The 119101-nt window shown below is 39.2% G+C and overlaps 1 protein-coding gene across 1 annotated transcript; it reads right to left on the bottom strand.

Annotated features, from left to right (window-relative positions):
* Window positions 1–18024: 18024 nt before the first annotated feature.
* On the bottom strand, window positions 18025–110246 carry LOC101404433 (complement C5). The gene is made up of 41 exons (XM_004423383.3): window positions 110182–110246; window positions 96193–96385; window positions 93723–93885; window positions 89453–89523; window positions 88088–88179; window positions 85989–86071; window positions 83494–83584; window positions 81288–81402; window positions 79490–79616; window positions 77258–77373; window positions 74907–75092; window positions 73428–73631; window positions 71678–71887; window positions 71402–71551; window positions 70238–70367; window positions 69176–69238; window positions 67885–68082; window positions 66210–66300; window positions 64674–64747; window positions 63567–63706; window positions 59699–59926; window positions 52289–52349; window positions 50260–50349; window positions 49026–49238; window positions 48501–48576; window positions 45710–45869; window positions 43860–43955; window positions 42016–42187; window positions 39212–39417; window positions 37662–37814; window positions 35134–35196; window positions 34049–34130; window positions 32983–33040; window positions 28782–28884; window positions 28347–28421; window positions 28126–28231; window positions 26942–27025; window positions 25950–26039; window positions 23382–23465; window positions 18732–18870; window positions 18025–18163 (listed from the first exon to the last, which is right to left on the bottom strand). The coding sequence occupies exons 1-41, from the start codon at window positions 110244–110246 to the stop codon at window positions 18025–18027; spliced, it is 5040 nt and encodes a 1679-aa protein (XP_004423440.1).
* Between the last annotated feature and the right edge of the window lie 8855 nt (window positions 110247–119101).

Below are 119101 nucleotides of genomic sequence, written 5' to 3'. Positions count from 1 at the left end.
CAAAGCCCCAGTAGATAGTTACATGTCATGGTTGTACATCCTTCTAGTTGCTCTATGTGGGACGCCACCTCAGCATGCCTTGATGAGCGGTGTGTAGGTCCGCGCCCAGGATCTGAACCTGCGAACCCCAGGCCACCAAAGCAGAGCGTGCGAACTTAACCACTACACCACCGGGCTGGCCCCTTGACATTTCTTTAAGAAGAGACGGATCCATGTGTTTTTCAGTGAGGGGAGGGGAATCGAGTCACTATGACCCATACTTCCATTTCAGTGTCAGGAGGAGTCTTTCCTGAGGGCAGGTTTGGGGCGGTGGGGGGTGGGGATTGAGAGTCTAGTCTGTAGGGGAAGAAGGCTCCTGGAGGGGTGAAGGGGAGAGAGGGTGGGTCACAGTTGCTGCAGACATTTTCATTGACTTCACCCCACACATATTTACTGAAGACTTGTAGTGTTAGTCCATAAGCAAGGCCCCAGATTATAGCTGTGAATGAGGCAGAGACGGCTCCTGGTCTCGTGACGGCCACCTCCTAGATGTGAATAAACCAATCCAGTCAGCTAATGGTAGCCGTTTGGGCACGCTTCTATTTGTCAACAACCCTTAGAATGTGGAGCCCAGAATGGGCTACGACTCCTTCTACTTATAAATACTACATATTCCCAATTTTGCCCCTATACTGCTTCTTTTCATTGCCAGCAGCCTCCTTCTTCCCTGTCATCTTCACAGCTTGTGTTTAGTAAAAACAATGCATGAACAGCTTTCCTGTTAGCATCATCTTAATCTCCTCTGATAACTTCTGATTCCTGAACCAGGAAATTTAATTAAATAGATGATTACAGGTTATCAGTCACCTAGTGGATTAGAAGACCAAATGGCACGGGGTTCTTCAACCCAAATTCAATACTTCCCCGGGGTAACTGACACACAGCTGATATCAACAACAAAGCAAAGAAATACACCAACTGCTCTTGTAAGAACTATACCCTGTCCTATGCATTCTCTGCTTTGATGTGATGATTAAAGTTGTCTCAAGTTTCCTCTGCTAATCTCCATCTTGGTTCTTATTACACTTATAACTGGCAATTTACAAAATGTGCCTGTTTACAAGGTTTTTTCCTTTTTACCCCACTAGAATCTACGAATTATATGAATACAGGAAATTAAATGAATTAAAGCCATTAAAGTAAAGCTGTGTCTGATTTCTTCGTTTTTGTTTCCCCTGGCTTAGCACAGTCTTAGGCACATAGGAGGCATTCCATAAACATCTGTTCAATGAACGACTGACATGCAAGACACTATCCATAAACATTTTTACTTAAGGTAACAATAGTGAATGATGATTTCACCATCATCAGAAAACACTGATTAACTATCTTTGGCTGGGCCTTTTTCAAGGTGTTGTGAAGTTAGAAATATCATTCCAACAAAAATTTGAGAAGAAATCTGGGGTTGTTTGTTGAGGGGAGTTTTTAGGTCTGGTGATTTTCCCTATCTCAATAGATTTCCAGATTTTAAGGAAGGAAACAAAGCACCTCTGAAGTTCCCTGAATTGTAGGCTCCAGAGCTGTCCCCAGGGTTTTTCCAATTATTTGTGGGGCTGGCCACTTTGAAAGTGCAATGGGATTTCAGTTTATGATGGGGGTGCCAATGACACCTATGGGGATGGTGATGTGGTCCAAGTGGAGAGCTTGGAAGGATGGACCCTTTGATAAGGACAAGCTCCTAAGACACCAATAATGAGGAAGGCAAACATCTTTGGATTAACTAGCCAATCTCCTGCTTCTCTCTGTCATCTCTGGCCACCTGTGTGCCCTGTTCTAAAAGATTGGTTTTGCTATGTGTCACATTCTTTCTATCGTGGACCCTGGCAATAAAGACTTCCAAAGGTGAATATCCTGGGGCCTCCAATGCCTTTTGCTGGGCTATGGGATTACTGCTCTTCCTTCATACCTAGATTTGCAAGGCTGGGTTTCCCGGGGTTCTTGGCACAGAACAAGAATAACTCGGTGTTCTAGCTCAACAGCAGTCAACATCTGGCGAAGGAGGGATGTAGTCTGGTGGTCCTCATCTTACTCCATCCTAAGGACTCAGCCTGAGAGAGAAAAATCAGGGAGTGGGGAGAACACTTACTCAGGAATCAGGAGATCTGCCTCGGCCGTTGACTGCAGGACTGTGGGGAAAGTCCCTCCCATCCTTGGGGCTCATTTTTCTCATCTACAAAGTGGGAGAATGACTTCAAAGGAATTCTTCAGGGCAAACCCGATAGCCATTCAAACCCTGGTGCTGGGGAAAGGGTACAACTCTCCCACCTGTCTAGGGACTGCTCTCCCCACCTGGACCAGGAACCCCTATAACAGATGCTGGAAGCTTCTACTAAATGCCTGGTCTTTTTGTTTGTTTTTTTTTTTTTTTATGAGAAAGCAATGTGAAAAACCTTCTCTGATGGATTTCTTTCAGAGCTCAAGCCAGACGAATTCCCAGCACAAGCCAAGACTTGGAAGCAAGAATGTGGGGTGGGGAGTAAGAGGCTAAGAACTGGGGCTACAGCTTGCACTCCCTCAAAGAATGCCCAAGATGGGGGCTGGGGAGGGTCGTGAATGTGAGGCTGGTGTTTGCTCATCTCTTCTAACCTGCTTGTCTTACAAGAGGGGAAACGGGGGCCCAGAGTGGGGAACGAGCTTGCACAGTAAGTCACAGGGTCCAGAGGTGTCTTATTCTATGTTCTGGTGCCCTTTGTCCCCAAATTTCTCAATAGCACCCTGTCCTTTCTTGTTCCTGCATTCATTTCTCTTCGGATATCTCTGCACAAGACTAAGTTTCCTGAGGGCTAGGGAGCAGGGCATATTCATTTTTGTAGGCCCCTTGTGCCCAGCTTACAGCTTGCACACAGTGGGGGCCCAGTAAACATCTGTGAAGAGGGACTGATTTGCCTTCTTAAGGATCCAGGAATATTAGGAACATATCAGTCCTACCTTTCACACCTGTGGGTTCCCAAAATGTATTTAATAAATACATTTTTAGCTTCTCCCATGAGCCTACTTGCTCATTTTTAAAAGAACCATAGTCTATACATCTAGCAACACTTTCTGGGGAGATCATTATCTTCATTTTGGAGCTGTAATTGAGGCATTTTTAAAATGTAAAGTGAAATAGACAAGAAAAGCCGTTCTGTCTAGCTGCCATCCTTGGTTACTATCTTCCGTAGCCAGCATCCAGCCACGCAGCAAGAGAGCCTTGGGTAGGGAGCACAGCTCTCTTGGGCCCCTCTGATTGTTGAAACTAGAGCTGCCTGGGGAGGTTGGGGCCCTGGCACCAGCTCCTGCCGGGTCCTGCTTCCCCTTTCACAGAGAGCATGTCTGCACACGAGCCCTCCCAAGTCACCTTGGAACCCCTCCAAGGACAGACCTGGAGACCGGCCAGAAGGGAGGGTGCTCCTGGGGAGGACACATCTATGGGAAGCAGAGTCTGTGGCATGCAGGCACACACACACAAATGCTTGCAGGACGGCCAGATCTTCCAAGGTTTCAAGGGAAACTTTAAATCTGGATTTTTCTGTGAAATGTCTTGGTTTTTAGAACACTCTATGAGCCAAAAAATAAACCCAAACCAAATGAGCATCCCCACGAACCGTGTCTGCGGGCCACTGTTTGCGACCTCTGATAGAGCCTGGCACGCCATAGACACAAACAAGCAGATGAACTAACACCCCACATGTAGCTCACCCGGACTTTGCACATCGTTATGTGCTTATCCAGGTGTAGACCCTGCATGCACACAACAGACACCAGTCATGGAACATTTACACACGTATGCCATCGCCCAGGATGTTGTATTAATAGATTCATTTTCCAGCTAAGGAGACTGAGTGTGGGAGATCTCCAAGGTCGTGTAGCTAGTGGGTGGCTGGACTCGCATCCCAGGCAGCCTGACCGCAAAGCCAGTGTTCTGAGCTGCCACACAAACCGCCTCCCAGACGCCTGCACTCTGAACCAAAATGCCTGCTAAGTTGCATCCCTCACTAAACTCAGCTCTGTGAGCTCAGGCGCTTTTTATTTGCTGTTGCATTCCCATCACCTAGCACTGTGCCCAGTGGGACATCAAAGGTGCTCAGTAAATACTTATGGGATTGCCCACAGCCACACAAACACATGTACGGACACGGGCACACGTAAACACGGGCACACGCAGTCACGTGACTCCACTGCCCAAATACACCTGAGCATTCACGCTTCCACAGGAATAATCTCCACCCTCATCCCCCACTCCCGGGGCATCAGAACTCTGTGGGGCCTCCCCAAGTCCCCCTGCCAGCCTTGCCTGAAGACTTCACAAATTGTTTCCTGGAAATCTTGAGGCAGCTATGGTGTTCTTTTCCCCTAACTCGGGAGACAACTCAGCAGTTTTGTTTTTCAAAGTCTGGGACTCATAAACCCGGAATCCTTCGTTTTTTCCACTAGAATTTTCCTTGGCCTGGTGCCTTCCCCCAGGGCCTTGGCCTGGAGGTTGCACTCAGAGCGCCCTCTGCTGGGCACTGTCCTCCCCACCTAGTGCGCAGTTGCAGAGGGGAGGGAGTGGACCTGTCTGAGACGCGACTGCTCTACAGATGGGGACGCTGAGTCAGGCAGTGGAGAGAGGTTGGGGGATGTGGGCTCATTCCAAGTGTGTGCCAATGCTACTACTAAGTGGTTTTGTGATTTTTTTCATTGTTGAAAATAATAAAAGACGAAATAGCTTCCAGAGCTTTGACACAGCAGAGAAAGGCCCTCTGCTCTCCCCAGGGCCTCTGTGTGGGGCAGATGGCAGAGATTTGGGAACTCCATCAGATTCAACTTTATCTTTGAATCCCCCCCACATTTAATAGGTGAGGAAACCTAGACACAGAGAGATGTTGGGGGAGGAGTGGGAGGAATATTTATCGAGCATCGGCTATGTGCTAGCTATGCTTATAGATTATCTCTCATTTAATCTTCACAGCAACCTTCCGAGGTAGGTGGTTTGGTTCCATTTTACAGATTAAGACATAGTGGCTGAGTGAGGTCTCAAGATCAGAGGGTGGGGGAGAGCTGGGATTTCAATCCAAACCTGCTGTGTTCTTGGCTTCACAGCCTCCTGGATTTTTCCCATTTGGCTCCAGTGGGCCCAGGGCGGAGCCTTTGTGGCTGGACTCATCAAGGCAAAGTTTCCACCGCCCTCCTGCTCAGAAAGGGAAGCCCCTCTCCTCGGCCTCGTCCAGAGGGCAGCGCTGGGCGCCATGGGGAGATGGGTCGAGCAGCCCCATCCGGCTTGAAGCTGAGGGCCCCAGAGCTGGGAGGAGGGTCCTGGGACTGGCAGCTGTGCCAAGGCCCCTTAACTAACAGTAAAAACAAGATTGGATGTCTTTATAAATTAAACTCATGAGAGGTTCCAAAGGGCAAGGGTTTTCCTGGAAAAGAAAGCGGGTCCTGGAAGGTTTTTGTTTTGTTTTTCTTCTTAATGGGGCCTTGGTTAATGACTCAAGGAAATGAAGAACACATTTCGCTAAGAATTAGTCACTGCCCTCCTTGACCCATCCTCCGTCCTGCTGCCCTGTTCAAAACCTTCCAAACTTCTCACTTCCTGCAGGAAAAAATCCAAACACCTTATCATGTTTGTCTGGTCTGGCTTGGCCTTATCTTCCACTTGTCTCATTTAAACAAACCCAGCTAGAGATCTCCGTACACACCTCCCATCACTGGGCATTTGCTCACATTATTTCCTCTCTCTGAAAAGACTTCATTTCAGCTTATCCAGATCTTAGTCATTCTTCAAGACCCAGCTGGGAGGCTGCCTTCTCCATGGAGCCCTCTCCACTGTGTCCAACAGGATTGCTTCTGCCTTGTGCTAATCTTATGGATGCATGTTCTCGTTCCCCTAATAGCCTGAGACCCTTGAGAAACAGTGTTGGATTTGTCTTTGATTCTCCTATATGTGCATGCATGCGTGTGTGTGTGTGCCCTTTAAACTGCTTAGCAGTACAGTGCTATAGAAAGAGCCCTGGGACCCTCAGCTCTGCCATTAGGAGATTAGGGTTGAACGAGGATTGTGTTGGAGAGAGCTGTTGTGCATCTCCCCTTCTCAAGGCAAGAGAGAAGGACTTTATGAAGTCTACTTAGAGAGCTTACTACGTGTCTACTGTAGTTTGAGATGGGGAGACATGGTGGACGCGCATCTGACAGCCACAGAGAAATTGAAAGGATGAGAGATGGGTGCCATCTTAGACAAACAAGGCAAAAGAGAGGTGGCACTGCTTGCATCAGCCTGAACACCCAAAGTTGGGTTGTGCAAAGGATGCTGTTCCCGTGGACTAGAAGAGCGCCATGCACTGGAAGAATTGATGTGAAGGCCTCTTAGGTCTGTCCAGCAGGGGGGACAAACCGAAGGGACTGCTGAATTCCTACGCCTGCAGGAGGAGTGAACAGAGGGATACAAGGAAGTATGACACCTACATAAGGGTGACAAGTCCTCAGAGCCTGGGGGCAGTGTCTGAAGATTCCATGGATGTGCCCACACAAAATCGGCTTTAAAGCCATCTTATGATAGTTCTGGCCAAGGAAGAGCTCTCATGCTCTCCTTTCTTCTGCCTCTCCTGACTCCTCGACCCCTCTAGCCCTGGAGAGGTCAGAAGTCACAGTCAGCAAACTGGGGAGGGAGATCTGGGGAAAGAAAGAAGCAGCTGTCATCCCCCTGTCCCCAGCTATAGGGGTCCGACTTGCAGCAAGCCATGGTTGGGAGAAAAGATGGAACTTTAAATCAAATTTGGAATTTTGCTTTGGGAGGGGACTGATTTATGACTAGAGTTTGGTGACTAAAAGTGACCACAGGACTTTTTATTTCCTAAGAGTGATCAAAAAAGTCATAGGATGCTTGAGTTTTCATTAAAGGGCAGAGAAAGGACTTCTCTCCATTTCCCCTGAATAAATTTTATGGGGGTTGGGAGACAAAATAAAGGTTATTATGATTATACACTGTGAGTCTTATTTACTCAACGTGTTGATTATATTTGCTATTGTAAAATGGGGTGTCTCCTTCTAGTATATTTTTATAATTGGTGGTGTTTGCTTCTACCACTGCTTCCAAATCAGTTAAGCCCTGTGCTCACCTCAGATGAAGCCACTTAACCATCACCTGAAAGTTGAGCTGTGCTTCAGGCTTCAGACCCATATCTTCTGGGGATTTTAAGGAGCCTCATGTCCACAGGTCGACAGACTCGGTATCAGTGTGCCTTTATCGCTGGTTCCTGTGTGACAATCAAGTTCTGATTCTGTTGTTCTATTAAATGTAACAGATTTTGATTTATATCTCCCCTGTGCCAGGTCTTGTGCTTAAGGATACAGAGAGGAATGACCCCTGTCCCTGAGGAGCTCACAGTGGGATAGAGGGACGCGGACAAGCAATCAGAGCACTCAGTGTGTGGTACGAGCTCTGGCGTATGTGCGTCCACAGAGAGGACTTAGTGGAGGTTTCACTGAGTCTACCCTTGATGCTGCCACAATGCCTGGCCTATGGTAGGCACTCTGCCCCAGGCTGTGCACTTCTGTTGCAAAGGTCAGCTCTTCCAGGAAGTCTTCCTTGCTTGGTTCTATCCACTCTGATTGCTGATTCTTGACGCTGTAGTCTCAGCACTTTGCAGTTCAGCCTTGTGTTCACTCATCCTGGTGCTGCAGATGTACTGAACGAACAGAAGCTGCAGGAGACAATGACATGCAGCTTACTCCAGGCCATTCAGAAGAGTGGGAGCTGGGCCTTGAACCCAGACAGTCTGACACCTGCTTCTCATCCACAGACAGTTCTTACATAGCGGCAATCACTGGCTTTGTGTGTATGTTACGTTATCATAAGCATTTTCCAGGTTCCTACCTAGTCTTTATAATGATTCTCTTTAGAGGCGGCATATTTCATGGAAGGTGTGTACTATCATTTATGTAATTATTTCTCCCTTTTTAGGCCATCACTTTATATGTCATATTTAACATATCACATAAAGTATAGTGCATTACTTTATAGAACATAATTCTAGGCTCATATATCCAATTGCTACTTGATATGTCTACATGGATGTCTACAAGTCTTCTCAAACATAACAAGGCCCCCACAGACATCCTTATTTTCCTCTGTTAATTTCCTACAGCTGCCATTACAAACTACCACAAACTGAGTGTCTTAAAACAAAAGAAATTTATTCTCTCACAGTTCTGAAGAGGACAGGTTGGAAATCAAGGTGTCAGCAGGGTTGGTTCCTTCTGAGGGCTCTGAGGGAGAATCTTTTCTATGTCTCTTTCCTAGCTTCTGATGACAGCTGGCAATTCTTGGCATTCCTTGACTTGTAGACGCATCACTCTAGTCTCTGCTCCGTCTTCAGGTGGCTGGCTTCCCCGAGTGTCTGTGTCTTTACATGGTATTCTCCTTTCCAGGTGTCTCTGTGTCTAAATTTCCCTCTCCTTATAAGGACACAGTCACATTGGCATAAGGGCCTGCCCTACTCCCGTATGACTTCTTCTTACCGTGACTAATTACACCCGCAAAAGCCTATTTCTAAATAAGGTTAGATTCCGAGGTGCTGGGGGTTAGGATTTCAATGTCTTTTTTGGGGGCCACAGGTCAACCCATAACATCTTCCTTCCTCCTTTCCCTAAATTTGCACCTTCTCTTGTGTTCGCCAACTGCACAAACGGCACTTGTAGCAGCTCAAGCCGAGAATCCGTGAGTAATCCTTGATTCCTCTGCCTTCCTCACCCCCAGCCCATTTCTTTCAGCAAACCCTTTCAGCTCTACCTCCAAAAATATCCTGCATCCATCCATTTCTCTTCGTCTCCATTTCTACCATTTTAGTTCCAGCTACTATCGTCTTTCGCCAAGATAGCTGCCATAGCTCCTAACTGGTATCCCTGCCTGTTTCTCAGCTACAGTCTGATCTCAAGCCCCTGTTTAGTACTCTCTACTGAATAAAATCCAAACATCTCGCCTGTGCTTACAAAACCCTGTTGATCTGGCCCCTCCCACTCCTCTGACCTCATTTCCCATCACTTGCTTCTTTTGATCCAGCCACAGCAGCCTTCTTGTAGTTCCCTGGACCACTGGCCTCCCTTTCTGGAAGGCTCTCTTCTGGACCTTCATATGGCTGCCCCTTCTTGTCTTGAGAATCTCAGCTTAAATGTCATCTTATGTAGTGACATTTGAGAGACCTTCTGTGACCACCCAATCTAGAGCAGTCACCCAGTTATTCTCTATCATAGACCTTTGTTTTAATTCTCTGCAGAGAATTTAGTAAATATATTATTTTTCTCACTTATGTGGGTATTGGTTGTCTTTCTCCCCAATTATAACATAATCACCAGGAGAGCAGGGACCTTGTTTCTCTTGATTACACCGTCTAGAACTGTGTCTGGCACATAAGAGGAACTCAGTAAATATTTATTGAGTGACTAATTAATCCTGCACAGAAGATCTTTGCGTATGAACTTTTTTTTTTCCTTTTGGGAATTTGCTTTATATAAATAATCCAACAAGAGGAGGATTACTGGATCAAGGGATATAAACGTATTTTGGCTCTTGAAATGTATTGTCAAATTGCTTTGCAAAGAGTTAAGATCAGTTTTCATTTGTTAGGCAACGTTTTGAATCCCATGTGCCAAGGCTATGATTTCTGGTATGTGGGGGAGGGAGGGCACAGGCCGGAAGTGGGGGTGGCAGGTCAGAGCTGCCGCCCCTGGTGGGCCGGGGCGCTCAGCAGCAGCAGCAACCAACTCAGCAGGCCCCTCATTCCAGTGCCTGTCAGGAGGGGCAACAGCCTAGCCTCCTGTGTGTGAACTTGGGTCTGGCTGTAGGAGCCTCACGAGTGAGCAGAAGAGCCGCCACGTGCACTGGCTCTTCAGCACAGCAAGGCCGGTCCTGGAGGCCAGGCTGGGAAGTGGTGAGGGGGTGGAAGCCACATAAAATGGGGCTTGGACCGGTATTGGAAGCCCCTTTGCAGGAGCTGTTTCTACTTGGAGCTTCTCTGATTAGGACATGGAGTCTGGAACATTAGGTGATTCAAGCACCTCTGTATATAAACCTCCAGGAACAGAGAGACCTGTTTTATGCAGTTCTGCACACAGCCAGGCCCATTCAGTAGTGTCTGCCCCATCTCCTAGAACTGCTACAAGAGCTAAAATAGTAAACATGTGTAAGATGCTTGGAGTAGTGCCTGGCACATAATGGGCATCATCCAAGTGTTGGCCACGAGTAGTCTGGCCCATAATCCTCACTGGACTGTAAGCTTCCCGAGGGCAGGGACTACATTTGAGGCAGAATAGTCTAGTGCTAACGAGTCAGGCTGCCTGAGTTCTAAATCCCAGCTCCACCACTCACTAGCCGAGTGACTTGGGCAAGTTACTTAACCTCTCTGTTCCTAGTTTACTTCTCTGTAAAATGGGGATGACAATAGTACCAAGCTCATCGGGTTGTTTTGTGGATTAATTGAGTTGATGGATGTAAGGAACCTAGAACAGTGCCTGATACATAGATGATACTTAGTGAATGGATTAAGTACTGCCCAGACCTCCCTGGGCACACTCTGCAAAGGCAGCTTACTTTTTCTTTAGTGCCCTCCTCCCTCCTCTTTTTTCTTAAGACCTCTTTCTGTTTTGTGCCCTGTGTTTCTCTTGTCCCCAGAATCCCTCAGCCTTTTCTGTCACCCATTCCTGAAAGGCCTTGTGCGCAATTACTCTCAAAGTGTTGCCTGTTAGAGGGCTCCTTCCCTTCATGCAAGAATCCCTGACGTTATAGGACACTCTAGAAACTTGTTAGGTCCCAAACCAGCCCCATAGACATCACCTGGGAGATGCAGCATCTCAGGCCACCCCAGACCTACAGAATTAGGATCTGCATTTTCACAAGCTCTAAAACAATACTTCTTAAACTTGAATGTGCCTACGATTTTCCTGGAGATATTTTTAAAATACAGATTTCAGGGCTCCACTCCCAGAGTTTCTGATTCAGTAGGTCTGAGGTGGGGCCTGAGAGTTTGCGTTTCTAACAGCTCCCAGGTGATGGGGATACCGCTGGTCAGGGGGCCGCCCTTTGTGAAGCACTGTTCTAAGACTGACAGCCTCCAAGACTAACGGAATGAAGCTCTAACAGAGAAAGTTGCGGCACAGGGGGAGACTGCTTTATAAGACAGTGGACCCTACCAGGCGGTCTCTGCCCGTGGCATCTTAGCACAAAGATGCTTTTTATTATTAATGCTATTTCCACGTTTGTTTGAAATTCTACAGTGCAAAAGTTCTTTCATTTGTCTGATCCTACTTCATCCTGCAATAATCCTCTAAGTTGAGCCAAAAGAAAGTATTATCTCATTTTCAAAAGAGGGAACTGAGGCACAGAGAGCTGGGGGAGTTAGAAATCCCACAGCCCGCCAGCTGCCATTGGCCACCACAGACTGTACTCCCTGAGTTGGCACTTAGGTACTATTTCTAATCCTTACAACCTGTCAAGGCTGATAATGCTACTCTCACCTTATAGAGGGGCAAACGCAGAGGCTTGATGAGGTTCAGGAACTTTCCCATGGTCACCAACGAGGGCAGTTCTCACTTCTTCACCATACTATTTCCCCGTGGTGACAACTCCTTTCTCTGTCTCTTTCTCTTACACACACACACACACACACACACACACACACACAAAATGTAGCCAAAATGAGGGGCTGTTTTAATTTCCACACCCAGCATTTAATTACTGAATAGGTGACAATTTGGCCTTTTGCCTTTAGAGGCGAAAGGAGATGTCGGGAGGAGGATGAATGATGACTGACCCTGCCCCAGGCCCCAGCAGACCCGGGAAACCTCCTCTCTGCTTTCTCCTCCTACTCCAGGCATCTCTCCTTTCTCTCTCTCTGTTCTCAGAGAATTCGAGTTCAGTCGTGGCTCTACTTTCCTAAGGATTCTCCACTTGGAGAAAAACCCATTAAGCCAAACAATTCTTTCCTCAGCTCTGATTTCTCTTGCCTTAGTCAGCTTCAACCCCCACCCCCCAACAACACCAACACAAAATGCATAAAACACATACACACACACACCCAACAACCAAAACTCCAGCCAAACAAAAATCCCTCTTTCCAGGACAGTTTCTGATTTCTCTCATCTCATCTGCTAGAAATGTCAGCCCTGTACCCCAAATGGGGCTCTGATCTCTGCTCAGCTGGCGGGAGGAGACGCCGGGCGCTACTACAAGGGAAGAAGAGCCCGGCACTCTGGTTCCAGCCCCGAATCCCCAGTGGGATCCTTGGAGAGTCCCTGCTCCTTCCCGGCCTGTTTCCTCATCTGTGAAATGGGGAGAGGTTGACTAGATGATCTCTAGGGGATCTTTAAACTTCAATATTTTATGATTCTACATAGGAGGTTCACAAGGGAAAAAAATATCAACTCTGCTGGCGTATTAGAGTCCTTTGCAGGGAGGTAGGAGGACCTGACAATTCAGAGTTCCACAAATTGGGTTGTATCCACGTGGAAAATGACTTCAGGACACATTTTGCAGATCTGTTGAGCTTGTCTCTGGTGCTGCCTTCCTTCATTTTTCTACACCAACTCCAGTGTTCCCACTGCCCTAGTACCCTGTACCCAGAGCCCTTACCTGCCTCAGCTGTTGCCCTAGCAAGGGAGACAGCTTAGAGAGCATCTAACGAAACACACTCATTGGGTAATGGGGCTGCTGAAGCCCAGAGAGGCAGAGACTTTGCCAAGAGCACACAAAGACAATGTACTACCCTTCCAGTGTGTGAGAAGGCTGTCCAGCTCAGAGGCTAGGAGCATGGGCCCCAGAGCCCAGAAGATTCCAACCACTTGTAAAGGTGCATCACCTAGGGCAGGTTACTCAGCTTCCTGGAGCCTCGACTGCTTCCTCCCTAAAAGTAAGAGTATGCCAGTTCTCACGGGATGGTTGTAAAATGTCGACAGGATACTCCACGAAATGCAGTCACCATGATGCCAGGCAAGAAATTTGTTGAATTTATTGCTTATTGTGTGCCAGGGACGTACTATTAACAACCACAAGTTACATTTATTGTGCCAGGCACTGTGCTTGTCATGTTATAGCGTGATCTGTTTTATCTCGTGTATGTCTCACAGAAATCCTCCGAAGAGGGAATTATTAGTACTCTCATTTTTCAGATGTAAAAACAGAGGCTTAAGGAAGGAAAGTAGATGTTTTCCTTTCTATTAATGGCCTCTCAGAGCTAAAGGGACATCCGACGTCATCAGGGCCAACTCTCTACCATGAATCGCTCTTGCAACATTCCTGGAAGGTGGTGGTGATAGGGAACGTGGTTCCTCCTAGAGAGCCTATCCTATCTTTGAATGGCTCTGGCTGTAAGAAAATACTTCTTTACAGGGAGCCAAAATCGATTTCTCTGTAACCTCCACTTATTTGCGTGGTGGAAAGAACACCGAGCTAAGAGTCAGAAACCTTGGGCTTGTGGCCCAGCCCTGGCACTTAACAGCACTGTGGCCACTGGCAAGCTGGCTCCTCTGGGCCTGTTTTCCCAGGTGAAAATGAAAGAGTTGGATGAGAGGAGCTCCAGGTCCTTCTTGGTTGGACTTTTTAGGATTATATAATTCATGATTGTGTATGTAATACACACATATCTGATTATAATGATGGAAACAGTGAAGGAGTAGACACTGCGTGCCAAGGAACAGATCCATTTCTGCCAACATGTCTGTCAGGGCAGGGACTCTGCCAGCTGAGAAGAATCCAGAAGGTTCTTAGAAATGGAGTTCTCATCTTGTCTTAAAATAAAATCCCCTCCCACCTTCCTTCCATCTCTCTTTACCTTCCTGTTCCTCCACCCTCTCCCCTTCATTCTTTTCTTTCTTCCTCTTCACTTCCTTCCTTCCTTTCTTTTTGACACAGAGGCATAAAAGAATATTTTACTCTCCCAATCAAAGTTAAAGATCACGTCCACGGTGACACGTTTCTCACATCTCATTACATGTGCAGAATTAGTCTGTTTTCAGGAGTAAAGAAAACGCATGGAAACGTGATCCAGAGTTGCTCTGTGTCTCTGAGGACCTCCCAGAGTTGCTGCTAATTCCCAACTCTTGATGCAGGGTTTTCAGTCACGAGGTCCATGCAAGGACTTTCACGGGGGCCTCTGAAATAGTGTGCAGCTTTGTGCATTGCATGCATTTTCTAGGAGAAAGGGTCTGTGAAAGGGAAGAGCGGCCCTCCTCGGCGGCCGGGAGCTAGCCCGGGAGCAAGGCTTTGGTGTCCCTAAGAGCTGGCCTGGCTCTCAGAGCCAGGCTGTGGCCTTCTCTGTGTCTGATGTCACAGAACACCAGCATCAGGTGGAATGGGTCAAGACAAAAAGAGACTTCTCCATAGTCATGTTTGAGCAGAGAACAAAACGAGAACATTATCCAAACCACAAAAATGACCACATGGCCCCCTTTCCTGGCTAATGTGAATGATTGCTACTTCTTTTCTTCCCAGTTAGCTAAGAATTAAGATAATCATAGGATTACCCCTGCTTCCTGACAGCATCCAATCCACAGCACAGCCCCACTTCCCTGAACCCTCCCTAAAATAATCCAACACAAGCCCAAATCCTATAATAAGTCCTTTCTAACACCCTTTGACTGAGAAGCTCATGGTTCCCATGGTGTGTTTTCCCCCACTGCAGAGTGAATAAACTCAACTGGGTTCAATTACCATCATCTCTTGCCAGGTTTACTGCAGTAGCCTTTAACTGGTCTCTCTATTTCTACCCTCGTCTTGTTTTCAACTTAGCAGTTAAAGTAATCCTTTTAAAAAGTGAGACAGACCACGTCGCTTCTCTGCTCAAAACCTTGCAATGGCTCCCCCTTCCTTCTGACTAAAGCTGATACCCCTTCATGACCTGCACTATCTGGTCCCTATGACCTCTCTGGCCTCAGCGCTACCCCTTTGCTCACTCTGCACCTGTTACACCATCCTCCTTGCTCTTCCTCTAACACGCGGAGCATGCTCCTGCTTTTGGCTTGGGCACTATGTGCTCCCTTTGCCTGGAACACTTGTCCCCTAGAGAGCCACATGGCTCACTCTTTTACCACCTTCAAGTCTTTGCTCACATCTCACCTTCTCATTGAAGCCCACCTTGACCTGACCATTCTATTTAAAATGCAACCCCTCCCTCCACACTCCCAATCTCCCTAACTCTCCTCTACTTTTTCTTTTTCCCATAGCTCTTATTACCTTCTAACATTCAGGCCAATCCCCTAATTATTGTCTTTCTTGTTTACGGTATGTCTCGTCCAGATGGAATCCAAGTTCCACAAGGGTAGGGCTCTAGGTACCAAGCACCTAGAATTGGGCCTGGCCTACAATTACCAATCAATACATATTTGTTGGATGTTGCTGAATAAATTGGCATCACAGGGGTTGGAAAGTTGGCTTAAGATCCCTCACCGAGAAATATGGAGCGAGGCTGCCTGCCTCAAATTTGGCTCATTGTCAATTCCACATATTTCCTTAAGACAGAGTTTCCTAAATTTCAATCACGTGCATGCCAACCTCATGATTTTTGCCCTAAGGACAACTTATACTTTTATTTACTTAAAACTTTTCCTTAAATTGACTTTTTGACAAATAAATTTATTTTAAAAGAAAATTGTATATCATGGCTTTGATATGCTAGTTATATTTTTTCTATTACACGTTAAAATAAACGTATAGCTATTCAAATGAACGATATTCATCTGTCCCACCTAAATCATCTTGTTTACCCCCAGTGGAAACCTGCCTTATGCTTTTCCCTTCAACCAGAAAGAACTTCACACCCCTTTCTACCTACCCAAATCCACCCATCCTTCTCTAAGAAGCCTCCAGAAGCTCCTCCAGGTCACACAATCACTCACTTCCATGAGTTCCCTTCACACTTACAGAAAGAAATACATACCCAACATCTGGTTGCTTACATGCCATGCAGTTTTGTTTTCTGTTTCACAACATTAGATTATAAAATATCTTCTTAGAGTTATAGATAAAAGAGACATTAGAGTGTTCAACTCCCCTGTTTTACAGGCCACTGAGGAGATGAAGAGGCTTGTCCCAAATGCCTGCCAGGAGCAAAACCAAGACTAGAACTTGGGTCTTCTGATGCCCACACTCAGTGGGGAATCCACAAACACTACTGCGTCCCTATAATGTGTCCAGCGTGGTGCCAGGCGCAGGAGACAGTGCTGAGTATAACGGACCCAGACCTTGCCCACATGGGGCTTACAGTGGAGCCAGGAAGCTGCACACTAAGCAAACAATTATACATGATCAAGTAAATAATTCCAAGTGCCTGGGAAGAGAAGTGAGGGGTTGAGTAGAGGCCCCAGCCTGTTTGGAGGGACATGGAAACCTCACTAAGGAAGTATGTCTAAATGCATAGGAGTTAGCTGAGGAGGTGCTGGCGGATTTCTAAATGGTGCCAGGCTAATTCACAGAGGCCTGCTTTGATGTTGGAGAGCTCCGCTGCACTGTGGGTTACTTAGGCCACAGTGCTCAGGGAGAAGGCAACCCAACAGCTCAGAGACTCTGGTGCCACCGGAACGTGGCAGTGGTCCCCTTCACCCTGCAGCCAGCAAGAAGGCGGCAGGAGACACTTCAGCCCTGCTCTGGAGGGGCCCTCACCCCTGGCTGGCAGAGAGTTTGGGCATATTGGACACGTTGGTTGTTTTTGCCAAGGGAGTGCCTACAATGTGAGCTTTGACATTAACAAAAATAAATCCTTAGTTCCTGGAAGTGGAAAATCTTAGTATTACTTACGAGGCACACCGCAAGGCCTCGTGCAGTCTCACCTAACGGGTAAAATGAAGAATTTTCAAAAAAGGAATGCATTTCAGTCCAGAGTTTATCTTCATGTTTCCTTGTGCTATTTCACTGCGGCTAGTTAAACTATATCTAAGACACTCCAACTGCACCATGCCTTAGTCTTAGAAAATTAAACCTGACAACAACGTGATGGTGTCGTGATGTGGAAGAGGGATATGTCAAGACTGAGAGAGAAACTTGGGGTGTGGTCCCTTACTCTGCCCCTTACCAGGCTGGGAAAATTGCTTCATTTTTCTGAGCCTCAATGTCTTCGCCTGTAAAATGGGCGTAATAATAATTCCTGTACCTCGTCTTGGGACATAAATGGGAATCCATGTGAGAGCTCTTTCATAAGAGCTAATGTGCTGCAAAATCACTTAAAAATGAACCTGTTGTTGTGAATCCTCTTGTATGAAGCTCACATTGAGGCTCAGAGACCTGGTAGCGGCCAGAACAAAGGTCTGTCTCCTGAGGCCCACTCAGTTTCTCTTCACCAGGTCACTGCACTGGGCCCGCCTTCCAGGACAGCAATTATTGGCAAGAGCAAGTTCCTGGGGAAATGAATATGTGCTGGGAGGGAGGGAAGGGAGGAGAGGGACCCCCATGGGGGTTAGGAGAGGGCGATAGAAGGGAGAGGGCAACAACAAGCTCTCCTACCTTCTCAGTTTGCTGAGGGCTCTGAGGTTAGGCCTTCTCAGGTCTCTGCTACCGCCTTTCTCCTCTTTCAATTTGCCTGTCTTTGTGTGGTTGAAGCTGACCTAGCATAAAATAACACACTTTTTCGCTTTTTCACACATTTTGAAAGCAAAGTCAGGCTTTAATGATCAGTTTTCCGTTCCTTGGTATTTTCTTTCAAGCAAAGGCCATGTTTTTGTAAGATACTACATTTCAGTGGGGCTATTCTTTTGTCCCCAGCAAACATTCCTGAGTGGTAGGTTTTAGGAGGCATTCCAATTTATTGCTTCTGGTGTCCAATAACCTTGGAATGAGTATCTGTCTCCATGCCCCCCCAAGGCCATGTTATTTCAGAAAGTTACAGCTCTTAAAACCGTTCTCTAATAAAAGTAAGTGCCACTAATTCTAAGTAAAGTGAGCTTTCCAAATAAGACCAACAGTGAATGTTAAAAAAAAAAAAAAAACCAAAAAGGAAGAAACTTCCACAAAAGGAGTCCATAGTGAAAACTGTGCAAAGCTGAAGTTTTTCAGGCATATTCACAGCCATTTAAAAAGATGTCTTCAGCAAATTCATCTAAATTAGCTAAAAATGCTTGGCATGATGGACACGTTGCTTTTGTAGGCCAATATTCAATCCAGGTAGAGGAATCTAAAGGGTAGATGTACCTGCCAAGAAAAAATGAAAACGAAGCATTTGTGATGATGACCACAAATAGAGGAGAGCCGAACTTGGTTGAGCCCAGGCTGTTCAAGTCCCCAGGGGTCAGGCCGTCGGCCAAACTCTTCCAGACCGGCTTCTCCCTAGAAAGGTCCATAAACCCCTGATGATCGTGAAGCTGCTTGGCACTCCCATGGTTAAAGGCAAGGAACAGCATCTGTTTTAATGTCTATTTTTAAAAAACAGATAATAAAATGTGTATTGAAACATTTCCTCTTTACAAACAGAGCAGTCTGAGATCTTATTGAGGGAGCAGATGTGGTGTAAGGGGATCGGATGAAGGTCCTGGGATTCATTGTCAGACCCAGGCGCTCAGCTGGTTTCTCCATTAGCGAGTCCTCAGCTGCCCTGATGATGTTAAGTAGTTCTTTGTTTTAAATTCACATGATTTCATTTATGCTCCTAATGGTTTCTTGGTTAACAGCAGGGCACATAACAAACATGTAATGTATTTAAGAATAAATTACACTCAGTTTTGGAGGGAAGATCAGAGACTACAAAATATTGGTGACTTACTTGAAACTGAAATTGTATTTTATCTGGAGGGCTTCTTTACCCATAATTAAATACTGTTGTCCTTTTTCCAGGTCAGCGTTAGCACAGCTTATCTTTTTAATGAAGGTAATTTCAGAGTCTTTCTCAGCAACAGCTTCACCTGAGAGACACACAAGTAAGGTTATCACATTCATGTTACAATGTCACGATTATAAACTCTCTCAAGTGTTCAGGTTTCTCATGGCTACTTATTAATCAGCATAAGTTTATATCGGCCGGCTAGTGGCTATTGGAGAGCAGCGATGTCCACAGGGTTAAGACTTCGGACTCTGGAGTCAGGCAGGCTCTCTGAGTTAAATCCCAGCTTCCTGGCTGTGTGGCCCTGGACAAGTGATTTATGCTTTCTGTGTAAGGACTCAGACCCTCATCTGAAAAATGGGCATAACAATAAAAGCTACCTTGTAGGACTGTTGTGAGATAAAATGGGTTAATACACAAAAAGTGCTTAGACCACAGTAAGCACTGTATAAGTGCTTATTATTATTGCCCTTGTAGAACCAGGAATTAAAAGAACCTCTCTATAGTTGAACAATATTAATTGCCGTAGGTTATATAGTAAAATAAAAAAGCATTTGGTAGCTGGCAATGGGCAATTTTGTAGAAAAGTGTAAGACGTGAAAGACTTGGAAAATTTTAAGGAGGATAATTTTGGGATTCCCAAAGAACTCAGAAGTAGCCAAGAAGCCGCTTCTCCTACCTGGAATGCATTCCTCCCCATGTTGGCCTATTGAATTTCTACCCATCTTTAAACTCATCTTCAATTCTCACAGTATCTAGTAAACACTCCTTGATGCTCTTTGTCATAAACATCTGTCTCCCACTTAATCCCATTATCCTTGAATTTCTATCACAATATATTTTACTCCACCTGTCTGTCTCCTCAGCTAGGCTGGAAACTTCCTGAGGCAGGGACTGGGTCTGACTCATTGCTGTATATTCAGGACTGATATCCAGCTATTAAACTATGGCGGAGTCATCCTAATTATTAAAATCCTGAAAATCTTCTGAACCCATTGGTAAATAGTACATAATAGCAACTGTGTAAATGGTTGACTTTAGTAATATAAATTCTAGTGTACACACATTAGTTCAAGCTAATTTTCTTAGGCTCTCTCGATGACTATTAGTATGTGACTTCCTTTTGCAGCAACATCTAAGCCACATTCCCGGAACTATTTGCCAGTTCAGCCCCTGTTAGGGTAAGCAGTGTGGCTGCATGGAGCCTTAGTATTATTTTTAAAAACCTTTTGTTATGGAAAATTTCAAGCATATTCAGAAGAAAAGAATAGTTAATAAATCTCAGCTTCGACGATCACTAATCTTATTTTCATTTATATCCTCACCTATTCTAAGCAACCTGTTTTAGGAGAAACATCAATTTATTATTATCCTTGGACTACATAGTTGCCTTTGATTCTAAATAGTTTAGTTTTTATTTTGGTTTATTGTTAGTGTGCAGCAACTCTCGTGTAAGTGTTAAGTGTGTGGTGTTTTGATATTCATATAAATTCAAAATTTATATATACTAAAAATGAACACACAGAATGAACAGATAACAAAGTATGCAAAAGTTTCTTGACATTTCCTTTTAAATATCATAAATATGAATCTTCTGAACTGACAGGAGAACAAAGAAGAAATGATATTAATAGAGCTGCAGCTTGGGAATCATACGACGTTACACAACATTCAGAACAGTCTGGAATGTCTTTTGATACTATGCAAGAACCAGTACAAAATAAAACAAATAATTTGTATTTCTGGAATGAAAAGCACTTGATTATTTCAGTAAAAATAGGAATGGCTTATTATTGCTCATGACGTGAATGTTGGATGCAAGTGTTGCTCGAAAGTTGGCTTGTGGGAAGATCAAAACGTTGAACACTTACCTATTTTGTCAGAATGGCAATTGTGGTTCAAATAAAGAAAATTTGTGATGATCAATGGGGAAAAATAAAATAGCATCACAAATGAATTTCATACGGTGAAACATTTAAAATAATAAAAACCAGAAAAATTTTCTATCAGTGTTGATCAAGCAAATAAAAATTTGGAAAGTATTATTAGAATTTTTAATTCTATCTAGTGTATGGTTAAAAATAGTCAAGCAATTTCAGACTTGAAATGCTTGATAGAATTTCAAAAGAGAAAAAAATCAATATAAACATATTGTAGTAATTTAGATTTATGGTCCTCCTTATTGAAAAATTTATATCTACTGAAGTGAGAACACAGCTTTTTCAAAAATATAAATAAGGTAATAAAATAAAATTTCCTTCATTATTGAGATCAACTATTTAATATAAAAAGTGTTTTTAATAACATAAAATGAAAAACTGAGGACTGTGAAGATGGTTTAATGGTTTTTTAATGATCTCAAGGTACTGGAAGGAACAACTGAACAACCTCTCAAACTATTTTGCTGAGGTTTGAGAAAAAGGAGCCAGTGAGGAATATTTGTATGAACACCTTATTGGTGCAAATGTAACACCAGGGATAAGTCTGGGGCTTCAGCAAAAATTCTGAAATTTCCAGCTGTTTCAATTTGGCATTGACTGAATCACCTATCAAGTGTCTTTGCATAATACAATAAAAGATACAAGCCAAGCAAAAGTCACTTTAAATATTGTCTTCATAAATTTGGTATTTACTGCCATATATCTAATACACACTAGACAGAATTAAGTAATAATACGAAGAGCTTAAAAATTGCAATAATGAAAATTATAAAAATATTCGGATTTGACAAGTAGCCCATACTGCTAGGACAGCCGAGGCAGTTTGGAAATCCTATCAAGTCTGACGGATTCATTTTGATGGATATTGTCATATGGGAGTACACATTTAGAAAGTGAATATATATACTTTTTAGTGATTTGCCTATCATATTCTAGCAATTATGTCAACATCATCATTACGTGTTCAAGAAAAAATCTTTCAGCTTTAATAAGCTGACAGATTAATGAATGAATGATAAAATTGATTATGTAAAAATAAGTAAAGGAAACTATAAAAGTAAAGAGCTGTTACAAAATGAAGACTGATATGCCATTTGATATAAAACAACAGAAAATATTAATTTAAGAGAAAAGCTGGTTATATGAAAATGATTTTGCTTTTAATGACAAAAGTGAAAAATGTAATGAACTTTTATGTTTTCTAAAATTTGTGAACCCTGAAACTTGGTCAAATGATGTTTGTATAACTCTGAGAGTGGAAAAGGAATAAAAATTAAGAGAATTAGGAAAAATAAATATGACATTTCAATAAATTGTTTTCATGATTTAGGTGATTATTAATGGAGATACATTGGATACATAAAAATGTCAGACAGCATCATGGGAACTAGAAACATTTTGAATGTAATTATTGCTAGTTTAGCGGAAACTGAGAGAGGGTTCACTACCACGAACAATACTGTTGCTAGTAGGAAAAATTACTTATTGAGACTATAGGTTATGTAATGATTACCAATTCAATGGAGATGTAATTGGAAAAGTTTGATGTGGTTCCTTGTTGTCAAATCAAACCTCAAACAGGGGCATCCTGTAGTGAATCCAGCAAAATAACGCTGACAATTTATAAAAATCAAAAGCTTATGTGGGTAGTATTTGGGTGGTGAACATGATGTAATCTATGCAGAAATAGAAGTATAATGATGTACACCTGAAATTTATACAATGTTATAAACATATGTTACTGCAATAAACAAAAAATTAAAAAAAAAACGTGGAACTATTGGAATGATTTAATGGATCATTTGTGTGACAATTTATATCATCTGACAAGCAGTTTATGATATCTGTACTTTAGTTTACTTAGAGAATAGAAGGGAACATATTTTAAAAAGTTGTTTTATATGTTATTTTGCATATGAATTCAGTTTATTGTACTGGTTATTACAACTCTCACTTATCCTATCGTAATTCACATGGCATCTGACCCAAGGCTTTGTACTTCACAGAGGCTCAGGTTTCCCTGTTTCTACGCTTGCTCCCTCCAATAGAAGCCAGAATGATCTTTTAAAACCACAAATCAGATCATGTTACTTGCCTACCTAAAACCTTTTATTAGCTTTCCTTTGGACTTCTAGAATAAAATCCAAATTTCTTACCGTGCCTTATAAATGCCTGTATGACCCAGCTCCTGCCTCTCTCTCAGCTTTGTCTCTCACTGGCCTTTCCCTCACTCATTATAGTCCTGTCACCCAGGGGTGTCCTTACAGTTCCCTGACCGGGCCGAGTTCTTTGCTGTCTCAGGGCCTTTGCACATTTGGTTCTCTCTACCCTCCACTCCATCTCTTTAAAAATGATTTTAGGCTACCTCCTAAAATCATCTGCTATAAGATGCCATCTGTTATCCCACTGAAGGAGTTTCCCCCATTAATTCCATGTCTGTTTCAAATATAATACTTGTTATTATTTATAATTGTTTATTTGTCCTTTTCCTTTTTTTAAAAAAATGTGTCTCCTCAAATAGAATACAAGCTTTATGAAGGCAGGAACTCTGGCTGTCTTAATCAAGTTGTATCCTCTGTACCTAATATAGTGCCTGGCACATTGTAAGTACTAAATATTTGTTGAATGAAGGAATGAATGAATGAATTCTCACCAGCTTTGTAGATGTCCAGGAGGGTTGCAGTGTATTTAACAAAAACATTTTCTTCAGCGATGGATGTGATACTAACTTTATAAGCTGGTAAACAAAAAAACAACAGTTCATGCTTAATATTACTAATGCCATGTTTAATAGAAGCCAGAATTTGTCAAACAAATGAGAAATGAAGCATGGAAAGCTCTTATGGGTACCCTGAGGTAGATCTCACTTTTTCCAAGAAGCCTTCCCAAATCTCTCAGTCTGGTTCTACTGGTCTGGACTCTAATGATTCATTCTACTTGGAATCATTAGCCCTGGCCACCATTACAGAACAGGCTGAGTAGGATAAGAGCAATACTAAGTTAAAAGACAGAAGCACATAATACAAATGAAATAAAGCTTTGTTAGATGTAAAGTTCAGATTCTGATCCTATAAGATTAGTGGAGTCGTGCCCACGGGGCACTTGGAAGAGCCCCTTCCCCTGCTGCACGGCCCCAGAAGGGGCCTTTATCTACCATTCAGGCCCACCACATAAGCCTACTTGTTCCATTGCCTCGATTCCTCAGATATCTCCACTGGCTTTGATCTTTGGTTTTTGATAGGATTCTGTTTTCTGACTCGTCTTTGCTTGGATTGGCAACTATCGGACGCAAGCCACTCCCAATCCTGTTTTCTCTTCTTTCAGGCATCAATGTTTAATCCATGGTGAGTTTGACCTCAGTTCTAGAATGATCACCTTGAAGGGACCTATTCCTTCTACGTGGCCTGAGAAAAGATTCTTTTATTTTTGCTTTTGATGGGGTTGAATGACCTAAAGTTTTGCCCATTTTTGAGATCCTAGCTACCTAGCTAGCTATATATATATAAGTGAATGAACTCATTGTGGCAGAACCAAAGGCTGTGTAAATTAGTGGCTTAAAATAGATGAAAAAGTCGTTATGGTGCATATAGGCAATGGACCTACTGTGGGCATTGGTGGAGAGGGAACTATTTTATTTTGTTTCTATTCTGTTATTCTAGTATCAATCCACAGTCTCCAAAAAAGCCAGCTAAGTCTTTTCTTGAAAGTAATAAACTAAATCCAGATTACATTTATTCTCTGTGTTAAAATAATTTTCTAATATTTAAGGTTAAAATAGTTCTAAAATGAGGAAAGAAAAAATTTAGTGAAATTTTTGTCTGTTAAAACAATATAGTATTGTCTTTAAGTCTCCATGTATTTTAAAAACTGCAGTGGGTCTTGGCTGAGTTAGGCAGCTTTTTAGCTTTTTAAAAAAAATCAAGATGAATTTGAAGAAAAGACTATAAACCATACAAAATTCATTCTGATGGCTGTATTTCCATTAAGAGAATTCAGTCTAATATAGTGGAAATAATACTGGAGACCAGGATACATCCTAGTTCTACCACTTACTTCCTGTATGACTTTGAGCAAATTATTTAATCTCCCTGAGCCTCAGTTTCTTCACTGGTAAAATAGAGCTAACCCTCTGTTACCTCAAAGGGGTCTTCTGGGACTCCAATGAGAAACCGTATATGAAAGCAGTTGGTAAATGCAAGGTGCCAAATCAACTGTACTTATTTTTTATTTATAAATAACACCCTACCAATTTTCAAGAAAAGATTTGAGATAGTGTACAATATGCTCTCTTTCTAAAAAAAAAAAACCAGAAATAAACATTAGAAACTATGGATAGAAAACAAAGGAGCTAATTCTATGAGGAACTTGAGACAAGACTACAACTCTACTTGAGCATTTGATTTAGCTTGAGCTCTGAACAACCAGAAGGAGATGCTCCTTTTGAAATGGAAAGAGTCTCAAACATGGATTGCAATTCTGCATATATTAAAAATTATTTCATATTTATATTTTTACCTTGCCTTTGAAGGGATTTCAAAAAAACCCCAAACCCCAAAACCACCTTTGTCTCTGGCTCTGCTTGATAGACTGGAAATCTGAAATCTTATACCTTTGTGGCTTCCCAAAAGTTCTTTCTTAATATGTTTTAAAGCCTTTGATTCAATGGGATCTACTGGAGTAAAGTGTCCTGGGTGGGTGTGCAATTCACTCCTATTATTTTTAATGAAAATCGTATTTCTTTGCAGAAGGATGAATGACTTTGTGTGCTAATGCTGAAAATTGATGGTGTTTTCCTTCAAGGGAACACGTGGAATGTTGTATCCATATAATCACTATGTAAAGTTGTTGATCTTCCTAACTGATCATGTATTCATAAAATTTCATGTTTTTTTTTTTTTTTTTGTGAGGAAGATCAGCCCTGAGCTAACATCCATGCTAATCCTCCTCTTTTTGCCGAGGAAGATCAGCTCTGAGCTAACATCCATTGCCAATCCTCCTCCTTTTTTTTTCCCCCCAAAGCCCCAGTAGATACTTGCATGTCATAGTTGGACAACCTTCCAGTTGCTGTATGTGGGACGCGGCCTCAGCATGGCCGGAGAAGTGGTGCGTCGGTGCACGCCCAGGATCCGAACCCGGGCCCCCAGTAGCGGAGCGCGCACACCCAACCGCTAAGCCACGGGGCCGGCCCAAAATTTCGTGTTTACTGAACTTTTGAACTTACCATATGCAATCTCTGGTTGACATGCTGTTTCTTTTCTAGTATCTGCAGAGATTGTCAGATCCAATTCTGTCTGCATTTGTCCACAGTCAGCTGGATTTTGTGAAAAATGGTAAATGTCAAGTTAATGTAAGGAAGCAGACACTCTCTTTGGGAGTAAACATAGTTCTCATGAGCCCTGAGACAATGCAATATGATCTTACAAATACCAGATTCCTAAGACCTGTCCATTTTCTCCTCTTCCATAAAGTGAGACATTATATAAAGCAAAAACAAAACAAAACAAACAAAAACAAAATCTTGGACGTGAGACCTATTCTTAGAATGAGTAGTCACTCCACTTTCTGCTCTTTAAAAATGTATGCGCTTCCATTAAAGAAAGAAGGAAAAGCTCCCATGTTGAATAAAATCAAAAGTCCCTTGAATGATAATTTAGCTGTTTCATAGCTATAAGGTAATGCAATAAGTACCTAAGAAACGTGTAGATATTAAGGATTTTGAAAAACAAAATAAAACCCAAACCAGCCCAATGAATTTTGTTGATTATTGGAGAGTTCTAGGTCTTTTTTTTTAGCTAAAAAGGCTGCCTTGAAGTCACGAAAGACTGAATGGAACTGGCCAATAAACAGAGAATGTCACTAACTGGGAAGGACAAGGGGAAAGAACGAGGAGCTAGCGGCTCAGTCCTGAGCCTCTGCCTAGTACATTAAAAGACCAGGTGCCAAGTGAGAATTTCACATCCTGTTACCCCTCTGATATCCAACAACTGTCTGGATGGTGTTTCTGCACCTCTGGACAGCAGCAACTATCAGGGTGTTCAGGCGTTGTCGAGAAGTAGCTCTACAGCACTCAAGGAATCAGCTTTCAATCAGCTGAGACTACATTTCTACTTCTGCGAAACAACGGTTTATCCAACAGCTTCCCCCCAATTAGCCCAGATTATGAGTGGCTGCTTTAAACAAGCGTGCAGCCTAAACATGCTAAACGAAGTTTACCTTCTACACATTTGCACGTTGCTCCTTCACACACTTTCTCAAGTTTGGGCTGGGACGTGCTGTAAAACATGGTGCACTGTTTATCTGTGGCAACGAAAGTGTAGTTAGGAGAGGTGGCTTGATTAATGCCAAACACATTTACCGATCAGTGAGTCTCTCTCATGGGACCTTGGAGATCACCTATTTCGAACCCTTCTTTTCGTAGCTACGGCCCAGGGAGGTTAAATGATAAATTGCCTGTGCTAGCATGGGCCCCTCTACCCTCAAAATGATCTCCTCTTCTGTGCTTGACATTTTACTGTTCAATATTCATTTCTTAGAATGAAAATATTTGGTGCGTCCATGAATGAGAGGAAATTATGTTACATGAAAGTCTATCAAAAGAATTGTAGTTGTTTAGGCTGGAGAAGAAAAGAAAAGCATATATATATAAATTCATATTCTGTCTCTCAAGGGGAGGCTGGGCTAAGTATGTTCTGTATGATTTCAAATGATAAAACTAGACTGAACAGGTATCAGAGTTTGGTTGATTTTAAGAATTTTCTAACAAGTAGAACTGTCCAAAGTGGAGCCATCTGTCTTGTGAACCAAAGAGCTCTCTAATCACTTAACATTCTCAGAAGTGGCTGAGTGACCAAATGTGGGGTCATTCATTCAATATTTATCGATATGCATTGTGTACCTGACACTGTGTTAGATGCTAGGGGCACAAGGATGAAAACATTCTGTCTGGAGTTGGTGAGAAAGACATGCAAACAAATAATTACAATGCAATGTGACAACTGATATAATGGAGGTCTCTGCAGAATGTGATGAGAATATAGATGGAGTAGCAGTTGATTCTGGGAGGATTAAAGAAATAGTAGGGTAAGTAGGCTTCCGTAAACAGGAGAGATGCAATGAATACTGAAAATGAACAACAAAAATAAACTTGAGGCAAAGAATTTAAAAGTTAGGAGCAATCTAATCCAGTTATTTTAAAAATGAAGAAACTGAGGACCAGAGACATGAAATGATTTGCTCAATGTTATGCAGTAGTCTGTGTGTCCAAGTTGGGACTTTTGTGAAGAGTGAGCCCTAAGAGAGGCACCATATAAAATTTACAGGCCTCTAGTGGATTTCCGAAAGTTCTGTAATAAATAGAAAATAGTCTTCTGAGGAAATTTTAGAGCACAGTTGATTACCTGGTCTGTGGTATTCATACACTGTGAAAGTAGCAGGACTTAGATATCCAACTTGAAAAAGTTCAAATATCCGGAATCGAACACAAAGGAACTCATTGGAAGGAATCTGTTTGACAAATTCAAAGTTTAAGGAAATTATAGGAGAGAAGAGATCCATAATATTTAGCCTATAAATTTTGAATAGTAATAGTAAATGAAGAATTGTGGGAGGTGGAGCTTACCGAATCCAGTTGCAGAATAACATGTCCATCTTTGATTTGGTAATCAGTTAATAGTTGATCCACCCCTTCCACAAGCTAATAGAGAAAAGAGAAAAGCTTGAATTTAATTTTATGATCTTTTTGTTTAAACGCATTCACCTGAGGATGCAATGTTAGATCGTGGGTTGTAATCCACTACTCAAGAAGCGAAGAAGCTCCTCATCTTGAAAAAGTCTGAACGTGTTATTATATGCACTCACATGTTTTGGACCATGCAAGTATATGACCCCACTTCATTTTGAAAAATCAAAACAGGTAGATTGTTGGTTTGGAAAGAATATTCTGGGTGATTCTATGAAAGTGACATATTAGAATGAAAGGAAATAGCTTTGTCTGTAAAATAATGCAGTAAAGAAAACCAGGCATCCATAACAATATTTAAAAGAAAACATTTACAGCTCTTAAGTCTTCTGGGTTTGCATTGATTCCAGTGGGCAAAGAGATGTCCATTACTGCATGGGAGGACCCAGATGATGATTCTTCTCTGCTGGGCTTGTAGCTAAAAGAAGAGATTAGGAAATGGAATAAATAAATGGATAAGATTCTCTAAGAAAAGGCCCTATTCCTTAGTAGGCTTTGATTTTTGAATTTGGGTCTCCATTTATTTGCCTCTCTAAAATATATACATTGCAGCCTCTGAATTTTAGGGTTGCAAGAGACCTTTGAATCATTATTTTAACTTTTTACTCACTTGACTGATAATCTCAATGGACCACTATTCTGGAGCTGGAAGAGATCACAGAAGTCATTCAGTCCAAGCTCTTAATTGACTAGTTGAGGAAACTGAGGCTGACAGTAAGGCACCTCTTCAAGGTCACATGACTAGTTCACCTCAGAGCTGCATAGGTTTCTTGATTCTCATTCTAGTTCTTTTCCTCATGGAACATACTCAAAGAAGAAAATTGGTTGTATATTGGAAAGAGGCTCAATAAGCATGTTTGGGAAAAGACTGGAAGGAAATACACTCAAATGTTAGCAGCTACTTTCTCTGGATGGTGAAATTATAAGTGATTATCTCTCTTCTTTTCCATGCTTTTCTCTATTTTCTAAATTTTCCACATGAGATACTTTATTTTTAAAAAATGTTTCCAGGACTATCCTTTGTCTAGGAATGGTGCTTGTGGGGAAGCTAAGGAGAAGGCAAAAGGGGTAAAATGAGAGTTTGGCATGTTTTTCTGTTTTCTGATAAGAGAGAAAAGAACACTGAAATGGGGAATCAGGAAACGTGGGTTTTATCTCAATGCTGCTGAGAGATTTCCACAAATTATTTTCCCTTTCTAGAGCTCATTTTCTTATTTGTAAAATTAACTTTGAAGAAGTGGAAACTTGTATTTTTAATTTGTTATAATTCCAAGGTTTCGTTTTGAGTGGCAGAGCCTTGGTGTGATCATTAAGCAGAGTTAGAAGATTTCAAAGAGGAGCAAGTTAGTGGGTCAGGGACTGGGGACTGGGGCAGGGTGAGAGTGGTCCTGCAAAGGTTGAGTTTCAGGTTCCAGCTTCACCTCAAGATGGTTGAGAGGCAGCTGGACATTCGAGAGTGACGCTTGGAAAAGCAGTCAGGATTAAAGGAAGAAACTGGGAAAACAGCTTCAAAAGGGGGAAAATGAATTGATCTCACTTCAAGGAATGAGTGTTAGTGAAATGGGAGGTATTATGAGAGTTAGTGTGGTGGCAGGGGATCTCTTTTCCCCAACTACACTTTGTAGGGCATATATAAAGCAGACCCTATTAGAAGTTTTACCAATATAATTTAAAATATTATAAAATTTCTGTCTTATAAAAATTTAACCCTATTCTTCACCAAATTAACAATTTAGGACAGAATATAAGGCAACTTGGAACTGTAATACGACATCTGGACATTTCCCTAACTGGACGGGTGAGTGTCACCAGAAGTAGAGAACTCTTGCTCACAGATGCAAATACTCTGTCAACAGGACGGAAAAGGGCCTCCCGAGTGGAGAGTGTCTATGAAAAGTTGCTGGAGTCTTGATGACTGGTTGCCATGGCAACTGTTTCAACCATGGAACAGAAACCTTCCTTTCAAGAAGCCCTTTGCCTGCTGCCAAAGACAGCAATCTTTCCCAAAGGCATTTTGTTCCGAGAGGAGGAGAGAAATGAAATCCTTTTTTTCTTTTCTTATGAATACAAGAGAGAGGTTGTAAAAAGCTAAATACACGAAAGAGACCCCTGAACACAGAAACTGTGTGCTGGCATTTCTTTTAATCAGGAGAGAGAATATTTGAAGGAAAGAATTTCTCACATGAATAAGTACTACACGGTTACTTTTGGAATTTATCCAACCTAACTTCAGCAGCACAGAGCCAAAAGCATATGCCACCTGGCTTTTTTGAACATTTTGTCCCTGATTTATAAAAACCAAAGGATAGAATATTCAATATTACACCTCTATTTGCTTTCTTTTGTATATTAACAGTGTGAAATTAGGCCTCCTGTCAATGAATTCAAATGAACGAGTTTTTGGTGAGAGCCTTTTTATATATAGCAGAGCTGTGGAACGTTAGAGCTGGAAGAAACTTTGAGATCAGATAGTCCAATATCCTTGCTTTACAGAAGAGGCCCAGAGAAGTAAGCTGAGTGCTGAAGGTCCCTTGAGCACTTCATGGCAGGAGCTGTTCCACAGGTGTCCCACTCCACTATCAGAGAGCCCTTCTTGTCCCCACTCTAGGTGCCTCGCTGTAGGGTCCCCCGCATTGATTCTAGCTCTGCCCAGAACACGTCTGCTCACACCTCCCTGTGACAAGTGCTATGGATTTAAAGACAACTGTGATCATGCCCCCTCCCCCAGAAGAGAGGTACCCAAGAGCAGGAATGGCAGTTAGGAGGAAGGAAGCTGCCTGGGAAAGAGTGACCTTAATGGAAAGACATTAGAGAATGAGGAAGGATATTTGAGGGGGAACAGAGAGCAGCGACTGGCCAAGGAAGAAAGGAGGGATGGTGAGCAGGCTGGCTGGTGAAGTAATCCTAAGAAGAGAATGACTGGGCTGGGGACCACAAACAGGGCTGGGGATTGACTGGGAAGGAGGAGGTGAGAGACAATGAGCTGTTCCTGGAGGTCAGTGGTCTCAGATTACACTGAAGGAGGTGATTTAGATCCTGGACTGGCTGTCAGGATCTGGGGTTTGAGGTCCTGGCTCTGCCTCTAACTCTGCAAGAACTTGGGAGGTTACTTCACCTCTTCGGGGTCTCTAAAATAAGCGGATTACTATATCGTCCCTAGAATCCTTTTCAGCTCTAATCTGTGACACAACTCTAGGGAATTTCTAATTTATCCGTACTTTGTGCTTTGACATCACGTGAGATGATAAGTAAAAACAGCAAAATACCAGCCATAGAAATCACTATTATTAAGAAAAGAAAGAGTTAAGGAAACAGAACACAACAGGAGGTACCGAGGAATGATGGAAAGAAGAGGGAAGAAGCCTGTGTTCTAGTTCTGGCTCTGCCACTTAACTGATTTGCTCTGTGTCATCGCTAAGCTATATATACGTATTTTCAAAAACCTACAGTTTCATAAGCACTTTAGGATGGTGGCTGTCGTAAGCGGAATAGCGGCCCCCAAAGATGTCCATGTCCTAATCCCTTGAACCTTTGAATATGTTACCTCAGGTGGCAAAAAGGACTTCACAGATGTGATTAAGTTAAGGATCTTGAGATAGGGAGATTATTTTGTATTATCTGGGTGAGTCCAATGTAATCGCACAGGTCTTTATAAGGGAAGGAAGTAGGAGAGTGAGAGAAGGAGAAATGATGATGGCAACAGGGATCAAAGTTAGAGAGAGATTGGAAGATGCTGTGCTGCTGGCTTTGAAGATGGAGGAAGGGGCCATAAGCCAAGGAAAGCAGGTGGCCTCTAGAATCAGGAAAAGGCAAAGAAATGGATTCTTCCCCAGAGCCTCTAGAAGGAACGCAGCCCTGAAGACATCCTGATTTTAGGACTTCTGACCTCCAGAATCGTAAGGTAATAAATTTGCATTGTTTTAAACCATTGTTTGTGGTAAATTGTTACCTAGCTGCAATAGGAAATGAATACAGTGGCCAATTTCGGCCTCTGGAGTTGGTCTGCAGAGGGTTCAGCATCAGTGGTTCTCAGCCCTGGCTACCATTAGAATGACCTCTGGGGTGAGGGTGGATAGTTCTAAAAGCCCTCCAGCTGACTTCACTGTACAGCCTGAGTTGAGAACCACCGGCTGATGAAGGCCGGGGATTTTACCAGGCGAATGTGATTTTTCTAAGTAAGAGGGTAAAAGCTGCTTATGAGAGAATATTTTTCTTTTTCTTTTCCTAATACATCACATCTCTACCTTTCTGAAAGACAGAAAAAAAAAATAATATTATAGTGTTTGAATTAGAAGAAAGCCAAAAATGGGAGGGGAAATACGTGTATATGAGCAAAAGCAAAGCTGTTCTGTATAGTGAATAGCTATTTAGGAATACCCATTACGTTCTACATTTTAAAAAGTGGACAATTTTGCAACTTCTGGCTATGTTAAAATTAAAAAAGATGAAAAGAAATAATACTGTGGCAAAAGCGAGACCTTGATGTCTACACTCCCCTTTGAGGAAATGGGCTTACCTTGCACACGCTACTATGCGCATGTATTCCGAGTCCTCGTGGGCTCTGTAGCTGGATGCTAGCACACGCAACAAACAAACAAGCAAACAAATAAACAAAAATGAGAGTAAACCACTTGTAGCTGTTTTGGAACCTGTCAGAACCGAATCATTAATGAGCAGGCTTCAAAACATGCTTAAAAATGATTTATGATTTGGAAGTTGGCACTTTTGGTGATTTTAATGGAAATTCATGGCTACTGACAATACCAGGAAGTCTTTAAATAATTAGAGCAGATTTCTGCTCTCAAAGAACTTATAATTGAAGGAAAGAGTCATTTAAGATAAGTATGTATTGGTAACGTGTTTGGGGGAGGTTACAGGGAGGAAGAGCTAATGCCTGGATTTGCTGTACTGGAAAGTTGCCTGTAGGAACAGACTTCTGAGCCACAAACGGAAGCTGTCAGGGCAGAGGAACAGCACACACCCTGACCCCACGGCCACGGTTAGAGGAGGACTGGATTGTGCAAGTGGACTTGCTTTTGGACTGGGAGGGGAGAATCAAGCCCCCAGAAGAGCGATGTGAAGGCCACAGGCAGAAAAAAGAAAAAAGGCACGTTAAAAAAAGACCTAAGTGCTGGAGAGACTGAGTTGAAGATGAGCGCAGAGAACTGTGTGTTTATCAGACTCCTTGGAATACAGAAAGGGTAACAGAGTGATGAGAAATTCAGGGTCCTAGAATGGAATGCTGACACAAAAGTAACAGAAATTCAAGGTTCCGAAATTAGACCTTTCTCTGGCTTTACAACTAGTTACACTCTTAAAAAGTAAGGTAGTCAAAACAATTTCTTGATCAATAGTGCATACCTTTAGCTTAGTTATTATGTTATTTAATATCAGTTTCCAACTATCATTAAAGAGTTACCTCATTATAATAAATGGCAGTAAGGTTTACTTGGATGTCAACCTGCTATAGAACTTGATCAAGAAATTTTGTATTTTGAGCAAGCACATTTTTCCCAATCAGGGGAGCTCTCTGACATACTTTATGCTTTGCCAAAATTACAGTGTAAATGATACTGTTTTACCTTCAATGTCCTGGGTTTCAATTTTCAAATCAAAGCTGCAAACTTCCTCAGAGGTACTGGTTTTGTGAACTACAGTTCTTACCTGTATTGGGACAAGTAAACAAGAAGATGCTATTTAAAATGAGAAAGTGGAACAGCTATTACGGCAGTACTGCTGCTGCAAATGGGATGATTAAAGTATCATTTTCATAATCCAGTGCAAATGGTGTACATCAAAGACTCATTTTTCCCAGCAGCTGGACTTTCAGCAAACTCCACAATTTAAAACATAGCTGAGAAGCCCAAAGTAAGCAAAAACTGACCTCTGGCCAGGCAGAATCTTGGTCCAAACCCATGCAGTCAAATCTGAGCACCCCACTCTACGGTAAAGTTCCTAACTGGTCCTCGAGCCTGTACACTCTAATTTTACATCTAACGCTACGAGGAAGTGTGGTTTTCTCCCAGCCCACACACCACTGTGGTAAACTACAAATTATAGGTGTGTATGGATGGGCAGAGGTGCTACCGGAAGTAGGTATGTTGAGAGCAACTAGAAATGGCAGAACAGTCTTTGAAGGAATATATGTGCTAAATCTAACAGCATGATTAAAATTTCAATAGAGTCTTAATTTATGCTCAGACTAGGTAGCTTAAGACTGCATGGACACACATAAACAGCTTAGAAAAAGCTTGCGACTGCCAAATGGGTAAAATAAAAGAAACTTAAACTCTTATATATAATACGTCAATCCCCAATGATGCTGGATAAATGAGATGTGACTGTTACTAACCATAGAAAACGTGTATATGCGTGTTTGTGTTTGTATACACACATGTTGTATGTATATACATATACAACCATAAAAATTATATATATATATATAAAATTTCCACAAATACACAGACTGTCTACATACAAAGATACAAGGATTAACATAGCCATTTTCAAAAAGAAATTGTGAGGACAGATACATGAATTCTACTTTAGTCGTGGTTACCCACGCCCAGATTTCTGTAACTCTGTGGCAAAGCGTCTAACTTTCTTTTGTGTTACTTAGTGCAAGCAGACACATAGCTCCCAAGTCAGCTCTCAGCGAAACACTTACATGCACTGTAGCCATGCCACTGCTATATCCAGTACTGACAACGAGGTCATCATTGAGAGGCGCCTGGAAAGGTAGATGAGAAACCATGCTTTCTTTTATTATTTAATAGGGAGGGAGGAGAGAGCAATGAAAAGAGTGGGCTGACACCTACCAGCTTCCTCTCTCAGAGATCTTATGAGAGTAAATGGATAAGGCATTGAACATCCTATGCACACGCTAGGCACTAAAAAATGCTGGAAATTTCCCTTCTACACGTAAATAAGATGTCTCAGATTTCCTGAGTAAGCCAGCAAAACCAACATGTCAGAGGTCACTTTTGGTTACATTTTCATTTGTATATAGTTATGGTAAAACTGGATCTTCACCTCCTTTTGCCAACTGAATAAATTCTTTTCAGTGCCTAACTTGGGTATCAGCATCCTATGTGTCAAAGGAGATCATTTCCACTAGCACCAAGAATAGGTGACCTCAACATAACTCGACATGGCTACAATCTATCTTTGCCCCTCCCACCTTCCCCTTTGCACCCCTCTCCCACCTCCTGATGGCTTGTCGTAAATCCACTTCCCACTGCTCTCTGTTTCTTGAAACCCCACCCAAGCCTACCCAATCCTTAGGTGCTGCTGCTCTTCTACTTACTCAGCTAGCTGGAGGGTAAAGACGTGAACTGAGTAAAGTAATTCTCCCTTCCAGAGAAACTCCATCATAAAAATTCTCCCTAATTTGTGGGAAGCATGGGAGAGATCATTTTGAGCAAGAGGCCTGAAGAGTCGGTTCTTTGCTCTCTTCAAGGCTGCAGCCTGCCCTTCCCTTTACTTAGCAGGCTAGCGCAAATGGGATTCAGTGTGGGAGAAGAGTTGTCACCCCTTCCTCCAAATTTTAGCAAACGTAGGTAAATAGGTCAACTTTCTTGTTCTCCCTGATGGAATACAGCAGCATTTACTGGAAAGCCAGTGCATCAAGATGCTACAGGAGGAATGGGTTCTACGGACAAATAAGTGACAGATAAGTTTGGGGAATGTTGTACACTGTGGGGTGCCCACCGCCCATTCTTCCTCAAGTCACCACACTTAGTCACATACAGAGTAAAGGTAGGGGTATCCTGTAGGAAAGAACTTGTTTAACTTCATTTAAACCAGGGTTTCCCACACTTACTTGACTACCAAACATTTTTGCATGTAACACATTTTAGGAAATGCTGGAGTAAGAATTCCAAACTAGATAAAAACAGGCCAGGTTTCACACGAAGGCAGCATTGTGGGCTGAGGTTTAAATTATTTTAAGATGACAAGAGGCCCCTTACAGCATTACCCCTGTAGAGAAGAATAACTCCAGCTACCTCAAATGGGCCTACCATGCTCTTCAGGCCAAGAGCTCCTCATTACCACTTAGACTGCTGGCTCAGAATGTGAATCTCTGGGCAACAATAAACCCTCCCAGGGAAAGGCTCCCATTGCCAAAAGAGGCCACAAGCACAAATGCCTGCAGAGGCCCAGGCACAAGGCAGGTATGGATGTAAGTACATGTACATATGTCATGTGACTGATGGGGATTGCAGCAACTTGAAGAATACATTCTACTACCAGCACCCTGTTGTTAGATCTTTTGGTTTTTCAAGAGATTTTGAAAATCAGGTTTTTATTTGAAATCTCTGAATTTTTAAATGTTGAAATATGTCTGTATCTCTATCCATACCCATATTTATCTATCTATTTACTTTTTTACTATGGGCCACTAGATTGTAATTTTCATATTAAATATTATTTCTCATCCTTATTTACATTGACAGTGAGAACTATTTCCAGTTATTTGTATATTTATATATACCTTAAAATAATCTAAAATGTGGTAATTGGAAAAATATGTATTAGAGGCTGTATTCTGGCAACTACTATTATTGATATAGAACATAGCTTTTCCAACGTGTCCTTTTCTTTGGGAAATTCTCATAGGCCATCAGAGTTTTCATTTAAAAAAATCCAGTAGTAGCAAAGGAGATGGAGCAAGTTGTTGAGGGACCTATAGGCCAATTCCAATTTGGCCACAGTCTGCATGTGTGACAGGCCAGGTGGAACCACTGGCAGACCCCCAAATGTGTCTTCTCTCTTACTCTACCACTGTATCTGTGTGTGTGCTGTTTTCTAAGTCTGGAATGTTCCTCCCTTTTCTTCACCTGGCTAACTCATTCTGATTCTTCCAGATCTAGCCCGCCCATCTGGATGCATTTGACAAACTTTTCCCACCTCTCAGGCTGGCTCAGGAGGCCCCCCTCTGTCCTTCCCTGTCCCTATCAAGCTCTTATTCTCACTGTCTGTTTAAATGACTGTCTCCCCCCAGTACGCAGGTTCTTTGGGCTTTCCTTTTCAATCCCCAGTGTTCAAGACATGGCAGGCACTCCTTCTTAGGACACAGCAGGCACTCACTGTATGTGGCAGTAGTGGATAGGTACATTTGTAAAATAAGGGTGGAATGGATGATTTCAAAGGTCCTGTCCAGTTATAAAATATTATAAGAAATCCTTCATTTACCTCTATTGGCCTCCCAAGGAAATTCTTCTCTGTCATCCTATAACGGTAGAAGTCACCTTTATGCTTGTAAGAAACATTGATATCCATATTCAAGTGGAGTTGTTTAATCAGGAGTGAATATTCTGTTAGGCCCTCGATGGCATTAATTGTATCCTATCGATAATCAGCAAGGCAGAAAAATAAGTTTAGCTTATTTATATACTAGCTTATTTATATACTCCCTGTTTACAAATACCCTTTCTAATGGGAGGATGGGGCAGCATCATCTGGAGATGAGACTCCATGTGAGTGAGTGAAACTGGTTAAGGGCCCCTGTGTGGAGGTGGAAGGAAGATCTCGCCCTCCCCAGTAAGGATGCTGCTGTTAGCAGGGACAGGAAGGAAGTGTGGTCTCAGGTCCGGTTTCTCCACATATCTTGAGCGTGAGACCTCAGGCAAGTCACTCTTTGAAGAATGCCTCCCACTCCTTGCATGACTAGCTCCTTCTCTTCCTTAGGTCTCAGCTTAAATCTCCACAGCGAGGCCATAAATAAGCTCCTCCTTCCCGTTATTCTGTTTTAATATTCTCCTTCAGCCCTTTAGAGCATTCATCTCAATTTGTAATACTTTTATGTATAGTTCATCATTGTCCTCCCCCACCGTAATGTAAGATTCACAGCGGCAAGTTGTAGATCTTTCTTGGCATCTGTTACATTTAGCAGGTACACACATGGTAGCTGTTCAACAAGTATTTGTTGAAGCAATAAATGGATGAACTTTATTTTTTATGGACCTCATCTTCCTCATCTACAAAATTAGGAACTGTGACTAGATAAGAGAAGTCAAATATGTGGCCACCCCCTCTGCTCATGTCCATGGTGGCCAGTGCTGATCAACAGGGCACTCTTTCCTGCCAAGCCTATAGTGGTACCCAAGATGAAACTTGTTTGCCTCCCTGGATTAGATGAACACTAAAGTAACCCTGAAGGACCCCTCCAGCTCTACATTTTGTATACACATTCACACACTCCGTCATTGTCCAAACATCCGGGGAACAGGGCAGATGCTAACATTTGAGATAAACTTGAATATAGATGTATATTATACCACTACATAATAGTTATAAAATATACAAACTCAAATGAGTTTACGTTGGTAGATAGATGGATAAACATATTAACAATCCCTCTCTTTTTATTTATTTTTGTCTGCATGGCAGCCACTGTTTATTACATAGGACGTGACATAATTGCTGATAACCTTACTAGCCCTTCATGGTCATTAAGAATCATAAAGGAAGTACTGGGTTTAGAGTCAGGAGACGTGAGTTCTGAGTTTGGCTCTGCCACTGACTGCCTGAATGAACCTCCTGGGGCTCACTTCCTCCTCTGTGTGAGAAGGACGTCAGTGCAGATAACCTCTAAGGGTCCTTTGATTCCAGTCGTTTATTCATATCTATGGTATGCTCGTTTGGTGGACAGAAGCATGGAGGCCAGAACGAGTGTGGAATGTGTGGTGCAGGAGGCAGTAAAAATGTCTCCAGGAGGATGAAACAAGACAAAGAAATATTACCTGGGTCGAATAAAAGCCGCCTCCGTACCTCTGCTCTTCAGATAGCCATTTGATGATTGGGTTAATATAACGCATGTCACTCAAGCTCAGACTGGTGAGTAAACCATAGGCTGTGGTTTCAACCATACGCGCCGTACCAGTGGTAGGTGCAGGGCTGTCTTTCTGTTGAAGATCGTCTTTCCAAAAACGATAAATGGGTGGATTACCTGAAGATCAACAAATCATTTCGATTAATATGATTAAAAATGTGAATTTGAAACAACAATTCTAGCAGGTTTCTAGAAGTTTCTTCCGGTGGCGGCCTTCTGGTTCCTAGAAGTTTCTCACTCTTTTTTTAAGAACTTCCTCAAGGTGACCAATAAAAAACAAGAGCCTTTCATACCGTGCTATTTGTCTTTACTGAGAAAGATCAACATGGAAAGTCCACATGTACTAGGGAGAAGCAGTATAGTAGAGTGGAAAGTGCACTAAGCTGGGAATTACTGCACCCAGGTTCTCGTCTCTACTCTGCTATTAGCTGACCACGTCAGCTTCGACAAATTCTTTTAGTTCTGTGGGACTCAGTTTCCTGATACCTAAAATGTGGATAGTACTTTCTTTCCTGCAGTGAGACTCAAGTGAGAGACCAAATGTAAATGTTTTTATAAACCAGAACGCACCATACACGTATAAAGGCATGTTATTATTACTGACGCTACAAGATAGATTGGAGAACCTTTCTCTGTGACAGAAAAAAATCTACATCCTGGAAATTATGAGATCACACTCAAAGCCTTAGTTCAGTCTTTTATTATCTCCTCTCAATTTAAAGCACTAAAGTAAATTTCATATACGCAGCACTTTTCATAAATTAGGTTCTAAATTTTATTTGTTTGTTATTGCTCTAGTAATTTAAACCTGTCACGTCAAATCCTTTTTTGAACAAATTATTTAAAAAACAAAAACACAGTAAAGCATATTTGGAGATCATTTTTGAATATTAGTCAAAATTTTGATGTATCTGTTTATAATTCATAATTACATTATTTGCATGACCTTGGACAAAATATTTTCCCTCACTCTCAGAGACTCAGATTTACTGTATTTAGAATGAAAAGTTAGTTTCTAAAGATATTTCCAGCTCAAACATTATTTGAATTACTAAGTTCTCTTCTAGTTCTTAAATTCTATGATTTTATGGTCCATATCCTACAATACCAAAGACATTTCTTTTGTGTTGGAGTAAGTATTGTACAAATGGTTTTGAGATATATGTTAAGATTCAGTAATTTTTTTGTGTGTGTGTGAGGAAGATCAGCCCTGAGCTAACATCCATGCCAATCCTCCTCTTTTTGCTGAGGAAGACCAGCCCTGACCTAACATCTATTGCCAATCCTCCTCCCTTTTTTTTTTCTCCCCAAAGCCCCAGTGGATAGTTGTATGTCATAGTTGCACATCCTTCTAGTTGCTGTATGTGGGACACGGCCTCAGCATGGCCGGACAAGCGGTGCGTCGGTGTGTGCCCGGCCGCCAGTGGCGGAGTGCACACACTTAACCACTAAGCCACGGGGCCCGCCCAGATTCAGTAATTTTTAAATGCTGACAGAAGTCAAATTTTGTAGATGTGATAAAGCTAAGATTTATCAAACTTTTACAAAACCTCAGCCAGGAGAGGCCTCAGATGTGCCCAACCATGCCTGTGCTGGTACAGGCACATTGGCCAATGACCCCTGCTACTCTCTTTCTATTTCTTTACTCTTGACCTAGAGGAAGCAGCATCTTTATTCTTCAAAATGAAATACATACCTTTATGGCCAACCTGCTATGACATAAGCCAGGTCATACACTCCTCTGCTCAAAATCCTCCAATGCTTTCCCTTTTCACGTGAAGTGGAAGTTAAAGTTCTAGGGCTCCCACTGGCCCCCACAGCATCTTGATGTGACTGAGACACTGCATCTCTTGCTGTGGCGGAAGCAGAGCCAAACCAGGATGCATGTCTAGGGGAGTGGAGCACTGGCTGGCTTTCACCCTCAATTCACCAGCTTGCTTCGGTGGCTTGGACATTGTGCAACTGTATTCAGGAGTCCTGAAGAGCTCCTGTAATGACCTCCAAGGCCCTTCATGACACTCCCTCACCGCTTCCTTCCCTGGCTTTCTTCACTCGCTTCCGACCCCTCATCTTCCTCCTCTCCAACCACACTGACCTCCTTGCCGTTCTTGGGGCATCAGAAACACTCTTGCCTCAGGGCATTTGCACGTTTTATTTCTCCACCAGGAACACCCCTCTAGATAGCCACCAGTTTGCTTCCTCACCTCCTTCAGGTCTCAACTCGAATACCATCTTCTCAGTGAGGCTTAAGCCTGATCACCCTATCTAAAATTACAACCCACCACCTCACCCTATCTCCCTCCCCTGATTTGATTTTCTTCATATCAGTTATCACCAACCTATTCACTATATGCAATGTTTTACTTATTTATCATGTTTGTTTCTCCCTAACTAGAATGTAAGTTTCATGAGGAAGGACCTGGATTTTTTTTTTTTTTTGGTTTGTGGCTTTATCCCCAGAGCCTAGAACAGTGCCTGGTACATAGGAGGTAATGGACACATATTTGTTGAATTAAGGAATGAACAAATATGTGCTGAGTGAATGAATAAATGCACGCGTAACAGCACTTATTACGTTATATTGTGATGGTTTGTCCCTTGAGGGCGAGGGTTTTGTCTTACTCAACTTTTCACGCCACCACCCCCTTCCCAGAATTAGCAGACTCTATATGCTTCATCAACACTTGCCAAATAAATATATGGAACAAATCATACCTTTAACCGAGGCTTCCTTCTTCAGGGCTGAGGTGATTGAACGGAACTGTGGGTGACTTTTGTCTCCCAGGGATAGAGCATAGGCAGCAATGGCCAGTGTAAAGGTGCTCCTGGTCGAGAGCGTATTCTCCAGCAGAAAGCTTTCAGCTTTAGTTAGAGCCGTGCTGATTTTCTGGAAACAAGAGCAGAAGATACCTCAGTTTCCTTGTCAAGCATCAACCTCTCAGCTGATGTGAACTAACCCCAGGTGGCTGGGGCAGGTAAGGTGAAGGGTGGAAAGAGAAGTGACCTAATGCAAATGGATGGTGTCTCACTGAAGCAAATCCTTCCAGGAGAAGGAGCAGAGCATAACCTTGGAAAGGGAAATGTGGTTGTCCAAATCAGGTTACGCTTTTTGCCTCTGAATTCTCGCCTCCCCTGTAGAGATTTTTCCCTTTAGTTTCTGTTTCCCACATCAGACCTCGCCTGGGGAAGAAGCAGCACTGAGCACAGATACAGCTATCATCATTCCCCCTTGGCATGGCTGAGACAGATCTACATTTTCAAAAGGAATTTTGCTAAATAAAACCATAAATAGGGCCGGCCCCGTGGCTTAGTGGTTGGGTGCACGCGCTGCGCTACTGGCGGCCCGGGTTCAGATCCCGGGCGCGCACCGACGCACCACTTCTCCTGCCATGCTGAGGCCGCGGCCCACATACAGCAGCTAGAAGGATGTGCAGCTATGACATGCAACTATCTACTGGGGCTTTGGGGAAAAAAATGGAGGAGGATTGGCAATGGATGTTAGCTCAGAGCCGGTCTTCCTCAGCAAAAAGAGGAGGATTAGCACGGATGTTAGCTCAGGGCTGATCTTCCTCACAAAAAAAAAAAAAAACAAACCAACAACAAAACAACCATAAATAGCAGAAAAAGAGACAAGCTCCCAATGTACTTTTTGATCCTAAGGATTCCTTGGAAAACAGTCTCTATTACTTTGTCCTGAGGCAACTAAAATAGTTATTTTGGATAAGAGTTAGGAGAAAGACTGGTGCAATGCTGCCAACATCTCGCCTGGCGCCTTCTCCTCCAGCTCCATCTATATACCACTCATGTACCGCTAGGTGCCAACTGGTCCTCTAGGCCCCTGAGAACCAGTCCTCTTTGATTCTTTTGTCCTGTTAAGTATGAATAATGATTCTCTTGAAACAAATGAAAAAAATTACTTTATTTTGTGGTTCAAGTCCTACAAATTGCCTTGGGTTTTTCTGTCTTGGTTCTGTACGCTAGTACGAAGGACATGTCTAATCTACTTCCGATTTGTAGGCAGTGGTATTTAACCTCACCTCCGGGATCTGTCTCTTCCCAGAGCAGAGAATCATCTCTGTTAACCTTTGGAATCTTCTATGTTGATTCACTTGGGAGAATCCTCTCCTTTCTCCCCTTAGCTTCCGGGCAAACAAAACAGCACAACCGAAAGAACAAACATGCCATCACTACATCACAGTAGTTCCATGAAATAGAGTACCTCACTACAGAACAACCGTCATATACACATCCTAAGACTTAGCAGAGATGAGGGAAGGAAACTGGGGACACCGGATTATTCTCTCATCACAGTCAGAAGTTATCTGTTCTAGTCCCAGCTCTACAATTTAGTAGCCTGTGACACTGGGCAATTGAATTCAGATTACTTGCAGGCCTGTTTTCTCAACTGTCAATCAGTAGGTTTGACTAGACGGTCTCTAACATCTATCATAATCCTGAAATCCTTTGATTCTGGAGTTAAAGTTATTTTCAAGGTGGCCTCCCCAGTATATGGTACAGAAATAGATGATGGGTGTTGGAGAAAGAAAACTCTTACTTACCATCAGGGGGCATATACCCAGAGCCTTTCTAATTCCAATCACAGTAAAGGCTGTAAGATATAGGGTGTTCTCTCGGGCTTCACTAGGCAAAGTACCCTAAAAATAAGCAATGTTTAAAAAGGAGAGTGAAATGGTGTCTCTAAAGTGAAATGACCTGGTTCTAATCTCTGTTTTGAGCCTAATCTCCCTCTCTCCCTTCATGCCTTCCACTTGGACTGTTTGCCATTTCCCAATAAACTCTGGGTCTTTCTTACTTGGGTGTCTTCAGGTGCCCTTCTCTCCCTCACCTCCCCATCCTGAAGCTCCACTTCACACCTCTGCACCACATTCAAATTCTCCCCCTCTGTCAAGACCCTGTTAAAATGCCACCTCCTCTATGAAGCACCATGCGGCCTCTGTTCTCCCATATTTTTCCCTTGTAGGGCAACCGCCTTCTAGTGTGATGCTTAGAAGACCTTCCATGAAGTGCCCTCTGGTTGGTTACCTCTCCAGCTCTTTTTCATGACACTCACCCTCTAGCTCTCTTGGCCCCAGTTGTTTGAAGGAACCACCCTCTCTCTCCACTTCAAAATGCCAGGCATGCTGTGGCTCCACTTGGAACACTCTACCTGCCCCTCTCCTACCTGCCTCCCAGGAGCCTGGTCAACTTATTGTTTCCACTCCCCCAGTCTAGGTTAGGTCCCCTGCTTTCAATGAAATTATATTTATCTTTTTTTAATATGCATCACACACTTGAAATTACTTCCTCAATGTCTGACTTCTCTGCTAGATTGTAAGCTCTGTGGCCTCAGTGAACACATCTGTTTAGTTCACTGTTGTGTCCCTACCATGTAGCACTTAGTACACATTCAATTAATATTTATTCGATAAATGAGTGAACCCACACATTTATATCTTGATTAGAGTTGCTAGTATTTTTACCTCACTTTTCCTACCAGTGTGTGAGGTCCTTTGTGGCAAGGATACTCTCTGGTCCATCCTTCCCACTCTTCCTCCCCGATCATGTCCAAAATAAGCCCTTGCATGTATTAGGTGCTCAGTGAATGGTTGTTGAATGAATGCGGATAGATGGATGGATAGGAGGATGGAGGGATATATGGGTGGGCATCTTAAGAAAAAAATTGTTATAGTATTTTACTTTTCTCAAAGCGCCAAGGTGATGTCAGTTGCCCCCATTTCTTGTGAGTCCTAATCTGCTATTGGTGCCACAGAGCACCATTATGAGACCCCTATTAGCCAGAGAGCCACTTGTGCCTGATATAAAAGGGATTGGATTAGGGCAGGCAAAACAACAAAAACAAACAAAACAAAACAAACAAAAAAACTGTTGACTCTTAAGGAAATATTCTAAGGAGTAGAAGATATTATAGTGATATCTTGGAGAGAAACGTATTAAAATTACTTTGTAATTCAAGCGTATACATACGCTTGTGCTTTTTAGTAAATTAACCCCAATCTCTCTTAAAAACAGGATGTAAATAGGGTCCCATCTTTCATGACAACACCTGGCAGCCTTGACCTGTAAGAAGGCTCTGAACTTCACGTACAGATTCTATATCAAGGGTACCTGGACACATGAGTGCGTTTTACCTGTTTGAGATCTATAGCACTTACACCCTGTGAACCATCACTGCCTGTTATGTGAAATGTCTAGGATATCACTTATCTGACCTATAATGAATTGTTTGAAGTGCAGTAGATGTCTCAAATTCTTTGCCTGTACACAAGAGGAGTTTCCTGCAGGGTTACATATATTTTTTCCTCTCTTCTTTGTCTTCCTAAAATGGGAAGAGAAAAAACTCAACCTTGTAAATAAAACTATTGCTAATCTGTACATTTGGTTTCCTCACCTGTAATTTTACTGGTTGATACTGGGAATTTTCCTTAAAAGATCCATTTTCTAGTTGACAATTCTCAACCAGCCACAATAAAGAGTTACAAATTGAATTTTGGTTCTGCTCTACATACATATTTACTTGTCCAAGTATTCTTAAAGCAAAAGCTGTTAACCTTTAAGACAAAATCAAATAAATAAATATTTAGACATCGATTCTCTTTGGCTTTCAATTTACAGCATGTTTTAGTTCATACGGTGTTTATTCTTTAAAAGAAAATAACATTTTAAAACATACAATTCCAAAGTAAGTTGTCACCATTTCACAAGGGAAGGGACGATTTTAGGGAGATGTCCAAAAACATTCAGTCAACAGATGTGAGCAGCAACATTGTTAGCCCACACACAAGCTAAAAATTGATGCCTGATGATAAAAAAACCAAAACAAAAAACTGCACTCTAAACTTAAAGACAATAGCGGTGAAACAAATAGTTTTGAGTCAAGGCACTGACCTATGAACTGAGATGTGGAAGAATAAAATCATAAAATTCTAGATTGTAAAATCTGTACAAGTTACGTTACCTGAATCCCTATCTGAGGTCTGAATCCCCTTCCCCAACATCCGCAAGAGTGTTTAGCTCGCTTCCCCTTGAGCCATGCCATTGATGCAGAAGTCGCCACCTCACAAGGAAGCTTTAACTATGATGATTACTGAGTTAAAAAGCAATTTCAGTCTCTACTAATATCTCTCAAAGAATATCAGAGAGGATCTAGTTTATCATCCCCTCAATGCCTCTGACACCTCCACCCCTCTCCTCTGGTTCCCTCACCCACTCAGCTGCCCAAGAACCACCCACGCTTGAGCTCCTCAGATGCATTTGAGGCTCAGATCACTTGACTCTCTCCCTCACCTTAAAATTTTGTTTTCATTTTTCTTTTTAAAATGAATATTTTATTCTTTGCACTTTTTGTATCTTCCTTGTATTTTTCAAAAAAACTTTTTTTTTGAAAGTATTTAGATGCTGGCCATTTTCTTCTACGTATATATTTCTCTCAAGGAACTTGTGGAGTTGAGTCCCAAGTGTTTCTATGTTTCTGGCTGAACACCGTCCACTTGGTCTTGCCCAGAACTCTTGAGAGGCTCTGGGTGTTTACTGAAGGCTATCACATCTTCTCATGGAGATTTCTGTTCTCCAAGCATTTGGTTCTCAGCTCCTGTTGTGGTGGTTTCCAGTCTGCATCAACCTCCACCCCCACCTCCTGGTTGTTATCCTCCGGTTGGCGTGCTCTGAGGATTTATGTGTCTTTTGAAAAGTGCTACCCACACATGGTTAGACCTACTTCTAAGGTACAATCTGTGGGACTTGATGACTGATCGGATATAGAGCCAAAAGGAAAGGGAGGAGGCAAACTGGGTCAATGGGGACAAAGTACAGAGTCTTGCTATGCACTGATTAAAGGAACAGAGAAACAAAAGAATGAATTTGGCATGGATTGTGTCTGAAGGGCCTTTGGCTCTCAGACCCCTAGAAATGTGGATCTGGAACTTAGGAAAGAAGTTAGGCCTTCAGACATCGATTAGGGAATCGTCTGCACAGAAGTTATGGGAGTCATGTGCAAAGATGGAATTGCACAAGGAGAGATTACAGAAAATAAGAGGGTCAAGGATGAAATCCTGGGGACGCTCAATAGTTAAAGGGCATAATCTAAAAGTCAATTATTCTAGATTATAAACTCCTTAAAAGAGCTTCATATAGTAGAAACTACAAAGCACCTGGCACACTGTGTTTTTATTAAATATTTTGTCAAAGCATGATAGTATTTTTTGAAAATAGACTGCCATATGCACTTTTAATTAATTCACAAAGTTTTCCCCTCAAATCTTCAGAATTCTGGAGGTCATTATGCATCACCAAATAAGTACTTATTGAGCACCTACTATGTGCCAGGTATGTACTAGGCACTAGGAACACTTGGAACTGTCCATGTATTGGAGTTTACATTTTAGTGGCAAGACAGACAATAAGTGAGATAAGTAAGAATGTTAATGATAAATTCTAAGAAGAAAAGAAAGTTGGGGAGAAGGATATGAAGTGTTGGGATGAGAATGGCATGCAATTTTAGATGAAATGATTAGTGGAGGCCTCCCTGAGAAGGTGATTTTTGGTAAAGACCTGAGGGATGGAAGGGAGCCAGTCATGCTGATACCTGGGGAGGAGCACTCCAGACAGAGGGAGCAGTTAATGCAAAGGCCTTAAGGTGAAAACACGGCTGGCATGTTTGAGAAAAAGCAAGGAAGCCAGTGGGGCTTCAGTGGAATGAAAGAGAGTGGTAGGGGGTGTGGTCAGAGACGTGAGGCAAGGCCAGATCATGTAGGGCCTTGTAGATCACAGTAAGAAGATTGATTTTTACCCTGGGTAAGATGGGAGGCTTCTGAATGGTTTTGAGTGGTGTGGCCTAACTTATGTTTTAACAGGGTTACTCCAGTGCTAAGTATAGACTGAAGAGGGGCAAGGGCTGAAGGTAAAAGATCAGAGGAGGCTAGTGCAATAATCCAGGTGAGAGAGGCTTGGACCAGGATGGTGCAGTGGGGTTGGTGAGAAGTAGTAGGGTTCAGGATATATTTTGAAGGTGCAGCCAAAAGTATTTGCTAGATCAGATGTGGCTTGTAAGAGAAAGAGGGCAGCGAAGGATGACTAGGCTTTTAGGCTGAGCAACTGGACGAATGGAGTTTCCATTAAGATTGTTATTCTTTAATTACTTAATCAACTACTATATGAAAATGCAAGTCAAAACCTCTACTTACCAAGTGCTAGCACTTCCACCCTTCCACATGCTGTAAGAATAGTCAGCATTTCTGTAGGACATGATGCTCACCATCCCTAAGAGGCACCAGAAAAAGAACACAGTGCTTCACTGATCTCCATTTCTACTCGAGGAGCGCTTCATTAGCCCCTGGGAATGGTACACTTCCTTTGGTGCCGGGCAGCAAGCATATGCTCTGTGGCCAACATTGAACTTCTCCAAGGAAGTATATGAATCGCTTGAATTGGGAATTATCAAGTGGAACATTCTGAGCTCATTCAAGAAGGAAGGAAGTGCTCTGTAGAGTTTGGAATGCAGGTGTCTTGTCTCTCATCCAGGCATTTTGGCAAGTTAAGCCAAAATGCTACAGGAAATAGTATTTATTTACATAGTAGAGTCCACTTTGTGATTTTTTTCCCCTGAAATGCTTTTATAATCAAGCTTTTGTATAATTCATAACAACTTAAATATTAGTTTAAAAATCACAAGATTTTTATGTATCCTATGTGAAATAGAGTTTTTTTACCTTCTTTTAATTTTTTCTTCAGGTACTGTTTTTTAGTTAATGAGTCAGGAGAAAAAATGTTCCAATTATTTCCTGCTTCCAAGTAGTGAAAAACATAGAATACCGGGACGACACTCATCAGTTCCGCCTCAGCATTGCCCTTGGGGAGGTGGGTAAGGATATCAATGCCTTCCTGACTCAGAACTGCAGACATGACCTCACCTATAAGCAGTCCTGAAACAAACAAACAAAAGTCAAAGTAAACACAATCAATTTCTATTAACTTTTAACTGAGTAACAGTATATTTTAAGTAGAGATAAGAGCAATCATCCCTATTCTTTCCTCCTTATCTAGGCAGTTGAATTACTTCTCAGAACTGAGGAGAGATTTTAAAAAAGATTTGGTTAGGAAGATGGATTTAAAAGAAATACCAAAATCAGGCTTAAAAATACCACTGGAATATGGTGGTAAGATGATGTAATACAGTGGGTGGATTACCGCGTAGAGGACATGGCAAATTAGTTGCCATTCAATAGATCGAGTTAGACATTGTAAACCCTATTAATCAATCTCTTCCACAAACCAGAACAAAGAGTCTGAACTGTGAATGCTGTGAGGGCTCTGTCCATAACTCACTGTGTGATCTTGGGCAAACACTGTCTCATATATCCAACAACAGGGTTGCACATGATTAAAAAGGTCCTTTCCAGTACTAACATCATGTGATTCCAAAGTTTTACCTGAGATAAAATGTAGTCAGGACATTCTATTATTTCGATGACATGTCATTGAATTATAAAGCTGGAAAATAGGGAAAACCCACCAAAGACACCACTTCTGCAAATGTACTAGAGGGGAGAGAACCTCCAGGACCGGTCCTTTAGCAGAGCAGTGCTGCTCTCTTGGGGCCATTTGCAGGTCATAAAGCCTTCTCTGGAGCAGGACTGGCCACTGAGATGATGGAAAGTTCTTTAAGTCTAGAAGCAGTTGCACCTCCATTTTAGAGAAGTCTTTGGGTCAATGACACCCCCACTCTCCATCATGGGAGAATGAATCTCCATTTAAATCAGGCTAGTGGAAGAAGATAGAAGAAAGAGTGGTTGGGGATTTGAAGGTGGGAGTAGGATTAGGGTAATCCCAGAGGCGGATTTGCATATGCTACTGAGTAGAGAAATAGTATAATCATGAGGATATTCGATTTTCGTTTGAAGCACAAAGTGAAATAAGAAATAAAAATGGCATTTGTTCATCTACCTTTTACACTCACAATCCTTTTGACTTCTGTTTTGGGGACCAAATCTAATGGTACCCTGTATGGGAACTCCTTTCGTCTGCTAACAGCACCTGAAATTAAAAAAAAAAATTAGTAGATTTACACAGAGTTCTTGAAGGAAGACTATTTGCAGGTTATTTATAATATACCCACTTCTAAAGAATTTTGTTAAATAAAAAACTCTTAACAATAACAATATTAAAATTTAACAAGAAAGTTAAAAATAATTGAAGATTTTTTTATCACACCCTAGGCTTATATAATCTCTTTCAGTAAAGCATTAAATTTGACTGTAAGCTTCCTGGTCATTACAAGATAGGAAATAAATAGGTTATATAAATCTTATTCACCAGTAAAAGGGAGCATGCCATTTTGTCCAAAGAGAGAAAATTGTTCTCAGAACTGAAATCTAAAAATAACTAATATGTAATTCCTTTGTCAAGGAAATGTGAAGATTAGCTCCATTGGGAAGCATCCCCTGAAATTCTTTCCACTTTCTCCTCTCAGTCTGACTTAGACATTTTTTTCTATGCACAATAAGAGAGTTTTAGCACACCTGTATCAGAGCATTTTTCTACTGTAATCATTGGTTTATTTCATAAAAATGATAATACTTATCATTCTACTGATAGAATGTGAAGCATTCTGCTAAACTCTTTAAATGCATTGTTATATTGGATCCTCACAACAACCCCGTATGCTAGGTCTATTATTATTTTTATTTTATAGATGAGGAAACTGACGCTTTGAAAGCAAATTGTTCAAGGTCACAGAGCTAGTACAGATGGAGCTGTGATCTGAACTCAGGAAGTTTATGGCAGAGCCCACAGAAGTCACCACAAATAGACTCCAACTCCCATTGTCAGGCTAAGAAAGTTCTTTGAGGGCAGGAACCATCTCTTATTGAATGCTGTATTCCCAGCACTTAGTATGGTGTCTGGCACGTGGCAGATGCTAAAAAAAATAGTGACATTTTCCAATTTAATGGACAAGCCACATGGCTTTGCAGAAGAGACAGGAACGTTCCTCAGGTAACTTCTTTCTTTATTAATCTTTGATAAAGACTGAGGATATAATATTAAAATCAAGCTCAGAAGACATTTAAGAGGTTTGCAGTGTGGTTGAAAGAGCATGGAGTTCAGGAAGAGCTTACTTTATATGTGACACTGAGTTAGACACTTAATCTTTCTATACCTTGGCTTGTTCATCAGTTAAATAGAGGTAATAATATTTTCCTGAAAGGGTTTTTGTGAGGGTAAAAATAATATAAGTAATAAGGTAATGTAAATGTCTTAATTCTTTGCTATCCCAGAGGAAATGGCACTCTGAGTATAGTGGTCTTGATTTGTAAGCAAACTTTTTTTCCCATTGCTGTATCATTGAAAGAAAAGAAAAATGATTCAATGCAACAGTAAGGTAACTTTTAACTATTTATTAAGAACTATGGCAGTTTGTCTTTTTTGTTGAAAAGAATTTTTAACTGAGCACATTCTAAATTTCATAAATGCACATGTATTTAGGCCCTAAGTGCTCAAAAGTTTGCAAAATTCTAACTCTAAGAAGATTCAGAACATCTCAATTGAAGGAAGCAGGAACAATGAGGAGTGGGTTTGTTAAGTAGTTAACCAGCATTGCTGTGTTTTCAAATAATACATGTTAAATAAGTATGTAAATGATTTTTTCTTAGGTATTCTTTGGACTGATAGTTCTATAAGAAAATATTATAAATTATTATTGTGATGGATATAAAATGACTAATATATAAGGGAAGTCATGCAATTATTACTATTTCAATGCTTTGCATTTAAAACTAATGGAGTTATTTTTCTTTGTTCTAAACCCATCCAGATTATAGGGCAACACATGCTATCAAGAGTGGCAATGAACTAAGAAATGTATGTTTCTGATTCTAGAAAATTAACATTTTGAAAAATAGTTTTTCAGTTTACATATACACTTTAATTTCTAGGGCAAAAGATGACATATAAAATACAAAATCATGGTGCTTACCATAAATACCCTTTGGGTCGAGAGTAAAACCAGCATAACTTTCCCTTTTAACACCTTCTGGCTGAAATAAAGGCAGAAAACATTCAGTTAAGAACATAACTAAATTTATATTACCTGAATTCCTTGGATCAACTTTTCTTGACCACTTTTCCAATTAAAAAGTCCTTTTTCTTTTGGAGAAGGCAAAGTATGTACAAATACTCGTATATACATACACGCAGGAATAAGATTTTCTGGCTATTTGCACAATCATCAGAGAAAACACTTAAATAGAAGTTATTATAAGCCATGTCATTGATCCAAATTCGTTGTATATATTAGCTCATTCAACCTCAAAAATACTCAAAGTAGGTGCTATTATTACTCCTATTTGACAGATAAGGAAACTGACAAACACCGAGATCAAGAAACTTATCCAGGGAGTGATGACAGCATCATGGCAGAGTGAGCTATTCCCTTAGTCTCTACCCCCTAAGATACAACCAAAAGGACATTTATTAACCAATAGAGGATACACACACAGCACAACAGGATGTCTGAGAGATCCACACAGCCATACGTCTGAAGGTGGGGGTACTGGATCCCCAGGAAGCAGTGGAAGGAGGTGAGCAGATCTCCTCCTGCTCCCCAGCAGCAGCAATCTAGGTTATGGGTCTGCACGCAGTAGCCAGTGCGCAACTCTAAGAAGAGGTAGGGGAACAGGCAGGCCTGCATGCAAATGCTTTGCTTTCAGAGTGCATCCCAGCCCACAGGAACACTCCACACCAAGGGAGCTCAGCTACCATGTGGGCACGCCCACCAAGCTCAGCAGCCCAGGTGGGCTGCCAGTGAGTACAGAGCAGGCTCACACACATGAAAGAAAGTGTCCCTCTGCTCCCACCTGGTGCACCAGCTCGGCTGGTCAGCCAGAGCAGTGGATCCACACCAGAGTGCCTGTGCCAGCATGTGTAACCTGCCAAACTGGTGGCCAGTGGGCAGATGAGCCCTATTGGCACAACTTCCAGCAGATGGGCACAACTTGCAACGGACATGATGGATTCAGAAAACACAGCTCCTGCCCCCCCACCAGTGGTGGCAGGTGGAATCTGCGACCAGATGCCACCACTATGCGCCAGCAAAGGTACACTTCATCAAACACCATGAAGAAATACATTAACACTCTAGATCAGAAGGAAAGTCTCCAGAAATCAATCCTGAAGTCACAGAAATTTACAATACAAATGACAGAGAATTCAAAATAGTTATCATAAAGAAACTCAATGAGTTACAAGAAAACTCAGTAAGACAGTTCAATGAACTCAGGAATAAAATTAATGAGCAGAAGGAATTTTTCACAAAAGAGATTGAAATTCTAAAAAAAAAAAAAAAAAAAAAAAAACCAAACAGAAATGCTGGAGAGGAAGAACACAATAAACGAGATAAAAAAATAATCTAGAAACCTTAAAAACAGAGCTGACATTATGAAGGATAGAATTAGTAACTTAAAGGACAGAAATACAGAAATGCTTCAGGTGGAGGACGAGAAAGAACTATGACTTAAAAAAAAAAAAAGAAGAAATTCTCCAAGAAATATCTGACTTAATTAGGAAATACAACATAAGGATTATAGGTATTCCAGAGGGAGAAGACAGGGACAAAGGAGCAGAGAGCTTGTTCAAAGAAATAATAGCTGAGAACTTCCAAAACCTGGGGAAGGAACTGGAATTACAAGTAAGTGAAGCCAATAGAATTCCTAATTACATCAATGCAAAAGACCTTCTCCAAGGTATATATTAGTAAAACTGGCAAAATTCAGTGACAAAGAAAAAGTATTATGGGCAATAAGGCAGAAGAGAATAATCTACAAAGAAACCCCTATCAGGCTTTCAGCGGACTTCTCAGCAGAAACCTTACAGGCTAGGAGAGAGTGGAATGATATATTCAAAATACTGAAAGACAAAAACTTTCAGCCAAGAATATTCTTTCCAGTGAAACCATCCTTCAGATAAGATGGAGAAATAAAAAGTTTCCCAGATAAACAAAAGCTGAGAGAGTTCGTTGCCACAAGACCCCCTACAAGAAATGATCAAGAATGCACTCATACCTGAAATAAACAGGAAAAGTTTACAAAGCTTTGAACAAGGAGATAAATAGACAGACAAAATCAGAAAATTGCAACTCTCTATCAGAACAGGTTATCAAACAGTTAGTCATAACATTAAAGATAAGGGGAAGGAAAGCATCAAATATAACTATAAACACTTCATTTTAATCACAAACTCAAAACACAAAATGGAATAATTTGTGACAATAGTAACTTAGACGGGGAAGAGGAAAGGAATGGAACTTGTTTAGGCCAATGGAGATAAGAGGCTATCAGAAAATGGACTATCTCACCTACGAGATCTTTTATACAAACCTCATGGTAACCACTAAACAAAAAATCAGAACAGAGACACAAATGATAAATAATGAGAAGACCATCATAGAAAATCACCAAACTGAAATGGCAGTCAGAAATACATGGGAAGAGAAACAAGGGAAATATAGAACAACCAGAAAACAAGAGATAAAATGGCAGTGTTAAGCCTTCATACATCAATAATCACTCTAAATGTAAAGGGATTGAATTCTCCAATCAAAAGACACAGAGTAGCTGGATGATTAAAAAACAAGACCCAACAATATGCTGCCTCCAGGAAACATATCTCAGCTCTAAAGACAAACATAAGCTCAGAGTGAAGGGATGGAAGATGATACTCCAAGCAAATGGCAAATAAAAGAGCGCAGGTGTTGCCATACTTATATCAGACAAAGCAGACTTCAAGATAAAAAAGGCAATGAGAGACAAAGATGGGCAGTATATAACGACAAAAGGGACATTCCACCAAGAAGACATAACACTTATGAATATATATGCACCTAACACAGGAGCACCAAAGTACATAAAGCAATTGTTAACAGACCTAGAGCGAGAAATTAACAGCAACACAATAATAGCAGGGGACCTCACTTACATCAATGGATAGATCACCCAGACAGAAAGTCAACAAGGAAATAGTGGAATTAAATGAAAAACTAGACCAAATGGACTTAATAGATATATATAGAACATTCCATCCAAAACAGTAGAATACACATTCTTCTCAAGTGCACATGGAACATTCTCAAAGATAAACCATATGTTGGGAAACAAGACAAGCCTCAATAAATTTAGGAAGATTGAAATCATATCAAGCATCTTTTCTGATCATAATACTATGAAACTAGAAATCAACTACAAAAAAAAATCTGGGAAAGTCACAAATACGTGGAGATTAAACAACATGCTACTGAACAACAATTGGATCAATGAAGAAATCAAAGGAGAAAGAAAAAATATCTGGAGACAAATGAAAAGGAAAATACATCATACCAACTCTTATAGGATGCAGCAAAAGTGGTGCTAAGAGGGAAATTCATAGCAATACAGGCCCACCTCAACAAACAAGGAAAATCTCAAATAAGTAACCTTAAACCACACCTAACAGAGCTAGAAAAAGAAGGAAAAACAAAGCCCAAAGTCAGTAGAAGGAGGGAAATAATAAAAATTAGAGCAGAAATAGATAAAATAGAAACCAAAAAAACAGTAGAAAGGATCAATGAAACTAAGAGCTAGTTCTTTGAGAAGATAAACAAAATTGACAAACTCTTAGCCAGACTCACTAGGAAAAAAAGAGAGAAGGCTCAAATAAATAAAATTAGAAATGAAAGAGGAAAAATTACAATAGACACCACAGAAATACAAAGGATTATAAAAGAATACACGAAAATCTATATGCCAACAAATTGGGCAACCTAGAAGAAATGGATAGTCTTAGACTCACACAACCTCCCAAAACTGAATCAAGAAGAAATAGAGAATCTGAATAGACCAATCACAACTAAAGAGATTGAAACAGTAATCAAAAACCTCCCAAAAAACAAAAGTCCAGGAACAGAGGGTCTCTCTGGAGAATTCTACCAAACATTCAAAGAAGACTTAATACCTATCCTTCTCAAACTAGTCCAAAAAATTGAAGAAGATGGAATGCTTCCTAACTCATTCTATGAGGCCAACATCACCCTGATCCCAAAACCAGACAAGGACAACACAGTGAAGGAAAATTACAGGCCAATATCGCTGATGAACATAGATGCAAAAATCCTCAATGAAATATTGGCAAACTGAATAGAGCAATACTTTAAAAGGACCATACACCATGATCAAGTGAGATTTATCCCAGGGACACAGAGATGGTTCAACATCCACAAATCAATCTATGTGATACACCACATTAACAAAAGGAGGAATAAAAACCACATGATCATTTCAATAGATGCAGAGAAAGCATTTGACAAGATCCAACATGCATTTATGATAACAACTCTCAATAAAATGAGTACAGAAGGAAAGTACTTCAACGTAATGAAGGCCGTATATGACAAACCCACAGCCAAAATCATACTCAATGGTGAAAAACTGAAAGCCATCCCTCTGAGAACAGGAACAAGATGAGGGTGCCTACTCTCACCTCTCTTATTCAACATAGTACTGGAGGTTTTGGCCAGAGCAATTAGGCAAGAAAAAGAAATAAAAGGTATCCAAATTGGAAAGGAAGAAGTGAAACTCTTGCTGTTTGCAGGTGGTATGATTCTATATAAAGAAAACCCTAAAGAATCCATCATAAAACTGTTAAAAATAATCAACAACTACAGCAAATTTTCAGGGTACAAAATCAACTTACAAAAATCAGTTGCATTTCTATACTCTAATAATGAACTAGCAGAAAGAGAACACAAGAATACAATCCCGTTTACAATTGCAACAAAAAGAATAAAATATCTAGGAATAAATTTAACCAAGGAGGTGAAAGATCTATACAATGAAAACTATAAGACATTATTGAAAGAAATTGAAGATGACATAAAGAAATTGAAAGATATTCCACGCACATGGATTGGAAGAATAAACACAGTTAAAATGTCCTTATTACCCAAAGCAATCTACAGATTCAATGTGATCCCAAATGGAATACTAATGACATTATTCATGGAAATAGAACAAAGAATCCTAAAATTTATATGGCACAACAAAAGACCCTGAATAGTGAAAGCAATCCTGAGAAAAAAGAACAAAGCCGGAGGCATCACAATCCCTGACTTCAAAATATACTACAAAGCTATAGTAATCAAAACAGCATGGTACTGGCACAAAAACAGACATACAGATCAATGGAACAGAATTGAAAGCCCAGAAATAAAACCACACATCTATGGACAGCTAATCTTCAACAAAGAAGCCAAGAACATACAATGGAGAAAGGAAAGTCTCTTCAATAAATGGTGTTGGGAAAACTGGACAGCCACATGCAAAAGAATGAAAGTAGACCATTATCTTACACCATACTCAAAAGTTAATTCAAAATGGATTAAAGACTTGAAGGTAAGACCTGAAACCATAAACCTGCTAGAAGAAAATATGGGTGGTACACTCTTTGACATTGGTCTTAGCAGCATCTTTTCAAATACCACGTCTACTCAGGCATGGGAAACAAAAGAAAATATAAACAAATGGGGCTACATCAGACTAAACAGCTTCTGCAAGGCAAAGGAAACCAGGAACAAAACGAAAAGACAACCCACCAATTGGGAGAAAATATTTACAAATCATATTATCTGACAAGGGGTTAATCTCCAAAATATATAAAGAACTCATACAACTCAACAACAAAAAAACAAACAACCCTGTCAAAAATGGGCAGAGGATACGAACAGACATTTTTCCAAAGAAGATATATGGATGGCCAACAGGCACATGAAGAGATGTTCTACATCACTAATCATTAGGGAAATGTAAATCAAAACTACAATGAGATAGCACCTTATACCTGTTACAATGGCTATAATTACCAAGACAAAAAATAACAAATGTTGGAGAGGATGTGGAGAAAAGGGAACCCTCATACACTGCTGGTGGGAATGCAAACTAGTGCAGTCACTATGGAAAACAGTATGGAGATTTCTCAAAAAATTAAAAATAGAAATACTATACAATCCAGCTATCCCACTACTGGGTATTTATCCAAAGAACTTGAAATCAACAATTCAAAGAGACTTATGCACCTCTATGTTCGTTGCAGCATTATTCACAGTAGCCAAGACATGGAAGCAACCCATGTGCCCATCAACTGATGAATGGATAAAGAAGACGTGGTATGTATACACAATGGAATACTACTCAGCCATAAAAATGACAAAATCGTCCCATTTGCAACAACATGGATGGACCTTAAGGGTATGACGTTAAGCGAAATAAGCCAGGCAAAGACAAACACCACATGATTTCACTCATATGTGGAAGATAAACAAACACATGGACAAAGAGAACAGATTAGTGGTTACCAGAGGAGACGGGGGATTGGGGGGCGGGCATGATCACTATTTGTGGTGATCACAATGCAGTCTACACAGAAACTGATAAATAATAAGGTACACCTGAAATTTCACAATGTTATAATCCATTATGACCTCAATAAAATAAACAAAAAGAGAAAGAAAGAAACTTATCCAATGTCACACTGCTAGGGAGTAGTGGAGCCAGGATTCAAACCCAGGCAGCCCAGTTCCAGGGTCTGTGCATAGAACCACCATGCAAGGACACATAGAACATGCCTTGCCCAAAATAAATTAGTACATGTTTACTGAAGTGAATTTCATGGCTGAAAACAGAACTCAGAGAATGAAGACCTAGGAAGACCCAGTTCTGTCATTAACTAGCCATGTGACTCTTGGCAAGAATCTCATCTTAATCCTAATAAGATAACATGAAAACACTCAACAGACTGTGTGGGTAAATAGTACTTAATAAATGATAGTCTTCTTCCTTTTTTGGCCTGTTTACTCATTTATAATAAAGAAAATTTTCTAGACTGTAAATTCTAAAGTATAAATATATGGGCTGCGTCTTATTACTGTTGTAACTCTAGTTCCTAGCATCATGTATGGCACATATATTTCAAGACACACTTTTGGGGGAGAAAACCTGGAAGGCTGTATACCAAATTGTTAAAATTGGGTATCTCTGGGTGTGGGGGTTATTGGTGATTTTTATACTCTTCTCTGTGGTTTCAGTATTCCCTATTTTCTACAATAAGGAAGTATCATTATTTTATTTAAATTTTCTAAACATAATTTCAGATTTAAAGAAAAGCTACAGGAATAGTACAAAAAAATCTGAGATAACCTCTGTCCAGATTCTTCCAAATGTTAACATTTTGTTGCATTTACATTATTGTTTTCTTTCTCTCTGTCTCTCTTTCTAAATCACTTAAGCATAAGTTGCCAATAACTTTTTTTTCAGAATGAAGAAAGTGTTTTCTAAAAGAATCAGAAAAAGCATGTTTTTCTTACCACCACTCGTAATGTTTTTACTAAGATTTCTCTTCCAAATGAAGTCTCCAGTGAAAAGCTGATGTTGTGGAGGCCGATTTCCAGAGGAAGCAAGCTGAAGGTCACCAAGTGACTGGACAAACCCTCTATTCTCTGGGGCTGACATCTGGAGGGCCTGCCCATTTGACGGCCGATGCCTGGGCTCCCCGACGCACAGATTCCCTCCACGGGAGGCATTTTAACACAGAACTGAAATATCACCAGTGAACAATTACCTCAAAACACTTTATGATAAGGAAAGTATGCCCTAACTGTGTTCCTCTGGACACAAACTCTCCCCTGATACTTTTCCAGTGTTACAGTGATCCCTCAGATTCTAAGGCAGAGGAGAAAGCTCAATTCAGATTTTTGAAAACACACACACAAGTTGCCGTATTGCTTAGCAAAGTGGAGGGATGTCTGGAAATCTCAGTCCTGGCTCAGAAATGTCTTGTCTTCCTGAGACTCTTACGTACTAAATCAGGCGTGAAACTACTGAAGTGCTTTGTTCATGTTGTCAGGATTGCATTTGTTACACCATCTCTTTACCTGTTTGTATTTTAGACAGTGGGAGCCCCAGGCTCAGGCACCTTGTCCCTTATTCATCTTTGCATCATTTAGCTCAGCCTTTGGTATTCAACAAATGGTTTTATGAAAGACTGAAGACTCCATCTCTTGGCATTCAAGGCCCTGCCCAACATGCCCCCAACTTACTTTTCCAGTCTTATCTCTTATTAATTTCCCACTTGTACCCTATTTTACAACCAGACTCTGCCTCCAGAAAGACCTAGGTTTAAATCTTGGGTCTGCCTCTTACCCCCTTTTACTTACATCTTACTGATGAGAGTAGGTTGCAAGACCCCTTTAACCCTCCATTTCCTCATCTTTGTAGTGGGGATAATAATAGTACCTATCAACTTCTGGCTCAAATAGTGAATACTTTTCATCTTCCCTCCAAAATCTAGTGAACTGATAGAATTGAGAACTGTACTCAAAAGAATAAATCCATAAGATCCAGAATAAATCAAGCAGGTAAACAAGAAACATTGCCAACATTCAACAACTAATTTGAGGAATTTCCCAAAAATGGAAAATTCCTTCTCCCTCTTAACTATCTTCTTGGGAAACACAACAACCTGGGTGGGTGGGGCAGGAATTAAAGAAGCCTGTTAGGTCCCCCAAGGCCAATGATTCCCTGAGGATAGCAGGGGAAGGATGGGGAAGGACAGATATAAGAGAGTCATTTGATAAAATTCAATACATATTCATTATAAAAACTCTTAGTAAATTGGATTAGAAAGGAACTTTTGAAACTGATACAAAATATCAAGTAAAAAAAAAAAAACTATGGCAGTGGTTCTGTTTTCAGTAATAGCCAAGTTGTTCCTATTGGACAATCCTTCTGCAAATAGTAACTATAAGCTCTAGATAGACTATATATTTAAAAAAAAAAAACTATCTGAAGTCACTAGAGAGTGGAAGAGAAGGTGACACTCAAGAGGAAGGGAATCGTACTCAGTGAGAGTTCTGTTTTTTACAGCTTTAACCTGAGGGAAGGCCCCATTATGCCTTAAGGAGTGGCTAACCCCCCAGTAGAACCTGCTGCCTCACTGGCTTAAAAAACCAGCAGACAGAGTATTGGGCAGCCACCAGAGCTGAAAAGTGCAGGTGCTCCAAGTTCAGCGTGTAAACTTTGTTCAAACTTGGCCAACCCTTGAATTACACACAGCACAGACTCTAAGCATCCCAGCTAATGCTAAAAGAACTGACATGAGAATTCAGAGCTTGGGGTTGAATTCAGCTGACTGCCTGCTAAAACACACAAACCAAAATGAAAGCTCTTCAGAGGAACATAACAGAATCCAGAGACTCTATAACATTTTATTAATAAATTCCAAGTGTCAATCCAAAATTACTAGATATAAAGAAATAGGAAAATATAACATATACACAAGAGGAAAGGTAATTAATAGGGACTAACCCTGAGATATCACAGATATTCTTGTTTCTTGTTTTGATATAATGAAAATGCACTGATCATTTAAAAATTAAATTAAACATGGCAGTACAGTGAGATGCATGTCACTTAATACACTGTCAAGTTATAATTGTGTCATTGCAATTTGTAGTGCTCTGAGCAGTAGCGCAATGCAATGAAAACACCACGTATGGTCTATGTCACAACTACTCAACTCTGCTATAGATAATACCTACACAAGTGAGTGTGACTGTAAATTTTACTTATGGACTCTGAAATTTGAATTTCATATAATTTTCATATACTGTGAAATCTTCTTCTTTCCAACCTTTTAAAAATGTGAAAACTGTTCTTAGCTTACAGGCCATAAAAAAGGCAACAGGCTAGTTCTGGCCCTTGGGCCATAGATTGCTGACCCCTGATCTAGTACATAAAGCCAAAGGACAAAGAGATGTAAAAGATTCAATATGTTGGCAGGTCACTTTTCAACAGGACAATACCTATCAAAATCCTAATATAATTTTACCTATACTTACAAGCAATTATTTGACACTCCGAGTCTTATAATCATAGAATTTAAAAAATATTTCAATTTCAATGGAAATGTACATATTTTTGTTGCATCAAAACATGATAGGGAGATCAATAGAAAACATTCAAGCGTAAAATATATAGCATCAGGAGAGTGGAATGGAAATATGAGTTCACAGAGAAAAAGAAATGACATATAATCTGTTGTTAATAAGAGTTTATTTGGGTATTTAAAAATGGATTGCTATGGTATTTAGATTCTGCTGTATACATTTAAAAGTTTGATATAACCTCTTTATCTTAAAAATATCAACAACGAAATATTCCCAAAGTCATAGACCTGCGTGGTTTTGAACTTAAGATGAAAAATTTTAGATAACCAATTAAAAAATGTGTCAATGGAGTATACAGTTTTTCCAAAAAAAACTAGGAAGTATGTAAGCAAAATTTTTGGAGACCACTGAAATACTCATCTGTAAGAATGAAATTAGAGCTTTTTAAAAAATATAGTTAGATTTTTGGACCACACTGAGTTCCCATAAAAAGTTTCGTGATTGTGATTTTCAAGTGAAATCAGTCAGCCTATTGTATAATTCTCTTTAGAGGTATGCTGGCAAAAAGAAGACAAATGGTGGGTCCAACCGTGGTTGGAATTTTTCATAGAGTGTACCCTAGAGCAAGAGAGGATCAAAGGAGTTGGCATAATTTTAATCAGTGTGATTATAATGGTGGCTTATGAATTCTAACCTGGACCAGGAATGAAGTAAAGATAGCAGAGGGCTCATAGACAATAAAAAAGTGGCGGAGTCAATGGTTTGGAGGTTTCAACGATGCTGCAGAGCTGTAGCTATGAAGGAACAGGGTTAATGAGTTGGAAGGATAGGAAGGAGGTCGTGGTCGGTTGGTGAGATGTTTGAAATCAAGATTTCAGAGGAGATGACAAGATCTACAAAGTGAAGATGACTGTGAATGGCTAAAATGGAGGAAAGGAAAGGGTTGTTAGAGGCAAGGAGATAAAGGAACTCAGAGTCCAGGGGGATAAATGAACTACACGTGAACTCATCTTTCCCTAATGTCCCAGCACATTGATTATCTTACAGCCTTGTGTCCTTCAAGTTGTAATTGTATGAATACTTGTCTTAACTCTTCCTCCTTTCTTCATCCCTTCACTTATTAAGCTGCACATCTAGCACAACACTCATTGTAAGTGCTCAGTTTATATTGTTGAACTGAGTTGAATTTTTATTTTTTGTGTATGCAATAATCCCATTAATAGAATTCTCATAAAATTAGAGAATTCTTTTTTCTATGTATTTGAACACATCATAAATACCTACTTACCTGCATCCCAGATGTCCTATAGTTGTAAACAGTTCCTTTCAATTGGATCTGTTCCCCTCGCACAACAGAATATGGTATATTCATTTCCAGGAAGAAATCTTTGAACACCTTTGCCGTGAGAGTATCAGCAACACATATACCTTTAGCCCAAAGTGAAAGCAAAGTAGAAGCACATTAGGGAATTCCTATAATGCTTTACTAGTGCTAACATATCTCACATTTGCTTTGCTGCAAGGAAAAATAAATATTAGATCATGTTTTTCTCTGCAGTGTCACCTCATGTCCCTGAATTTTCTACTCATTGATCTTTATTTCAATAATTATTGGTATTAACAGAAAACTTCATTTGTCCAATGAACATTTAGTTCTAAATAAAGCAAGAGAATGTTTATCAAGTAAAGCACCAAATCTCTTTTTAGATATTCTTTGTTGGCTCAATTTAATGGGTATAAAATTTTGATTATGGAAGCCAAGATTTTGTAAAAACAATAGCAAACAAACAAACGAAGCTACCTCTGAAGTTATTTATAAAGTATCTGCACTAAATCACCACAAAAGGGCATAAGCCCAGGAGAGAAGTCACACATTTGTTTCTAACTCTACTCAAGCTCCCAGTCACTGAGAAAAAAATAAAGGAAAATGGGGCCTTGACATCAGCATTTATAAAATGATGGCTAATTGAAGAACAAAGGAGAAATCTCTATATGGTCAAAGATATGGGCATATCCAAGTCTTTTTGTAATACATTAAAAAGAATATTTTAAAAAGTGATACCACTTAAGTCCTGGGTAAACTAAATAGACAATAACAAAAAACTACATTTGCGGGCCGGCCCGGTGGCTTAGCAGTTATGTGCGCGCGCTCTGCTGCTGGTGGCCCGGGTTCAGATCCCGGGCACACACCGACACACGGCTTCTCCAGCCATGCTGAGGCCGCGTCCCACATACAGCAACTAGAAGGATGTGCAACTATGACATACAACTATCTACTGGGGCTTTGGGGAAAAAATAAATAAAATAAAATACAAATTTAAAAAAACAAAAAAACAAAACTACATTTGCTAATCAAGTCACTCCTTAAATGAGTATATAACTGAAGCTTGCTTACCGCTATTTGAAATGCCAACACCTTGAATTTCCCAGGTAGTTAGAGAATCAGGTAGCACAAACTGCAACTGGTTTCTGAAAGTTAAAATGTTGATATTCAAATACAGGGGAACGCTGATTAAGTCAGCTTGACAGCATTCATTAACAGAACTTTTGCTTCATACTACTTTAGAAGAAAGAAAAAAAATCACAACAAAACAAAATCACATCAGGCATTAAGGAAAAATCAAGCAAGAAAAATATATTCAGTAACTCTCCTACTTGTTCCATGTTTTTAGATATTTCACTTGTATGATAGGAATTTAAATTCAGAAGGATGCCTTGGAAACATTGCAAATTCAAAACATACAAAACAAAGAAGAAATTATGTGTAGTATGTTCTAAAAGAGGGAAGCAAAGTAATGCATGTCAACACTGCCATAACAAAGTTGACATAACTAAAATTTTCCAATTAAGATTAAGCTTACATATTTATTAATTTCATTCAATAAATGGTAATTGTCCACCAACTTTGTGTCAGGCATAGTGCTAAATACTGAATATACAGCACTCATAAGATATAGTTCTGCTCTCAAGCAGTTTACAGTCTAGTGGAAGAAAGAGTTAAGTAAATAAATTGCAATTCACTGTTATAACTGCACCAATAAAGCATTTTAAAAGTTCAGAGGCAGTATCATTGATTAAACACATTTATTTTAGTGCCTCTACAAGCCAGACCCTATGCCAGGTCCTAGATATAAGACAGTAATTTGAATTTAGTCTTTGTCTTGGAGGTATTTACATTTTCATGTGGAAGACAGGTAAACAGGCCATTATAATACTGTGTGTTATGTGCAACAAGGTTAATTGGGAGGGGTAATCCATCCAATCACTTGTAGGGTAGGGGACGTGGTGGGAAGGCTTACAAGAGGAAGTGCTAGCCAAGGGGCAATGTCAGATGAAATGGACAACACTGTTGAGGAAGAATTAGAGGGACAAAAATAGAGACAAGGAGACCCATTAGAAGACAGATGCCAGGCCCTGAACTCAGTGCTGTGACGGCTCCTTGGAAAGTTAGTGCTTAGAGCCCCCAGGGGAAGGGTAATGCTCGGGGACTCAGCACTGTTCATCACTGTTTTCAGTGTTTGGTACAAACTAGGCATTCCATAAAATTGTGTTGAGTAAAGGACTTTAACAGGAAAAGAAACTTTCTTCTTATTAATCAATGTTTGTTTTATGGTACAGATATTTCAGGAGGAAAACGACTGCTTGACGTAGTGTATAGCACAGAGTTGTGCTCAGTAAAGGGTTACTGAAGTGGAATGAAATTAATTACCTTCTTCCCCAAGAGTTAATCATGCCCTGGAACCAATTACTAGAGCAAAGCACACATTAAAAAAAAAAAAAAAAAGAAGCAAAATAGAACAAAATTTGACCAAGTGGTATCACCGTCTTAACTCTTAAATAAACTATTGGAAAATGGGTAGTTTCCAGCTTTTTGGCCATAATATTTGCATTTTCCCACATTTTTCAGAGGAACGTCAAAGAGGTATAATACCTTTTGGAGACGTGATGAACTTCCCATAACCAGCTTTCTGGAAAATAGCTCCTTATTTCTGGCTTTGTTACTGGTAACAAGGTCTTTATTTCTGGGGAAACAAGTATACTTGATTAGGGAAAAACAACAAATTCTCCTTAGAGCTGAATTTTAAAATATGGATATTAATCTATAAGTTAAGCACTTTCTGAAAGTTCAATTAAATATTTTGCTTAGTGATTTCAAAATAGAACTATAAAGGCCTTAGGATTTCTCCACTAACAGCACTGACAAAACAAATGAAGCATAAAAATATCATTAATGATTTGTTTCTCAAATTGCTAAATGTTTAGTGTTCTTGAGATTATACAAGATATTGATCAGTCTACAAAGTTATTTGCATTTTTTTAATTGTAATAATTGTGTTTATATTATAAAATAGGGAGATTTATGTGATTCTGTGCCTTAGCTCAGAAATTTATTTATATTTCCTTTAATAAAAATGGACAGAACTTCTTCTGTCCAAGATGCACTAATAGGGACTGAAGTTACCCTCTGCCTTAAAAAAATAGAAAAGGAGACACACTGTACAAGACAGTTTTCAGACATTAGAGCATAAGTGACCCAGGACTAGGATCCCTGAGAGAAGGGAGACAGATAAGGTGAACTCTAAAATTGTCCAGGTTTACTGTCTGGAGGCAGTTTACAGGATACAGGGCAGAGAGAGGAAGCCATGCAGACCCTTGCAGAGTTGTTGCAGGATGGATGGGAGTTTTGGGAGGCCAAGCTATTTAGAATGAGGGGCAGAGGACCAGAGAGGAAGGAGCTGTAGAGACTGAGTTCCATGCAGGTGAAGCTAAACCAGACGATTATAGCTGAAAAATTGGACAATGAAAAGTATATGTGCTATGTTGTTCACGAAAATGCTGCTTGTAATAAGCAAAAATCTGAAAACAACCTATATATATTCAATAATGTGGTTTTGGTAAATAGCCACAAGAATTTATGTTTGCAGAAATATATCCATTCAAATGGACAATGTTTAAGACATACTGTTAAGCAAAACAATCAGATTATGAAACAAGAGCTGTCATTCTGCTTGTTTTGTTTTGACTATATAGAAATGAAACAAAAGTCCTAAAAGTTCTAAAAGCATATTAATGAGATTTCTATAAATTCTGACAACATATATTGTGGTTGAAACTGAAATAAGATTTCAACTTTTACATAAGTACGCTTAACATTAGGCTAGATTTAGAAATCTTTTGCTATATTTGGTCAGTATAGGTATAAACAGAATTTTTAATGGCTGTAATATCACAAAACCATAGAATTTTAGAACTCAAAGCCATATGGGAGATCATCTGGGCCAAGTTTCTTCCTTTAAAAATGAGGTTAAGGCTCAGAGAGGATAACTAGTCATTCAAGTTTATAGAATTAGTCAGCTTTAAACTTGCCATGGGTCTTGACTATAGACTAGCGCACTCTGCTCTGTGTGTATATATATACATATATACTATACATCTCTCTTTTGATTCCCAAAAATGATAACAGATGTTTTTTCTTATGGGCATTTATAAATTATCTTTTCTACTTTCTATTTTCAAAGAACATGAAAATCACCTTTCTTAGCAACATAAAATTACACAAAATTCTTCATATTGGGCAGAATTCTGATAGAAAATGTCAAACTTACGTAGCCTTCCCAATTGCACGCCTTTATGAGTCTCGTTAGCACGGATCTGTTTTGCAACGGTACAGCAAATCTTGAAAGCTTGGACGCATCTTGGGCCTATCGTAATCCGTGCCGCTCGCTGCTCACAGGTTTCATGTTCATTAAGAAAGGCTCCATCATAACAACATCTCTTTACCTTTACATGTATGTATTTGGAAGCTGAAGTGGTAATAATACAAGTGCATTTGATTATGAATAGAGTCATAACATCTCAGGCTTAAAAGGAAACTCAAAGGATATCTACTTTCTATTGCCATACAACCGCCTCTCCCACAATATCCATGGCTAGTTGACTGACCAGCCCCTCTTTGGAACTACTTTAGGAATGGGGAGAATGTGGCCTCATAAGGTCGTCCATTCCAAATCACACTAAATGGTTAAAGGGATTCCTGCAACTAAGCTCAATGAACTAACTCTTGAAACTGGCTCCTTGGGTTCAGCACCCTTTGAGTAAAATAAGTTAACTATCTGAGAAGACTTCCAATATTTGGAGATAGCTGTCATTACTTTACAAGTACTTCCTTCTTCAAGCTAAATATCCTATTTTTTCAAACATTTCTTATATGATATGGTTTGTGGACCTTCACTAGTGGCATCATTCTTCATCATTAAGTTCTCAGATTAATTGGTGTCTCTCTTTTCATATCATTAGAACTTAGAACAAGGGTTAGAATGAAAATAACTCATATACAAATGGAAGGATTATATTACTGTAAGTGTGGCTATTAGTTGAACTCAGGTCACAGATTCTCAGTTCAATGTATTGCTTTTGTAACATTGCCAGTTATCACATTTCCATTTAAATAATTGTTTTAAAATAATTTCTATTAGACTTATTTCCCAAAGAATAATCCAAAATACTATTAACTGTTAAATATATGAAATAGAGGAAATAGATTTCCAGGTACACCCCAAAGTTAATCAAATCATGGATTTTGTCAAAATAAAATATGATTTTAATTGCTAAAGTTTGTAGAGAGGACATATTTGTGACAAATAAAAGTTAATCTTTTAGACTTTAGAGATAGAAATAATAAACACTTATTTTCCCTAGATTAAAGTTATGGCAAATGAACTGCTGGATTTATTTGGATTAATCTTTCTGAGGGAGGTGAGCTAGACGTCTGTATATATCTTTCTTTTCACCTATTTTATTTGAATTAGGGGAAATTAGATAATGTTTAGTTTTCTCCAGTTTTTTTGAATGCTATGATCATAACCTCTTCACAATCATATGAAACTTTTAGAGTACCTTCTTCCTCTATTTTCTCTCGCAGCATTCTCCTTGGCCTGAGAATTTCTTTACAAGGCTCATCTGTTTAAAAAAAAAGGATAAAGAAGACAGAAAAAAATAATAAAATCTCAAAAAAGAAAATTATATGAAATTATTGAAGTTTTTAAAACATTCATAAGTCATTCATTCATTCAGCAAATATTGAGTGCCTGCTTTCAACTAGGCATTGTGTACTACACATCTTAATATGACTTGTTTTATCTTAGAGGAGCTCATGATCTAGTGTCACATAGTTTGACTTGTTTGATCTGAGTTTGGTTTCGAATCCTGAAAACTTTCTGATCCACTGATTACAGAGAAATACCTAAGCACTTAGAGTTAGCAAAGTTTTTGTTGGGTATACTATTTTTATTGTTTGTCATTTGTGCTATATTATTACAAATAATGGTATCAAGTATAATTATGAACAATTTTAAAACCATAGAAAGAAGATGATTAAGATGTGGTCCTCACCCTTAAAGAGCTCACAGTGCAGTAGTTGAGAAAAGATGTATCGCCAAGAGTAAGAATGTGCAATGATGCACTGCTATTATATTACTTATAAATAGATCTAGTCTCTACAATATTCTCCCTATTAAAAGAGGAGGTGATGATCAGTTCTATATGAGGAAGTGGCCCCATAGAGGAGATGATTCTTACACTAGCTTCCCCAGGCTAATAAAAGAGAAAGCAGTCCTGATGAGGAAAGGCCCAAAGGTGTAAAATAGCATAGTGCCACCCAAGAGCTACCCTTGGTTCTGTATAGATTAAACATAAGGTAAGGTAGAGCAGGATGAGAGATAGTTGGAGAGAGCTAGGGAGAAGATCATGAAAGGCTTTGAGTACTACACTAAAGAATTTGTACTCTATCTTGAAGCCCAATAAAACGTTTTATACAGGGGAGTTATGTAGCTATGTCATTCTAAGATCAGTGTAGAGAATATTCTTGGAGGATGGACAAAAAGGAGGTCTGGGAGCAAATAATAATGTAAATTTCAGTAGTCAACTTGAAAAAGAAACAAAAAATGCTGAGCGTTTTACCATTTTCTTCGGTGTCATCTGCATTTGCGTTGGTGAGGAAAGTGAGTCCAGCCAGGTGGAATACATCTGCATTGTCGCGGCCACCACCTGCCCCACAGCCCAGGTCACTCTTCTCTAACACCTGAAACACCTGTCCAGAAAGGTGAAATGTTGAGCCTATTCAGATGTATAAACCATCCCTCTAAAGAACTAAAGATATGAACTGTTACTTGATAACAAACTTGTGAAATACACAGGCCACTCATTTACCATAGGGCCAAAGACCAAATTTCCCAAGTTTAATTTCCCAAAATTTCTTTAGTTTGTCCCTTTGTATTTATAAATACATACCTATTCAAAATTAAATCAAGAACTAAGTCTTGAGCTTTGATGAGGTGATTCTTAGAAACCAACCCATGGCATTTTATACATAAAATGCATGCTGCAATCAATATAATGTCCCCTCCCCCTCCAAAAAAGAATAAATGAGTGGATGCATGAATGAGTGAATTAACAAAAAAATTACTTTTTAAGTTGCTAAAAAAAAAAGGAGCACAATCTCTTGTGTTTTAGGGCTCTAGATTCTAACTGAGTGAGAACTTGTTTTGGGGGGCTTATTCCAGTTTTAATTTTGACCCCAAAAGTCTTTTCTTTTCTGAATGTTTTTAACTTTATAGTTTCTCAGTTCTGTCTTCTTGGTTCAAAGAAATTCAACCCTCGAAAATAGTAGCAGAGCATAGGGGAGATAAAGGGGAACTTAGGGGCATTGCATCATTTTCAAATTCTTCTGCACCACAGATTTTAATGAGTAAACAAACTCCCCCCCTCCAGAGGTTGCCTATCCAGTCTTCTCTTGTGCTGTTAGTGTAAGCACCTTCTCTCAAATCCCCAAACCCTCCCACATGATGGTACTTCGCTCCATGAATATTATTGCTATCATGGTCATATGTTTTTAAAACGCTTAACTCTACACTTGGAAAAATAACAAAGGATTGGCCTGTCCCTTGGGGACTAACCTGAGGACGGCTTACCTTCCTAAGAATCACCGTTTTGAGTAGATTATAGAAAAGCAGGCCTACTCTTTCCTCAGTTCTTCCCCCACAATCTACCCTGGTGGCCACACTTTGTGAAGCACTGCACAGAGCCACAGCATGCACCAGTAACCAAGACCACGCACTACTTAACTTTTTCCAGGGGCTTCTTGGCTTTCACTTGGACTCCATATATAGCACTGTCCACTGCTGCTAAAGCCACCCAGGAATCTGACTCAGTTGCCATATTAAGAGATACACGTTGACCTGGAGAATACACATCTGTACCTGGAGACAGACGAACCTAAGAGGTCATTTGAAAAAGAAAAGAAAAGGCCAATTGTATGAGACAAAACTTCACAGGTAGCTGCGTTTACAGTCTCCTTTATTCAGAAGAAAATTTGATTGTGACTTATAATTCGTGACTCACCTGGAGCTGGTTACCACACTTTTCTTCAATATTTAACCAGACTGAGTCAGACACTAATTCTGCTGTCTGCTCTCCTGTGATGATGTAATAGACCAGGAGACGGGCTGAAGGAACCATGTTCTGGGTCACTGGAATGTTTATACTTTGATAAGATGAATCTGGAAGTTTCTCCCTTGTGCCAAAGTGAATGATTTTGCCCTTGGATAAAATCTAAAAATAAACAGTGGTAGCAACAATAACTACAAAAACAAAACCTTTGCTTCAGGATGGAGCTCACAGCTGGAGTAGAAATTATGTTAAAGAAAAAGAAAGTCAACACGTATGGGCCTACTACGTGCCAAGAACTTTTACGTATACTCAACTCCTTTAATTCTCGCAATAAACCAATAGGATGGCAATATTATCCCCATTGTGCAGATGAAGGGACTGAGGCTCAGGAATTAACTAAATGTCATATTGATTTTAGTTCAAAATCACCTAAATTAGAAATCAGAGAGCTAAATTTTGACCCCAAATCTGCTTAAAGTCATCGTACTGTCACTAAAATCTCCTTTGTTTTATTGATTAAAAAAAAAATAGAGGGCCGGCCCAGTGGGTTCATGGTTAAGTGCGCACGCTCTGCTACTGGCGGCCTGGGTTCGGATCCTGGGCGCGCACCGAGGCACCGCTTCTCTGGCCACGCTGAGGCCGTGTCCCACATACAGCAACTAGAAGGATGTGCAACTATGACATACAACTATCTACTGGGGCTTTGGCGGGGGGGAAGGAGGAGGATTGGCAATAGATGTTAGCTCAGGGCCGGTCTTAAAAAAAAAAAAATAGATGAGTAGGTGGACTGCATCTTATTTTGCAATTAAATTTTAAAGCCAGGGATTAGGTTCTAAATTGGAGGCATAATGTTAAAAAAAATTTACAAATCACATGAAGCCAAAATGTCCTCAAAGATCTCTTAAATTATCCTTAGAGAGCAGGATTGCATACGTGGTTTTGGTATGTGTAATCCCCAAACAGGGCCCCCAATTCTTTATCAGTTATTATAATCTATGGTTCTCATTTATTTTTTAATTTCTTCCTCAAAAATGTTGAAAAAGCCATCACCACCTTTTTGGCCTAGCCATTGGAATAATTCGTTCTATTTCTTTGGCAATTGTTGGGAAGCCCTTATCATGTTTTGCACATTCTTTCCTTGGTTTCACCAACAGGCTTGATTGGCCACTTCTGTTTAATAAAAATTACGTAATAGGGAGGTTGCTCAGCTGTAGAATTGGAGCAGACATGAAATGACTCAACTCGGAAGAGCAGGATTTGGGTCCCCCATTTATGCCAACGAAATGCACATATTGGAAATAGGTCTAAGGTGTGCAATCTTTGGCCAGAAATACAGCAGAGGTAATGTGAGAATTTAATCAGGCTTTCTCTGCGGAGTAATCAGGCTCTGGTTGGTGAAAGGTGTATCAGACAAGGAGTCAGAGGTTCCCAGCTCAAATCAAAATCTTCCTCTTCCAAGCTGAGTGACCACGGAGAGTCTTCTAACTTCTCTGTCCCTCAGTTTCCTCATCTGTGAAGTGGTCATCAAAATCATGCCCTATCGCAAAGGTTTTTGAAAACCTGATTAGCAAATTAGATGATGTTCTTGAAAGTGCTTTGTAAAAACAAATGTAAGGGGTCATTCTAATGCTTCTGTATAAGCAAAGGAAAATGTTCCAGATGGAGGAATAGATAGTTGTAAATCTATCATTATTTTACTTACCAAGTAATTATAGTGAGTTATTTTGTCAATATATGGACTTTTGGGGGTAACAATAATATTCAGATGTTCTCCCACGAGCAAAGTTTTATAGTTTTGAGTCCAGTCAATATAAAGGTAACTTTGGCTGAGAGATGAATATGCTATTGCTCGGTAATCTTTGCTGGCCTGATTTTCTTCTGGAAGATCTGGGTCATCGGTCCTGACCTGAAAAGGAAAATTTCAAAAAGGACAAGTGGACTATGATGTAGTGTTTTCTGTGAACATACCCTTTAAACTCCTTTCTTTGCTTTCTAAATTTCTAAATTTCACAACACCACATGCTAAAGAAATAAATCCTCCATTACTACAATGTTTGTACAGCTGTGGTATCAAGTAACTTTATGAAGGACTATGGACAATAATTGGGATAATATGGGATTATGGGTTATGGTGGGAAAGTCTGGTGAAGCAAAGAGAAAGAGATGCTCCTGGAACAAACATTGGCAGCCTCCCTGAAAAGTCATGGCAAGTTGGGGATTCCTCTTCCTTATGGGTTGGGATGGCGGGAATTGGAGTAAGAGAAAGGTAGTGATGGAGAGGTTTTGAGAACTGGGGGACAGGAGTTGCGGATGAACATCACAGAGACTCTCTGGCCCAGTTTCATTGGAAGTAGTGGCACAGAGGAGTTTCTTATAGACATGGAGTGGGGCAGAAATGATATCATAGCAGCAATGTCCACCTTTGACAGCAAATGAGTTCGTAGCTCATGCTCTGGCATGAGATATGCATTGGTTTGCATCCCAGGGCCACCATTTATTAAATCTGGATAAGTTATTTAATCACAAGAGAGGTTAGAAGCCTCCATTTCCTCAGCTGCATAATAGCAAAGATAATATTCTCTAACTCATAGAGCTGCTTAAATGGGAATTAAATGTGTTCCACATACAGCTCTTAGCACAATGCCTAGCACTTCTTAAGCGCTCAGGAGATGATAGTGAATGTGCGCACGCTGCAGTCATTGATGTGCATCATTAACTTACTCATTTTTTATTTGGGATTGGGAACTTAAACTTATTTGCTGAGAGAGAAGACTATTAAGTGAGCTCTAAGGTGGAGTTGTTCATGCGGCTAGAGAAAAAGGAGGCTTCTTCATTTGACCCTTTTGTGGCCCTGAAAAGACATGAAAAATGACAGGGAGAATAAAGAGAATATTCCTACCACTGACTTCCACTGCTATACCTATTCTGAAGCTTCTAGATTCTAATATAGTCTTACTGATGTAAGAGAAAATAATGATTCCCAAATAAAAAGTTGATAGATTTATCTTTCTCAAGGACCGTTCAATGGATTAGCAGATTGCCCCTTTTTTGGATGCAAAATTGTGGAACTGTTCACTGGACTCATGTATAAAATCTGCCGCATCTGTTCTGCACACTAGCCAAAACACACAGTCAAAAGTACACATTGTCCTAGAAAATTTAACAGGAGAATTCGGCTCACGTTAAACTCCAGCACCGTCACTTCAGATGGGAGATTAACCACAAATGAAGCTACTCCGTCACTGGAACGTGTTACACTCTTCTTTGACTCCAAGTCTGAGGTCTCTTGGTTGACATCGACCGTTTGTGCACTCAGGGTCACCGGGACCCCTCCTACCAATTGGTCAAGCGAATCCTTAACCTGCACCTGTTTGTCAGAATAGTCCAAATCCACGTCAACAGCTCATCACTTCTTTTAAAGCATAACAATTCTGAAATAGTTTTCCTTCCTCCCCACCAAAGAATAAATTATTCATGTTTAATTCAGTAAACAGACACGTATTCTCAGCTTATAGAAAGATTTAATTCTATTTAGTTAAATCATTTTTAATGGATTCCCTGTATATCAAACAGAATAAGAACATAAATATCATTCTGTTAAGTCCACCAAGTAGATGTGATAAGATTTGCTATCTAACTTTTGTGTTTCTTCAACTGCTTTTAAGACTGGATAAAGGAGAAAATGAGGCAATCGCTTCTGGGAATGATTCTCTTGGAAATGAAAGGCAATAAACGCATCTTTTTTTCCCTTAACCTCTACCTTGCATCGCCATGTTTATGGTCATACATAATTTCCACAAAGATATATTTTATTTTCATATGTGATATGAAATATATAAAAGATATTTTATTTTTTTGTGAGGGAGATCAGCCCTGAGCTAACATCCATGCCAATCCTCCTCTTTTTGCTGAGGAAGACTGGCCCTGGGTTAACATCCATGCCCATCTTCCTCCACTTTATATGGGACGCCGCGACAGCATGGCCTGACAAGCGGTGCGTTGGTGTGCGCCCGGGATCCGAACCCGGGCTGCCAGCAGCAGAGCTCGCACGCTTAACCGCTATGCCACAGGGTTGGCCCCCAAAGATATTTAAAAATAATATAAATATATTCTATATAATGACATATTTTATGATCTTTTATGATATATTATATATTACTATATATTATCCATAATATATTATATGCTATCATATGTATTATACAGTAATAGCGAGCTCTGGTGGTCTAGTGGTTAAGATTTGGCCTTCTTACCACTGCTGCCCGGGGTCATTTCCCAGTCAGGGAACCACATCACCCATCTGTGGTTGTCATACTGTGGCAGCTGCGTGCTGCTGTGATGCTGAAAGCTATGCCACAGATATTTCAAATACCAGCAGCGTCACCCATGGTGGGCAGGTTTCAGCAGAGCTTCCAGACTAACAAAGACTTGGAAGAAGGACCTGGGCACACCCACTCCCAAAAAAACTGGCCATGAAAACCCTATGACTAGCAGCAGAGCATTGTCTGATAGAGCGCTGGAAGGTGAGAGGATGGCTTGAAAAGAACGGGTTCTGCTCTGCTTTACCCAGGGTCGCTAGGAGTCGGAATTGGCTCAAGGGCACTAACAACAACAGATTATGTAGTAATATATATTATTATATATATTATATATGTATATAAGAAGCTACAGGCATGTCCAAAGCTTGCTTGGGCTTGGTAAATCTTTTTCTCTTAAAATCCAGTGACCCACAGTGAGTAACAAGTAACACATTTTAATTATACTAAAGTTGATTTTTAAAAGCAACACGTTTTCAAAGAGTAAGAAAATAAAACATTCTGCTCTAGCTTTCTAAATTAAGGACAGGAAACAGAATTTCCATTTTATAAATATAATAAAATATAATTTTAAAAAATCAAATGAATGTTTTAACTTCATACCATCAGCATTTAAAAAAGGAAAAGCAGAGGAAGGAGAGAAAATACTAAAGAGTAAGGAGGCAGCAAAAAAAGACAGTGAAAAGAGAGTCAGGGACAGAGTCAAGATGGAAAGGACAGAGAACAATACAGAGAGACGAGATCAGACAGTTATACACGAAGAGAATACAGAGCGAAAAGCACAGGAATGCAAACTCAGAGACACACAAGAAGTAAAAAATGGTGAGAGAAAGGGGTTTATCGTCAACGAATGATATCTCTATCTTAAGGCTTTTCAAGAACCTGCCACCAAATAATTTTAAATGTTAGTATTTTTTAAACTATAGATGTATGGGGTTTTATTTACATATCATTTAATGCATTGCTTATTTAGGGAATGCCTAACACAGGCTGTCTACCTAAATACCGACACTTGCCCTAAGGGTTGAAATCATTGCTGAGCTGAAGCTGGCCTGCAGTTTCCCGCCCCTGTCTGCACCCACAGGAGGGGCAGGTTTCACACAATGAGTTCCCTCCGTGCTTGCCTCTTCAGCATCTTTCCTGTGTTTGCCACCCCCATGTTTTCTGTAAACAGAAAAAGACCATCATATTCAGCAGCTCTCCCCCCTTCATCTACCTTGACAGGATATGGAATCCCAGGCTTCAAGAAAAGAGGGGTAGCAACCAAATTCAGTGTGTAGGGAGAGAGGACATATTGGATGCCAGGAATTTCTGCCTCTTCAGAAAATCCACCTAAAGAAATGACAAGGATCATGTTGACGTTTTTCAGGAGTATAATGATCTGTATGGGTATGTATTTTGTCTCTCTCTGTCTCCACGTGCTTACTCATTCACTCACTCTGTTCCTGCACTCATTCATTTACCACTGGTAAGTAGGACATGGGTCATGGCTCAGAGGGGCAGTGCAGAGAACAGCTTAGATCTCAGGAGTTTCCAAAGCCTTATGGACAAGGCTTGTATGTAGAGATACCCCTCGTGGAAATAGAGCTATAGGACTGGACTGAGGAAGAATGCGAAGATATCGCTTTTTGTCAGTGGTCTGAGTTTCAGTTGTGTGTGTACAAAGGATTAACGAGAGAAGAAAAGGGTAGGCCAGAGACTGAGCCTTACAGGGGGTTCACCATTAGAGTTCAGGGATATGGAGAGCAATGGAGAGGAAGACAGAAAACAGTGCTTGAGGTAGAGACAACCCTGAGGGTCCACTGGCAGAGCCCAATAGTGTTACCCTCCAGCTAAAACTTAAGCAAAACTTAAGCTTATTAAGAATAACATACAAAACTCTAGTATTCCCAAACTGCTTTCCAATATTACATCCCTGACACCCCCCATACGTACCCTGTACTTCAGCCAACTGGATAATCTGCTATTCTCAAAGATCAAGCTTTGCTTTCCACCGTTGTTATGTGCCCTCTCTGGAGGGTGCCCCATTTCACCCTGTCTATGATCCCTGCCTCAAAACCCTACTTATCCTTCAAGACTGATAATCTTCAGGACACCGTTCCTGGTTGTTCAACAATCATCTAGGAGCTCACCCTCTTATGAAGGTCATAGCATTAAGTACTTTGCTTAGAGCACAAACGGAAGTCCTTCTTGTAACAGAGTTGTTTGTTTACCTGGCTTATAGCTGGTACTAATTTATAAGCCACGTGAGTGCTGGGATTATACATCATTCATATTTGTAAGCCTGCATGATTAGCAGCACTCTCTGAACATCTTGTAAATATTGTCTAAAGTGAATTAATTTGAAATAAATTGAGAAAAAAAGTAAGAAAGAAACAGTAAAATAAAGTCAAAACCAATAGTCAGGGAAGGAATATAAAGTTACCATTATTCTCCAACATCTATTGAGCATCTGATATATACAAGGTGCTCAATAACTGGATAATGACCTCAATTCTTCATTCTGCCACCCTAGAAGGACAAATTCAAAGAGGTTGACGGGGCCTTAGGGATCATCTGGTCTGACTCTCATTTCACCCAACAGACTCAATGTGGTTAAATGATTAGTTCAAGGTTAGTTGGGGGTTCAATATAAACCTGAAAGCACAAAGAACATTAGTAATCAAGACGTACTAGAAGTAAGACAATTTGACCCAACTTGGAAAAATGATTAATAACTATTAAAAAACCACTGGAGTGGGATTGAGAGCACTAGACAAGATGTTAAGGATGCTAAGAAAGTGGTAGGTGGACCTAAGGAGGAGGAGGAGGAGAAGAAATAAGAAAAGGAGGAAATGGAGGAGGAGGAGGAGAAGGGTTAACACTTATAAGGTCCTTGCTATGTGACAGGTACTGTTTTAAGTGCTTTGCATATATTGACTTTTTGATCTTCACAACAGCCCTGTGGGGTGTATACTATTATTGTACCCATTTTAGAAACATTATTACCTCCAATTTTAGATAGAATTCCTGAATATTACACCTGAAAAAGGCTTTAGGAGGCATTTGCTTCAATTTTATTATTGCACAGGAGACTAAAATGATAACAGTAATATCTTTCATTTGCATGGTACTTTACCAGCATTTTTACATACATAGTGTCATTTTGATTTTGATTCTCACCAGGTGAGAACACTGGGGTGCAGATGTTCAAGCCAGATGGCCTGCAGAGCCACTCAGGGTATCAACTGGGCAGGGGACATCCCATTTTTGCAGTTGAGGCAAATAGGGACGCAATGACCAGAGGGAGGCAGAGCTATACTCTAACGCCAGTTTTTAAAGATATAAAGAGTAAAATTTAACTATGAAATAAAATAAAATATGAAAGAACTGTAGAAATTATTTATACCTTTAATATGCTGTCTAAATGTTTCGCAAGAGAAAGTTAAAAAAAAAAAAAGAAACTTACCTGTAGACTCTGTGACTGTCACACCTATATAAAGGTACTTCTCGTTTATATCTTCTAGACTTTCATAGGACAGTTCTTTAATTGCTGTTTCAGAGTTAAATGTGACTTGAGCAATTCCATTTATCAACTTTTTAAAAGGGGAAAATGAAAGAGTTATTTCAGGGAAGAACTTACAAGGAAAAATTAACAAAATCTGCTTTTACTAGCCTCTAAATTGAAGGCAAATGTCAGAGGAAGCATCGTCAGTAAAATGAATGATGTTTTAATTGTGATTAATTTTAATTTTAATTGTGAGTCCACAATTAAGTCCGAATGTTATTTTCTAATTTATTTGTAGGGAATTATAGACATGCAAGAGTCTTAAACATCGCATGGTTCAAGAGGTCTTTTTGTGGTAGCTGACTTCCAAGTCACCATCCATCCTTCTAAGCCTCTCAGCTTTTGCTCTTAACTGATAGTTTGTTGGGTTTTATGATATTTAATTTGTACTTCACTGCTTACATATTTAAACACCAATTTAAAAGCATACAATGGGGAATGGGATATGGGGCTAATGATATCATATTATTTCATTATTAACCACAACAGTAAAATAGATTTTGCGTTATTTTTTCTTCTAAAATTGGGTACCTTGAGGCCAGGGGTTTTTGTCTTATTTAGCTTTAAATCTCTAGCATAGCATTGTGTCTAACATAGAATCTTGCATTAAAAAGAGGCATCTAATTTATATCTTGAATAAATAAAACTGTGTTTTGAAAAGGCAAAGGCTAAATAACTGATGATGCAAAACTACACGAATATGCAACAGCGAGCAGAGTGACACAAGCCCTTATCGTCTGTGGTATAATGTAAAAAGCGCTGAACAAGGGAAAAGGGGACCAGGGCTCTAGTCTTGGCTCCAGCAACCACTACAGCCCTTAACCATGCACAAGTGACTCTCCAATGAATTCGTTTGCCCACAAATATTTATAGAGCACCTATTATTTGACAGGAAGCATGCTGGCTCTGGCCATATGATGGGAACAATTCAGATCCACAAAGAGTTTAGTGTAGAGAATGATAGAAAAGTAAATGAACCATTACAATAAAGGAGGTTTTCTTGTTCTCAGCACCATTGACATTTTGGACAGGATAATTCTTTGTTGTGGGGCACTGCTCTGTGCATTGCAGTTTAGCGGCATCTCTGGCCTCTACCCACCAAATGCCAGTAGCACCCTCTTCCCCAGTTGTGACAACCACAAATGTCTCTGGACATTGCCCAATGTCTCCTTGGGGGTAAAAATCGTCCCTGGTTGAGAACCACTGTAATATAGTGTGAAACATGCTCCGCTGAGAGAGGCTCAAGGCCTAAGGGGGCACCTGGAAGAGGCAGGAGTTTAGAGGAGTCAGGGAGACTTCCCAGCGAAAGGGTATTAAAGCTGAGACTTAAAGCATGAGAAGGAATTAGCCAGGCAAAGAAGAGGCAGGAGGGGAAAAAGTAACGAGCATTCCCAAGCAGAAGGAGAAGCACTGCAAAGACCTGGAGGCAAGAGAGACTAGGGTAAGTTTGAGAAACTGGAGGGATGAACACAAAGGAGAGAAAAGGGGAAAATGGCATGAGGTAGGCTGGAGGTGGGGCTGGCGCCGAGGAAAGTGGACTTGATCCTAACGACAGTGAGAGGCCAATGGCGGATTTTAATCTTCAATTTCTACATCTATATAAAACAAGGAATTGGACTAGATGATTTTCAAGTAATGTTCCGTCTCTAGCATTCATGATACGTCTTTAGGCATGAGCGAATGTGTCTTAACATCTTACCACCGTGTTTTGCACTGCTTTATGCATCATTTCTTTTTGATCATCTTTTAAGTCTTCTTTTATTCCAAAAAAGATAAAAACTTCAGCCTCAGTGACGACTTTATTATAAAAATATCTGTCAAACAATAATGCCATAAAATTGTTTTGCTAACATGGTTACAATAATAAAATTCAGATAAAATGTAACAATTTGAAATTACATAAAGCACTCTATCCACTTTAAAGTGTCTTCCATCCACCATTGAATTTCATCCTCATAAAGCTACAATAACAAAGCCAAGTATGGGGGCTGGCCTGGTGGTGTAGTGGTTAAGTTCATGCGCTCGTCTTTGGTGGCCTGGGGTTCGCAGGTTCGGATCCCAGGCATGGACCTACGCACTGCTTATCAAGCCATGCTATGGCAGGCATCCCATATATAAAGTAGAGGAAGATGGGCACACATGTTAGACCAAGGCCAATCTTCCTCAGCAAAAAGAGGAGGATTGGCAATAGATGTTAGCTCAGGGCTAATCTTCCTCACCAAAAGTAAATAAATAAATAAATAAAATAAAGCCAAAGGACAGATTTTTATTACTGTGTGCTAGATGAAAAAACTGATCTTTAGGAGATCAAATGACTCAGGTCCAGGGGCCTTTCCTACAGGACACCTCACTTCCTCGATGATTTTTGATGTCAGTGGGGAGTTGCTTCCTATTTTCTTTTGCATCTTTAAAAGCAGCATGTCCAATCTCACGGTTATATGAAAAAAGTTATTTTTTAAAATTCTAACTGCATATTTTCTTTTTAGTTTAGAATTAAAGTACGAATAAAGAAAACTTTCTGCAGAGCAAACACTACTATAGCAAGAGTTAACTTTCTTTATTCATAATTTGAACAAATAAAGTAAATGTCTCCATTAAAAGAAGCCAATTTCTATAATGCTCTGTCAAGTGAGCCTTTTATGTTGGTTTAAACTAGGTGACAAACACTCTATTTGAGGGATAAACATTAGTAAGAAAGACAGTATGGGGTAGCATTTGAGGGCATGGACTCTGGAACCAGACAGGCCATGTGACTTATCAGCTGTGTGACCTAGGGCAAATTACTTAACACTTATGTATCTCTGTTTTTTCGTTTGCAATATGGGAATAGTAATAGTATCTACCTCATAGAGTTTTCATAAAGATTAAATGAGCTAAGATATACAGAGTGCTTTGAAAAGTGCCAACACATAGAGTTATATAAATTGGTTATTGTTATTAATAACTACATTATATTGTCATTTTTAAACGACCTAAGCTTTTGTGGTAGATTGCTTGCAAAATTAACTTCAATTCTCCACCTCCCCATGTATCCACCACCTTTGCAGCTCTTTGCATGCAAAGGGTGTAAAGGGAGTCTATTTCCTCTGGGCTGGTCTTATAACTTGCTTTGGACAAAAGAATGTGATGGAAGTGATGGTGTGCCAGTCCCAAGCGTAGGCCTCAAGAGGACTTTTATGCTTCCATTTTCTCTCTTTGAGCAGTGCTGCCGCTACAGGCTAGCCTGTGGGATGATGAGAGACACATGGTCCAATCATCCTTGTAGCTTCAGTCTACTGCCAGCCAACTGCCAGACATGTGAGTAAGACCTCCTTAGATCAGCCAGACCCCAGCTGACCTGCCAACTGACTGCAGGCACATGGGTGAGTCTAGCTGACATCAGCCTGGTCCAGATAAACAGAACTGCCCAGCTGACTCATAAACAGTTGTGGTTTTAAGCATTTGGGTTGTGAAGTAGTTACACAGCATTAGCTGGCTGACTAAGCCATTAAAAAATGACAAGTAGTGAAGGCTTCATATCTCAGTCCCAATATCCCTAGTTATGCTGGTTCCTAAACATATACACAGAACTTAAATCATTAGGATTTTTTGGCTGGTAAATAACCAACAAAGCTAAAATCAGAATCAGCTAAAATCAGAATGAGCAAATAAACTACAGGCATGATGTCTCCTCAATCAGTCAGTTCCAAAGTCATGGCAGACATTGCCAATAAACGACAGATCTTAGCAATATATAAGTATTAAATCAACACGTTGTACACCTTAAACTTGCACAATGTTTCATGTCAATTATATCTCAATAAAGCTGGGAAAAAAATCACAGATCTCACTTTGGGCAACTATCACCAACCAGAGTTGACACTCAATTTAGGTGGATAATCTGGGGAGAAAAATAACTTTCTTACCTTGCTTTTATAGTAATTTCAAAATTATTAAAGTCCTTATAACCAATGAAACTATTTTCCGGTTCTATTGAGACAGAAAAATGCGGTAACACTGAAAATAAAAACAAAAAGGCAATATTACTGTTCAAATTAGAGTAGCCTCTAAAGCATGGCAACCAATTATACTTTCTGGTATAGTTGGACAAGCTGTAACATCAACACAACATCCACCTGGTCATTATCATCATCACCTTCATCATCATCATCATCTTCTTCATCATCATCATCATCAACAACAACATCTCTGGGGAGCCTCCCACTCTGCCAATCAGAGGTCAATCCATTTTCTCTGTACCAGAAGCACTTTGCTTATCCTTTGATTTCAGCCCTTATTACAGACAATTGATTATTTCCTCCACTAGATTATGGGCTCCTTGAAAACAAAACAGACTAGTCTCTATTTATCTTTGTATATTTCCCCCCTCACCCACCTCATAAGTCTTAAACATATGCTCAACAAATGTTTATTAAATTGAAAAAAGCAAAGGAAAATTCTTGCTTATTTAACATTTCTCTTTCTTGTCTCCAGTCTCCAAATTCCAGCATAAAACTCTGACTTTTGTCAAGAAGAGAGAGCTTACAAGTAACTATAAGAAAACATCCATGCAAAATTAGAAATTAGGACAGAAAGGAAGGAGGTTTTTTTCTGTCTCTTTGGTATCTTGATTGCCCAAGAGAAAACAATGTCACCTGTCAAAAGGGCACTGGCTTTGCTTTATACCAACTCAGACCATGTACCAGAGCTTATGGATTTTAATTCTATTAAACCGAACAACAGTTAACAGAAAACTGGGTGATTGCGTGTCCCTGATATTGTGGGCAAAGACTGACACACGAGAGTACATGAGAGAGTTGGTTTCAGATATGGCTCATGTGTTTCCTAGATGGTGAAGGCCAGATGTAAGAGAGCAATGCAGTTTGTTGCTCTGGGCTGCATTCTTATGTTATTAAAGATCAAGGCAGGTATGTTCTCTCCAGGATATGAAGTGGAGGGAAATATTTCATTCTTTCATCTAATACATAGTTGCCATGTAGTAGACACACTTTTATCAACAGGGATATATACTAGTGAACAAGACAGATACAAACCCTGTTCTTAATGAGCTCACAGTCAAGCAGGGAAGACAGACATAAGCAAATAATTAGACAGATAAACACCTAAACCAGTTATGAAAACTGATATAAATAAGTACAGGGAATCCTTCCCAGCAAAGAGAATTTAGGGGAAGCTTTGCTGAATAAATGTCTTTTCAACTGAGACTTGAAAGGTGAGTAGGAGTTGCTTAGGCAATGAGGGAAGGGAAAAGTGTTCTAGGTAGATGGAACATCATATGCAGTCACCACTGCTGGAGGGAAGTGAGGGGAAGAGTGGTGTGAAATGAGGCTGAAGAGGAGGTAGGCAGGGGCCAGCTCAAAATAAGGATTTCGACTTTCATTATAAAAACGATGAGGAGCTATTGGGGACTGTTCAATAGTGAAATAACTTAATGAGATTTGCATTTCAAGATTATTTTGGCTAATACCAAGCAAGAATAGCTTGGAAGTAGAGATAGCAATTAGGAGGTTTTTGCAGTAGTCCAGGAGGGAGCCTGGTGATGAATCAACGGGTGGCTGCAGGTAGTAAGAGGTGGATGAATTCTAGATATATACAGGAAGCAGCAAAAACATTTGGAGGAAGGGAGATAGTTAGGATTATATGTTATTGAGAGCCTATAACTTTAAAGTTGAGTTTCATTATAACAAATTTCTTTTGGCACTGTTTTGTTCATCAATTGCTAAAATTTGTGCATTTATTCTCCATATTATTATGAGTCTCCTGGGAGAATAAAAAATGACTTCAAGCAAAGAAAGTTAAATTCGATATCAGAGCACACAAATACTTTAGTAAAAAACGACAAGAAATGGAAAGATTAAGCTATTTATATGTTAATTACTAGTCCATTCATATGATTTATTTAAAAATAAGAATATCTTAAATTTCCAGGTAAATATATTAGGGATCTGTGAACCAGAAGGAAAATAACACTGGACTAGGGGTAAGGAAATCCAGGTGCTCTTGTTGTGGCACTAATTGGTTGTAATAACTTGAGTAAATCATCTATTAGTCTTACTGCATTCCGCTCATCTCATCTCTGATTAAGTTTCTCCTAAAATCATAATTCTGGAAAGGACCTTAGCTAGTCAGCCTCCTCAGGGGACTAGGTGTCTCCCAGCTCTATGATGAGGAACACAAGTCCAGAGAAGCTGATGTGCTTGTTCAAGGCTAACTAGGGCGTGCTGGAACTAGAGCTCAGGCATCCGAACAACCTCCCACCCCCTCAACCAGTACTTCTAACTATACCAGCAGGCTCCCTCAGCTTCATCAGGAAGTGATTCGGCATTAAGTTCATCAACGAAAAGAATTATTGCAAAAACACTAAGTCTTCAAAGGTAAATGCTTAATTGTCAGAAATTACCATATTCTTTAATTTCAAAATATGCAGTTCCCGTTGTCGAAAAGTCCTCTTTATATTTAGCTTGAATTGTCCACACACCATATCTGTGGAAGCAAAATATTTAAAATTACAGAAGTCATCGAATATTTTTCCCAGAGGAAATTAGTCAATTCTTGTTTTAAAGAGAGAAAAGTAAGTAAAGATGTCTATAGCCTAAGTAATATATTTTATTTGTGACAGATTTTTAAGCAATAAATAGAAATAATTGAGCATTTTCAGGATAATAGAAATGGTTTAGTAATTAGTTTTTCATACATTGTGTTATTTTTTTCAGCTATTTTATCTTAATGTAGTCAATAGGTTCGATTTAAAGAGCTTATGATACTTGAGAATTTACTTAATCCTGGAGTTTAATTTTACTAACATAATACTAAAATCCACACTACAGTAGAAAATCCGTAAGAATGTCTCTAGAAACATATAATACAGGTCAAGCCTATCCAGATCATAAAATTCACACTTCACATAAATGAAATTATGGTTGAAGACAAAGTATGATTTGTTGAAACAGGAAAATGACCTGGGTTTCATTAACGACCTTCATTTAAAAGTATTTATTGAGCACTGGATTAAGCACTAGAGATAAAAAATGAGCCGGTAGAAGAGTCCTTATCTTCACAGAGCTCATAGTCCATGGAAGTTCAAATTCCCACGTTTCTGTTTGCAAGCAGATTGGACTTTGGCAAGTTACTTAACCTCATTTGTGAAATGGGAAAAATAGTATCTACCTTGCTTATTGGTTATGCAACCAAAAAAGTTTAATGTTATAGTTATCATCATCATCATCATCATCAATTCAGTGAACATTTATCAAATGCCTGTTATGTTGAAGTGTTGGAGATACAATAGTGAGCAATAGACAAGACCCCTGTCCTCAAAGAGTTTATAGTCTAATGGGGAATCAAGTAAATTAATAAATACTTATAAAATTGAGATATGTGCCATGAAGAAAATAAGCAAGAGAGTAAAAGCAAGAGAGGGAATACGTTAGATGGTGCATCCAGGGATAGCCTCTGAAAAGGGAGCCTTTACTCTGCGTCCTAAAGAATGAGAAGAAGCCAGCCCTGTGAAGAGCAAGGTGAAGCACCTTCTAAGCAGAGGGGACAACGTGTGCAAAGGTACCGGGGTGGGAAAGTACTGGTTATGACAGACAAATGGAGCAAATGTCATGAGATGAAGTTGGAGAAATGATAATAGCTATAAAATAATACGATCAATTCTGTGCTATAGAGCATGCAGTATTTTCAAAGACATATACAATTTAAAAGTTATCCAAATTATTCAATTCCTTCAATTTCATCCAAATTTCTAGAAAATCTTCAGTACAGTGAATTAACTGCAAAATCCCATCTACAGGGCACAGCAAAAATGACTATAAAAAGATTTTGCTTTAAAGTTATATTGTAGCCATTTATAGGTGCACTTATCTTATTTGTCCTACTCTTATAAGTATCTTGAAGGCAGAGACTTAATTTTTCCTTTCTATTTTGAATCTCTCATTCCCATTATACTCAGCCCATACTAGAAATGTGTTCACTAAATATTTATTATATTGGATTCTGTTTACTCATGTTCCTAAATCCTTTAGCATGAGGCCAAATGGAAGAAATGACTCCAAGAACACCTTCCCTCTTGAAATCTGCCTTCTGGTAATCTATGCAGCAAAGACTACAGAGGACCAATATTTTTATAACTCCCAGAGCAAGGCATGGGACCACACCAGCCTTACCGACTGATAGTCTATTAGATTTCTTGATGGGTAGAGTCTTGATGGTTTTGATGAAGAAAAAAAAAAAAAACCTGGGGACTATTTTTTGCCTTTTTCAAATTTTAATTTCTATGTGTAACGAAGATTAGTGAGAAGTATCGGAAATATTTTTCCCAGAAACTGAGCCTAGCTTCTCGTTAGACTTGAAAAGATTTTGGGTATCCTCCTGTCCTTCACACTGACACACTTTGTTAACACTAGGTGGCTCCATTTGACTTGTTATCTGCCTGATAACCAAAAGTTCCAGATGTGCTTTTCAGAGAAAACTTTATTAACAAATAATTTAAAATACTTAGGACTAGGTGGAATCTTGAAGTCAGGAAAAGAGATGATTCCAGTATAATCATTTTCTTCTACAACGTCAACTTCTGATCCTTCGGGATCCTTTGAATAAAAACAAACAACTTCAAAGCACATAAACCACATTAAAAAAATGAACCGATGATATTATCTTTGATCTACAGAAATATTTACTAACAAATATCCATGTCTTCAAATTAAATATGAAGGAAGAAGATCATTTAAATGTTGTGGAAGGCAAATGTGGTTCATTTAAGCCACTTCTCTCCCTCTTTTTGGACCCTCTTTCATCTCCTGCCTCATCAAAAAAAAAGTATATATCAGTGTCCAGGGTATCCTAGTCTAAATTATCTAGAAGAGATTTAACTCTCTTCTGTATGACTAAAACAGGTCCTGTCCTAGCCTTCTTACTTCTGACTCTCTGCTCTGTCCTTCGTTTTCTAGCAATCCTCCTACTTCTCCTCCACATATCTAAATTCTACTCATTGTTCCAGGCGCAGTTCAAATCTCATCTCTTCCTTGAAGTGTCCCTTGGCCTCCCTAATCTCTTTGAATTCTGGGAGTTTACAGTCTATATCAATAGTTAGCAACCACAATCTTGGAACACTCTGATGTTTCAAAAGTAATTAATTATAAAATAGTTAAATGTTAAAGTTTACGAAAAGGTTATAATTTTTGTAATTTAAAGGATTCAAAGTTATCCCTGTACATCATTCTTTTTCACTTGTGTTCTGATAAGTTTTTTTGGGCGGGGGATAGGAGAAAATGTGCTGCAGCCTATAGTGAAGGACCATTACTGATACACCTACTGTTGATAGGTGAGCAGTTATTTTCCTACAAAAATTTTGTAAGCTTGGGACCCAAACTGAGTAAGACCACGGGCGTTTATTGCACACGTGCATATCATCTGTTATGAATGTCACGGCTGATCCAAGGTTGATAACTGCTGATCTTTGTCTCGTAGTTTAGCACCATTTTTCGCATGTGTGAGTACTCACCTCTAAGTTCCTTAAGTGCAAGTACTACGGATTGTAACTATCTTGAACTGTACAAATCAAAAATCTCACACATAATAGGTATTCAATTAATTCTTAGTGATTGATGCTCTTTAAGAAAGAAATCATGAAGGATATATTTAAATGGTTTTGTTCAAAATCATAACTTGCTGAGATTTTTTCATGAGCTTTTTACATACGTCTATTATAGAGATTTAGACCTACAATGTTATACTTACAGTAGATGTTCAATAACCATTTACTGAACATTGAATGAGTTTGTGTAGTGTTATGGCAGGGTTATGGAACAATCTTGTTCTGAAGATGAGTTAAATTATTATCTAAATAAATAACATACTTACTATGAAAGTTAAGACAGTTTCTCTTTTGGCTGGCTTGAAGTCATCATTCAGTGAATAAACTCTAACCTTTACTGTAAGAACAATTGATATCATCAAAACTCTGCTAAACACAAGGGTATTTTGATTTTTTTTACAATAATCATCCTTAAAAATGATGAGTCAATTAAAAAACCTCAATCACAAAAATCAGTGCACAAAAATCCATATTTAAGAGAAAGAATAAATTAGTTTACAGATGTATACATTACTAAAGATTCTTTTCTTTTAAAGAGAATCCTCTTGGAGTCCTTTAAAGAGCTACTTCTAGTGAATTTAAAGTACAGTTCGCTTTATTAAGATATATTTACATACAAGTTTTTTGAAATACATATGCAGTACAAAATTAGGCAATTGTTTATCAAGAATTTCATGGTAGTGAAAGTGATGTTACCATATGAATATATGGGAGTATAATATATTGTCTCATATTAGACTTGAAGATTTTAATGGAAAATTAGATAGTTTGATGTAGACATTATATACTCTTCCCCTTATAATAACCACCAAGGTCTGAAATTATCTCCATGTTACAAAAGGCAGGTTTGAATTATATGGTTTTGTCATATTTATTGAGCCAGAACCTCCAATTGTTCTCTCATTGTTAAAAGACTAATGTCAAGGGCCCAATAATGATTAGTTCTCTTCCCTTTCTTTCTGTCAGTTAATCTCCATCTTTTAAACAAACACATCTGTTTAGCTTTTAACTCATAGCTGTTTGAGACTGATGATCTAGCTCCTTCCAATGACATCTTGTAATTTCTCTAGGGTTTTGCTGATGCTCAAATCTATTCATGGCCAAAACTTGACTCACAAAATAAAATTGAACTGGTGCCATAAATCTTTTAACAGGTCAGTATTATGCAAAGCTCTTTGTAAGAAGCCACATTAAGCTCTCTAAAACGGGTTTCACTAAGACTATAAGATCAAAGCAAAATGCTCAGTAAATTCCCTTCCCCCACCCCCACTCTCCTCTCTCCTTCCCCTCACTCCTGTCTTTCACCTTGAATCCTTCCTCCTGCCTTATGAACACATCCTGTCCAGGCCTAAGCATCACTGGGAAGCCGCCAGAGGCAATAGGTCACAAAAGTTAAGAGCACAAACCCTGGAGTTCAAAGCTGTGGTTTCACTCCTGCCTCTGCCATTTCCTAGTCCGGCCCTGAGCAGGATACTTAATCCCTCTAAATCTTGGTTCCCTCATCTGTAAAACAGGACTGCCAGTATCTGCTTCATAGTGTTGTGAAAACTACATAAGACAAAGCTTTTGCATAGCCCAGCGCTAATCAATAAATGTTTATTATTTTAAAATTATTTTTATTATTTTTATTTTATCATTATTATTGTCTACTTTCTAACCCAGTCTGTGTTTAGGCTAGAAAATTAATCTTGTCTTCACGGTGATGGTGTATCGGAGGTAAGATCAATAAAATTTTTTGTACCAAAGATATGGCTTTAAAAAATGTATTGTTGACAAACATATTGCAATATAAATGTATCAAATCAATATGTTGTACACCTTAAACTTACACAATGTTGCATGTCAAGTATAACTCAAAAAATGTATTGCCTGTCTTCTAAGTACAGGCACTATGTTAGGCACAGAGATACGGTATTGAGGCAAATCAGACACGAAGGTCTTCTCATGGAGTGGAGGAGAGAGGCAAACACACAATCACACAAGTATATGCAAAATTCCAGGGTGGGAAGTGCTACAGATGACACCGCCTGGCTTTCTGAGCGTGTAGAAGAGGGAGAATTGAAGCGGTCAGAGAGGCAGAGAAGGTGGCCCTCTAGAAGGGTCCTGTGATGACAAGTAGGAGTTAACAAGGCAAAGGAAGGGCATGAATGTACCAGGCAGAGTACACAGGCCTTAATATAGATGGGAAAGTGATGTGAGACAGCAACTGAAAAGGGGTCAATTTGGCTGGTGTCCACAGACAAGGGGGAGCATGGTAGATGATGAGGCTGGAGGGGAAGGCAGGACAGGCTGTATGGAATTGAAGGTTTTGGTCAATATTCTAAAGCCTTATTCTATAAAGCCTTGAAGATTTAAGCCTTTATCCTAAAGATGCTTATACTAAAAATCTCTCAAGGGTCTTCAGATTAAATGTGTCAATTGGGATATTAGAACCATAAATAGCAAGATTTAATCAATTTTTTAAAAAATTACTTTTTTTAAAAAAAATTTTTTGTGAGGAAGATCAGCCCTGTGCTAACATCTGCCAATCCTCCTCTTTTTTTTGCTGAGGAAGACTGGCCCTGGGCTAACATCTGTGTCCATCTTCCTCCACTTTATATGGAAAGCCGCCACAGCATGGCTTGCCAAGCGGTGCGTTGGTGCGCGCCCAGGATCCGAACTGGCGAACCCCGGGCCGCCGCAGCAGAGTGCACATTTAACCGCTTGCGCCACCAGGCTGGCCCCTAAAAAATTATTTTTAAGTAATTCTTTTTCTTTTGTGTAAATAGGCTTTGTGCTACTCCACAGATTAAATAATAATGGAAAACTCTTTCCTAGAGCCTATTCTGTGCTAGGCACTGTTTTAAATGCTTTACACGTATGAATTCACTTAACTCTCACAAGAACTCTATTAGGTAAGTTCTATTATTATCTGCATTTTACAGATGAGGAAAGTGGGGTTCAGAGAGGTTGAGTAATTCGTATGGGATCACAGAGCTAATAACAGCTCAAGCAGGGATTTGAACCCAGACAATTTGGCTCCAGAGTCTGCTTTTAACCCCTATAGTTCACTTCCTGTCACTAATGGGTCGATATTTAGAAGGACGTTCTCTAGGTTTCCTCTGTGATTAGAATAGATGAGGATAACACATCTTACAGCAAAGCCCTGATAGAGAAATAATAAATGAGGCTGTTCTTAAGGAAGGGCTTGATAGCTAAGAAAGGTCCCAGGCTCTAGGTATCAGACTACTCATTGGACAAAGCCTGAGGACCCTAAGTGATAGGTAGTATCAACAGGACCCAATTAATGAAACATCCCCTAATAAAGGATGACAAGGGCAGGGATATGTTTGTTTCTAGGCATGATTACGTTTAAAAGGGCCCAAGCTTTATGCGCAGAGACTATTTCCTTGTATACCAAGTGATCTTCTTTGGAGTCAAAAGATGGTACTATTCTGACAATGATAATCTGTCCAAGCCAAGAACAATATCCCGCCCCCTCTAGGCCTTTCCTTTCTTAGCTGATCATAACAGGCGCTCCTGCTGAAATGGTAATGGTGTAAGCCCATTCCACCCCACTACTGTCATCATCAACATCAACCAACATTTAGCAAGGATGCACTATGTGAAAAGCTTTTCAACAAAGCTGGCTGGTCCCACCTCCCTTCTCCTGTTCTTTACCAATAATATCGTTACTTCATAACCTCCCCCTCCCACATACAGTTTTCTCATAATTCCATCTCTGATGTGCTCAAAAGTCAATGATGGCAAGAGGGAGAGATGGAGGGATCAAAAATTTTGCACACACATGAACATATTTGGAAAATATGTAAAAGTTTGGAAAATAGTAAACATATTTGGGCAGCATTTCCACTTTTCTGTGTTTTAGTTCATTGGGAATAAATTCAGCCATTCCTCAATCACAGAGTTTTGACTGGCTATCATGACCTTTCCCCCTCTAACAGAAGAACCATGAATATGAAATAATTTTCTAACAGGAACTTTCTTAGGTAGATCACCTTAGAAAATTAATATCCACATATTTCTGTGATCTGATTTATTCTTTGCTGAAACAGCTGAGCCCCTAGGGGTAGATTTGTTTACTGAATTTAAGGATTAGCTCCAAAGTAATGGAATTTTTTTAATGAATATGGCTCTATAATAAATTATTTACCCATTGTCAAAATTATATTTTCAATTACATCTTATATATGTTTAATAAATAAGATATAACACAACATTTCACAATTTTTAAAAAGCTTTTTTTCTACTTGGAAATAACTGATGGGGCAGATAATGTAATTGTTGATTTTGTAATTTCAATGTGAATTTAAAATTTATACTTAAAATCAAACAAGTTTAAAATTAAATTCCATTTAATTATTTATCTAGCAATTTCCATATACACAAAATTAAAATGGAATTTATAAGTGTAAAAGTCATTGGGAATTGAGACTCTTTTGAGCAAGTTAGAAACCTGTCTCCACTTAAGTGTTAAAAAGCTCTACAATATAGTGTCAATTTTCCCCCCAGAGAAAGAAGCATCCTATACCCTACCTGACTGGTGTGGAGTGTAAACAGGTTTGTCTGTGTGAATGAAGAGAAATCCATTGTCATAGGTTATTGGAATTTTTTTTGATTGTGAAAAATGCTTTGATACAACATCCAAATACACATGTGAAACTGGGTTTTGTCCTCCAGACAACTGTTTGGGTTGTAGCTGTAAAAGAAAATGTTGATGGAAAAGAGTATAATAATTTTAATACTATAAAACACGTTGATTTTCTAAATACCACTATAATCTCATTAGAACAGAAAATGAGTATGTATATTTAGTCATTTAAAAAATAATAGAGGAGCCAAAATAGTAAATAAATTTTGCCCAAAGCCCTTCAGTGCCAAATATAATAATCAAAATTTAGCTTTAAGCAATTGAAAGTCTTTTTGGTTCCATGTTCCCTAAATTTTATATGCATTTAGCAAAACTACTGCTATAGAAGGTCTCTTAACAAACTTTCAGCTTGCTGGATTAGCCCGTGCTCTCCATTCCCTCAATTCAATATCTTGACTGATGTTCAGTATACTTTGTGTTCTATCTGCATCTTTCTGCTCCCATGGGTTGAGCAGCACGCTTTCCAATTTGTGTATATGATTGTAATTATCCACTTTACATTGCATGATATGTGAATTTAATACATAAAAAGTAATAAAAGAAAGAAAAGTGTTTGTATGAAAACTTAGGCTTTGGAAACATGGGGTAGAAGTTAATCACTAAAACCAACTGCTGTGGAATTAGATGTGTGAGAGTACTGTAAAAGTTTGGAAAATAGTAAAAATCTATAAATATTCTGTGCTCAGATTGCTTTGCAGGTGTCTTTAAGTTCTATCTCCACTTTAAAGAAACAGAAACTGTAGAACAAAGATGATTTGTTAAAGGTGTGACACATAATAAACATTTGACACTGCAACCAGTGGATCCATACTTAAAGAAAAGAACTTAACACAACATGAAACAACCGGCAAATAAAGATACATTATAATGTTAAGATAAAATTAAATGCTGAAGATATGCATTGATTTTTATGAGTCCCCGCCTTAATCTACCTTTTCAATTAACCACCTAAATCAGCAGCGTTCAATAGAATTTTCTGTGATGATGGAAATGTTCTATATCTATGCTGTCCAATATGGCGACCACCAATTACATGTGGCTATTTGAGCACCTGGAATGTGGCTCGTGTGACTGATGAACTGAATTTTTTATTTTAGTTAAATTTGATTGACAAATTTAAAGGTGACAGTCACACATTCGTGGCTAGTGGCATCAGATAAGAATATCTGTTGAAAATAACACTTTTGGGAAATGAATTTTAATTCTTAATAAACCTAATAAGTGGAAGTATTTGTTAAAAGGTTAGAGCATTTGCCATCAAGAACATTAATGAAAGAATTCCTATATTTGGTTAGCATTTATTTAGATCAGTGTTTCTCAAACTCAAGTAATATACAGACCCCTTTTAAAGGATAAAGGGTTCTGGAGGACTCTCAGGGTTGACTTTTTATTATTTACAATATAATAAAAAATTATTTTTATTACAATGTTACTTAAATATGTACAAACCTAAAGCTAGGTATAATTTTTTTATGCTTATGACTTTTTTATAATTATAAAATCAAAACACATTTATAAAATAAATTAAAAATTCTAAATATTGATATAATTCTAATGTTAAGCTCCTTATGAAATTTCAAATTTTAATTTCTTTTTAAATAATTCACTTTAGAGAAAGACTGGTGTAAATGAATCTCAGAGCCCCTTCTAAGTCTAGTCATCTTTAATTTTCTGGCTCTTTATTTTTGAAAGTATAACAGAATTTAAAACAATATTTTGGTTATATTTATTCACTAGAGTGAATAAATAGTAAGTATGAAAGTTATTTTTAGTTATCAGAATTTTTAATAACAAATGAGTTGCAAGCACTTCTCTAACCAAGCTATCCTATAATTTCTTAATAGAAGGAAAAGTTATTTGATCCAGGTTTTTCTTTCTATTAGCTACAGGTTATCAATGAGAGCTATTCACTTTAATAATCAATAATTTTATTAATTTTGGAAGCTATAATTGTGGAATATTGGCGTTTAAACAAACAAATGTTAAATAGTATCCATGGATTTTTGTAGGCAATGCATTACAGATCAATATGCATATTCATAGCTGTTTCTTTATACTGGTAATTTTCACAGTAAACAAGTATTCTCAATTCATTTCCAAATATTTTCACATTAGTACAATTTTATTTTCCAATAAGAATGTTAATTTACATGCATTGCTAAAAAAGCAGACACAGCTCTCCTATTCAGAATTTTGTTTCACCCATATTATCATTAGCAACTGACATCATCTAATAATCACACAGTGGAGAGTGGTATAAATGATCAACTCTCTATGTTGTCAATATTCAAACTTTGAACACATTTTATTGAGAATATTCTCTATGTATAAAGAAAATGAAGGATAAATACATACTGTTAAGATTGCAGAGTTTTGGAATTTGTTTTCTGTGGACAAAGTAACATAGCCTGAAGAGTAAGTAAATTGTTTATCAGGATAACTTTTAATAGAGATTTCTGCACCAAATGCTTCAGTGTATCCATAAACTTGAATTACAATATTTTCAGATGCTCCAACACGGAGTACTTTTGGTGCTGAAATGACATACCTGTTGAAACAGGAAAAGAGAAGAATCCATATCTTTATATGACATATTTTGTTATACTTTGGATTTTTTTTAATCTCACTTGAGAGATTCCATTTAAAATAGGCACATTTTCTCAACTTAATGATAATTTTAAATCAGAATGTGTTTGTGACCTATGATAATTTCAATATGGTTTCCAAGAAGAAATAGCTGGGAATTAGGACTTCAGAAATAGAGCCAGGGATTTAGTTAACATTTAGAAAAATAATAATAGCACCTTCCCTGAGTTATTGCAGCAAAGGAAGATTTTTAATGGTGTTGACTGGAACATGTAAATAGGGTCAATATTTTAGCCCAGTGAAGAAAAAAACACCAGTGATTGAATTTCAGCGCTGCCATCTACCGGCTGAGTGACCATGGTAAAGTCACTAACCCTACTAACCCTCTGAGACGAAAATAACTTACCTGTGAAAATATCACCTTTACGAGGCTGCAGTAAGGATGAAATGAGAATATGTATATGAAAGTGCCTAGCACACTTAGTACTCAATAAATGTTAAGATTCATTAATTTTACTAAGTTAGTTAAAAGGAAGTAATCTTAGAAGTATTGGGTTATACTAGTGAGTGGATAAAGAAAAGGGTAGAATAAAAGTGAGCTGGGGGAATGCATTTAGAAATGGATGTAGTGATGGAGATCCTTGAGGAATAACAATCTTACACCAATAACGATAAAAACAGCGATTGCGTAGTTACCACATATGAGAGGCTGTATTAGCACTTTACATACAATACTTTTTTTTTTTAATTTATTTTTTCCCCCAAAGCCCCAGTAGATAGTTGTATGTCATAGCTGCACATCCTTCTAGTTGCTGTATATGGGACGCGGCCTCAGCATGGCCGGAGAAGTGGTGCGTCGGTGCGCGCCCGGGATCCGAACCCGGGCCGCGAGCAGCAGAGCTCGCGCACTTAACCGCTAAGCCACGGGGCCAGCCTACAACATTTTTAATCTTTACAACAAACCAATGACGTAGATATTATTATTATTCCTATTTTACAAGTGATAAGAGGTTAATTTGACCAAGGTCACACGGCTTGCAAGTGAATGAGGCAGAATTTATATTCAGGTCTCTCAGTTTTTGTGTCTGTAACTGAAGTCAAGGTTACAAGCTATGTTCATAACGATAGGCTGTTCCATCAATTTTATTTCTCATGTGATTTATACAAGAGTGGAAATGAATCTATACAAGTTTTTAAAATAAAAATTTTTTAATGTGTGAATTTTCATTGTTTTATTGAAAGAAAACTTACAAATGTAAACTAGGTTATTAATTATACATCACAAAAGTATCTAATTTGAATAGTGAGCACTGCATATGCTGCTACATAGAAAAAGAAGTGTGTCTCAATCCAAAAGGGCATAGTGAATGACTAATTCAAGTGGCCGAACAGGCTTGGGTGCACCTGTCACCCCACCTGGCAGAATTATTGCAGGCTTCTGTCAACATTATGACATTTAAAAAGTCTTTAAAAATCAGCAAGTCTTTAGTAACAATGAAATTAACTTGGAAATAATTAGATCCTTTAAAGCATCTGGCAGTTCTCCTACACCACCACTAATCTGGAACGACTTAGAGGCAAATTGTAAAAGAGAGAAAAGAATCTCCAGACTTCCAACCATCCTCTGAATTCCTGATGTGCTTAGCCAGGAACAGCAGAAAATGAGAAAAGTTCAGCTTTGATGATAATAACGTACAGTGACTGAAACCTTACTCTGTGCTAGGCGTGGTTTTAAGCCCTCCATGTATTTAAACTCACTGTGTTGCTACAACCAGTCTGTGAGGAAGGTCTTGTTATTACCCCTATTTTACAGATGAGGAAACTGATAATTAATTTGCCCATGGTCACACAGCTAATAAGTTATAGAATTAGGAACTGAACCTGAGCAGCCTGTTTCCTGAACACTTTCAATTGCTATACTAAGCTGAATTTATCAAGGGTTTTGCAATCAGAAAAATCTAGGGAAAAAAAGCTATTCTAATTTCAGTGTTCTTAGAAGTTTTATATTTTTCAATTTAGTATTGCTTTAGTTTTGAATTGTCTACATGCTGGTGGTGGTGAAACACAAAATACTCAGTGTTTACAAGTCCCTAAAAGACGGCTCTGAAACCACCCTTCGTACAGATTTTGGTCCTTACTGATTTATCTATCAATCTATCATGTAAAAAATTTCAGAATTTTCTTATTTTCTTTCAATAGTGACAGAGCCACTGACCTTGCAGAGAGACAAGACCTCTACTTTGGCCTCTACCTGGAGCGTTCTTTCCCCAGATATTTGCATGGCTTGCTCCCTCACTTCCTTCAAGCTCTGTATGAGTGCCTGCTCCTTAGAGAACTTTCCCTACCCACACTTTTAAATAGTGCCCCATCATTTCTTTATCCTCTTACTCTCCTTTATTTTTTTTCTTCATGGCACTAATAACTACCTGAACTTATTTATTCATTCATTCATTGGTTCGTTCATTATTTGCTTCTCCACTGGAATGCAAGCTTGATACCATCTACTATATCCCCAGTGCCTATCACATGGTAGGTGCTCAATAAATCTTTCAATTTATCAATAAATCAATCAACTAAATTGATTGATTACCATGTTGTAAATGGTACTCTCACTTTTTTCAGAGAAAGAGAGGAGATGCTTATTAAGGGCCAGTACAGTTTAGTAGGAAGAATTTAGTGTCATGGGACTCAGGTTCTAGTCCTAATTCTGTCACTAATTTGAAGTCATTTAATCTCAATCTCTCAGAACTCCAGCCGCTTGTCTTTCAAAAAGGAATGATTAAAAACTACCTAGATAATGGGGTGATTGTAGCCATGTGAGAAAATCAGATTAGGGGTGGGAGAATGCTATAAATTTATGATGTCCTAAGTGTATATTTATAATATATTTTACATATTTTTATGTATAGGCACACCGTGGTGATAGTGCGGGTTTGGTTCCAGGCCACCACAATAAAGTAGATATCACAATAAAGGTAATATTGCAATAAAGTGAGTCACATGAATTTTCTGGTTTCCCAGTGCATATAAAAGTTATGTTTACACTATACTGTAGTCTATTAAGTGTGCAATAGCATTGCATCTAAAAAAAATGTACATACTTTAAGTAAAAAATACTTTTTTGCTGAAAATGCTGGCCATGATCTGAGCCTTCAGTGAGTCATAATCTTTTTGCTGGTGGGAGGTCTTGCCTCAATGTTGATGGTTGCTGACTGATCAGGGTGGTGGTGGCTATGCCAGTTTCTTAAAATAAGATAAGAATGAAGTTTGCTGCATTGATTGACTCTTCCTTTCATGAAGATTTTTCTACAGCATGCAATGCTGTTTGATAGCATTTTACCCTCGGCAGTGAAACTGAGCATGAAGAGGTTAAAAAATCTTCCCTGGGCTAGAAGAAGAGAACAAAAACTTTGAGACAAGCTTTGCTCACTGCAGCTGTGCATATTCAGCATAATCAACTGTTGTTTAAAACTAACCAGGTCTTTCTGTCCCTCCTTAGTATAGGAGTGAGCTGTCTTTCCCAGGAAATCAAGGTCCAGACATCAAGATTCAGCCTCACAAGGCCAAACGCAGGCTGAGGATGAAAACTAACCAGAAAAGTCCAGGCAGTCAAGCGAAAGAAATTCAGTCTTCAAGGCCAAACACAGGCTGGTGGGAAGGTGCCAACCAGCACAGCCACGTGCTTCCCCTCTGTTACCTAAAACCCCAGCACATGCTCTCCCTCCCCTACCTAAAACCCCAGATAAAAACCCCTACCTTTTTCCGTTCAAGGAGGTGGATCTGAGTTCTAACTAACTCCCTTCTCCTCATCTGGCTGCCTTTCAATAATAGTAAACCTCTTTCCTTGCCACAAGCCTAGTGTTTTAGTTTTTTTCTTTATTGGCCCTACTATGCGGTGGGTAAAAGAACCCGTGTTTGGGTTCAGTAACAATTTGGTGAGCCAGCCAGGAGGCTCTTTGCCTGTGGCTCTGCAGCCCCAGGCTGGCCAGGGTTTCCTAGGAAGGAGTCCAGAGCTGCCTAAGTGATTTGCCCTAGGGACTATCCCTGGTACTTTCACTCTGACCTGGCACCACTGGCCCTAGGCACATTTTTCTTGTGGCAAGGAAACAGGCTCTAGATTTGTTTGTTAATTTGTTTGTCTGTTTGTTTGTTTTGGCTTCTGGTTTCGAACAGATGTCCTTTTGGTGAGTTTCCCTGTTAAAATTGACCAAGTCCTATTTTTCCTTTCCTTGTTTGCCTGTTTCAGGGGTTTTGTTCCAGTTTACTGGAGTTTGTTCAAGGGGCTACGATTTTGTAGAAAGGACTAGGGATCTTGCTCAGGAGAAAACTCTGGGCCTCATTTGTTTTGGTTGACTTGCCTTGTTAAAACTGACTGGGCCTTATTTTTCCTTTCGTTTGTTTGCCTCTGCTTCGGAGGTTTTGTTCCAGGTTGCTGGAGTTTAGTCAAAGGGCTCTGACTTTGTTGAAGAGACTAGAGATCTCACTCAGAGAGGACTAGCTCTGAGCTCCATTTGTTTTGACATTTGTGTGTGTAGGCATATGTGAATGTATAATTTGTTTGCCTCTGTTTCAGAGGTTTTTTCTAGGTTACTGGAGTTCGTTCAGGGGGAACCCTGATTTCTTGAAAAGACTAATTCTTGGTTCCATTTGTTTTGATACTTGTGTGGAAATGCATGCGTGTATAGAATATGTGTTTGTGGGCAGCAGCATAACGGGAAACTCATATTCGATTCCCAGTGGCAGTCCTCTGGGTTATGTAATGCAAAATTGGGATGTTTTCGGTTATAAACCTATAAAAAAAAAGATGAAACTTAAATTGAGGTCTCAGCTTCCTCTCATGGTCTTACAGATGCTAATGAAAACAAGTTAACAAAGAATAAAAAGCTGAGAAAAAAATAAAGGGACTCCTCAACAAGGTGGAAATTTTTTTAAGTTTTTTAAAAAAAAATACAGTATATAAGACAGTGGGGGTAAATAAGACAAATATTAAAAGGGGGGAAAGAAAAGAGGAATCAAAAAGGGAAGAGTCACAGGACTCATCTCAGCAGGATGGAAATCTTTAGCTAGTTATTAAAAATAAAAATGGGATAAATGGAGTGGACATGAATGAGGTTAAAACAAAGGTTTTATATAAAACACCACCTAAGGTTGAATGGGCTAAAGGGACCCCCTATTGGCCCCACAACATTAAAGGACCTCAAACAAGCCCATTTTATTCACCCCAGTTTGAGAAAAAAATTTAAAAATCCAGAAGGCAGAAATCACAATGAGAAACCTGACCAACAATTGTTTGGGGCAACAGTTAGGCTGCTAAGGTTGATAAGGTTATAAAGATTAAAATTTATTGAGCTCATATTATATGAAGAGGTCATTTCAACTTTGCCTGAATGTTTTTTTTTGAAATGGATGTTATATCTGGCTGGGAATGCTTCCCCTACACAATATTATAGACTGAGACTTATTGATGAAATCCTAATGAAAGCTATGATTAGAGGTATAAGAGTTGATAAAATTAAGATAAAGTTTTTGTAAAAATTGATATATTTAAATAGACTTTATATAAAATGATTACATCTTTTTTGCCTGATTGTATTACAGATTATGTTATGGGGATAAACATTGTGTCTCACTGGGGAACGTTTCCCCTGACTGATATTGTAAGAGCATATAAATTCACCCTTTAGGCAATGTAATTAAACATGCTAAAGGAGATCTCACTTTAAAATGGCCAAAATGGGGCAATTTCATTTTACTCAAACTGGTGTATTTGCTTACGCAATTGGAAAAAGCCGGCTATAAAATTAAACAGCAAATGGTAAGCCTATTTTAATCTTTTAAGGCTTCTAAATAAAATCGGGAATACTTTATTGCCTCTTTAAAAGAAAATAATTCAATAATTAAACATGCCAGATTGGGAGATGCCAGCAGCCCTGCTAGCAAAAGAAACCAAATCTCCTCTCTCACCGAGCTTCCCTACTTCAACTCTCCCAAAATTCCTGATCTAAAACTAAGCAAGTGGAAATAAGTAAACTTTTGAGATAATTTGGAATTGTAATGGCCCTTCTCGGGAACCTGTGTTTCAGATGAGTCCACCTTAAGAGTCACCCTTAAGAGAGAGGATTCAAAACCTCTCATAATAGAATGCAGTCATTGATTAAGATGCAAAAGTTTCTAAAAGACAAAATGATTTCAAAAATAGCTCTAAAAAGGATCCTTAGAGCAAAGAGAAACAGAATCTTTAGTAAATATTTTTAGCCATCTGAGCAGGTCCATCTGCCAAGGAGCAATGGATCTAATTGTTCTTCTAAGTTTTGTACCTGAGACCCGGTTAAAATTTTGAAGATCTCTGTGTCTATCTGTATGTAAGTCTCTATATATTTGTCTGCCTCCAGATACTATAATGTCTAAAGGATGTCTATTTAATTGGCTTAAAGTAAGTGCTTATATAAATTATTTCTGAATGTAATGGAAACTAAGCCAAATGTCTTTCAAGTTAACGTATTATAAAATGATCTTTGGTAAACAAAAGCTTGTTTAAGTTTGTTGGTTTGATTAAAATAAATATGTTTTCAGAGTTATCAACATTGGATATGGTTATCCAACATGTTATCCAACATGTTATCTCTGTTACAAAATTTGTCATCAAAAAATAATAACTTAGAATAATATCTGATTGTGTCTGATGTCTGATGAGGGTTTTGTAGGCAATCTAGATATAATTATTGGGAACAAGTAAACTAAATAGATATGAAAAAGATGAAAGTTTTTGGGAGAACTTTTTAAAAATAATTATGTGTTATGGTGTATGTACTTAACTCAAAATGATGGCTGATTGCTTTAATGGCACATGAAGTTTTTGTGAGTAATCTAAACATAATTGTTGAGAACAAATAATTTAGATAGGTAAAAATGGATAAGAGGTTTTGGGTGCAATGATTATGTTTTATGATATATATGCTTGAAAAACAGCTTCCAAAATCTTTTTGGAAACTTTAGAATTTTGCTAAATTAAAAATTGATAAGAGGTTTTTGGTACAATAATTATGTTTTGTGGTATATATGCTTGAAAAACAGCTTCCAAAATCTTTTTGGAAACTTCAGAATTTTGCTAAATTAAGTTAAATGATAAAAATTTGTTGAGTATGTAGGTCATTTCCATATAAGATAAAATATTAGAAGTTGATTACTAAGCATAGATTTGCCTGCCTTTGGTTTCTTATCTCAAAGAAACTAAAAGATGCTTGAGTTTATTGATAAACATGTTTTGAGCATGCTGAGGAATTTTCTATGAGAAAGCATATATTTCTGGAAAGTGTATATACAAGGAAAGTAAAATATATGTTGTCAGTAAAGAAAGGATAAATAGTGGAGATATTTTTGTTTGTTTTGTTAAGAAAGATAAATTTGTCCTCAAGTACTAGGGGAAAAAAAAGGAAAGAAGGCATGGGACAAATTCTGAATGTAAAAAGTAAGAGACAGAATGTTTGCAGAAGTAAAATGCTGGAGTTTTGTGCATGGTCAAGTTGGTTAAAGTAAGCTAGTGGAATATTAGAATTTGGTTTTCTCTTTAAAAAAGATAATTTTCTTGAACTTTCGGTCTGCTCTTGATAAAGAGGCTATAAAAGGTTTTCCTTTGAGTAAGTCTACCTGAAAGACAGAAAATTTATGTTTTGTTAAAATAACTTCCTATGTTCAAAAGGACTGATATCTCTCTATTAATGTTTTTTTGACTGTTTTAACTCTCTGTTTGCCTTTGACACTTCTGTTGTCACCTTGGTTGAATGGATAACTAAACTTTGTTTCCTATTTGACCAAGTGTTTTAAAACTTTTTGATATTTTTGACAAACTTCCCCCAAAATTAAAATCTTTCTTTTAACTTAAAAAGGAAACTTTGAAAATTTCCAATCACCCTTGAGATTTCTCAAAGAATTTATTCTCTCTTTCTATAAAGAGGAAGATACTGAACTAATTAAACTTATTTGGTATGTTAAATTACTTGGGAAGTATTATCAAATAAATGATAATAAGCCTTCCTAGGTTGTATTATGTGGGTAAATGTTATTAATATAAGTGTTTTTAAAAAATTATATAACATTCCAAAACTTCTGATCTGTCCTGGTTGTCAGTCATAATTCTAGTTATTATCTCAAAGTGTTGTATGTCACAGAAATAGCCAAGTGTCTCTGTCAATTGCCATTTTGAGTATTTGGTCATTGGCAGACAGTTGTTGTTCTACTCTGATGTTTTTGCAAATATGTTTCATCTTCAGAGAGATGACACTTGCTGACACTTGCTCTAAAATACAGGTTTCTGATATACTTTCAGATTATGAAGCTGAGCTGGCTAGGAAATTATAGAACTGTAATGGAGAAACTGATGGCCTCATGAAACTGCTAACAGAAGATCAAGAGTTGTTATCATGGGACTGAATAAATGGATGAAGATGATTATAATTTTTTATGACTTTTTATTTGAAATATTGCTGAGTTTTAATGTTTTGTTTTTCCAGGTTTAAGGAAAACTTTTCCTTTTTTCTCTTAAGCTAACTATGACTTATAACAATTTGGTAAATTACAGTTTTGTAAAAAGAATTGAAACATTTACTTTTTTCTTCCTTTCTGATCCCACTAGAATTTAAAAACTTTTGATGAGTAAGTATTCTTATTTTCATGGCAATATAGTTACTTGCATAAGTTCAAAAATAATCTGTTTTCCTTATAGCAGGACACAATTGGAAACACTGGTTATATTACCAAGGCTTTGACTGGAATATCATGTTTCAGAGAAACATGCATAAACTCAGATATGACCATACAGCTTTGAGAAACAAAGATTGGACTTTATGGAATAAAGCCTCTTGGAAATATTGGCCTGGCACCTTGCTTCCAGGGTTTCCAGCAACCTTACCATGTGAGTAAGGAAAGTCACTCTCTGGCAGGTGCAGAGAACCCCAGGATATTTTGGGGACCTTGAGAAGAGAGGAATTCACACGAATCTGTAGATATTGCAGGTGGTGTCTGATGATAAGTCCTTGGTCTGGCTTTCCTGGCCTTGAGAGACCTTTAAAGATCAATCTGAGATTCCTTATAAAATGTTCCAGCAAAGCAGATTTAAAAGAGCCTTTATGATCAATTGCCATTCTTGCTGTGCTTATGTAAATAACGGGGCCAAGTTTATTAAAACTGGACTTATTTTGCAAACCAATGAATCGTAATTTGACTATCTTTGATAAAAATGAGGGTGATTTTAGAGAGACAAATCATGTTTCAGCAGGAACTATAATATATATTTGTGGATGTTGGATTCTGGTTCTGTTAATTGTCTTCAGTTTTTGTTTTCTATCTGTAAACTGGACTGTATCCTGAATTCTAGTTTCCTCAAATATCTGGTACAGATCTCCAAATTAACCTTTTCAGGTTTTTTCTGTCCTTTTTATTTGGAGTCATTGAGAACTAAAACCACCCTTTTTTCTGAAGCCCTGCAAACTGAAGCTAGACAACTTAACATAAACCTAAGAGAGAGCACCATGAAGCCCATGTTTGGACAATCCTCATGCCTGTTGCTGTGTAAGCCACTCAAAAGGTTTACTTGAATGCCTGATGACATCCTTGGAGATATTTAAAACTGCAGGGGATGCTTCACCCCTGACATCTAGAGATCTTCTTGACTGACCATCCTCTGGCATGAGAAATTGGTTTATAATTTGCTCCAACCATTAATCTTGGTTTTCTTTTTGTTTCTCTAGAAATGCCTCTTACTGAATATCTGGTTACTTGCTTACACAATGTAGGCCTAACTTTGGAAGACCCTTTCTATGTTCTAGAGATGATCCAAAAGACTTGGAGGGAACTCAAATTAAGGAGCTAAACACTGCCAGATGTTTCTTTGTACCATCTTGGCCATAGAGACTGGGTCCTATTGAAATCCTGGTCTTCATCCCTGCTGGATGGGACTATAGGAAAAACACCACAGGGAACATGAACCATGCCATGGAAAAACATCACAGCTGGGTTCACCGAAACCTAGGCTGGCTTCATACTCTAGACACTGACTTCTCTGAATCGTCAAGTGATTCCCTGACAGACTGCAAAGTGCTGTTCAGAAAACAGCCTTCTAAAGATAAGTAATAAATGACTCCCATATTCTTACCTTATTTGTTAGACTATAGACAGCAGGCTACTTGGCTACATCAGATTTCACCTGAGGTTCTAGGCACTAACCTTAATTGGTTTACAGGCCTCTTCTCCTGGATTCCCCAAGGATTGAGGTCCATTATGGTGAGGATACTATAATTTGGGCTGTCCATTTTGCTAATCTGTGTGGTCATCTGTGTAATTATAAAATGTGAACTTAAGTGTTGTTCCAAAGCCACTGATCAGAGTACTAAAATATTAGTAATGCAAAGCATATCTCGCTCTCCCCACCTGGTACCCCAAAATATTTTAAAATAAAGGTAAAACAGTTTCATTCCTCTGATCCTCATCTTTGCCCTTTTATAGCAGGAAGTAGCTAGAGCAGTCTTCACCTCTCATTCCCCAAGATTGAGGAATGATCGTAAGACAGTGGGGATTGAAGTTGGGCAGGAAGAGGTTAAAAAGTCTTCCCTGGGCTAGAAGAAGAGAACAAAAACTTTGAGATAAGCTTTGCTAACTGCAGCTGTGTATATTCAGCATAATCAACTGTTGTTTAAAACTAACCAGGTCTTTCTGTCCCTCCTTAGTATGGAGTGAGCTGTCTTTCCCAGGAAGTCAAGGTCCAGACATCAAGATTCAGCCTCACAAGGCCAAACACAGGCTGAAGATGAAAGCTAACCAGAAAAGTCCAGGCAGTCAAGGGAAAGAAATTCAGTCTCCAGGGCCAAACACAGGCTGGTGGGAAGGTGCCAACCAGCATGGCCATATGCTTTCCCTCTGTTACCTAAAACCCCAGCACATGCTCTCCCTCCCCTACCTAAAACTCCAGATAAAAACCCCTACCTTTTTCCATTCAAGGAGGTGGATCTGAGTTCTAACTAACTCCCTTCTCCTCATCTGGCTGCCTTTCAATAATAGTAAACCTCTTTCCTTGCCACAAGCCTAGTGTTTTAGTTTTTTTCTTTATTGGCCCTACTATGTGGTGGGTAAAAGAACCTGTGTTTCAGTCCAATAACAGTAAAACTTTCAAAATTGGAGACCCTGCTGCTGCTTTATCAACTAAGTTTCTGTAATATTTTGAATCCTTTGTTGTCATTTCAACAATCTTCACCAGGAATAGATTCCATCTCAAGAAACCACTTTCTTTGCTCATCCTTAAAAACCAACTCCTCATCCATTAAAGTTTTCTCATGAGATTGCAGCAACTCAGTCACATCCTTAGGCTCCACTTCTAATTCTACTTCTCTTACTATTTCCAACACGTCTGCATTTACTTTCTCCACTGAAGTCTTGAACCCCTCAAAGTTATCCTGAGAGTTGGAATAAACTTTTTCCAAACTCGTGTTAATGCTGATATTTTGACCTCTACCCATGAATTGCAAATGTTCTTAATGGCATCTAGAATGGTGAATTCTTTCCAGAAGGTTTTCAATTTCCTTTGCTCAGATCCATCAGAGGAATCACTATGTATGGCAACTATAGCATTACAAAATGTATGTCTTAAATAGTGAGACTTGAAAGTAAAAATTACTCCTTGATCCATGGGTTGCAGAATGGATATTGTTAGCAGGCATAAAAACAACATTAATCTCATTGTATATCTCCATCAGAGCTCTTGGGTGACTAGGTGTATTGTCAATGAGCAGTAACATTTTGAAATAAATCTCTTTTTTCTGAGCAGTAGGTCTCAACAATGGGATTAAAATATTAAGTAAACCATATTATAAGCAGATGTGCTGTCATCCAGGCTTTGTTTTTCCATTTATAGAGCACAAGCAGAGTAGATTTAGCATAATTCTTAAGGGCCCTAGGATTTTCAGAATGGTAAATGAGCATTGACCTCAACTTAAAGTCACCAGTTACATTAGCCCCTAACAAGAGAGTCAGCTTGTTCTTTGAAGCTTTGAAGCCAGGTATTGACTTCTCCTCTCTAGCTATGAAAGTCCTAGATGGCATCTTCTGCCAATATAAGACTGTTTTGTCTACATTGAAAATCTGTCGTTTAGTGTAGCCACCTTCATTAATTATCTTAGCTGGATCTTCTGGATAACTTGCTGCAGCTTCTACATCAGCAGTTGCTGCTTCACCTTGCACTTTTATGTTATGGAGATGGCTTCTTTCCTTAAACCTCATGAACCAACCTCTGCTAGCTTCAAACTTTTCTTCTGCAGCTTCCTCACCGTTCTCTCCTCTGTAGAATTGAAGAGAGTTAGGGTCTTGCTCTGGATTAGGCTTTGGCTTAAAGGAATGTTGTGGCTGGTTTGATCTTCTATCCAGACCACTAACACTTTCTCCATATCAGCAATAAGGCTGTTCTGCTTTCTTATCATTTGTGTGTTCACTGGAGCAGCACTTTTAATTTCCTCCAAGAACTTTTTCTTTGCATTTGCAGCTTGGCTAACTCTTTGGCACAAGAGGCCTAACTTTCAGGCTTTCTCAGCTTTTGACGTGCCTTCCTCACTAAACTCGATCATTTCTAGCTTTTGATTTAAAATGAGAGACATGTGACTCTTCCTTTCACTTGAACACTTAGAGGCCATTATAGGGTTATTAATTGACCTAATTTCAATACTGTTTTGACTCAGGGAATAGGGAGGCCTGAGGAGAGGGAGAGAGATGGGGGAATGGCTGGTCGGTGGAGTAGTGAGAAAACACACAATGTTTATCTGTTAAGTTTGCCATCTTATATCTGCGCAGTTCATGGCGTTCCAAAACAATTAAAATAGTAACATCAAAGATCACTGATCAGAGATCACCATAACAGGATAATAATGAAAGAGTTTGAAATATTGTGAGAATTACCAAAATTTTACAGACACAAAGTGAGCAAATGCTGTTGGAAAAATGGCACCAACAGACTTGCTCGATGCAGGGTTGCTACAATCCTTCAATTTGTAAGTGAAATATCTGCAAAGCACAATAAAACGAGGTATGCCTGTATAAATTTATGAAAAAATGGAAAAAAATTGAAGTGGAAAAGAGGAGTCCTTAATACAAGTCCTGCTTCTGTCTCTCTAGTGGTGTGACCTTTGGTAAGTCACTTCCCCTACTGGATTTATCCTTATATGGGAAATGAGTAGGTTCGATTAGACACTCTCCAGTTCCTTTTCAGTACTAAAATGTTATTTCTACATATGAGATCAATATTTTTGACATAGTTTAAAATGGACAGTATTTCAATAATAACAGTAAAATTTATGAAGAGTTAGCTCATAAATTTGGAAGTAATTATAACAATAGTTTTCCAAATCACAGTGTTAGAATTGATCCCCAAGTAACCCTGCTTTACCGTGTACAATATATGGAAAACACAAAGAAAACTATGCCCCAAATAGAAATAAGCAAGAAACTTTATCTTGGGTTTATTTTGTGCTTTTTTTGAAGAGGAATTTGAGTAACCACTGATGTAAATTTTTATAAATAACAATTCTATAAAACTGTCATGTTGTTAGCCACTCATCAAATTAAAATGCTTCCCTGACTTTCTCATTCAGAGATGAGACTATTCACTTGGCGTTCTCAAAAGTAGAAAGTTATTTTCAAATTAACACAGTCTGTTGAATTTACTTTTTGCTCATCACAGCTAAGATGCATTGAAAAATGAAGATGGGTACTTTTACTTACGTTTGCTCCTGTCCCCAACTTTTTCCCAGGAAGATTAAAAAACAAAGTATGCCCCAAAGGCCCATGGCTGGCGGCAGCAGTAAACCATGGATATAACCTTCTTGAAGTTACTCTCCTCTTAAATAAACTGAGCTTTGAAGGATTTGGGTAAGTTAGTTTACTGGTTAATTATTAATGTCAGAAAGAGGGACTTCTAAGTAGGAAAACTATAATTGGTAATGAAACACCCTTTAATGCTGAGGTATAAAGGTAGGAGATATAGGGATTTACACCTAAAGAATTTATGTTGACTAATACAAATAAAGGGATTCTAATGTGAGTTTGGCATTATGATGACTGGCTCAAAGCTGGAAACCAGTAAGTTGCATTGCCTTTGGCCTTCCTTCTCTTGGCCGGGCAACTGCTCGGACGTTGTATCATCTATGAGCATGCCTCTGGGATATCCACTCTGATACTGATGGAGACCTGCCTGGATTCAGTTTCAAGTTGAGGTGATTTTAGAATGGGTCTGGTTTAGACAGGGCTCACAAGGTGATCTTTCTAGAGAAGACCTGAGTGGTAGAGTCGTTGGCACTGGAAATGGTCTTAGGATAAGATGGATCTGCAAAGGAGGTCTATGGAATAGTTTCTTGGTCTGTCCCAGTCTAGAGAAGAAGTTGAACATTAGGTGGAGGAAAGATTGTGACTGGCAATGAAATTTTCATGCTTAGTATGCTGGCATCATTTTCTAGGAAATAAATAATCAATCAGATACTTCAGTATTTAGCAGGGAATGGACATCCTCCAATATCTATTAATTCATACACCACAAATTCAAAATTTGCATTCATTCAGACACAGAATATCTTTCTTTTTAAAAAAATAAACTCATGATGTACTTTTCAGTGAGGATGTTAACAATTTTAATATAAGAGCTCAAGAAAAACAAAACTTCCTACAACAAATGAATCTAGTAATTAATTGAGAATAAAATAAAATTTTATCTTTAAGATTTTTATGATGTTTTATTTTCACTAGAAAATTTTTTATTTACTACCTTCCTTTTATTAGCACTCATTTCTACTCTAGTATATAACAGCTACTCTATTTTAAAGTAGTAAAATGGATTTCTCTAAACATTTTTCTATTATTTAGATGTTTTTATGGTCACATTGGCATTCCTTGCTTTGAATTAATAAAGTTCTATTTTACCAACACTTTAGTACTGAATTCATTAGAAAAACAGTTGCACAAAGAAAAATTTGATACATGATTTTCACTAACGGTGTCTCTTGCATATGTTATTGAAATGGCAAAAATCTGCCACTATTGTCTGAACATCTAGCCCATTTATTTCAAAAGGAAATCTGTAAAATGATTAAACTGGGTTGCAAAACATGGGTCAAGTTAAAACAAACAAAGTACTTTTGCCATCATTTTCGGGAAAAGATATTTAGGCGAAAGCAAGAACACTCAAATCATCATAGATATTTGTATTTTAAGTACAAGGAAGTTTATTTTCTTGTATTATAGAGTCAATGTTGATAAATGATATTTGCAAACCATTGGCATGTTTCTCTGGTAGAAAACATTTAAAATATGATGGATCTCAAAGGTTCTCAATAGAACTAAAGTTCAACAATTTATAGATTCTCAACTGTGTTTAACTAAAATGTTTTATCTACCGTCTAAACATGGCTCAAAGATGGATTCTTCTTTTTTTTTTTTTAATTTTTTGTTTATTGCAGTAACATTGGTTTATAACATTGTATAAATTTCAGGTTAAAGATGGATTCTTCTTTACATTTTAAAATGTCAACGTTTTGCTCAAGTCTGGCTTTAGACAAATACTGCATCTCTGAAAGAGGAGATTCTAGGTCTGGCAGAAACTTTGGTGGTCACCTGACCTTCCTGCTAATGCCACCTCAGATCTACCCTCAGGATCAAGACCAAATAAAAGAATTCACTTAGTTCACAAGGCCCCTCCTGATCTGGGCCCTACTTGATTCTCCAGCCTCAATGTTCCCCTGCTTCACTGCAGCCAAGCAGCTGAATTATTTGTTATTATTCTCTGAAGTCACCATGACTTGAAGGTGCTCCTAGCAGGGTAATAAACAGTCAGCCAAACTATTATTTGTAACCTATTTATTCCCTCAATTTGACGTGTCTTCAGAAACATGGGTCATATGTATGGGATATTGATACCAGCACTGCAGAATGAGACTCGCTGAGAGTCTAAGTGCTCGACCATAACACCAGTGTGAAAAGGAATCATGGGGTACAAACTACATCCACTTGGGGAACCTTATAAGTAAATATCTCTCAGTCATTTGTCTTCCTACATATTTAAGTGGGTGTTAAAAAGACATTTAGCTACAAAAAGCTCATTGAAACAAAGTCTTAAAAGGAAGTCCAATGTGTAGAATAGTTAGAATAGAGGCGTTCCAGGTGAACAGAGTGAGGTGGCCCTGCCCTCCGCCTGTGTGATCCCCCAGGTGGCCCTTGTGGAGGCTCCGTGGGAACCCTGGGGTCCCCTGACACATGGTTTAAAAACTGTTAACTTAAAGTTCCAAACAACCTCCCCCAGGTATTCTTGTTTCACTCGGTCCATTCCTATTACTCCCTTCTACCAACATCCCTAAGTCCAGCTTGAAATTAGTTTGAAATTTTTTGAAATTAGTTGATCAGGCCAAAGGAGGAACCAGCCTCTTTTCTCTCTGTGTCCAAGATCCACTGCTTTAGCTGCAAGTTAAAACTCCGCTCCCGAGTGACTTGGGCTATCAACACCAAGCCCTCTAAAAGCCCCTTGTTTCTTCACAATCCTGTTCCTGTATCCCACATCCAAGACCCTGGTATCCCAACATCACACCAGGAATTCACCACAGACTGCAAGAAACCTGGTAGAGGATAATGGGAAAATAGACACTCCAGGTATATACCTCAGAAAACTTTCTCATATCCGCCTAAAGAGACTAATACAGGAATGCTCTTTGTAGCATTATTTGTAATAGCAAAAATTTGGCAGCAACTTAAAACAGCAGAAAAATGATAAATACTTTACTGTATATTCACACAATGGAATGCAATGTTGGCTGATAAAACCAACTTGCAGAATGACATGAAGAGCATATAATAACATTTATATTTATATAAGTTTAAAAACATCCAAAACAATGTCATTGTCTATACACATTTATATCAGTAATAATGACATAAACATATGATCGTGAAAAGTAAATACTAAATTAGGATAGCAGTTATGTCTGGGATGGGTAGGAAAAATTTGGGGTAGGAAAGGGGTATATGCTTCCACTGTATCCACTACCTTTTGTTTTAAAGGAACATCTGAAGCCAGTATGGCAATATCTTACAAATAATTCAATAAAGTTTATTGGTAGTTATACAGGTGTTTGATAGGTCAGTCATGGTACTTTTCTAAAAGTTTGAGATGTTTCATTGAAAAAAAGTATGGTTTGGAGTGAGGCAGGCTTGAATTCAAATCCTGGCTCTGGCTAACTGGCTATGTGATCTTGGGCAACTTGAAACTCTTTGAGCCTCAGTTTTGTCATCTATAAAATCAAAATAATAATACCTCGTAGAGCTGATGGGAGAATGAAATGACACACGTGTAAAGTTCTGGGCATATAGCATGAACCTGAAAATGGTCACTGTTATTATTATTGGTTTAAGACATATTCATGATCTTCTACTCCTTTTTTTTTTTTTTAATATATGCATAGGATCATAGCAATCTGTTTTTCATACAGTTCTACCCTCCTGGCAGCATCCAGGCAGAACACAACACCAACAGTCTCAGGAATCTCAGGATGGAAGAATTTCTTTATTATTGAGCCCAGCAGAATTTTGCCTCTTCCACGTTCTTTGTTTGTTTTTTTGCTGGCAATTGAATGTCTGGGATTAGATGTCTGACCATCCTCAGAGTCTGACATTCTAATTTAGTGAGCAAAGAAGCACAAAAAAGTTCCCACAGGCCATAATCCTTTTTAGAAGGCATTTAAAAAGTTTTCTCTTGTTTACGGCATTGATTGCCATTAGCAGATTATGTGTAACCTACTACTTTATCTCATAAGCTGTAACAGGTCTTTGCTCAGAAATATCCGCCTCACTCTGACCGTTATGCAAGATGTTGTTTGAAACATTTTTTTTACTTCCTGGCATAGGTCTAGAAATTAAGAAAGGCCGTAAATGTTAATTCATCATCTCTACCAGACCTACAAACTCCACTGCATTTTAACAGGTGCTATATGAGATTCAGGCAGAGAGGACATGTTTCCAACCTTTATCCCAAGCTTATCCAAATAATGACAGCACAGTAGCTACCAATCAACATGTAACAGTTATTGTAATAATTAACTTACATAAATTGTCTTTAATCTTCACAACCACTCTGAAAGGTGCTACTACCTCAGGTTACCCGTGAAGAGACTAAGGCTCAGAGAAATATAGTGATTTGCTTCAGGGAACACATCTAGTCACTTGCAGAGATGGGTATTTGATTGCATTGAAATCGGGGGGAAAAAGAAGGGAAAGATACCAAACCACGCTGAAGTCTTCCCTTTTCTTTGACACCTCCTCCAGCTATCTATCTGTAACTGATTCTCCATTTTATAAACTCTTAAAGAATTTATAGCCTGGTCCACACATTTGATTCTTATTTATATACTACTTCACGTTCTAGGCAAAGGTTCAAAGGTACAAGACGGGAATGAGTTTGACATAAAGTGAAGAACTAGTCTGCCTTATGTCTGGTTCTCCCTTCCTCACAGGGTACTGGGGTAAAATTGGCTAAAGTGGCAACCAGGCAGCTGGCAGATTGGGGAGATTACCTGAAAAGGCTAGAGGTGGGAAGAGCCAGGGAATAGCTGGGTAAGCCACGTCCTAGGGAACACAGTGGTTCAAATCCAGGCGTCGATGAATTTGTATCTAAGTTCCAAATGGTAACTGAAGAAAGCTATTGCTCAAACTATTCTTGTAAGTCACCAGAGTAGTGGGTTCAGAATAGCATGTCCCAAAAAGCCACTTCAGGTTCCTAAATCAGATTTCAGAGTAGAGGGTATGGAGGAGGTGGAAAATAACGTCAAAAGTGTTCATGATGGAATGCAGTTGAGCACATTTTCTTCAGAGGAAACAAAAAGAGACAAAAAAAGAAGGTGGCCCCTCTCCCTTTATCTCAGTTTTATAACCTTACTGAAACTGTTCTTTCTATACTCTAGAACTTCTAATGGATCAAGCTCGGCCCATTAACCACTTCTTTGTCTCCACACTTTTTCAGACAATCTTACTTCTTGTGCAACATTAAGTTCTCTTATCTAATTCTAATACCTGTTACTCATCCATACTCATCTACTCATCCACTGGGCTAGATGTAGTTGCCAGTCTCCAAGATGGCCCCCAATGTCCTTACTTCCCTGGTATTCATGGCCTTGTGTGGTCCCCTCCCACGCTGTATCAGGGTTGGTCCAATTGACCAATAGAATACAGCAAAAGTAAAGATGTGTGACTTCTGAGGTTAGGTCATACAAGGTACCATCTCACCTTGCTTTCTCTTGGGTTGTCTGCTCTGGGGGAAGCCAGCCACCATGTAGTAAGGATACTCAAAAAGCCTAAGGAGAGGCCCAAGTGAAAAGGAACTGAGGCCTCCTGCCCAAAGCCATGTGAGCGAGCCACCATGGAGGTAAATCTTCCAGCCCCAGCCACACCTTTAGGTGACTGCAGCCCCAGCTAACATCGTGACTGCAAACTCATGAGAGAACCCAAGTCAGAATTACCCAGCTAAGCCATTCCTGAATTCCTGCCCATAAAAACTGTGAAGACAATTAACGTTTGTTGTTATTTTAAGCCACTAAATTTGGGGGTAATTTATTACACAGCAATAGTTAACTTGTACACTAGAATAGCTGTTTCTTAAAACATGCAACTCTCGTGAAAGCTCCTTGCATTGGATACCACCACTAATGGGCACTTGCTCGTCCGTCATCAATACGCCAATTTGCAAGTACACTTTAAGTTCTTCAAGACAGTAGGCTCAGAGGCCTACCTAAAAGCGCCACCTGCTGGTAGTATCTTAATAGCATCCCAAAGTGGCTGGAGTAATTAGTACTGACAGCCAGTGCTAACCTGTGACACGTTTGCAAGGCAGACCCTGGCTTCCTATTTTATGTCTCTTCTGAGAACCAGCTTCTTCAATTCCTGGAGATAACAACGCCTGCCTTCCCTTCTTCACAGGAATGCTGAAATGCGATATCCCTGAGCATTGAAAATCATATAAACATGTAAGGAGTTCTTATGATTATTCTTTCTAGCATCTTGTCTCTCCTGCTTTATCAACTCGTATCTTTCTGCCCACAAACATGCAAAAGTCTCTGTTAATAGAAAAAGAGAGCCAAATATCACAAAACCTTTCAATGGGTGTTTTTCCCCCCAAATCACTGCCATACCTCTCAAAGACTGAGTTTGCCCCCAAACTTTATATAATTTTCTTTTCCCCCATTTATCCATAAACAACCCCCCTCCTAGAATACTTCATAGATATCTTCACGGAAGTTAAATAGAAAGAGAATAAGAAATGAATAAAACGATTGCCCAGCAACAGAGGCCACTTGATGTTGGTTGGCATGATTTGGCTTTACCCCATTTTACAGACAAAGAAACTGATGATCAGAAAGGGTTAAAAGGAAGGAAGGAAGGAAGCCCAGAATCACATAGAAGGAAGTAGCCAGGGCCACCTATACAATTTGAGGATCCCTGTGAAAGATGAAAATGTAGCCGCTTGTTCAAAAAGTAGGAAAAAAGTGCTGTTAAAGGTATTGAAACATAATGACTTTTTCTTTCTTCTGTGGTCTCTCTCTCAACTTCCCATGGTGTTTTTTTGTTTTTTTGTTTTTTTGCTATTTAATGTCATTCTAAGTAAAGTAAAATTAAAATTTTAAATTAATGTCATGAATTTTTTCCATTCATCTTTATATTATGCAATGCCAGTTTTAAATGCAAACATAAGAGCATTTAATTCATACGTAGAATCACCAAAATTACACAATTCATATTACATAGCTCATGCATGCATATATATTTCATTCCTTTTTTTTTTTATTTTTATTTATTTTTCCCCCCCAAAGCCCCAGTAGATAGTTGTATGTCATAGCTGCACATCCTTCTAGTTGCTGTACGCGGGACGCGGCCTCAGCATGGCCGGAGGGCCGGCCTCTATATTTCATTCTTATCAGAGCAGTGGAAATGTTGCACAAACTCACTCAACTGTTTTTATTTTACTTCTTGATATGCGTGTACTCTACCAACACTCGCTAACTTTGCTGATGAATAAGGAAAGACTGAAAGGAAGAGGAACTATGGGTTATCATATCTTTCCCTTTCCTTCTAAGTCATCATATTTAGTGTAAGTGGTTGGCTAACACAGGGTAGTAACATAAGCAAGGAAGAATATGATGAGGTTCCTCAGTCATTTGTGTGTCTTAGGACACCATTGCCTTCTTTCTGCATTCAAAACAAGTTCTGGTTCCAGTGGAAAATGTGGCCTTCTAGGGGTTGTCAGCATCCCTGCTTGCTCAGTCACAGACATTACACATTTACTTTGTACTCATTTTGAGTCTCACTAAACTTCTGTACATTATGGGTCCACTGGAATTCTGTGTTCATGGGGTATTGTAGATGCTCTATGTGAATGGGGTGGCAAGGAATGGTGGACACATGTAATATTGCCCATATCTCCTCTGCTCACATGCATGCTCCACTGTCCCATCAGACTTAGCTTATAAAACACAAGTTCAAAGATAAAATTATTAATAATTTCAACAGCAACAACAAAGCATTAAACTAAGTGTGCTGGGCCCTGTACCATGTGTTGCACACCCATGAAGCCAGCTGTGGAATAGCTAAGCCAGGCGTGAACTCATATCTGACTCCAAAGGCAAGTCTCTTACCCCATCACATGGAGTCTCCTCAAATAACACAGGGCAAGGCATTAGCAGAGTAATCAAAGAATGTCAAGAAGATGAGAAATTTTTAAGAGGCTATAATCGACAACATCAAACTGCTGGCCTTAACTCTAGGATGGTTAGAGAAGTTCCTGAAGATATAGAAGGACTGAGGACTAGGAGAATGGGGAGGAGTAAAGGGATTAAAATCTGGGAGGAGAATGATGAGGAGACAGAAGTGCTTGGGAGGGAGGTGGTTTTCAGAAGGACAGAACAGCCCGGTTACTTTCAGTAGACTTACAGACTGGCAGGAGTTATGACCTAAAAGTAAGCCAGTTCCCAAGAGTGGAACAGACAATGTCCTATCTGTAGATGTTTAGGGAGCATTCATCTTGGTAGCCAGCATCTACAGGGTACCTTCAAAAACGGACAAGACAGAGAGGCAGCCAGTATTAGGGATTTGACAAAATGATGTCACAATGGGTAGGTCATCCTGGGATGCATTCCTTAGAAGGCCAGGCAGGAGGTTGAATCATGGAGGCCTACTGGCAAACAGGTAGGACCTAGCCACAAGGCTGAGGCCAGGGGATGGCCATGATGGTGGCGGGGTCCCTAATCAAGAAACAGACCAAGAGGGGGAGTCATTGTTTAATGGGTACAGAGTTTTTGTCGTAGATGATAAAAAGTTTTGGGTATAGATGGTGGTGATGGTTACATAACATTATGAATGTATTCAATGCCACTGAGTTGTACACTTATGAAAGGTTAAAATGATAAACATTATGTTAGGTATATTTTACTACAATTTTTCTTTAAGCCTGAAAAGAAAAAAGAAAGAGACTAGGGTGTTACATTTACCAGACCAGAGAGGAGGCAGAAGTTCAAAGATTAGAATTAAAATATAGGTAATATGAGGAAGGAGAAACAGATGCCAAAACCCATATCATGTGTACTCAGCATCTTAATAATATCCTGCTTCCCGACCACAT

The sequence above is a fragment of the Ceratotherium simum genome, chromosome 29 (assembly GCF_057802395.1).
Source record: "Ceratotherium simum simum isolate JZ-2026a chromosome 29, ASM5780239v1, whole genome shotgun sequence".
Taxonomy (NCBI): domain Eukaryota; kingdom Metazoa; phylum Chordata; class Mammalia; order Perissodactyla; family Rhinocerotidae; genus Ceratotherium; species Ceratotherium simum.
The sequence above is the reverse complement of the archived record's forward strand: the minus strand, read 5'-3'. Positions and strand labels throughout refer to the sequence as shown.

What these genes read in the sequence shown, in the direction of transcription:
- LOC101404433 (XM_004423383.3), bottom strand. Translation starts at nt 110,246, where the DNA reads ATGGGCCTTTGGGGCATACTTTGTTTTTTAATCTTCCTGGGAAAAAGT. An exon ending in CGACCCAAAGGGTATTTATG is followed by an intron (nt 50,350 to 52,288) that starts GTAAGCACCATG and finishes TTTTAATTTCAG; the next exon opens with GTGCTGTTAGCAGACGAAAG. An exon ending in AACGTGCAAATGTGTAGAAG is followed by an intron (nt 26,040 to 26,941) that starts GTAAACTTCGTT and finishes CACAAAATCCAG; the next exon opens with CTGACTGTGGACAAATGCAG.